General features: G+C 37.5%; 4 protein-coding genes across 9 annotated transcripts; 2 read left to right on the top strand and 2 right to left on the bottom strand.

The window, feature by feature from the left end:
• The first annotated feature begins 9,836 nt into the window (after window positions 1-9,836).
• Window positions 9,837-38,971, top strand: LOC140149158 (transketolase-like). The gene is made up of 11 exons (XM_072171349.1): window positions 9,837-9,967; window positions 10,966-11,083; window positions 20,646-20,759; window positions 22,059-22,156; window positions 24,667-24,855; window positions 29,667-29,794; window positions 32,355-32,551; window positions 33,417-33,738; window positions 35,345-35,559; window positions 38,028-38,244; window positions 38,775-38,971. The coding sequence occupies exons 1-11, from the start codon at window positions 9,870-9,872 to the stop codon at window positions 38,948-38,950; spliced, it is 1,872 nt and encodes a 623-aa protein (XP_072027450.1). The 5' UTR covers window positions 9,837-9,869; the 3' UTR covers window positions 38,951-38,971.
• Window positions 38,972-47,809: 8,838 nt separating this feature from the next.
• Window positions 47,810-77,357, bottom strand: LOC140149154 (transketolase-like). 2 transcript variants are annotated; one of them, XM_072171341.1, is made up of 11 exons: window positions 77,145-77,357; window positions 64,821-64,938; window positions 61,942-62,055; window positions 60,694-60,791; window positions 58,178-58,369; window positions 56,039-56,166; window positions 55,144-55,340; window positions 53,909-54,230; window positions 52,287-52,501; window positions 51,324-51,540; window positions 47,810-49,765 (listed from the first exon to the last, which is right to left on the bottom strand). In XM_072171341.1, the coding sequence occupies exons 1-11, from the start codon at window positions 77,261-77,263 to the stop codon at window positions 49,599-49,601; spliced, it is 1,887 nt and encodes a 628-aa protein (XP_072027442.1). In that variant the 5' UTR covers window positions 77,264-77,357; the 3' UTR covers window positions 47,810-49,598. The 2 variants fall into 2 exon arrangements, with proteins under 2 accessions (XP_072027442.1, XP_072027443.1); XM_072171342.1 differs by lacking the exon at window positions 77,145-77,357 and adding an exon at window positions 68,353-68,633.
• A 786-nt stretch (window positions 77,358-78,143) lies between these two features.
• Window positions 78,144-88,825, bottom strand: LOC140149157 (uncharacterized). Of its 3 annotated transcripts, none has more exons than XM_072171348.1 (9): window positions 88,710-88,825; window positions 83,959-84,058; window positions 82,745-83,299; window positions 82,357-82,460; window positions 81,701-81,926; window positions 80,711-80,863; window positions 80,092-80,261; window positions 79,526-79,702; window positions 78,144-78,993 (listed from the first exon to the last, which is right to left on the bottom strand). In XM_072171348.1, exons 2-8 carry the CDS (start codon window positions 84,029-84,031, stop codon window positions 79,664-79,666), a joined length of 1,320 nt encoding a protein of 439 aa, XP_072027449.1. In that variant the 5' UTR covers window positions 84,032-84,058; window positions 88,710-88,825; the 3' UTR covers window positions 78,144-78,993; window positions 79,526-79,663. The 3 variants fall into 3 exon arrangements, with proteins under 3 accessions (XP_072027449.1, XP_072027447.1, XP_072027448.1); XM_072171346.1 differs by lacking the exon at window positions 88,710-88,825 and adding an exon at window positions 87,785-87,942; XM_072171347.1 differs by lacking the exon at window positions 88,710-88,825 and adding an exon at window positions 84,319-84,471.
• Window positions 88,438-103,809, top strand: LOC140149155 (agrin-like). Of its 3 annotated transcripts, XM_072171343.1 has the most exons (9): window positions 88,442-88,772; window positions 92,974-93,072; window positions 94,751-95,203; window positions 95,328-95,443; window positions 97,423-97,648; window positions 99,082-99,234; window positions 99,934-100,104; window positions 101,640-101,816; window positions 103,311-103,809. In XM_072171343.1, exons 1-8 carry the CDS (start codon window positions 88,727-88,729, stop codon window positions 101,732-101,734), a joined length of 1,359 nt encoding a protein of 452 aa, XP_072027444.1. In that variant the 5' UTR covers window positions 88,442-88,726; the 3' UTR covers window positions 101,735-101,816; window positions 103,311-103,809. The 3 variants fall into 3 exon arrangements, with proteins under 3 accessions (XP_072027446.1, XP_072027444.1, XP_072027445.1); XM_072171344.1 differs by lacking the exon at window positions 92,974-93,072; XM_072171345.1 differs by lacking the exons at window positions 101,640-101,816; window positions 103,311-103,809 and having other exon boundaries at window positions 88,438-88,772; window positions 97,423-97,659; window positions 99,934-100,098.
• The last annotated feature ends 4,032 nt before the right edge of the window (window positions 103,810-107,841 follow it).

Below are 107,841 nucleotides of genomic sequence, written 5' to 3'. Positions count from 1 at the left end.
TTATTTGAATGTAATGTTAAAGATGGTTCCGAAAAATGGCCAAAAGCAATTCGACAAATAAAAAAATAGGCAAATGTGGTGACTAATTTGCATATCTTGCGACAAAAATTGCATCGGATATTACGACGACTGCCGCTTACCACAACCTCATCAAGTTACATCCCTATACGCCTCACCAGTTCTTCGAAATGGCAAAAAAAAACACACCCAAAAACAATTTTAAGTTAAATATGCAAATTAGCTACCTAGCTAAAATTGCATCAAGTCTTAGGGCAGCCACTTACCACCATCCTACCAAGTTATACACCTCACCAGCTCCGTGAAACTGCCGCTTACCACAACCTCATCAAGTTATATCCATATACGCCACCACCACCAACAAAAAAATTAAGTTAAATATGCAAATTAGCTACTTAATTTGCATATTTTGCGCCAAAAATTGCATCAAGTCTTAGGGCAACCACTTACCACCACCCTACCAAGTTACACCCAGATACACCTCACCAGCTCCGAGAAACTAACCTGGAAGCCAAAGGCATTTAAAAACAAAGTTCACACAATACAAATGTATAAGACCCCATTATAGCATAAGGCAATTTATAAGTCATTTTAAATGATTTTAATGTGACGTATACAATTTGTCTATAACACAGGGAGATATAAAATGTAGGGATTTGGGTACTTTTTGTTCAATTTTCACAGAAATTGAAGGATTTTGACCTGTTTTTGTTTGTCTGTTTACCCCAGGGTCGCTGAAACAAAGAATTATTTTAATTAAATCACCTAATTTATAATTAATACAGGACAAAGAAAGATAAAAGCAAAAAGTATGCTTCATTTAGTTAAAACAAATGTGATGCAATCAAGCTTGAGTTGTTTGTCATTCAAATTGGTTTCATCATCTTGATTTTATTTTTCTACAACATGGGAAACAAGATATTCCTGAAAAAAATTGTTGTGTACAAAAGTATAACTCTATACGACAATGCAAATCAGGATCAATTCATGGACTAAGTGCACAGAGAAATGTTGAGTATGTAAATTAAATGGAACAGCCAAAATGCCAATGGGTATGTAATTTAACTAGAACAGCCTTAAATTGATATCGATATTAATATTGACGTCACAGATTCGATTTGTCACGTGATCGTCAAACCTGTACTAAAGGTGTCAAACCTGTACAAAAATCTATCTGGGTGTTTTCTGCATCTCCATGAAAAATGAACATATTTTTACAAATCAGATGACGCATTTACACTCCTCAAAAGAATCAGATGAATATATCAGTATTTTTGAAAACATAGGATATGATGATAATGAAATTGCTAAATTATTGTGCTTGATCTTTCATTAGGCCGTGTAAAATTAATATTTTGGTTCTCGTCCCTCCCTCCTCAATTTCTGGGATTTGTCAGATTTTTTTTTTTTTTTTTTTTTAGATTTTTCAATTGTTTTAGACTTTGGAATGATTTATGAAATCTTCATACATATAAATAAGTTTATTAGAGAACAAGCATCACTTCCAAGTCTTTTTGTGGTACTCTAGGGGTTTATCCTCAGAATCTCACATTTGAAAAAAAAAAGGGCCTCATCGTTTCCTCGAGCACTGTTGGAGAAGAACGAAAACTACTGACAATGCTAATTTTACATTGAAAAAACAAAAAAACAAAAACCTCCCTCCCTCATCAATTCATGAAAATCCTCTGGACGAGAACCAAAACATTAATTTTATACGGCCTTACATCACTTGTTCCCTAAGTTGTAGACAAAATTCACTCATTACAAATATCCGCTATCACCCACATCTTGAGGGGAGGGAGGAAAATTGAGGCTAAAATTTCGATTTTGAAGCTATTTTTCAAACGTCCCCACGGTCAGGGTCAAGTCGCATATTGGGGTGGGTTTGTGTATGTGACGTGTGTTTGGGTCTATAGGTCACAGTGCGTATAATTATGATGCCCTCAATGTATCCCCGGGGGTGGGGAAAGTCATTAATGTAACCGTACAAAAGATGACCACTCGGCCCCTCCTTGCTTCTCAGAGGAGAGGGGTCTTAATCATGATCATTAAATGGTACAGAACATAAATTATAGAGTACATTCATTTATGCATTACGTTGCACTATTAAGGGAGCTCAATTATGACCCCTACCCTCAGATTTGTTACCTCGTCTTGCACACATTTATTTCAGTCCAAATAAATCTACTTTTAGCCCAAAACAGCTGAAGCAGAGGGCGAGCTGTTCACTTTGGCTACGCCACTGTTTTACATGCATATAAGTTTTGATGAAAACATGGAATCCAAAACATAATAATGATAAAACTGAATGATTTGCACCCAATATTTATTGGTCTCGCTAAAAGTTTTACAATATTTAAATCTCATATCCCGACCAATAAATGTGGGCTCAATCGATCCAAATGTACGGTATATCAAACTTGGTTCAATTTTTGCCAAAAAACGGCTGATTTAAAAAAAAATCTTAAAACAGAAAATCTAGGTCTGTCTTTTGTTGCCTTATAAATACTAGATTAAACAGTTTCAACATATTTCTAAACATGTTTGCATAATTGTATACAATTTGCTGATATCTTAAGCACCTTTGCATCACTTAAGTTGCAGAATTTACAGAAATTTGTATCACATTTTGAGAGTGCAACTTTTTGCATATTTATATCCGATTAATAGTTTTTTAACTGAGTTTTTAAACCCTTTAATTTCATATCAGTAAACCAGCTGTGTACTTTCATCAAGCTTCAGATAATAAATATGTTAATTCAATTTAATGAATTGACCTTTTAAATGAAAACCTACCCTTCTAAATCAAACATTTTCTTTTCTAAATTACATTTTACAGAGATTGTAATTTTATGACATTGTAGGCACCTGCGTGCATTTTATGCAACTTTACAGAATTTTTATTTATTTTTAAAAAAAAAAAAAAAATGTTTAAACATAATACCGTTAACTTGACATTACATACATACATACATTAAATTCTTATAAGGCGCAATATCCAGTATGATCAAGGCGCCATACAAAATACAACAAATAATACCACATGAAATATAATACAAAGCAAAAATACAAATTCAGATTAAAACAAATGAGTTTTCAAGAGTTTTTGAAAACTGCAATTGAGCCGGCATTTCTTACATGCTGCGGAAGTGAGTTCAAAGTGATGGGCCTGCAACAGAGAAGGCTTGTTCACCTATACATTTCTTACTAAATGGTATTGCAAGAAGAGTCTTGTCTGTTGCAGACCGTGTAACCGGTGCCGTTGAAGGACGATTTATGTGAGCAAGTAAGTTGGCAAGATATTCAGGACCACAGTCATTGAGACATTTGTAAACATTGAACCAGATGTGTACTTTCATCGAGCAGTAGCTAAGTAAAAATAATGACAAGTCCAATTTTCCTTTCTGATTAACATTTTTTTAAACATAATACCCTTAAGGGATCTGGAATGAGCGTTTCGACAGTATTTTTTGTGGGACATGAGAGCACATCAGACATATCGAAAATTGCATTTTGAATACGAAGAAAGTGTTTCTGATATCAAATAATTTTAATTTTTTGAAATTCACGATATAATACAAATTTTATGACAAATTATTAAAATTTGATATTTTTCACATTTTTGATATATAACAGTCGACAGTCCTCGAAGTAAATTTTATAAATCTAATGATATATTCTTAAAGTATATATAGATGGGAGGAAAAGCCGACGATCAATTGAAAATTTTGACCTTTCATATTGAAGATATGGATTTTTTCCCAAGAAGACCTAATTTGTTTTTGGGGAAAAAATCCATATTTTCAATATGAAAGGTCAAAATTTTCAATTGATCGTCGGTTTGTCATCCCACCTACATACACTTTAAGTATAAATCATCAGATTTATAAAGTTTACTTCCCCCAATATTTTGCCAGGGGGATGGTCCATACAATCATCCCCCCCAATGTTGACGCCTGATAATAGGTTTCTGACCAAATTAACCTCATATTTGCCCATTTTAGCCCCAAAAGTGCAAATTTTCGCGCGCTTCGCGCGCATTTAATCTACTTTAACACCATATTTCATCAGTTTAGCTTCAAAATAGCACAAATTTTCGCACGCTTCGCGCGCATTTATATCATAAACTAATTCTGTCGCCAAAGGGTGCTGGATTGACTATACTTCAAGATTTTTTCCAACTTCATCCCCCCAATGTCAAAAAGAAATCTACGCCACTGTTCGATATGTCTGATGTGCTCTAATGTCCCATAATAAATACTATCCAAACGTTCATACCCCATCCCTTAATTCGACATCAATGAACCAGGTGTGTGTACTTTCATCGAGCTATAGCTACATGTATTTGAAAAGTTGAAAAAATAAACCATATAATTTCAACCATCTAATTTCATTCAGTTTCTGCTTATAACTCCAAAGTAAATAAGACATTGACACCAAATTTGGAACCGTGTATGTTTTTTTTTGGCCCTGTTTAAGTTCACTATTCATCACTGTAACTGTCAAAAAGGTCACTTGGGTTAGATTAGATTAGATGTGTAGATTATTGTTTTCACCAACTAATATCTTATATTTACTCCACAGAAGAAAATAAAAATAAACGCAACATCTCTTTATTAGAAAACAAAGAATTGAACCCGTGCAGACTTTATCTACCTCAATTGAAGTATAACCAGTATTATTGAGACATTGCTGATTTATAATCTCACAGACAGTGGCGTGAGGGGGGGGGGGCAGAGAAGGGCAACGTGCCCCTGGCGCTACCCTTAGGGGGGCGCCAAATTGACCAATTCAGCATCGATTCTGCGCCCCTCCAAGCGATGAAAGTCACATTTTTCGCGCGCTTCGCGCGCATTTCTGAAAAAAAATAAATTGAAAGAACATTTTAAGACCGATATTCAACTTCTAGTAGGCCTTATTTGCGCAAATGTTTCAAAGATTATCCGCGTCTAAGATATTCTCGGGAGGGGGTGTAGGGGCGCAAATTTTGTTTCTTGCCCCGGGCGCTACCAACCCTAGTTACGCCACTGCTCACAGATTCATTATTGATCATAATTATAAAAAAAGTATGAATCGATAAACTTCGACGTCGTAGGTGTCATCTAAAATTTTTTAAAGGGATAAAGAGCAGAATTTTAAAGGGGGAACAAATCGGCGACAATGCGATTAGAACTCGACCATCACAATGAGTCCGTCACTCGCAAGACATAGTGGCGTATCATGAAAATACTGAAACCCGTCATGATTTTTCCATGCTCGTTCTCGTGCTCGTTTTCCATGCTCGTCCTCGCAGGTTTTTTCTCCGGGTGTTCCAGTTTTCCTCCTGCATCTAAAATCGGACCTCTTCCCATATCCCTGTCCCATCCGGATGGCATGCCTTGAATTCAGTAGCCTCTGAACACTATTGGGGTTAGCCTGGCTTCGGCCAAATGTTATAAATAAATGATGATGAAAATAATGTAATTGTATACATGTAATGATATGCTTTTTATAATTAAAGATTAATGAGGAATATGTTCTAACTTCTAAATCAACTTTGTTCACTCACTGATAAAAAAAAAAAAAAGCTACAGGTGTACATGATATTCCATCAAAGTTACGCAAAATATCGGCAAACGAAATTACTCCCATTGTGACATTCCTTGTTAATTTATCTCTTAAATCAGGTACCTTTCACTGTAGATGGAAGAAAGCCAGAATTTGACCAGTCTATAAAGGTGGTGATAATACAGATCCGGGAAATTATAGGCCCATATCAATTCTTCCCATTTTATCAAAAATCATTGAGCGTGCTGTATTTGACCAATAACTTTACCCTTTTCTAGACTCAAATGATATGTTGCATGACAGCCAGTCGGGTTTCGGCCAGGATTTTCAACATCTTCCGCATTATTAAATATAACAGAGGATTGGGTAAAATCAATTGATGGTGGTGAATACACTGGTCTTATTATGTTAGACCTAAGAAAGGCTTTCGACACCGTACATCGCAATATTCTTATTGATAATTACCAAACTTTGGCATGGATGATCATGTTATCAACTGGTTCAGAAGTTACCTTGTGATAGATCACATATAACTGGAGTTAATAGCTCAATATCTAATGACCAAAGAAGTTTTTGTGGTATTCCACACGGCTCGATACTTGGGCCGCTATTGTTTATTTTATATGAACTCCTATGAATTATGTTAATAATGTAAAGATGAGCATGTATGTGAGCAATTTATTATTCTTCGAAAGATGTTATGATATTGTTAGAATAATGATTTAATTAATGTTGGCAACTGGCTGGCAAATAGCATCATCATCATCATCGGCTGCGGAGCAGGCGACTACAAGCTTTCTCCAACTATTGCGATCTTGGGCAAGTGAAACAATTTTGTTTGGCTGCAGCATCCCTTCAGTATCTCCCAGGAGGTGCTGGACATACTGTAAGTACAGTGTGCGCGGCCGTCCCGGTTTCCTCTTCCCATGTGGTGGAATATAAAGGGCATATTCTTTCACAGGCTCGTCGTCTTCAGATGGCCGAGAAATCTGAGTTGAGTGAATCTTGACTCTGGTAACCAATGGAGTGGTGTTGATCAGATTGTAGATGGTTTCATTTGGGATCCGATTAACACGCTTGATGTTTAACATGACTCTGTAGAAAGATGTTGCAAAGGCATTGATCTTGTTTTCCATGTCCTTGGTGATTACCCATGACTCGCACCCATACAGAAAGACAGTAATACAAGTTGTCTCAAACACTGAGCTTGATTTTTGTTTCGATTGGCAGGTATGGGCTTTTCCAAAGGCGTTCCAGTTTCAGAAAGCTGTCCAGGCTAGTGCTTTTCTTCTTTCTTGGTCTTCAGCACTAGAGCCCATCTTGGAACCCAAGTACTTGAAGTCTGTGATATGATTGATGGTACTACCATAGAATTCAAGTGCTGGTTGGGCGTTACAGTTTGCAGTCATATATTCTGTCTTAGGTGCGCTGATGACAATGGCTAGATCTGGCTAGATCTGCTGCTGCAGTTGCAGTCCTAGTAAGCTGCGTCTGGGCCCGGGCTGTGGAAGATTCCAACAGGGCAATATCGTCAGCAAAATCCAGGTCATTCAGCATCCTAGCAGGATACAGGCGAGAATACCTGCTTGACCGACAATTAACAAGCTGAGTCTAAATTTGGATAATAGCCATTTTATGTTAACTCCACAAAAACTTGCAAATTTATGTAATAATGATCTGAATGTAAATATCAAAGGAACCCGTCTCCAAAGGGTAAACCATTGTAACACCTTGTTGAAAACGACACTCAGCTCTTTCACTATCAAAGCCAAACCTCTTAGGGGCCTTAGCATAAACAACCTCTTATTGGCTTTTTAAGCCACTTGAGGTTGTCCTGAAGATACTACCAAGGACCTTAGCTTCCGTGACGTATGACAGACTTGACAGTGGTTATACACCGATTCTCAAGTCGCCAGCCTGGGGTTTATTTTTACTGAAGCAAACTTGGAGGGCCTGACATTTGGAAGGATTTAATTTGAGCAAATTGCCATTGGACCACTCAGTAAACTGATCAAGATCAGCTTGTAAAAAGCTGGCGGGTTGCGATCCATTTACATTCTCTGCAAATGTCATCCACGTATTTCCAACAACTAGAAGTAGAATTTTGAGCAGCATCGTTTATGAGAATCTGAAAACCAATGGGGCCGAGTTTTGTGCCCTGAGGTACTCCCCCATGAAATGGAACATAGTCTGAGAGAGTGTCATTAAAGCGAACACATTGCTGCCTATCATGAAGGAAATCACAAATCCATGGAACGATGGACCCACGGACGTGGACTCCCAAGCGGATTATCTTATCAACAAGATTGGTATGGTCGACCAAGTCAAACGCTTTGGAAAAATCCGTTAGGACCACCGTTCCAACATTGTGACCTCCTTCTGCGCCTTGATGCAGATGGTGAAGAAGGCTAACAAGGTAATGGGATGTTGAGACACCTTTAACATTGCCAAATTGGCGCTCATCAAGTTTATGCTGAATTTCATCGAGGACCCACCATGCCCACAAAGCAACAAAACCTTCGGCAACTTTAGCAAAAACAGAGGTGAGTGACACTGGTCTCAGTTTTTCAATAGTGGGGGGTAGTTGCTTAGGAATAAGCACAACTATTGCTTGTTTCCATTGTTTTGGAACTTTACCTTCTGAGTAAGAACTATTAAATACTAGTATATCAGTCAGGGGCACACTCAGTTCGTATGCAAACTCTTTTACCAACCGAGGAGGAATTTGATCAGGCCCCGCGGCTTTGGCAGGCTTCAGTTTACCAAGCTCAGCAAACACCCCCACGGATACAGCTGAGGAGGTTTTTCAGCAGGTAAACAGGCAGATGACTAAAATTTAAAGGGTCAAGGCCCTCAGAGACCTGAGCAAACTTGGTATTGATAGCATTAGCTTTACCTTTCAAGTCAGAATCGTCAATACCTGGGATGTCCATGCTGAGCTTAGTTTAACTGGAGTTGGTAACAACTTTTATTTGCTGGTGCTATTTTTTAGGTTCAGTTTTCTGTAAATTCCTGATCATATTAGCATGGTAAAGACTCCTTGGCCTTTTTTCTCACGTTGAACCTTATTTCTGAGTTTACGCCACAGCTCCTGGTTACCTGACGCAAAAGCATCTTGACGCACAAAAGGAAACAAAAGTAAAATAGACCCAAATGGACTAGCCTAGAAGAGTCAGAAGCATCACGACACTGTCAGAAAGAGGTGTGACTCCTCCAACATATCATACAATTGCACTATTTAAACACAATATGTGTATACAACCGCATCACAAGGATGCACCCGTCAGCCTCCACCCACCATGCCCACATACCAGTCGGGAACAAACACCAGACCCATGTCACGCGGAGGCCACTCCAAAAGATCCCCAAGCCACATGGCCTAGGAATACAGAGAACACTCCCAACCCAGGCGACCCGGGGACTACCCGAAGCGACCCGCACCCGGGATGAGTACGGCATCTACTCCTAGTCGACACATGAAAAGAGACACAGGCAGCATAGCAGCCGATAAGCGCACCCTCCCGATATTGATGTACACACACGGGTCAGACATGTGAATTTACCGCCCCACGCGAACCTAACCCACCCTGCAACACCCCATGTCCGCCCACCCAACCAAATTGGAGAAGGCCTATTTTACGAGTAGCACAAAACTTGGCACCTTTGAGGAATTTCAATATCAGAATCGTTGATAATTGTGTGAAAAATGTCATCAGCGTATTGAACAATCTTAGAGCAGAGGTGAAGATGGAGGTCATTGACCTAAATATTAAAAAGCAGTGGCCCCAACACTGATCCTTGGGGCATACCTAAAAGGACAGAAACAGAGTAGTAAGGGCAAACAAACAATGCCAAAATATTCACGCTTGACTACCTAAAGAGTGGGCGTGGATGCTAGCTAGTTATTAGCTGCTGTGTTTATTTTAGTAAAATAATATTTTAATTACAGGGTAAATTATTGAAAATTTCAAGTGTTTTTTGCTGCAAAGTAGATTGCAATTGATTTCATTTATGATTTGAATGAAATAACAGTGTAATTTAGGAGTGACGTTGAGGAAAAATTTGTTTAATGTTGGGTAAACAGGAAAAAAGTCCCAATATCTAGAAATACTTAATACACAAATGGTACATGTATATGCCAGCTGTGTGTGCTGCATGACATGTGGATTGTGTGTTTCTTTCCTTTAGCAGCATTGTAGTACACACATATTGCTCACTTTGGATTCATCTGGATTGGGCCAAAGACTCAGTCAGACTGCAACTGTTGCTCAGCCTCTTTAGTTTGATATCATTGATTTGGGATAATGGCGACTCCAAGCGCAAACAAGGTGCAACAGCTGAAAGATATGGCCAATAGGCTGAGAGTGGACAGTATTGAGTGTACCAATGCAGCAGGATCAGGGTGAGATTTGCTAAGTCATTTAGGTTTATTTGGTAATCACTTGTAATGAAATGTATAACTGGAGGAAAGGAGAGGAACACACAATGAGGCACATTTCTCACTTTTTATACTTGAAAGCGGTGGCAATGTTTCTTGTTCTCTCTGTCCTTTTTTCATGAACTCGGAATTAATACTGCGCTAAAAAGTAAAGTATCCGTACACTTGGAAAAAATCCTAATCTAATCCTGACCTCAAGAAGTAAAGTTACAAGCAATTGATTAGACGAAGGTCCAGTTTTAAAAGTGACAAACAGCATACAAGGCGAAAAAGATTCCAACAAGTGCAACAAAAAGACAACACAGTTTTTCAGTCAAGCTTTATTTAAGCAGTTTTTATTTAATATTTTTCTTCTGTGCACTTTTCACAACTTTCATTTATTTTTCAGTTCTTTTGTTTCAGTTTTCTTTTGTTTTAAATTTTTTTTAAAGCGCGCATAAATTAGCAGTTCACCACTCTCAAACTCTCAGAAGTCTAGTCCGTGGATTTTTGAATAGTCAGTTTGTAACTTTTAAAATTGGACATTCGTCTAATCAAAATGCTTGTTACTTTGCTTCTTGATTGGATCCAATGGAGTGTCATTTGCAGCAATGAGGGTTGTGCTTGTATGGACCACTTTCCTTCCTCGAATATTGGATCATCATAGAGGGATTCGTAAAAAACCTAAGAAAAGATACCTTTTGGTCGTAGGTGGCCCGTGTTGTTCGCCCCGCCCGCTAAAGGAGAGGAGGGCACTCAACATGTGGTATTTGCTATGATTGGGGTTATAATGGGCCCGTCAAAGTAAAAAATATAGACCTTATTGGGCCTGTAAAAGAGCAAAAGATGGAGACCTGGGATCTGTTCTTTTTAAAAAGTCCTCTCTCCCCTCACTTTCTCTTTCTCTTCCTTTCTCTCCTTTTTGCACCCCACACCCCCCTGTGGCGACGACCCTGTGCTCATTAGTATTCTTTTGGTTGCAGACATCCTACATCATGTTGCAGTGCTGCAGAGATCATGTCCGTCTTGTTCTTCCATGTGATGAGATATAAACTAGACCCACCTAAAGATGCTTCCAACGACAGATTTGTCTTGTCAAAGGTTTGTTTCACATTGTTCAAGTTAAATAAATTAGCAGTAAGCTGATAATGTAAGTGTTGCACAGGCTAGGTTCCATTTCACTAAACTTCTAACCCTTCGTAACTCAAGTAACCGTTCGTAAAGTTACAAATACCCAATACTAGACGTATTTAGTAGTATTATTACCCCTGGCCAATTTTGTGCCTATTTTAGTGCATTGGTGACAAGTAAAATGTATATTATAGGGGCAAGGACTACAACTACTGCATTGAAAATTCAGCAACTCAAGGCAAGTAGTTATTGATTTATTGATCAAATATTAGTTTTCCCTCATTTTTGACTGTAACTCCACAACTGTTGTCTGTGCTGAAATAAAATTTCCAGGGCAGTAGTTGTAGTCCTTGCCCCTATAATATACATATCTTACTTGTCACCAATGCGCTATAATTTTTGAAAAAATGCAAAAATATGCACAAAATTGGGCAGGGGTGTAGTACCCCCTTAAAGAAGGACCCCTGCATAAAACCCCTATTACTTACGAAAGGTACTGTTCGTAAGTAAGTTTAGTGAAACGATTTTGAGACTTACGAAGCTTCGTAAAAGTTAGTGAAATGGACCCCGAGCACACTGCTTGTGTTTGACCTTTCTGCTCGGAAACACTGGCTAATGGCACTTAATTATATGAATCCAATAGCCTTTTTATTTGAATTGAAATATGTGTCCCACTGAAAACCTTTTGCTTGCATGATTGATTTACCTGCCATTGTGAGCTGTTTAATAAAACACCCGGAAAAAAAGAATAAAAAATATTACTTCTAGTGTGAAGATAATGTCAATTAAAAAAGATGGAATTTTTATATTTTTATGAAGGTGATTTCAAAGAAGCAGAATGTAGAAAACATCAAAAATTACAGATAATATCGTTCAGTACCCAGCCACAGCTGTAGATACACATGAAAACTTGTATTTTCCTAATATTTTATTATTTAATAATATTATAATTAATTTCAATTTTTAATTAAATTAAATTCATTTTTAATGAATAGTTTATTTATTATTTTTAAATGTACGTAACCAGATAGCGGTCTCATGTACATTGTGTTGTTAACCATATGAACACTTCCGGGGTGGTAACCACTGAACAGGGGCAGCACTCAACTTTAATTTTGGTAGGGTGTGCAGTGCAGAGTGCCACATTTGGGGAACTAAGAACCGATTTTCGGCTTATGAACGACATTTCAACATTTTTTGTTCGTCCAGTTATAGTGAACTATATAAAATTAAGCCAAATTATAAGCTGTGGAGCTAGCTACATAATTCTGAAATTTTCTTAATGAAGAGCTACAATGTGGGGAGTTTTACTCAAGTTGAAGCTAAAGAACTGGAGCATAATCCCTAAATGCTGGAGAGCCTGAATATGTGACCCATGACTGCCGTATATATCCGTTGCACTTAAGTGTGTGAGAGTGCCCCCCCCCCAAAAAAAAAAGAATTAGGAAGCAGCTAGGTGGTGTCATGATATTGTGGAAGAACGTGTTTGGCGTTAGTATATTTGGCTATAGCTCGAAGGTCACCATCCATTTGTCTGTCCAGATCCTCATTTTCTCCAGGTGTCTGTTCAGGCTAGCTGTAACGGCTTCAGGTTGTTTCTAAATGGTAGAATCATCTGCTTAGAGGTAGGGTTGGTTTTCACACTAATCACCCAGGCGATCAATGAAAACAGAGAACAAAGGTGGGCCCAGTATTGACCCTTGGGGAACTGATGCATTGATGGACGAAGTACTTGATGACTGGTCAGATATGACAACTGATGGAACGATCTGTCAGGTAGCTCTTAATCCAGGTGAGCGGCTTGCCGGATACTCCTTTTGCCATAAGTTTCGAACAAAGGCCACTGTGCTAGACCTTGTCAAATGCTCCTTTGATATCCAGGGCAATCAAGCGCACTTCGTTGCCTCAGTCCAGTCTTGGTTCAGAAAAGTGAGAATGTCAGCTATGAAATGCCGTGGTGTGGCCTGAATCCAAACGGTCTATTCTGTACAATAGCCTCCGTGACCTTGCTCATGATACAGAGCAGATAGATGAGGTGGTACATAGATGGATTAGACTTCGAATCTCTCTTGTGAATAGGGATGACAGATGCAATCTTCCATTGGCTTGGGAAAACTCCCTTGGAGAAGCGAAGCTCAAACAACAGGCTGACTGGTCTGCAAGTTCTGCACTGCATTCCTTTAGGACTCATGCAGGGATTTCATTTATAGCTTAACTTGGTTGCAGATTCCTGAGAAGCTTCCTAACATCTTTGACCTTGAAGGCTCTCTTTTCCATTGAGCACGATGCTGAATAATGAACTTCAGGAGCAGAATCTTCTGCGCTGGCAAGCTGACATTTAGCGGCAAAAGTCTGACAAAATTTTTCAGCTTTGTCTTTTCAGCAGTCAAGTTAGCTCAATTTATTAAGGCGTTCGACTATGGTGCGAGAGGTTACGGGTGCGAACCCTGGTGGTGCCCAGTACGCTCTCGTGGAAAAATTGAGTTAGCTTGAAATTCCCTTGGACAAGGACCTTACTGCTAATTGTCTCGTTGTAACCTATATGAAACACGGGGAGCTGATCCTGGTTGCGAAGGTTATTTGTGGAATGTCTATGATGTGCGCTCTTGAAGCAGCAATGTCCCTGATTTGTTGTTAAATGGTTTATAGAATGATGTGGGCCGCAGTGGTCAGCGAGGACAGCGACAACCTGTAAAGTGTACATGAGGTTTGTGGATATCAACGTCTAGGCGTTGTACATGTGCGTAGCGCACTATAAATCACTGCGCTTTTTTTTGTTGCAGTGTTGACTTGACGCCCATCTGGTGGAATAACTAGACAGAGTGTTGACAGCGTTCCACAATTTCTTGCTACTGAGGCTGCCATCTGAGAGTTCTTTCCTCAACTTTGTTGCTATTGCTATAGCTCCTTCTGGCATGATTACATTCCTTTTCTAGCCTTATTTTCCTTGGTGTTGTTCGTTTTTAACTTCCTGAATAAGCGGCGCGGCGGTTTTTGGTTGCTGTCGTTTGTAGTGTTTTTTTCAGTGGCGTAGCGTGAGTCATCATATTGGGGGTACCGACCACGAATTTGGGGGGGTCACAGGGTCTGATTGGGGAACAAGTCATTGTTCGGCATATGGGATTTTCTCAATTTTGCAATCGATTGTAAAGAAGAAAAAGCCCCAAAACGGCAATATCGGTAATCCTGAAATAAATTGCAGAAAAGGACAGTCGCCAATAAGTCGCAAAACCGCAATATTGGTAATCCTGATTACGGACAGTCGCGAATAAACAAGTCGCAAAGTATGCCCAACCAAGGGCAATCAAAGGGTCAGATTTACAGGTCCAGAAACCAGCAAAACTTTAGATATCGCGATAATCGCCGGGAAAATGTTGAGCAACACGGTCAACACCAAAACACCCAAAATAGAAATACACAAGTCCGCACACAGGCTGGACAGTATTCCGGATGCTGGAAATGTGGACTTTTTAATCATAATGCAATGTCATGTCATTACAAATCAAAGATTCAGTGTAATGAATGTAAGGGATTTGGTCACAAAGAAAAATACTGTGACTTCAAGTATAGTGCATATTATGATTAATGTGTTGGCCAGGTAAAGTGCGCCGATAAAACAGAGCCAATAAAAAATGATGTTAATGAATGTTCTGAAAATGAGCTAAAAGTGTCTGATATTAATGGTCATGTAAATTACACAGATGGAATTTGTGGTCTTCCAGGTGACATTTGTAATTGTGAATTGCCAATAAAAAATGATGTTTTGTTGACTACTCCATATACAAATGATAGTTGTCATGCCATTGATAGTAAGTCTGATATTCATATATGTGAAAAAGATTATGTTAATAAATGTTCTGAAAATGAGCTAAATGTGTTTGATATAATTAATGACCAGGTAAATGGCACAGATATAAATTGTGGTCTTCCAGGTGATGTTTGTAATTGTGAATTGTGTAAAGGTGGCATTAAAAATCAAAATCAAATGTCTTGTTGTACATGTAATGTTGAAAAATGTTTTCATACAGTTATTAACTCGTGTAAAACAATTGATGCATTCTCAAATGATATTTTTGATAAAAAAGGTTTTAGTTTTGCAAGTTTTAACATTGCCAGTCTACCAGGTAAGATTGATGAATTCAAGATTTTTATGAAGAATAATCCAGTTGATGTTATTGCTTTGAATGAAACTCAATTAGACAGTGCAATTCCTGATATAGAATATAATATTGATGGTTATGATTTTGTCAGAAATGATAGAAACAGAAATGGAGGAGGTGTAGCAATGTATTTGAAGTGTAACTCTGGTTTTACTTACAAGGTTCGTAAAGACCTAATGCCTTGTGATTTAGAGAGTGTTGTTACTGAAGTGCAAAAACCTAACACAAAACCTACTATTGTTATTGCATGGTATCGCCCACCAAACTCAGAGATGAAGCTTTTTACCAAGTTGAATCCATTCTTGAGCAAGTTGAATATGAAGGCAAATATGTTTTATTAATTGGTGATGTAAATTGTGACCTTCTAGCTGCAGATCCACATTGTTATACGAAGAAGATGAAAGAAGTTGCTGAGAATTTTCATCTCAAACAGGTTATCACTAAACCTACTAGAGTCACAAAAATAGCAAAACCCTTGTTGATCACATGTATACCTCCTGTCCCAACAATGTCAGTGAATGTGGTGTAATACTTACAAGCATGAGTGATCACTTCTGTGTGTATACAATTATGGGTAAAGAGAACAAGGTGAAAAGCCAAAATCATAAGTACAGTGTGAATAGAAAATATAAAAATTTTGATGAAAACAAGTTTAGACTGGATATTGCTAATACAAATTGGTGTAATATTACTAATCAATCAAATATTGATGATGCTGTTTCTAATTTTGAAAATATTTTTCTTGAAATTGCCAATAAGCATGCACCGTTAAAGAGGAAACGTATACGGCAGAAAAATTCTTCCCCTTGGCTTACTGATGATATTTTGGCAGCCATGCGCGAACGTGACCAGATGAAGAAGCGCGCCAGCAAAGAAAATTGTTTGCTTCTTTGGGAAGATTTTCGCAAGCTGAGAAATAGAGTAAATTGCTTAATTAAAGAATCTAAAAGAATGTATCTTACAAATGCTCTTCAAACTAAAGATTCTAAGGAAATTTGGGCTAACATAAGGCATATTGTACCAGGTAAAAACAAGAAAACCGATATTAGATGTATTAAAACTGAACATGGTGAATGTACAAATTCTAAAGATGTTGCGAATGTATTGAATGAATATTTTGCAAATGTTGGACCAAGTATAGCTGACAAGATTCCTGTTGTTAATACTGAAAACCATCATGATGATACAAATAATTTGTATAATGATATGCTTTTTATATTTAATAATGTTAATGAAGATTATGTTTTAAATCAACTATGTACACTCTCCGATAAGAAAGCAACTGGTGTTGATGATATTCCATCAAAGTTACTCAAGGTGTCAGCAATCGAAATTACTCCTATTGTGACATTTCTTGTTAATTTATCCCTTAAATCAGGTACCTTTCCATGCAGATGGAAGAAAGCCCGAATTTGCCCAGTTTATAAAGGTGGTGATAATACAGATCCAGGTAATTACAGGCCAATATCAATTCTTCCCATTTTATCAAAAATCATCGAGCGTGCTGTATTTGACCAAATTTACCCTTTTCTAAACTCAAATGATATGTTGCATGATAGCCAGTCAGGTTTTCGGCCAGGTTTTTCAACATCTTCTGCATTATTAAACATTACAGAGGATTGGTTAAAATCAATTGATGATGGTGAGTACATTGGTCTTGTAATGTTAGATCTAAGAAAGGCTTTCGACACAGTGAATCACAATATTTTAATTGATAAATTGCCAAATTTTGGTATAGATGATCATGTTGTCAACTGGTTCAGAAGTTACCTTAGTGATAGATCTCATATAACTGGTGTAAATGGGTCAAAGTCTAAAGACCAACGAAGTTCTTGTGGAATTCCACAAGGCTCGATACTTGGGCCGTTATTGTTTATTTTATATGTTAATGAACTGCCTAAATATGTTAATGTAAAGGTGAGCATGTATGCTGACGATACAGCAATTTATTATTCTTCAAAAGATGTTAATGATATTGTTAGAATACTAAATAATGATTTAAATAATGTTGACAACTGGCTTGCAAGTAACAAATTAAGTCTTAATGTTGACAAAACCCATTTCATGTTAATTGGTACTCCACAAAAACTTGCAAATTTATGTAATGATGATCTTAATGTAAACATAAAAGGAACCCGTCTTCAAAGGGTTAATCATTGTAAACACCTTGGCATTGAAGTTGATGATAAACTGTTATGGAACAATCAGATTGACCAAGTGAGAAAGAAAGTTTTAACTGGTTTGTATTTTCTAAGGAGAGCCGCTAATTTTATCCCCAAACACCATCAGTGTCTACTTTATAAAAGCATTGTTGCCACTCACTTTGACTATTGCAATGTTGTTTGGGGAAGATGTAACAAAACCCTTAGTAATAAACTTCAAGTCTTACAAAACAGAGCAGCAAAAATTATTACAGGTGTAAGTAGATATGAGTCAAGTACAGAAGCTTTAAATGTTTTAAACTGGAAAAATCTTGAAGGAAAGTTATACATAAACGAAGCAGTTACAATGCATAAAATTGTAAACAATCAAGCACCAAAATATCTGTGCAATAGATTTGTTAAAAAAGAAACTTGTTATAACACCAGAAATAAAGATGTTTTTATCATGGATAAGCCAAATACTGAATATAAGAAGCGTAGCTTTAGTTATAGAGGTGCTCAACTGTGGAACTCGATTGATGACAATGCTAGAAGCATGTGCAATGTGAAACATTTTAAACAACTTATTTCTTAATATTTGTGAATAATTTATCATTTTGTATATTTTATATTGTTTATTATCTGTATTATTTATGTAATAGTGATCTTGATGTGTTTTAATAAGTTAAATTTAATTTGTATATAAATCGTATATGATGTATGGATCTTGGGTATGGATGATGCGTGTTGAGGGGATGAAAGGGTGGGGGTGAGTTGGGTGTGCGTGTATGTAAGTGAGGGGTGAGTGGAGTGTATGTTGTTTCATGGTGGGAAGGGGTGTGCTTGTATGAAGATGAACGTAGGTGCTACTTTTATAGTATTTTATATTAATATGAAATTTCTGTATTTGTGCAATAGTGGGCCTGCAAATTATCACGATGTGTTTTAATAATTTATTTCCTAAAAATATTTTTGAATAATTTATCATTTTGTATGTTTTTGTGCAATAGTGGTCTTGATGATGTGTTTTAATAATTTAAATATAACTTGTACATAAATCATATTATAACGCTTTATTGTGAAAGATGTATGGAGGATGTGTGTTGAGAGGGTGAGAGAGGAGTGCATGTGAGAGTGTGACTGTATGAGGAAGAATGCAGGGTTACTATTTTATTTATTATAATATTTGTCTTTTAGTAAAAGATCGTATTAATTTTAGTTTTTAGTCTATGTACACTAATATATTATATTTTAAATTAACTTGTGTTTGTTAGTAATATTTTTAATATCCACACGGACATGTGGAAGAACAATACTGTATTGAACATGTTTTTACCGTGTATAAATAAAGCTATTATTATTATTATTATTATTATTACTGTGGTCATCAAACCATACCTGTGCCTACTAGTTTTCTTGAAAACAAGCTTTGCTGGTATGACAATCTCCATTGCATCACTGATAATAGTGGTGATACTGGCGCAAGCTTCTTCTGGGTCATCAGATTGGAGTGCAGGAGACCAGTCTGCAGATGCAAGAAAACCTCTCATTCCCCAATAGTCGGCCTTATCTTACTTCTACACTTTGCGCTTATAGGGTTTACCTCTGTACAGCGGCACAAACTGGACCTAGTCATGCATATACTGTGCAGGTGGCATCTAGATCAGTGATGACCAAGCCAAGAATCTGGTCTTCACGGGTAGATTCTTTGACAAATTGTCTTAGACTAAGAGCATTACACATCTGTTGTACGGCTGTCAAGCCATTCCTTGTGATGGACATTGAAGTCTCCTAGAAGGACTACTGATTGTGCATTGAATTCAGTGACTCGGTGGTGGAGTTCAGATAGCTGATGATATCGCTGTTAATTAATTAATTTATTATTTAACCCGTGGTGACCAATCAATGCACTGCCACTGTTCTCCCTTGATTCCCAGATGGCACAAAGGCCATTAGTCCAGTCAAAGTAGGTTTTGACTCACCACAAATTGCAACAGAATTTTTTTCACTCCTATGAATGTCAGAGATGTCCCCTGAACAGCATACAAAAAGTATACTAAAATATACCTATTGGAAAGGTAGTTTTTGGCGGGAAAAGGTCATACAGGGGTCAAATTTCAAAATCGCTCCAATCATTTTAAAAACTATACCAAATTATTCCTCTAGTCATAAGGATTCATAAAACATATAGTTTGCCATATCTGTGATGTACGGTTCTTGAGTTATAACCGAAAAGGTCAAAGGTCAAATGTTGGTTCAACAGAGGTCAAAAAACTAAAAATTGTCTGATTTTAACCAAAATGGTCTCAAATTGTTCGGCTTGCAAATATAATTCATTTAAAGAATATTTGCACTGTTTAGGTTGTTTAATTACATGCGTAACATCGAAAACTAGGTCGGGGTCAATAGAGTTCAATGGTCAATGACCTCTTTTACCCTGCTACCTAGGTAACGAAACATCCAAGATATGGCAAACTATTCTTATTTTGGAGTGTTTTTAAAGGACGAACACATTGAGACCATTTTCAAGGAGATCGGAGCATTTTTTCGAAGTTGACCCACGTGGAGCCCAAAATTTGACCTTTGACCTTTTTGCTTTTAACTTGAGAATGGTACATCATAGATATGACAAACTATATTTTTTCTGAATCCTTAAGACTAGAGGAATGGTTTGGTATAGTTTTAAAAAGATTAAAGCAATTTTGAAATTTGACTCCTGTATGACCTTTTCCCGCCAAAAACTACCTTTCCACCAAGTATATTTTAGTATATTTTTGGTATGATGTTCAGGGGACATCTCTAAAATGTATTAAAGTGAAAAACATTCTGTTGCAATTAGTGACGGGTGACACCACTAATTTGTTTAGATTGACTGGACTACATATATATAATACACAATAGGTTAGCACCAGGTGGTCTATAGACAGCAGCAAAGAGTATTTTCTGTGACTTCATTGTTACTGAGAACCACATCAGCTCCATGTCCTCTGGATCAAGAGCACTGTCGTGAAATATGGCGATACCCTACAGGCAATATATTACGATCCCTCCTTTGTTGGATGCAGGTCTGTCTCTACGACAGCTGAGGTAGTATCCTGGTATAGTTATACAGTCAGCACCATCATTCACAGTAGCATCCAAGAATAAGGTTTCCACGATGACAATATGAAGGAACAACTTATACATGATGGGAGCCATTTCATTTAAGGGATTTTTTATTTACTATTACAGGGACATGCTGCACCTGTATTGTATGCTGCCTGGGCAGAGGCCGGCCTCTTTCCTGTCAAAGATCTGCTGCAACTGGGTAAAATGGGCCATGATTTGGAGGGTCATCCAACTCCTGTAAGTAGAGTTATACTGACATAAAGCATATAAGCAATATGTAGCTGGACATGTTGATAATTAATGCAAGGATTGAAATTTAAATGAAAAAGTCCGAATGAAATCAGAATAAGATAACATGCTATCAACTCAAATTTCATTTGAATGGACACAGCTACCAACAGCTGTATGCACATCGTCCACGCCAGGTAAAGAATTATTTTGTATAGGCATCAAAGTACTTGTCTTTATAAACAGCCCGCCGGCTGCTGAGAGTGCCTTCTATTACAAAATAAGCTTATAGTATACTTATACTCCGCGCTCGGCGAGCGAATGGTTAAAAAGCAATCATTGGCTAAAGACAACTCGCTAATAGCTCGGCGATGTAATTAATTCAGCTATGAGTTTTCTTTCAATATATCCAGGCTAAACCTATTGTCACTGTATTGTTGAAGGTCGAGTCTTCCAATGTCTGTAGAATAGTTAACTCAGGGACAATAAGATCACATTCTTCCGAAAATCCTTGAATATGTTCCGTTATTTTTGGTATTTGTACAAAACTTTTGTAAATGTTTTGTTGAATATATGTGTTGAAAGAATATAATAAGCGTCACTGTGCGTATTGAAAATCCAACCTGCGTCTTGAAAACAAAAACTGACAAAAAAATTGAATATTCTTGAGTTTGGCAACGGTTAAAGAGGGTAATGAGCATGCGTAGATCGTAAAAATGAGTAATTTCAGCTGATAAATGGCAACGCTGCATTTGTAATCATGGTAATGGGGGAAGAAACGTATATCGTAACCGGTGGTGTGCTCAGCCTGAGTTCATCGGCCTTTCCCGAACAAAATCACCATGGATTCGCCCTAGTATCATGGCAATTTCTGACACGAAGATATAGGAATGATGACGATGTGGTACGCGTTCTGACATTGAACTTATTTCAAAATACAAAACGAACACATGACCTTACTAACCAATCACGAGTGAGATGGATTTCCGCATTACGCACATGAGGATCTTCATCACACAGTGTACGCGGACAATCGTCACGCTGTTGGCAGCTATGTTCATTCAAATCAAATTCTTACTTGACTACGCTTGTTATGAAAACCAATTACGAAATATGGCCACCAACACAATTCCCCTTGTTATTACAGGGTCTTCTCATACAATATGAAAATTTATCGCATTTGAATATAATAAATCCCTGTTTAGGACTTATATTAATTGGACTTTTGGAGTTTCAAAACACAATCTTTTAGAAAATTTTTTTTAATTAGTTTTAAAATACATATAATATTAATTGTTTTTGTCACAGCGTCTGAATTTCATTGATGTCGCCACTGGATCACTTGGTCAAGGTCTGAGCAACGCAGCTGGCATGGCATATGTAGGCAAATACTGGGATAAAGCATCGTAAGTTAAGTACCTAAGGCGTCGGCACGGGTTGATCACTCTGCCTTGCCATCTGTTTCATGCCAGTTTGTTATCTCTTTTGCTAGCCTTCCAGCTTCCACCAGGGATGTTAATGGTTAAGGAGTCTGACGGCCTTGATGCAATCCGCCCATCTCATTGCAGGTCTTCCTTTTGCCCGTAGTGGAAGTATGCTTGCTTCCAGCAGGGCTGAATTTGGGATATCTTGTGTTTGGCATTCTTTGGATGTATCTAAAGAAAGTCGTTTCTAAGTTACTCTGTGTAAGATGGTGTGGTTCATATAATTATAGCGATTAGCGGATGGTCGAGTTTCTAATTTTGTATAATCGAGATACTCCAAGGATTTTTCTCAGACACATCATCTCCAAGACAAGCAGACGATTCAAATCTCCCCTTTTCAAGGTCCAGGTTTCTGTATATAGCAAGATGGAAGCAACAATTACTTTATACAGTTCAACTTTGGCTGTGCGGCGAATATCCTTGCACTCCAGATTGGCTGTAGTCTTTGAACCGCACCTAGCGCTTTACCAATGTGTTTCTCATCCTCCTTGCATGTTCCTCTGCCAGATATATTGCCCCCGAGGTAGATGAACTCATTTACTTCAAAGTTTTCAAATAATATTGATGCTGAGCTTGATTTCTTGTCTACTAATGGCTTGAACTTCTGTTTTGGAAATGTTGAGCCATAGGTTGGAGCTATATTTGAATACTTTGTCCACAAAAGTTTGTTGGAGGTCCCTGGGTGTTTCTGCTATGAGAACAATTTCGTCGGCGAAGCGGAGGTTTGAAATAATCTGGCCTTGGATATGTGCTCCTATGGCGATGTAGTGAGTTGCATAAAGCATAACCAGTTCAAGGAGAATATTGAAGAGTTGGGGTGAAATTATGCATCCTTAATTGACGTACACCCACTGTGGTGCGGAACCATTCCGTAAGGTCACCATTTATTCCCACTGCATTGTTGGATTTGTTGTCGAGGGCCCTTAGCCTATTATCTTGAGTGGAAATCCGAAGAAACTGAGTGCTTTCCATACGCCCTCTTGCCATACCGAGTCACAAGCATTCTCAAAGTCTATATAACAACAATAACTCCTTTCCCTGTTCGAGATATTTTTCTGAAATTTGTCGCAGTGTAAACATTTGATCCACAGTCGACCTTCCTGCTTGGAATCCCGCTTGGGATTGGGAGATAACTTCTTCAGCATTCTTTAGGATTCTTCTTTGGATTATCGTGGTGATGGTTTTGCCTGCATGGCTTAGTAAACTAATGCCCCTATAGGTACCACAGTCTAGTTTATCCGTCTCCTTGTAGATAGGGGTAATGTTGTCTCTACCCCAGTCATTAGGGAATGTTTCATTTTTCCATATCATATTACATAGTCATCATCATTAATATACAATGGCATACCTGAACAATAGAGGTTATCCGTGTTCTATAAGTTGCATATCCTATCAGCGACTGCTATACCTTGTTTAGGACTTTCAAAAGAAGTACCTGCATGTGCAACCATAACTGTTTCAAAATAGCCCGCCAAAGTCATGCAGGTAACTCCGAGGTCATGCATTGAATTGGTTTGAATGAGGAATACTACGGGAATCAGCGCCTTTTGTTAGAAGTCACACATGAGTGAAGTGGATAACCTCTATTGTGATGAGTGTGAATTAATCTGTGTGTCTGGAATTAGGAAAAAATAAGTCTAAAATTCTTCAGCATCACCTTAACATTATTTCACTGATTTACTCAAACCACTGCTGTATGAGGTGTGGAATGTTCCTTAATGGTCTCCTTGGCAAATATTCCACAAAAAAATGCATATATATTAGTTTATGTCAATATAATAAGTGTAGATTAGTGATATCATATCCCACAATGCCTACCTTTGGATGGTATATGGTGGGATGTCCCACTGAATGATGGGGCATATCTGAAATCCAGATTTTTGAGTTATGACTTGACACCATATGTATTCAGCATTCGAAGTGGTTAGGTAATTATCTTGGTTTATACCGGATCACGCTATTTTGGTATGCCTTCGTGTGCCATAAGCTGCCCTATAGGCCTACTTTGTGTAGTGATAGTTTCGATCGTGGTTCATTACTCAAGAGCGTGATCATGTTGGCATAGTAACATTACGTAACTTCGATACTGAATACACAGACCAGGGACCATAAACTTGATTAACAGATCTTAAAAGGCCAATCAGAAATCTTTTGTGTTCAAAATCTTGAAGTAGCCTGAACCCTAACATTTGGTGAAGGGGTAATTTGGGGGGGGGAGGGGTAATTAACCAGAGGAATGGTAGTTTCATAGGCCTATGCCCGGGGCTAATCTTTAGAAGTGACGTACGTGTATGTGTGGCGTCGCAATAATTGTACGGCAGTTTTAATTAGCTTTTACAAATCATGAATCAGCAATCTATTCCATCTGTTTGTGTTGAAAAGCAAATAAATTCTAAATCTAAAGATATAGAAGCCTTTGTTAATTTGTTTAGATACCGTACATACTGTGTGATTGGTGATGGTGAGAGTGCAGAGGGAAACATCTGGGAAGCATGTGCCTTTGCCAGCTACTACAAACTAGACAATTTAGTAGCCATCTTTGATGTCAATCGTCTAGGATCATCGTCTACATCCCTGGAACATAATACAGATGTGTACAAGGCCAGACTGGAAGGATTCGGGTAAGTTGATGCAACATTAGAGTCTGTTTGTAACTCTGGAACATTATATAGGCAATGCAAGGCCAGATTGGAAGGATTTGGGTAAGTGGCATGCAGTTGAGTAATATTCCTATTCACTAGCAAAGATGTACCAAGTTTAGAAATATCTTGAGGTCTGATGTGCTTAATTGTAATAGAGTGTATGCAATAAACCAACCGGAACGGTATAATAATTGAAATGGCAGCCATGCTGGAGAACAGTTCTAAGATAACAGAGGACAGGTCTCTAGATCGATTCCACAACCATTCATACCTATCACATGTTTTATTGTATTATCATGCGAATTTTCCCGTTTTACCTTATGGAGGACAGAATTTTATTTAAATGAGGATGACTCTGTTGTGATTGACGTCGTATTGCATACCCTCTATAGAAGGTAGAGACTGAGAGGAAAGTGATTTTGCTGCACACATATGCAAAGATAATCTTTTTACCCGATCTGTTAATTTTTTTCAACGTTCATGTGCGCTGGCTGCTCTGGGGAAAGATTAAAAATGTGTTCATCCTATTAACCCAGAGAACTAAGTAAATTATAATAACTTTCAATCTGTTAATTAGCTCAAAATATCGTCTGTTACCCATAAAACGATGAAATACAAAAGTATGCCATTGCGGTATATTTACGTGCTACCATAATACCATAAGTGTACTGTATGCAATGCAGAATATGTTGGTCAGATGTTCAGACGATTTCCATTGTTGGAATATTGCAAGCTCAGTTCACCAACTAGACTTCTCCATGCAATGTCCTTTGAATATACAAGGTAGCTATGGACGATAATACGGGCGTCATTTACTAAATTCCTTGCCACAACTGCCAAAAAACGCATGTAGGTGAAACGGGCCGCCGGTACGGCACTCGGAAAAAAGAGCACAGAGTTGAATCGGAAAAAAATGATGGCCCAAAATTTCACCAGAGCAAAACGGAAGGACTTGCAGTGTATTGAAACAAAATCCTCAATTGCAGATCACTTGCTGGAAAAGGTCTTGCTTACTTGCTTACTTGCTTATTTCGGGTGGTTTTCCCGAACCACGACAGCTCTCCATATCCTCCTGTCCTGCATCGCCGTTCCCACGTCAGATGCTTCCAGTCCAGTGTCTTGCTTGAGTACATCTACATATGTAAGGGGTGGTCTACCAGGGTTTCTTGTACCATGTTTGGGTGCCCAGTTTATCAGGTTGGCGACAGGTTCACTCTTGCTCCTGAAGCAGTGGCCAACGAAGCGTGTTCTCCGTTCTCTGATCTTCTCTGAGAGCCTTGGGAGGTCTCCATACAACTCTTTGTTGCTTATGTGCTGTTTCCAATGGATATTGTACACTGCCCTTAGCATACGGGTGTAACAGCCATCCAGCTCTTTGGCTAGTTTGGGAGTTATGGTCCAGGCTTCACATCCGTACGTTAACACAGACTCCACTGTTGCACTGAAGAACCGCAGTTTGAAATTCTTTGGTAGAGCAGACTTCCAGATCTTGCTTAGGCTGTTGCATGCTCTCCAAGCGGCTGCCTTGCGTGTTTTGACATCATGCTCAGTGCTAGCCATCCATGCTCCTAGATATTTGAAGTCTTTCACCTCATCTAGCTTTGTACCATTATTTGTGCAGATGTTAACTTGCTGATCTTGGTTAAAGGACATGAACTTTGTCTTGGTGGCATTCATCTTTAAGCCGACTCTTCCGACTGATGCTTCTACCCTTTGTAGCAGTTCCTGAGCTTGTTTTATTTCTTCTGACAATAGGGAGATGTCATCAGCGAAGTCCAGGTCGGTTACCACTTCTGGCCCAACTCGTCTGCTTTTTCGCCTTTCAAGCTGGAATCCTAGTGCTTCTTCCTTGCCATCTATAGCCATTCTCAAGGCATAGTCAAGCACTATCACAAACAAATACGGGGCAAGAGTATCTCCTTGTAGAACGCCGGCTACGATGTCAAACAGCTCAGTTTCACCATCAGGGGAGATCACTTTGGCCCTGGTTTTCTTGTATGTCCTGCCAATGGCATCCACAAGTTGTTTTGGTATCCCATAGGCTCTGAGGATTTGTAGCATCTTGCCTCGGTGAATAGTGTCGGAGGCTTTTCGGAAGTCAATGAATGTTATAATGGCTGGTAGATTTTTGGCCTTCACTCCTTCTAGTATCCTTCGAAGAGCCAGTTGTTACTCTGTGGTCACTTGAGAAGCACGCCTTCCTGATTTTCTTTCTAACAGGGATGATCTTCTCTGTTGCTTCTGCAGTGGCGCTTATGAATCTCTCATATCGCTCTTCTAGAGGCTGGAATCTGTTGCGTACCTCAATTGCGTATTGCTGCTGTAACTTGTTGTTTGAACACAGTACCCTCCAGTCGTAGTGTTTCTTTCTTGACAAAGCCTTGCTCTTTCTTAGACTTAGCCTGATCCTTGCAGAAACGATCCTATGATCAGATCCTATGCTGGAAAAGGTGCTATAAGCTTCAGCGTTCAGCAAGCTGTTCTTCCACTTTTTCCGAATCAGAACATAGTCCAGTTGATATTTGCTTCCCGTAGGGCTCATTGTACGTCCACAGCTTTCCATTCCTCTTTCGGAAGTAGATATTAGCAATTATGAGGTTTTTCTCTATTGCCAAATCTACCATATACTTTCCATTTCTGTTGGTTGTGTCATGATAGGTATAACTTGCATCTCCAGTTCCAACTCTACCATTGAAGTCTCCTACTATAACAAGGACATTGTGAGCTGGTATGGAATCGATGGCTCTTCTTAAGTTGTCATAGTGTGCTTCAATGTTGTCTTCATTGTCCACGTTAGTTGGACAATAGGTAACTATTACTGTTGTTGCTGGGTTACCCTGAAAGTTGGCAGCCAGGATACGGTCTGTGTGTTGTGTCACGCTAGCTAGTGAGCTGTTTGCACTAGAACTGAGAACGATGCCAACTCCGCCAGTTGCTGCACCTGCTCTATTTCTGACAGCTGAAGTTGTAATTAGCGTCTGACCAAGGATGTTCTCATATCTGACTGGTTCCTTATGGACTATACGATGTTCCTGTATCCCCAGGATGTCTATGTTGTATGCCATTAAGCTGCACACCAGTTCCTCGCTGCATCTTTGTTCTCTGATGGTCCTCACATTCATGGTGGAGATTGTGACAATTTTCTTGCAGTTCATAAGGTTGCTCCTTTTGCTTCCACATATGTCAGCATTGTCCCTTCCTTGCGGCTTTGAGGACAAGCCATCATTCGATTTCTCAGAATCCGTGTCAGCTCCAGGAGTTGGTGTTTCTGTAGGGACTCTAACCCTAGTGTAGTTTAGGTTTGCTGTCATAGTTTTTCTTTTGCTGCTTAATTCTGCGGTCGCAACTCCTACAGAATGGTTTAACAAAGGAGTTTACCTTCTCACAGTTGTCATGTGGCCGCTGTATAATAATGAGAAATCATTTTATCAACGCCCTTCACTCTTACCACTTCCGTCTCCAACCAGATGTGGTAAGTTGTACAGGTCTCAGGACTCCCTGCTTGTGTTCACTGACCGTATCCATAGAGTATCAACTATTATGAAACGCCCTTCTGTCGGAGACAAGAGATTGCATCTCAAAACCGCCTGAGGTAGTGAACTAACTCAGCTATTTGACCCATAGCTGGGGCTTGGTTGATGGGCGCCAGGGCAACTCTTCTGCGGTCGCAACTCCTACAGAATGGTTTAACAAAGGAGTTTACCTTCTCACAGTTGTCATGTGGCCGCTGTATAATAATGGGAAATCGTTTTATCAACGCCCTTCACTCTTACCACTTCCGTCTCCAACCAGATGTGGTAAGTTGTACAGGTAAGCTGCTTGTGTTCACTGACCGTATCCATAGAGTATCAACTATTATGAAACGCCCTTCTGTCGGAGACAAGAGATTGCATCTCAAAACCGCCTGAGGTAGTGAACTAACTCAGCTATTTAAGTTGTAAGTTGTACAGGTAAGCTGCTTGTGTTCACTGACCGTATCCATAGAGTATCAACTATTATGAAACGCCCTTCTGTCGGAGACAAGAGATTGCATCTCAAAACCGCCTGAGGTAGTGAACTAACTCAGCTATTTGACCCATAGCTGGGGCTTGGTTGATGGGCGCCAGGGCATGTCCACACGCCGGTGGGCCTGCACGCCGCATCTCTGGGGCACAAAGCTGCTCCGAGATCCCTTACAGTTTCGCCTGGGGCCGTGGGGTACCCAGTTACCGTGTGTTGTCGCTGGGAGGCACTGTAAGAGTCTTGATGTAGGAGAGGCTATGTACTGGCAGGGGAAGGCTTACGTACTTTGCTTCCCTTTTCGCCTTACGGCTAGCCAGCGGCAGAAGCTGAAAGCAGAAAATTGCAAGCACTAAACTACTAATCTACCTCACTAATGCACTAGACGCATCACAACACCCTGTGTCCAAAGGACACCAACACCGGAAAAGGTCACAACCAAGACATCGGAAAAGATCACGACACCGGAAAAGGTCACAACCAAGTATATATGAAAGAGAGCCTAATGAACGGCGACTGGGGGGGCTACCAACTGAGTCACGTCTACGACCTGATTGATCCTGATTGATCCTGAGGGCGTCATCATCTTCCGATGACGTCATACCATCCAACAAAGGATCGATTGGCAGACACCATTGAGAAAGGCAACAGACTGGATTGCCGAAACTGTATGGAAAACGTGACTTTTTTCTTGGAATTATACTATGAAAAAGTTTGAAATCTGAATATTGTATTCCTGATGAATCTCTTCCAAAACTGTTTTCTTGTTCTCTCTCTTGCATGGCGTATAGATTCCACACAATCGTTCTAGATGGTCATGATGTTGAAGCTCTTTGCAAAGCATTCCATGATGCCAGCACTGTGAAAGACAAACCAACAGCCATCGTAGCCAAAACCTTCAAAGGAAAGGGAATTCCAGGTAATGTAGGCATTCTACCTTCAATAATGATGCAAACCCATTCTGCGTATCAGCGGTGAAATAACCACCACATTATGTTTTCTACTCAAAACTAAGTCTTATTAGCATACCTCAGAACAGTCAATACATATTTGCCGAATGTATACTTCAGCTTGCTGCTGGTTCTGTTGCATTGGACGCATTTTTTGTCAGTACTTTTATACAGATTCATCTATGTAATTGAATTAAGGCCATAAGAAAAAGATATTAACAATATTGACAACAAACTGCAATTGAACCAAGAAAAAACTGAGTTTTTTGTTGTTGCGGGCCCAAGAGTGTTAAATTTAGTGTCTGATATCCAACTGAAGCTTGATGGTAAATCAATTGAGCCTTCAATCTCTGTTAAGAACCTGGGTGTAACCTTTGATGGTGTAATGAACATGTCCATCCATATTAGTACCCTGTGTAAAACTATCAAATTTCACATTCGCAATCTGTGTCGCATACGCCGTTTTATTTCTCAGGAAGCCTGTCATCATGCCGTTAGAGCACTTGTCCTGTCCCGCATAGACTATGCTAATTCTCTTTGTTTGGTGCCCGTGAGGCCGACCTCAAACGGCTACAACGTGTCCAGAATAAGGCGGCCAGGCTAGTTTTTGCTTGTGGACGGGACAGGTGCTCTGCGGATCTCCTGAACTCCTTGCATTGGCTTCAAGTGAAGGATAGAATACAGTTTAAAATATTGTTGTATGTCTATAAGTGTTTGATGAATGTCGCTCCACCATATTTATGTGACCTGCTTACCTTGCTCAGCGACACGGTAACGCACGAAAATAGGCCCAGACTCCGCTCCTCTTCAGATACAACAAGGCTCTTGGTTCCACGATCAAATAAGAGAGCTGGTGATCATTCGTTTGCCGTTGCCTCTCCACGGCTCTGGAATGAGTTGCCTATCCAGTTGAGGGAGGCGGTGTCTGTGCCTGCTTTCAAGCGTTTGCTTAAAACACATTTGTATTAATGTTGGTTGTATTTATTTCTTGCTTCATTTTTGCCTGTATATTTTGTAAGGCGCTGTGCTCTTTGTTAGAGCGCCATATAAGTGTTGATTAATAATAATAATAATATTAAAGATGTACTCGTAGTTAGAATTGCAACCAAGAATGGGAAAAAAGAAGAGGTAGACAGAAGAGGAGGTGGAGAGATGATATAACATCATAAACTCCTCAACAAAAGTTTGGAAAGTTTTTCAAGCATCTGTATCTCAAATTATTTGTGACATATTCATATCGTGTTGCATATCAATGGATAGCTACAATACGCCCCTTTACAATGATACCCCGTTTGAAACAATGACATTTTTCACGGCTGAGTACACGCCTTGTGAATGTAGTGGGGTCTCAAAACGAATTTGCCAAATTACCATTATTCTGTGCAGCAAGCTGCAATCCCATAACTTCACAATCTGGGACCTAATGCAATCCTCTAAGATGACACCGCTCGTCCCACATAACCACGGTAGTCAACGACTACCTTCAGAATATGGGAGTAGAGTCAAAATGGCCTGCCATCAGGCCAGACCTCAACCCGATTGAACACTTGTGTGACCAGCTTGATCGTGTTGTGCGTCCCAGAGAAGCCCATATGCAACCACATTGAATGACCTGCGACGAATCCTCGTTGAAGAATGGAATTCCATCCAACAGTAACGTGTAACCAGGTCGGTGAGCAGCACGAGGAGAAGGTGCATGACTATTGTGGCTGCTATTGAGATTAGTGGCTAGCGTTGTTTGAGAACACAATAATGGTCAATTTGGCAAATTTTGTTTGAGACCCCACTACATTCACAAGGCGCGTACTCAGCCGTGAAAAATGTTATTGTTTCAAATGGGGTGTCATTGTAAAGGGGAGTATTGTAGCTATCCAGTGATATGCAACACGATATGAATATGTCACAAATAATTGGAGACACAGATGCTTGAAAAAACTTTCCAAACTTTTGTTGAGGAGTTTATATTGGTACAACATGGGCGAGAGTAGCAGTAGATAGAAAGGTATGGATTGATCATGAGTAGGGCACATCCAACAGTGGATTGACATAGCCTAGATAGTTAGATAGAAAGATGTATTGACCCAGTCCCCATGATATGACCCAGCCCCAATCCCCCATGGTATGACCCACTAGCCCTACCCCTATGATTTGACCCAGGGCCCCATGACATGACCCAGCCCAGAGTCCCAATGGTATGATCCAGCCCAGAGCCCTCATGATATGACCCAGCCCAGAGCCGTATGATATGACCCAGTCTAGAGCCCCATCATAACATGACCCAGCCAAAAAATGCCATATGACCCAGCCCAGAGCCCCCATGATATGACCCAGCCCAGAGCGGCAAACAGTGTGAAAAATAACCGCCCATGTAAAATGACTTGCTTAATGGAACGAATCCAGTATTGAAATAAACCAACAAATAACATTTCATTTTGATGCATTTTGTTGTAGCTTTTACATGTTTTATGGAATTAAAAAGGACCATAATTAGACAGCAAGTTAAAAAAGATTGCTGTTTGTTTTGATCAGGAATTGAGGATGAACTCAACTGGCATGGCAAGGCTCTTGGGGGCAAAGCAGAAGCAGCCTTAAAAGCTATTGGTGATCTTATTGTGAACAAGGGACCTCATGGTATGTTGCCTAACCCAGCTGTTAATGATGCACCAGCAGTCAGCATTGCTAATATCAAATTGAGTGAAGCACCTAGCTACAAGAAGGGAGATAAGGTGAGGGTACATAAGTAGAAGATGGATGTATTACGTGGTATGGAAAAATGAAATATAGCAATTTGCAGCTAATGAGAGGCAAATTCCAAAATGGTTGAATATTTTTAACACGGACTTCGTAGTTGTAGGGTTAAACCCCTTGAATTTGAAATTGTTTTGTTGAAAGTGTTCCCTGTCATCTATATCCATTAATGCAGAGAATGTTGTGTTGCATAGGTTTGAGTAACTTTCAGTGCAGCATTTGAAATCTGCATGTTTTTAATTCATTGATTTCTAAATTGGTGGCAACAAGTTCTGAACATTTGTTGCCACAAATTAGGTATTAAAAAGTGCAGATTATTAGTGAACTCTTTTTAGTAATTGCAGCGTTTTTTAGTGCCTGAATGAGTTTGGTGTTCCAGCAAAGAGGTAGTTTATGTTTGAAATGTGTTTATTTTTGCTTCATGGCATAGATGCTGGTATTCACCATGCACCATTCTATGTCATTTTCTGTGTGTACAACATGCTTTTTGTAAAAAATATATATCACCGTATTCATTCTGCTCCACAAAGCTGGTGATGAAATTGATCTATAACATGTATAATCTGTATACCTTCCTCGAGTCGGTAATTTAGATCCTGTTTTTTATTCTTAATGCAATGATGAGAAGTATATAAAAGTATACATTTTCAAAAAGGAAATGATGCCAAGAATCCAACTAGCATAACAGAGTCCTACAAAAATCTCAAAATTTGATTCCACTTTACAGACTCGAGGAAGGTAAATGGACTATAATTACTGCGCCATCTTTTGTGAGAGTTAGTAAAGTATGTGTGAAACATGTCTTACTGATTTTGTTTATTGTCAACATTGTTCAATTTGCAGATTGCCACACGTAAAGCTTATGGGAGTGGTCTGATCAAAATAGGCAATTCTAACCAGCGTGTTGTCTCTTTGGATTGTGATACCAAGAACTCTACATTTGCTGAAGACTTTCGCAAAGTGCATCCGGATCAATTTGTTGAATGCTTCATTGCTGAACAAAACATGGTAGGAGTAGCCATCGGATGCGCTTGTCGTGACCGCACCGTTGCATTTGGTAGTACATTTGCCGCCTTCTTGTCAAGAGCATATGACCAGATCAGAATGGGAGCCATTTCACAAACAAACGCCAACTTCTGTGGCTCACATGCTGGTATTTCAATTGGTAGGTTGTTGATCAGTGGTTAGTGGTCTTTTAAATTAAAAAGGAATTTCTACAAATACTGTAAATACAATGGCCGCACACATGGATATCGTGAAATCGGTGATAGCAAGTTCAAAATACAGGTACTGTATGGTACTGTGACAGCATTTAGGGAATAGTTTAGTTGAAAATGGTGAGTTGCTTATTGGAAGGGGCTTTAGATTACAGTAGACGAATATCTCAATACATATTAGTGATATGGGTTTACCAAAATTCAACCTTTCCACCAACATTGCTGTTCATATAACCAACTTAGGCCAATATAAATGAACAAATTTCAATCCTTCCCCAGAGTAGCTAGCGCGGTGCACATAAACATTGAAAACAAAACCAGAGCATCTGGCCAGATACGAACCGGCGACCTTCGCGTGAGATATATACTGCGCCAATAAAGTATCCTTACACTTGGAAAAATAATCACAATTTCAAAACTGAACAATATTAGGGTAAATTTGTTTTTTTGATAGATGCACTATCTAATCCTGCACATTATGACACCACATTGAATCCAATGTGACTTCAAGAAGCAAAGTTACAAGCATTTGATTAGACGAAGGTCCAGTTTTAAAAGTGACAAACTGGCCTATTCAAAACTCCACAGACTAGACATCTGGTTTGAGAGTGGTGAATGGCTAAATTATGCGTTTGGCTTTAATTTAAAACAAAAGGAACAAAAGACAACTGAAACAAAAGAACTGACAAATAAAATGAAAGTTATTAAATGTACAGAGAAGTAAAAACTGAAACAAAAACTGCTTTCAATATAAACGCTTCATTGAAGAAACTGTGTTGTCTCTTTGTTGCGCTTGTTGGAATCTTTTTGCGCCGTGGAAAGGCCAGTTTGTCACTTTTAAAACTGGACCTTCGTCTATTCAATTGCTTGTAACTTTACTTCTTGAGGTCACATTGGATTCAATGTGGTGTCATAATGTGCAGGATTAGATCTATTAAAAAACAAATTTACCCCAGTATTTTTCAGTTTTGAAATTGTGATTAATTTTCCAAGTGTAAGGATACTTTATTGGCGCAGTATAGATCTATTATGTTCTAATGATGTTCGTCTCATTCCTATCGGAATGCATCAGAACTGCATATTTAGTCACATAGGTATGATAGTTATGCACTTTACCTAGTTCTCTGGCTTAATAGGATGAACAAATAGGACGAAAGTACTTATTTGATTTGGTCACATGATTATGTCAAAGAGCTTTGCAAAGATGAAATTAATTTGTGCCTATTTCAAATTTGTCTTAATGCAACACATTTCGTTTATATTATGTTTTGATGAATCCATGTGTGTGAAAATATTGGATCCAAAAAATAATGATAAAATTGGACGCTTTACACAAAATATTTATTGGCCTCGCCTAATATTTTAAAACTCATAGCTCTTTCAATAAAATGGGCACAATCAATCCAGTTTTATATCAAAGTTGACTACATTCCTGACTACATTTCACATTTCTCAGTGATCGGACGCTTGTCCTTGTGACAAAATTTGATATTGGGCATTCTTTTTGCATTTTTACTCAAAATTTCCCTTAAACGTTGACTACATTTTATGTAGGTTTTGATGGTCCATCCCAGATGGCCTTGGAAGATTTGGCTATGTTCCGTGCAATTCAAGGATCCACTGTATTTTACCCCAGTGATGCTGTCTCCATGGAGAGAGCAGTAGAACTTGCAGCTAACACCAAGGGTATTTGCTTCATCCGTAGCAGTCGTCCTGCCACCCCTGTGATATATGATGGCCAAGAAGAATTCAGAGTGGGGCTGGCAAAGGTGAGTAAGAAGGGTGGGCATTTTACACTCGGTTAGTTTAGGTTAAGAATACACTGTACAACCATTTTTCACAGCTTTCTGATATTTCTATTATTAAACTTTTTGTCCAATCTTAAAGTTTTGATGGCCTGATATGTGGATACATTTCAGTAGGTTTTGTGGTTCATGAGTAAAGTATTAAAGAATGTAAAAGTAGCTTGCTTTGTATCTGGGATTATCGAAAAACAAGACCTGTTTATCTGAGAGAGTGATACTTGGGTTTTCATGCTATGGGTTGATGTTTTTCTGCAATTGTAGCAATTTTGGTATTTCTAGGCAATTTCCTACATTTTGGTTACCACACTTATCCATGTGAGATACAGGTTTTGATAATTTCAGGCAATTTAACTACTATAAAGCATGAAAAGTTAAGAAGTGTGTATGAACATATTTGAGTGCAGTCGATTCCTGAAATTTTCATGCACACAAAATATATTTTCTTCCTCCGTTCCTCCGTCAGAAAATTCATTTATTTTCTATATCTACCTTATGCATAATAATAAAAAGACTAAGTGAAAAACACAAGTACGACTGGAAATGGAGAACATAATGTAGCGGTGAGCATTGCACTCCTCGCTTGATTTATTACTGAATGCATCTTACTCTTTTCTCTCATTTATATATCAAACATATTAATGTAATATTATCATTATTAATTATTATATTATCTCAAAATTGAAGCGAAAAATGTCGCGTTATAAGTTCAAGGATTTTATATTCTTTTTAATACTAAAGTATTTATTCAAACATGGTCCAGTTTGAGAATTTAGGGCTCAGCTGAAAAGATTTATTCAAATACCAAGGGACATAGAAGGCAGTAATTTGGAAGAAGCGTCTGGCTGAAGATAAACGTTGCGTGCTTTTTCCGACCTCCATCTGCCTTGTCTAGAAATAAGCAGGGGCGGCACGTGAGCGTTGCACGCCGCAGATGCACCCCCCGACCTGAGGCTGTGAAGCCCGTATAAAGAGATGTCGGGGACGAAAGGCTTAATGAAATCGAGCACCGTTTCACGCGTGCGGGTGTAGCTTAATGGTAGTGAGGTCGGAATAAGGCCACGCTTGGAGTTTGTGAGACGCCGAATTAGTGGTAACTTGCAATCAATTGGGTCGCCTAAAACGGCGAAATAACGCTCAGCCACTGCAACAGGACAGGTTGCTTTGAAAGTGCGGGCAATAGTGACTTCCGCACCCTGCCTATACTGATCATTTTTTGCCTTCTTGAGGTGAATAGTAAGACTGTCCTTTGTTATTGCGCAATCTGATCTTGAAATGTCTCTGACGTCGTCAAATCGCAAAAAACCTGCGTATGAGATAGAGATGACAAAAAGGGTGCGTAATTCGGCCAAGGAAGCCGTCTGGTGCCCGTGAGCGACGAACATTTTTGCCAATATGTCTGCTGAAATAGGTCGTTTTCTTACTATAGGGGCCGCGGTAACCCTCTTGAACCCTTGAAGCGCCAAAACAACCATGGTATTGTCCGTTGGAGAAGACAATCCTGCCAGGCTGTGGACGAACTTAACCGCCGCCATCGCGATGTCTGCCGTCGACTTAGCGCCTAATTGCGCCAGGTGGGATATGTATAGAGACAAATGAAATGGTTTGACCGGGAAAATGCACACCCCAGTCTTTGATGACGCCCAATTGCTCCATTTCTTCCATGCCGCCAAGTATTGCTTTGTAGTGGATGCTGCCGTTGACCCCATAAGCAGAGATGGCAAGTTCGATGTGGCGAGTTTGGTCAAGTCAGGGTCTCGTAGAGACGCGATTAAACGATTCCATTCATCTGCAAAAACAAATAACAAACAAAACAGCAACTGTGTCCATATGAACAAAACCTTGCTATATAAGGCGAAAACACCAAAAAAAACTTTCATTATGCGTTGAATTTTTATTACTTCGGAAAAACCGAATCATACTGATAATAATCACTTCAATACCGTCTTCATAAAATTAAAAGATCAGTTCCAAAATATGAAATCGCAAAAAAACAAAAAACAGGAGAGAATTCAGGCAGGGAGGGCAGCGAGTCGTGAATACTCAACCGAGAATGATGAAAAATCATGAACACGCAGCTCGAGTCTCGAGCCACGTAACAATATGTTACATAATCGTGCTCAATGAGCGTAGCATTCGTCCGATGACGAAAATAAATATCACTTTCTTCCTATAAGACTTTAAAGAAATATACAAATTTGCAGAAATTTCATATCGCAGAAACATGGGTTCACTCCGAAACACAATTTTTAATTACTGCGAATATATACTTTGCAGTAAATTTAATAAAAATCACTGTTTACATAATGACTGGTAAAAAGTTGGTTCAGAATATCTAATTGTAAACCTTGAGCTGCTTATTAAGTAGAAAGTTACTTCCAATCACACGATTCTCCCGACAAATAATTTTGGTGTTTGTAATGTTGTTTTCCTAGGTCGTGAAGCAGAGTGAGAGTGACAAGGTTACCGTCATTGGTTCTGGTATTACCCTGGCAGAGGCTGTTGAGGCCTCCACTCTGTTGGCTGCTGACAGCATCAATATCCGTGTCATAGATCCATTCACCATCAAACCACTCGACAAGGACACAATCCTAGCTGCTGCCAAGGCAACAGGAGGCAAGATTGTCACTGTAGAGGACCATTATCCTGAAGGTAAATTTACATCTGCAGTAAAGCTGAATTTATACTCGATCGCCGAGCGATTGGCATGCACGGCTTTTGGAAAGTGATGTGCAATTGCAGAATTTTGCGATGCATCGCACGTCGCTTTTGCATTTATACTTATCACAGTGATAGCGATTGCAGACGACAATTAATTATTCTAAATGACATAAAATACATTTTTAGAACATCCATTAGTCAATAACTATTGCTTTGAATTAATTCATCACCGAAAGTTAATAATCGAATAAAGGTAAATTAATTAGCAATATAATAGATCCAGTTGATAGAAAATAATTTATTGATGCATTCACGTGTCAAGCGGTATCGCTCGAAAGTTGATGTCGTTTTTTGCCTCGGCGATTTGTATCGAATGATCGGCTTGACGCGCTGAAAACGGAAGAAAACACTGAGCATGCGTGAGAATCGCTTTTCTGCAAAAGCGATCTTCCTCCATGAGTGCTAGTAACACAGTCTCACTATCCTAACCATCCAATCCTGTTTTTCTTTTGCATCTGCAGGTGGTATTGGTGATGCAGTTGCAGGAGCACTCAGTGAAGAAACTGGTATTGTCATCAAGAAGTTGGCAGTTAAAGAACTCCCACGAAGTGGACCTCCACAAGTCCTCTTGGAAGCCTTTGGCATTGATCGCAATGCCATTGTAGCTGCCGTCAAGGGTCTCCTGGAAACTGTTTAACCATCACTTGTCCCCAGGTCTTAATATTATATATTTTGTTGTTTTGTTGATATGTGACCGTAGGCAACTTATGCAAAAGTAGAAGTGAAATGTTTGTAGTCCATTGCTTTAAAACCATCGAATAAATCATTTTCATGGTGTGTTATTGACTACTGTTAGTTAAATCTTCCTAATAGATATATATTATAACTAATGTTAGTCATTATAACTGTTATAACATAAAAATGGTCATATTGCCAGAACTGTTAAGCATCCAACTCATCAAACAAGTGTAGTATAACTATAAAGTGGTAACAGCTATTGAATAGCATACTGAATCAAAAATAGCTAAAGAGTATAATAATAGTAGATTTTTCTTATTTCTAGTCCAAGAAACAGTACTTACTGTGGACGATTCGTAGTCTACCAGACGCCCTTTTCTACACTATTGTTGTTATGACGATAATCTGTTTACCACTGATACTGGTTGCTCAGCAACGCCAGTTCTTTTTCCAAGAAGATCGTTAAACACGTGATTGAGATTGTATTGCCCCTCGTCCCTGTTCATGATGGTCTCTTGCTTTCTGATTTCTATCGCCTCCTTAATCCACCGTTTGTATTTATCTACCTCCTTACCTACTACCTTAGCCCCTTCCCAGTCTATAATATGGTCGTTCCTCTGCACATGGTCTGTGATGGTCGATTTGTTAACAATGGATTGTGACGCCCTTCTAACCGCTCGAGTCCGCACATTAGCCATGCCTTTTCCGCTTCTGCTCGGTGTTCTTCCATTCGCTTGCCAGACTGAGTGAGTAACTTTCTTCCCGTTTCTCCTACATACGTAGAATTACAGTATTTACAAGGCATGGCGTAAATAACATCCGCGGAGTTCTTAGGATTACGTTTCTTTTAGGATGAAATAACATTCCTTAGAGAGCAATGGGGTTTCATGGAGGTGGCAATGTTGTAGCTTTTGAAAGTTTTGGCGATACGTTCGGAGACACCTTCCACATAGGTAATGACAACAATGCCCCTCGATTTGCTGTTTTCGTCTTTCTTGATGTTTTTTCTCTTTGGGTGTTTCAATTTGTGTTTTGACTCTATCAATACTCCATGGCGGGTACCCACAGGTGGGAAGCACTTTTTTGATTTTGTTTTTGGTGTGTGTGGCCTTGCGATACACCAATAGCTTGACAGTGCCGTCCTCGCGCCGAACAATCAACGTATCACAAAAAGGGGTTTCCCATCTTTTTCTTCCTTGAAAGTGAACTTGATTGAGTTGGTATCGTCGATTACGTTGAGGTGGTTAGCATGGTTAGTGAGCGGTAAGATGGCATCTTTGTTGACTACTTCCAATACATGTACATGATGTATGTCATCAACATATCGTTTCAAGCGTGTGGGTTTACAATTCATAGACGCTGTAGTGATGGCGAACTCTTCCAGATGCTCCATAAATATGTTCGCGGCTGACGGAGAAACGGGACTGCCCATAGCGGCTCCAAATAACTGTCTGTACATTTTCCCTCTGAATGTGAAATATGTCGTAGAGAGGATAAAATTCAGTAGCTCAAACACATCATCCAGTAGATATTACCATACATTATCCAGTTGATATTACCATCGTACGTCATGGTGTAAACCTTCATAGGATCTCTTTGACAATCAAGAACCTTAATATGAATTGGGTGCAGGTAAACAACGACACAACGTGAGAATTTAAGATGTCGTCTTCATCAAACACAATGTTTACTCTTCGGCTAGCTGCCTAGAGTTCACCACATGGTGAGTGGAGTCACCGTCGCTCTTTGTATTTGGCCTTGGTTCGCCCCATTCTGGAGTATGGTTGTACCCCGGGGTTGTACTACTTGGCATCCTCTGAATATAACCTTTACCAACCGTCTTGAGTCTACTCTAAGATTCGCCTGTCGTGTCATTCTTGAGGACCTTCGCTTGGATTCCGACCTGCCTCTTCTTAGCAAGCGGCATGATGTTGCTTCTCTGTGTGACTTATTTAAAATCTTTGCCAATGTTCTTCTCGATCCCAACCCTCTCCAGCCTCACCCCAGACCCGGTCTACGAAACCTCAATTTCCGTGCTGTTCTAGTTCCTTTCCACCGGCTTTCACTGTCCCAGAGATCAATTTATGGGTTTGCCTTCTCCATCTGGAATTATCTGGAATCATTTGATGCTAAGTGGGGGCATTGTTTTAACTATACTTTGTATTTTTTTCAGATAACATGATTCTTTAAGTAATACTCTTGTATTTTGTTTAAGTTTAAAATGTAGTAACACTTTGTTATTAATGCTGCGTTTGTAATTCTTTTGTGATTTTTAATGATTTTTTGTGATTCTTCTTAATTGTTCTTTTGTTTATAAAAACAAAACAAAATAAAAGCATTGGCACCGAAGCGTGTGCTCAGTGGAAAAGAGAAAAAAACTATACTTTGTATTTGAGAGAATTTCATCAAAATGAACTATACAAGGTCATGGAAACGAGCTATTGACCGGTGTACATCCACGTACACCCATTTAGCGACCCCGGGTTTAACGACCGCATTGGGTGTTGCAATTATATCAGTCCGAATAAGAGATGGATATTACTTCCGAAGAAACGTTACGATAATGGCCTAATTTGAAAATAGTAAGGTATTATTGGGTATATAAAACAAATATTGCTGCTTTATTCGGGTCATGGTTAAATTGATAAAGGATTTGGATACGTAAAAAAAGAAACTTCGAGAAGTGGAAGACAAAACACAAAAAACTGCATACACTGAGCTTGTCAAAACAGTGAGAAGGAAGAGACGGAGAGAAGCATAAAGGGAAGAAATTATGAAATTGAAACCATCCTGATGAGCGGAAAAGGACTAAAACAAATTTCTAAACTGAACAGCTAGTCTCTCGGAAACAAGACGGATCGGTGAGAATCCAAATACCGCAAGCCTACTCACGTGGATCAGTATTTGAACTTTAGCTCACACCATCCGCTGGAACACAACCTGATTATCGTGAGAATGCTTTTATACAGAGCGGAGACGGTTGTTACTGATCCTGAAGACAGATCAAAGGAGATAAGACACGTGAAGGAGGTGCTACACGAGAGCGGCTATCAAGATTGGACATTGTTCAGGGCTCGTCTAAAACAACAACGGCAAAAAAAGGGACAGCGACAAAGATAGCAGCAAGAAGGGTATCTTTGTCACCTTGATTTACGTGGTAGGCCTCTTGGAACGGTTGCGTAGGGCTTTTAATTCTGCTGGTGTCAGCACAGCTTTCAAACCGCAGAATACGCTACGCAGATCTCTTGTCTCCCCCAAAGAATAAAACTAGCACAAGAAAAGCAATCTGGTGTTGTGTACAGCATCCCTGGCAAAGACTGTGACTCCCTATACATTGGTGAGTCTGGACGCAAGCTCGAAAAGAGGCTAACAAAACATAAATCTGAATATATTGACAGGAGCAAAGGGCACCAGATTGACTGGGAGAACGTAATAGTGTTAGAGAGGGAGTCTACGGACTTCCCTCATAGGTCTTGGAAACAATCCATATCAGAACTAAAAGACCCAGACTGCACCGTGACAAAGGGTTGGACATCGACCCAGCTTGGGACAACCTCCTGACCCCCGGAACTAAGAGACGCCACCACATCTTCTTGTTTGACGTCATCTACATCTGTGACGTCATTGGAGGTGTCTCAACAACATCACTAGCAACAACAAATCTCCGGTGAGTGCACCAAATAGTCCATTTCCTGAACCTACACCGATAGCCAGAATGGAGTCAAGTGACTCTATAAGTGGAGTAAACTAGCACTGACTCTCCAAAGGAGCCACCTGATTATCACAGGAGAGTCAGTTGACTCTACCTGTGGGGTCAATTGACTCATCATTCAGAGTCGTCGACGGAGTCAAGAAATTTATGACTCTTCAAGGTAGTCAGACTCTGTAATTGCTTGGCTCTTGACACCATGGAATGTATATTCTCCCATTCCAAGGGGATGGTGGTCAAGCCAAATTTTCTCCATCGTGTCGTCTGAAAATCGCCAAGTCTCCTATTCCGGTACACACGTTTAATTCCGGTAGGTCTATACTTTGAATTTTTATCTTGATGTACATCTATGTGTATCATTATTTTGTCTTTTTTCGGACAGTCGGAGTGACCCTGAAATGGAGTCAGGGTGACTCTATATGGAGTCTGGGTTACTCTACATGCTCTAGGAGCAGAGTCCAGCCACTACGCGACTCTATGTCTAAAATGACTCTATATTGGGAGTCAAATGACCCCTGTGTAGAGTCATCAACAGTGACTCTTCAGCGGAGTCAAGAATTTTATGACTCAAGAGAGTCAAATGACTCCCAATATGGAGTCATTTTAGACATAGAGTCGCAGAGTGGCTGGACTCTACTTTTAGAGTCACCTAGACTCCAGTTTGGCTTTCAGTGTAGAAATGGTCTTTCCTATGACTTGTTTTTGATGATTCGTAATCCCATGGGGTACTAATCTCGAACAATTTCAACTTTTTTGCCAAAATTTGAAAGTTGCAGTAAATTGTATTGATTTTGTGTTCAGTACAATGGAAGGAATGATATGATGATGTAATGATATGAGATATCTGAGTGTTTTGTATTGTATGTAAGTGCAACTTTCAAATCTGGACCTCACTACATTAAAATGGCCGGTGTTTTATTGTTTTCTGGGCTATCGTATCAAATGAGGTGTCAAAATGCGCAGAAATAAATTCTGCTTCCAACGCATTTTGGATTGAAAACAAAGTATGATTGGTACATATAACAACAATTGCATATACAATCCAAACTGTCCCAGTGGTCAGCTATTTTACGTGTGCCGAGGCTTGCCAGTCTGTCGGGGCTTCAAGCCAAACCTTGCAGTGAGACCTATTCTCACAAAGCGGAAAAAGTTGCCAGGTAAGAAAAGGTGCTACATGTATGGTTCATTGTGGATGTCAGAAAACAATTAAAAAAAAAAAAAGAATTCACAATTGGAATATTGACTTATAAAGACCATGGAAGAAAGACCAAGTGATGGAGCAACCCTGTCAAGTCATATTATCATTTTAATGCTTATGATCCAAAGATTATGATTCTCATCAAGATTTGCAACTTTTCTCTCATTTTGTAGGAACAGGTCTCATATAGGAACATTTTAATTGAAAATACAGGACAGTAGAATTCAAATACAGTGGGCATCAAAGACCAGTAAGAAGGGGGGTGGGGTCTTAAAGATTCTTTAATTTTTACATACTGTTTGTATAATTTTTGAATTATAGTAGTGATAGGCTGTACAGCCCCCCAAAAAGGGTGATGTTTCAAAAAGCTTAGGGTACCAGCTGAATTGAAGCAGCTAATCCTCCTGAGCATTTTGACACCTTTAAAAAAAAATTGGTTGAAAAATGAGACAGTGCCGGCCAAAAAACTACGGGGGATTTCTTGGGACCCCCCTATTTTTCACTATTTTGACAATAAATGGGCATTTTCTTCGCTGTTTGTTGGATTCTAATGATTATTTGCATGATTTTGGGTCCCCTGGATATATTTATGCAATTTTTACACAAATTGTATGTTTTGATGCAAGTTTAAAGCCTTAATGTACGATCTTTTTAAATTTCTAGATTTTTCTTTTTTTCTTCTAAAATGATAGTATGCAATCATTATGAAAGTTCCCAATATATTTGGACGCGAAAAACATTGGGAATTTGCAAAGAAACAACATCATATACTTCACCTCTATCACTGCTCGAAACATCTCGCACTATTTGGATTAGGATAGCGAGTGCGGCCTCGGAGTTAGTCTCCTGCGCCGCCAGTTTGGTTACGCTCCCTCCACATGTGGAGGGAGCGTAACCAAGCTAGTTTTGTACGAGACTACGGTTTGCGATCGGGGCTGACATAAAGTCATAATCTTAAAAAATTATGACTTTATGTCGGACCAACAGAAAATCGTCCCGTTTTACTACAAATAGGACGAATTTGACAGTTTGCTCATAGATTTAAGTTAGAACATGTGTAAGTATTACAAATATGCCAAAAAATCGGTTTTGAAAAAATAAAGGTAAATTCTGAAAAAGATCGTACATTATGACTTTAAGAGCCAATTTAGGATGTGAGGGCGCTGTTCAGCCTAATAGCTGTTACGCAGGCGGCATAGGACACGCAACACGGACGTACGAGGCTGGCGAAGATACAGGGCTGACAGCCCCATTCACAATACACGGTTAGCGGTTATAAATGGACAATTAACATACTTGCAGTGGGGTACTTTGCAGAACCCCAACGGTTTTAGAGTAAGATAATTTTGCTTTGACACCACATAACAAATTTAGAATTGTTTGTGAAGATTTCATGATTATGTGTTAATCCAATGGCGACGTCAAAATAGCGATATCGCATCCACCATCATCTGCTGTTACGTATCCCCCTACTAAAATTTTATTGTTTCTTATTATCAAATCAAAGTAACTGATAAATAACAGCATCTGTCCAAATTTGAACGTGGTACCCATTTGAAGATGTGTAGAGACGCTTCCATTGACTTACATGTGATACAAAGTTCGTTGACCCCTGTATATTGCTATGGGCAGGTTACCCCTATATTAAAAATTAGCGCCACGGCCACACCAAATGTGATAAATGGCTGAAAATTTCAGAATATGGATGATTGACGATTATCTCGAGTATGATCAACTTAAAAATCAAAAATGGTTGCGAAATGGGTCGGTAAAAGGGCTATTTCATTATAAATGACAACATTGAGTCCCAAAAGGGGTCAAAATTCAAACTCATTTATTTCATGCAAATTCATTATCATTTCAAAGTTCAGATGGTGTGTCAATAATTCTCAAAATATTAGAGCGTCAAACCCTCAGGAACCATTAAAAAAATTAAATTGAATTTTTGCTGTGTAAAACATAGCTGCCGTCTGTAGGGGACGTTTTTTTAAACAACTTAATACACAACTTTGAAAGAGTATATGTAACCAACATTGGGTTCATACTTATTCATATTTAGTCTGTAATAATTGTTGTATGTTCCTTTACACTTCAGTGTCTTAAATATGCCAGTTTCAATATAAAACAATTAGTAAATTGATACTAATCCAGATAAATGGTGCAAAATTACTACATATTTTAAGGATAAACTTTATCTTCACATGAAAAATTCATGAAATAGTCATTTTGTCCTGCCCAATAGCTACACTGATGCATAAGTGAGTATTCTGCGTCAATCTGTTGTACTAGTCATGGAAAACCTAAAATAAAAGACCCTCCTGTGTCATTTGTTCTGGATAGGACACATTTTTAACACATAATAAAGCATACTTTAACTTTAGAAATAGCTGCATCAATATTATTGCATCAATATTATTGCATAAAAGATCCCCAGCATTTAAAATCCACTACAAACAGGGTTAATATTCTGGTTAAATTAGGAATATTGCAATTTTTAGCTAACCGAAGTTCAATGCAGAATAATATCATATGTGTTCTCAACAACTGGACAATAATTTGAACACTAAAGTGGTTTGTAAGCATAATTTGCAATAAAATGCAAAAATTTCTTGTGGGTTTGGCTCTTTGAAATTTTTATTTTTTAGTTTGTTTACCAATTCATGGAAATTACATAATTGTGCTGGAGAGGACATTTGTTAAATTGCAAACAGAATCGTGGATACAGGCTTGCAAAAATGCAACAAATACCAAATCATGTGCCACCTTGGTAGAAGGAAGACCACTCTTCCTCTACAAATTTCACATTCTATGATATAATCCTTCTTATTTCAACAATTAGTAATTAACTTCAGTTCTGGAGAGGACAAATTTTTAACGCGGAACTGTGGTATCAAGAACAAGTGGTCTACTGTATGTAAAATAAATGAATTCCTCAATCAGTGCCCTGTCCCATCAATTGGTAATATAACACAGATTATACAGGTAGGGTAAGGGTTTATATTTCCTCTTTAATGTTAACAAAAATGGAGGCATGAATTGGAGAGGACACTCATTTTTTTATTTAACATAAAATGCCAATTTTGCAAGAATCTCTGAATTTTAACATTTTTGCACCAATTTTCACCATTCAACTTGCATGATGTTCCACACATATCATATTTTCATTGCAACAAGCACATTGCCATAGAATGTACCTAATTTTTCAAAGAATTAATTCAGAATACATGGGCAAAATGAAATGGGACTCCAAAATTTGGTTAAAAATGTACCTTTTGGCAATTTTTTTATACAAAAAATAGACAGAATTCTGTAAAAATGCTCATGTAGCTTGTAGTTTGTGGCATACTTAGAATTAAGTTAATAACACTGCATTATCACCCTAATTATATCAACCAGATATGATAAAAGCCATTTTTGTGAACGTGTCATTTATAATGAAATAGCCCAAAAGGTAAAGCGCCCTCACAGCCTAATTTTACCCAAAACCGTTAATTTTAAGGACACTAAAAAGTTTCATTAGACACAAAGTGCATAAATGACCTTCCTGGACATAAAACATGTAAGTAGATACCAAAAATGCACTACATAATCCTTAATTTGATAAAAATTCCCCTAAAACTAGAAAATAAAGGTCAAATCTGCCCCCCCCCCTTGTGTGTCGTTATTTGGCCCGCACTGTCTCAATTTTTGGCCGATTTCAATAAAATTGGTGTCAAATTACTCAGAACAAGCTGCATCAAATAAGCTGGTACCCTAAGCTGTTTGCAACTACACCCTTATACAGCCTATCACTAATTATAGAGCTACCTGGTCTGTTTGTAGTGCACTATATTTTTTTTGTGGTTGAAGAAGGCCTGTAAATATTCAGCATAAAACCAATTTAGATAATGAACAGACACAACTACATGTAGTTATCTTGCATGCTTCAGCAGCATAAGAAAGGGATTTTATTCACTATGCCTTCTCAACAAGTCCACTTTATCAATGTACCCCAATTTTTTTCGTAATTGAACATATCAAAAATGTGATGATTTCCTCAGATAAGTCCATCAAAAGGTAGTAATACTTTGCATTACATCTACACTTTACATCATGACATTAATATGGTGTGCTATACCTTCTGACTGATCTATTTGAGGATATCACCTTAACTGCTCATAAAACACAATTATTAAGTACAAGATTTCAGTACAAGTGCATACATGTATGTAGAACTGTTTTCATTTAACGATAAACTTCAGAAATTATACTAACCATATATGTGGGTATACAAAATAAATTCTTTTATACGTAAAATATATTTGACTGACAAGTTTTCGAATTATATCAAAGAGCGAGAGCTCTTAAGCTCCAAACAATTTTAATCACAGACAAAGTTAGACACCTTTTTCAGTTTTACATCTGATGATGTTACATAATCTCCTGCATAGTAGGAACTGCACATTGTAGAAATTGTATTAGTAGTAACAAATAGTTCCAAACACTACAATGACCAATGAATTAATTATCTTGCAATGTTTTGACAAGTTCTTAAGTAAAACCTCATGATCATTTATCCAGATGGGGATATTATGTTATCATGCAATATGGCACTGATTGCATGTTTGCAATCTGACAAAACTTGACAATGACCTTTATTCCCTTCTTGATAAGGGCACTCATTCTTCACATAAGAGACAATATTTTGCCATTGCTGAATTTGTAAAGCGACTGGAATTTCACCAATTGATTTGTTACCCAAAACCTGTTTACAAAATGCAATTAGAGATTACCTTTTTATATTTTCCAATGGTAATACAACAGATTTGATGCACTTGCAAACACTCCAGTGTGAGAAATACGGGAAGATAGCTAGCCTATATATTCAAATAATAAAGCTCTTTATAATTCAATGCTTTTGTACAGTGTCAAACTAATTTAATAGTTCATCCCAATCACCAAAAGTCTCACCTCTATTATATTCCACATCACAAAGTTATTTATCCTAGCTGTTTTAAACAAACATTTCCCACAAACAATAATGTATTTCTGACAAATAAGTACTGTTTTTAACATTGTAGAATTTTTCTTTTCTTTTTTTGGTACACAGTGGTTAAAGCTTTTTAATGCCAACTCTCAAAATCATATTTATTATAATGTTGATTGTCTTTGGATTATGAAAAACTGCTTGTTTAAAAAATCCGAAATGAGAGTTACTGTTTTTAACCTTGTAAAAATCATGAAACATGTGTCATTTTGTCCAAGTCACATTTTGGATGTTGTTGAAAACACTTGACAGTTTTACCATTTATTATCTTTGGTAGTGTACACTTTTTAAATCGTTTAGATCCATTCAAAGTGCACCTGCTGGTCAGTTGTTACTGTTACTCAGTTACTCTTTAGCTGTTTTTGATTCAGTGTGCTATTCAATAGCAGTTACCACTTATTACACTTGTTTGATGAGTTGGATGCTTAACAGTTCTGACAATACGATCATTTTACCATACGACTAACATATGTGCTATATATCTATTAGGAAGAAGATTTAACTAACAGTAGTCAATAACACACCATGAAAATGATTTATTTAATTCTTTTAACGCAATGGGCTGCAAACATTTCACTTCTAATTTTGCATAAGTTGCCTCCGGTCACATATCAACAAAACAACAAAATATAATGTTAAGACTTGGGGCACAAGTAATGGTTAATATGAACAGTCTACAGGAGACCCTTGACGGCAGCTACAATGGCATTGCGATCAATGCCAAAGGTTTCAAGAGGACTTGTGAAGGTCCACTCACGTGGGAGGTCTCTAACTGCCAACTTCTTGATGACAATACCAGCTTCTTCCCAGAGTGCTCCTGCAACTGCATCACCAATGCCACCTGCAAATGCAAAAGAAAACAGGATTGGATGGTTAAGATAGTGGGACTGTGTTACTAGCACTCATGGAGGAAGATCGCTTTTGCAGAAAAGTGATTCTCACGCATGCTCGGTTTTTACTTCCATTTTCAGAGCGTCAAGCCAATCATTCGATACAAATCGCCGAGGCAAAAGACAACATCACTTTGGGAAATCTCAACTTTCGAGCGATACCGCTTGACATGTGAATGCATCAACCAATCATTTTCTATTAACTGGATCTATTATATTGCTAATTAATTTACCCTTTTCGATTATTAAAGGGGTAACCCTATTGGTTTTGGATATGGATTGTCTTTAAAACTACATAATAATATCAAATATCGTCCCCTTTATGCTGCTTTGTGAAAAAACGAGAGCATTTTCAGCGTAAATGTGAATAAATAACAAAATTCGCAATCCAATACCTTGGTATGCGTGAATTGCATTCTGGGCAGGCAAGCAACAACAACATGTGCCGTAATTCCCTTCGTCATGTGCTGTGCGTGCGTGGTGCACTGACATGACAATCAAGCTCCACTAGTCACGTTCCGATACTTATATGTTGTGACACTAGTTTTAATAATTATAATAGGCCTACCACTAACCACAACCAGTTTCGTCTTTATATCCTTCATGATAGATTTTTGTGTATAAATGATGGCAATAGCCATGCCACTATCGACGAAAACAAAACAGACCTGACGACAATGCTGCAAATGCACGTATTGAAAGGTTTTTTTTTTTTTTTTTTTTTTTTTCGTATCATTTCAGAAAAAAAGGAAACAAAATATATTTCCTCTTGCAATATGTACATTTCAAATGAATGTAAAAAAACTTTGTGTTAAAAATGGAGAGGAAAAAGAGAACTATTACCGGGTATTGAACCGGGTACCTCATGGGTAAAACGTAACGCGCTAATCAATTGAGCTATTTAGCCGGCTTCCTCCATGACGGAATTTTTAGAGCTTATATACTACCGCCGTAAAGCTGGAGTCTCCCGGGGAGTCTCCTCAGCAGTTAGTGTGGTTCGCTCTTTTCACAGAATGTGAATGACGCGAAACAAAAGTAGCTGTTGAGGAGACTGATTATTCATTCATAATTCCCTACCCAGAATCCAAGTACATTTTAGTATTTAGAAATTGGTAGCCTGGTGTAAAGGCCGATGTTTTTCATGATTTCTCGAAATACATCGACTTGGGGCGTCAAATTTCAGGATAGTAATGAGAAAAATAGTATCTATTATGTGATACCAAAACCTCATCAACAATGAAAAATATCGGGGGGATGATGCTGTCGATCGGGTTACGGACCTTTAAATAATTATTGACAGTAATGAATGTTCTAAAAATGTATTTTGTTGCATTTAGAATATTTTAATTGTCGTCTGCAATCGCTATCGCCGTCATAAGTATAAAAGCAAAAGCGACAAGCGGTGCATCTTAAAATTAGGCAATTGCACATCACTTTCCAAAAGCTGTGTTATTCGCAATTGCTCCGCAATCAAGTATAAATTCAGCTTTACTGCAGATGTAAATTTACCTTCAGGATAATGGTCCTCTACAGTGACAATCTTGCCTCCTGTTGCCTTAGCAGCAGCTAGGATTGTGTCCTTGTCGAGTGGTTTGATGGTGAATGGATCAATGATACGGATGTTGATGCTGTCAGCAGCCAACAGAGTGGAGGCCTCAACAGCCTCTGCCAGGGTGATACCAGAACCAATGACGGTAACCTTGTCACTCTCACTCTGCTTCACGACCTAGGAAAACAACATTACAAACACCAAAATAATTTGTCGGGAGAATCTTGTGATTGGAAGTAACTTTCTGCTTTATTAGGAGCTCCATGTTTACATTTAGATATTCTGAACCAATTTTTTACCAATCACAAACAGCGATTTTTATTAAATTTACTGTAAAGCACAATATATTCACAGTAATTAAATTTAGTGTTTTGGAGTGAACTCGTGTTTCTGCGATATTTGCTAATTTGTTTATTTCCTTAAAGGCTTATAGGAAGTAAAAATATTTGTGTGCATGAAAAATTCGCATATCGACTGCGCTCAAAATTTTTTCATAAACATGAACTTTTCATGCTTTATAGTAGTTAAATTGCCTGAAATTATCAAAACCTCTATCTCACATGGATAAGTATGGTAACCCAAATGTAAGAAATTGCCTAGAAATACCAAAATTGCTACAATTGCAGAATAACATATTAACCCATAGCATGAAAACCCATGTATCACTCTCTCAGACATGTCAGAAAAACAGGTCTTTTCGATAATTCCAGATACAAAGCTACTTTTACATTCTTTATTCATGAACCACAAAACCCTCTTTAACTGTATGTCAGTCCATCAAACTTTAGATTTAACAAAAAGTTTAATCTAAAGAAATGTCAGAAAGCTGTCAAAATGGTTGTAGAAATGAGTGTATTCTTTAGTCCTAAACTAAACCTGGTATAATACCTGGTTATATAAAATGTACATCCCTTCTTACTCACCTTTGCCAGCCCCACTCTGAATTCTTCTTGGCCATCATATAGCACAGGGGTGGCAGGACGACTGCTACGGATGAAGCAAATACCCTTGGTGTTAGCTGCAAGTTCTACTGCTCTTTCCATGGAGACAGCATCACTGGGGTAAAATACAGTAGATCCTTGAACTGCACGGAACATAGCCAGATCTTCCAAGGCCATCTGGGATGGACCATCCTCACCTACACAAAATGTGGTCAACATTGAAGGAAAATTTGAGTAAAAATGCAAAAATAATGCCCCATATATCAAAATTTGTCACAAGTACAAGCGTCCGATCACTGAGAAATGCCATGTCAGGATTTTTATTACTAACTGGATCCTTGCACTCTTTTCATTCAGCGGACAACCACTTTGATATAAAACTGGATTGATTGAGCCCATATTTATTAGCAGAACCAAGAGTTGGGCAAAATTGGGCAAGACATAGTTGAGCCCAATATTTTAAAACTATGGTGTTAATTATAGAGAATATGGTACTGATAATTGCTAGCTCATCATATCGATCAACTGCAATGAGCAAATAGCAAGTATGTAAAACCTTCAAGTGTATTATAAAGATTTCACAAAAAGTAACACAGCCGTTACAAATACACCAATAGCTTCAGAACTATTAATCATATTCACAATAACATAGAAAGGTTGTTTATGTACAGTACACACATTATGATACCCTACCAGTTTCGTTCAATATTAACAACACAACAGTTTTTAAAAAACCACCTGAATTTAAAAGCTGTAGTAAATTGTATTGATTTGAATTCAACACAAAGATAATGGCGGGTTTAGATGCCACAATGGGGTATCAAAATGTGTGTACATAAACTATCTTTCTTGCTACATGTACATTAAAATATTGTGAATACAATTAATTGTTCTGAAGCTACAGGCATATTTGTAATGACTGCATTACTTTTGTAAAGTCTTTAGTTCTAATTATCCATATCAAATTCCCATTCAGTGATCCCAGCGAAAGTGTAAACAAATTAAAATTATGTATAAATTATTTAAAAGTGAAGGATAAGTCATTAGAATTATCATTAGGTATTTTTGAAATGAAATGTTTGGCAGAAAAACAAGGAAACAGCATTATTTACAAAATTGAAGCCCTATTCAAATACATGGAGCTATATATACTAGAAATTTCAATTGAATGAACACAGCTTTCAACAACTGTACACGATCTAACCACGATCGTATATCGCATATTTCAAATTATAACCAATCACGAGTGCGTTGGCATGGTCGCATTCACTTCCGTGTTAAGCATGCACATTTGTACACATTGGCGTACATCGCACAGTGTACGCAAAAAATTGTCACTCTATGTCAGGCTGTGTTCATTCAATTGAAATTTCTAGAATAAAAATACAGATTCATGTAAATTATCTTATTTTCTTTAGTACAAGTCAATCACTAGCAGGCTATATTAGCATATCTATGATAATAACGAAGGTGCCAACATCTTGTGATAATTTGTACGGCCCTCAGGATCAGCCAATCACTGAATGGGCCTTTAAGTATATTTCTTCAAAACCTGCAATAATAATGTCAATATAAAAGACACTAACCATTGATCAATAACTTACCAATTGAAATACCAGCATGTGAGCCACAGAAGTTGGCGTTTGTTTGTGAAATGGCTCCCATTCTGATCTGGTCATATGCTCTTGACAAGAAGCAGGCAAATGTACTAGCAAAAGCAACGGTGCGGTCACGACAAGCGCATCCGATGGCTACTCCTACCATGTTTTGTTCAGCGATGAAGCATTCAATAAATTGATCCGGATGCACTTTGCGAAAGTCTTCAGCAAATGTAGAGTTCTTGGTATCACAATCCAAAGCGACAACACGCTGGTTAGAATTGCCAATTTTGATTAGACCACTCCCATAAGCTTTACGTGTGGCAATCTGCAAATTGAACAATGATGACAAAAACAAAACCATTAAGACATGTTTTACATAATACTTTACTAACTCTCACAAAAGATGACGCAGTAGGTAGATCAATTTCATCACCAGCTTTGTGGAGCAGAATGAGTGTGGTGATATGTATTTTGTACAAAAAGCATGTTGTACACACACAAAATGACATAGAACGGTGCATGGTGAATACCAGCATCTATGCCATGAAGCAAAAATAAACACATTTCAAACAGTAACTACATGTACCTCTTTTCTGGAACACCAAACTCATTCAGGCATTAAAAAAGCTTAAATCACAAAAAGCGCTCAATAATATTCTGCACATTTCAATACCTAATTTGTGGCAATAAATGTTCAGAACTTGTTGCCAGCAATTTAGAAATCAATGAATTAAAAAATATGCAGATTCCAAATGTTGCACTGAAATTACTCAAACCTATGCAACACAACATTCTCAGACCTGCCAACCTATCGAAGTCAGAAAGAGAGACATTCAGGCCAAAACCATGTACATGTACACAAACCAGGTACCGACAAATTCAAAGACTTGAGGTGTACAATACTTTCAGACTTCAGGGAAGATTTTGCAGGTCTAAATTTATCACAATAGACTAAAGAGAATGCTATAGTAAAATTTTTAAGTGAAATTTGTATCATTTTCTGCTGTTCTTACATTTAAATTTGCCATCACTGAAATTTTCAGAAAGCAGGACTGTCCCTCATTTTCACTTTGGAAAACCCCAAGGGTTTAACCCTAGAACTATGAACTCTGTGTTACAAAATATGGCTCAGTAGTTCTAGGGTTCAGCAACTTTGAAATTTGCCTCATTAGCTGCAAATTGCTATTTCATCTCTTCATATCACATAATATATCTCTCCTCTACTTATGTACCCTCACCTTATCTCCCTTCTTGTAGCTAGGTGCTTCACTCAATTTGATATTAGCAATGCTGACTGCTGGTGCATCATTAACAGCTGGGTTAGGCAACATACCATGAGGTCCCTTGTTCACAATAAGATCACCAATAGCTTTTAAGGCTGCTTCTGCTTTGCCCCCAAGAGCCTTGCCATGCCAGTTGAGTTCATCCTCAATTCCTGATCAAAAACAAACAGCAATATTTTTAACTTGCTGCCACATAGTACGGACTAGGTGAAAATCTGCTGATTTTTATGTACACCTTTTAAAGTAAAGTGTTCCTTTTTTAATTCAATGAAAACTACAACAAAATGCATCAAAATAAAATGTTTGTTGATTAAATTCATTACTGGACTCATTTCATTTAGCAAGTCATTTTACATGGGCAGTTATTTTTTACACTGTTTTCAGCTCTGGATTGGGTCATATCATGAGGGCTCTGGGCTGGGTCATATTATGGCATTTCTGGGCTGGGTCATATTATGATGGGGCCCTGGGCTGGGTCATATAATTGGGGCTCTGGGACGGGTCATACCACGGGGGGCCCTTGGCTGGGTCATATGGCCCTAGGCTGAGTCACATCATAGGGGTAGGGATCTGGGCTGGCTCATATCAAAGGGACTGTGTCAACTACATCTTTAATATTGTCGTTATTTTATTGTTATGTGCTGAATTCAGTTGCATAGATGTATTAAAAAGTATTGACAAAATGGTTCAAATGCAACAGACCCAGCAGCAAGCCCCAGTTTACATACAGCCAATATGTATTGGTTCTGAGGTATGCTAATAAGACTTGGTTTTGAGTAGAAAACATGTGATGGTAATTTCACCACTGATATGCAAAATGGGGTTGCATCAGGTGGAATGCCTATATTACCTGGAATTCCCTTTCCTTTGAAGGTTTTGGCTACAATGGCTGTTGGTTTGCCTTTCACAGTGCTGGCATCATGGAATGCTTTGCAAAGAGCTTCAACATCATGACCATCTAGAACGATTGTGTGGAATCTATATGTCATGCAAGAGAGAGAACAAGAAAACAAAATATTATATAGAACAATCCACTGTGATTTGATAGGGCTGCTATATTTGGCCAACGGCAGCAAAGTATGTTTCTTAATAAAAAATAGGCCCTGTGGATTGGGGGACGTAAGATTCAAAAACAACAATGTTTTTTCTTTAAAATGGTGCACAAAACATCAAAATCCGTTCACACGTCACTGAAATAATTGGGATTTTACAAATATGCCCTTTTTTGGACCGTTCCAATGGGGCAATACAAATTAAACTATGTGCATTGGAGTTTATAATGGACAAAAAGAAATGAAGTTGCTGTTTAATGCACGACTAGTGATTTTCAAAACATAACCTAAGCAGGAATTACCCTTTTGAGCAAAAAACATCCCTATGCAGGAATTTAGCGATTTTAATAACAAATATTTTTATCTGAAAGGTAGCACCAATACAGGATTTAAAAAGAATACACCCTTTATATGATTTCTTTATCATTTTCCAATATTTATAATATTTAAGTGGTGGTCCTGGTGCAAATCAGTTGAGGAAACACGCTTTTCGAATTATCGGGATCAATAAATGAATCCTAAACCATGTAAAGCAATTCGCGCGATTCATTCTTTGAAAAAAACACCTTTTCACTCAGGTGTACATTATGAACAGGGTTGTTGATTTTTTTAACTTTTTTTTTTTATTAAAAAAAAATCACAATTTTTATTATTTAAATCAGATCTTTTTGATTTAAATCAATTTTTTTTATTGTTTTGATTCCAAGAACCACTATACCCCATGATAAAGTCAAAAGAGTACCAATGGAATGCTAGTCGTATGCATAATCCTACCAGGTAGTTACAAAAAAATCAGAACATGTTTTCAATTTGTTGAAATCTGCACCTTGAAGATGAAATTTTAGCAATAGATCAAGTGACGTCATAGAGGTATTTTAATTCTATATACAAAAGTTGTAGAAACATTAGGAATGAAGCAAAACAATCAATTTAAGAAAGAAATTAACTTACATTTATCAAAAATGGTAAAATGGTAAACGGTGATTAAAAAAAAATCAAGTGATTTCAAATCGCGATTTAAATCAATGATTTAAATTGGTGTGATTTAAATCAAACAACCCTGATTATGAAACTTAAGGGGGTACTACACCCCTCGATGAATTGGTGACTATTTTTGCATTTTTATCAAAAACTATTAACACAGTGGTAACAAAAGTTATGTATATTATAGGGGCAAGGAATCCAATTACTACACTGGAATTTCTGTGACTCAAGACAAGCGATACGTTATTTATGATAAGAAAAGAGGTACCGCTAGAATGTACCTCGCTTCCTATCATATATACTGAACCGCTTGTCTTGAGTCACTGAAATTTCAGTGTAGTAATTGGATTCCTTACCCCAATACCAATAATATACATAACTTTTGTTACCAGTGTGTTATTATTGTTTGAGAAAAATGCAAAAATAGTCACAAATTTACCACAGGGGTGTAGTACCCCCTTAACTGACCCCATGGCCCTTTTGTTGCTTGAGAAATGTATGAACTGTGTTTTTAGAAGGTATATTTTTACATATTTTTAACCCAAAGACAAAGGTGTGAAAAACATTATTTGAGAGATTGATTGATGTTTTCAACTCGTACCAAGCAAGACTGAGAGTTTGCTTCATTTCTTTCTTCCATTCTAAACCACAGTGCAGCACATTATGTGCATTGCTCCATTGGAACGGTCCAAAAATGGGTCTATTTGTTCAATACCAATTATCTCAGTGAATTAACGCGTGAACAGATTTGGATGATTTGTGCACCATCTTAACGACAAAACGTCATGGTTCTTGAATCTACAAAAAAGTTTTGATTTTACTGCCGACATTTTAAGTTACGTCCCCTAATCCACAGGGCCTATTTTTATTGAGACACCCTGTATAATGTTCTAGAGTTACAAACAGACTCTGTCCTAAACATCTGACAACACATCAATGTTGCATCAACTTACCCGAATCCTTCCAGTCTGGCCCTGTACACATCTGTATTATGTTCCAGGGATGCTGCCTGACTCTGTCCTAGACGATTGACATCAAATATGGCTACTAAATTGTCTAGTTTGTAGTAGCTGGCAAAGGCACATGCTTCCCAGATGCTTCCCTCGGCACTCTCGCCATCACCAATCACACAGTATGTACGGTATCTAAACAAATTAACAAAGGCTTTTATATCTTAGGAAGATTTTGACTTGATTTGCTTTTCAACACAGACATATATGGGCATAGATGGCTATGGAACAGATTTCTGTTGAAAGTGGTCAAGTTTGTGTATGGTACTCGAACTTTACAAGGCAACAGATGACAGCTGTGAAAATGTCATTAAAATTCAGAAAAGCGATGATACAGTGAAATTCATGATTTGTAAATGCTAATTAAAACTGCTGACATAATTATATTGTAAAGCATATACTCTCATATGTTAACATAGTTGTCATTGAGTGTACCAATACAGTTGCACGTTCAACTCTTGCATTATGCATTACTTATTAAATACAATTACAGTTTGTTACATTCTACCAGACTTATAGGTTCACTAAAAGCCACATAGAGTCAAACTTCCTCAATTACAAATGATATTACACATGCTATCACCTTGGTATAAAGATACTGTTTATATCAGGTTCCAAATTGGATATGAATGGGTTATATATAGGGTCGGCGTCTGCACCGCTTTTTTGATGTCGACATATTTCAGTATCTTGACGTCAACAGTGTGTCGACATACATTTGGGTTAAGAAAAAATACCAGGTCATGTTTTTTGAGGTGGGACCCAATTGCGTCACATCTTGCAATTTGTCAAAAATCAACTCATTTTTTGTATTTCTGATTATATTTCTAAAAGTTTTCACCAAAACTATGTAAAAGTATACATTTTTATAAAACATATATTGTCAGGAATGCAAATCTGTCAAGTTTGAGTGGATATACAGGGTGTGCCAAAAAATATACAGGGTGATTCCACTCAAAAATACCTAAAAAATTAAATTTCTTTACCACACTCCAATATTTTCTACATAGTATATTAAATTGGAAAATGAACTTGATATTTGAATGTTCACAATAAGCCCTTTCATAAAATATATAGTTTGCACTATATTTGTTAAGCCCATTGTGTTATACAGGGTGTGAAAAAAGTTGCATTTTAATTTGCTTAATTTAATGCAAAATTTCCCTAAGTGCCATTAATTGAAAGCAAATACACTTTACATTTGGAAAATGTATTCAAAATAGTTTAAAGAATTGTTATAATATCACATTTTAATATCTAATTCCCATAGGGTGTTCCAAAAATCAATATACCGGGGGTACATTGAATAATTTGTCACAATGGTACATGTAGGCCTACGTGTAGGCATATATACATATGCACAATAAACCTACATCAATAAACTAACAATAACTAGAGATCAATATGTCATCAGATTAAATCCTTTGACTGTAATAATCTCCTTTGAGAAGATTTAAAACAATTTAAAACCAAAAGATCTATTTATGACAGATGAAATTTATTTTCATTCCTTTTTCATGAATGCAAAATTTAAAGCCCATTGTATTGCATGACACACATTCCATTGCATTAATTGAACTTTAGCTCATTAAATCCTTAATTATTAAATGGATTAAGATTATCTAGGCAATTATAATTATAGAAAGTTAAAAAGTCAGATTAACATTATGCAAATGCAGTTTTACTTCTACTAGGCAACAAAGTGAACAAATTTATTAATGAACACCAACTTCCCATTGGAATTACACAGAGCTCCTCCTCTACCGGCTCCTCCTCTACCGGCTCCACCCCTGATTAACTTAATTAAGCAGTTGTAATTAATTAATACATTTGTTCAACTGTATTTGTTATTTTTTTTCATTAAATTAATAATTTATCTTCAAAATAAGACCAAAACCATCTCTTCATGATGGATTTTAGCAAAAATATAGGAATAAGAAGAGAAAAAAATTTGGAAAATGTGACAGCTCCACCTTTTTTTGGGTGCCCACCTCAAAAAACATGACCACCAGGACTATTTTTTTTCATTTAACCTAAAAATATCTAGAACACCGTCGGCAATTTCAGCAAAATTCAAGATGGCCGTCTTCATAGCGAGCCGGTAGCGATAAAGTGTACAATTTACATCGGAAAACAAGGCAAAATACTGCCAAAAGTATCACCCCTGAAGGCAAATAACATGAAAAGTTGGCGAAATAGTAGGTAAAAGATAAGATTTGGCATTGCTTTTTGTTGAAAATACATTGGAAATGGCCAATATTTTGAGTGAAAATAAGCTTGCCTGACGAAGTTTTACTGGGCCATTGCCTGAGCACTATGTCGCCATGGACGAATTCTGTCGATATGTTGACATAATTCACTTTGTCGACAGTATTCCGACAGAGGACCTGTCGACGCCGGCCTTAGTTATATACATTGTCATTGTATATCAATGATGATGAATTATAAGATAAACTTACGATGCTTTATCCCAGTATTTGCCTACGTATGCCATGCCAGCTGCATTGCTCAGACCCTGACCAAGTGATCCAGTACCAACATCAATGAAATTCAAACGCTGTGACAAAAACAATCAACATCAATATTTTATAACTGATAAAAAGAGCATTATGTTTGAAACTCCAAAGATAAGTCCTAAACAAGGATTTAAGGGCTCTAGTATGTACGTTTCGACAGTATTTGTTGTGGGACATGAGAGCACATCAGACATATCGAATCGAATTCTGAATATGAGGTATGTCCTTCTTATATCAAATAATTTTGATTTTTTGAAATTCGCGATATAATACAAATTTTATGACAAATTATTTAAATTTGATATTTTTAAAATTTTTGATATTCAACAGTCCTCGAATTAAACTTTATAAATCTAATGATATATACTTAAATTTTATGTAGCTGAGATGAAAAGCTGATGATCAATTGAAAATTTTGAATTTCATATTGAAGATACAAATTTTTTTCAGAAAAAAAACCCCCAATTTTTTTGGTGTTTTGGGGAAAAAATCAATACCGTCAATACGAAAGGTCAAAATTTATAAAGTTTACTTTAGGGACTGTTAGTGTGAAATATCAAAATATCAATTTTAATCATTTGCCATAAAATGTGTAAATTATATCGCAAATTTCAAAAAATCAAAAACTTGTTTGATATCTGAAGGACATTCTTCGTATTCAGAATACAATATTGATATGTTTGATGTGCTCTCATGTCCCACAAAAAATACTGTCCAAACGTTCATACCCCACCCTTAACATATTCCAATATGATAATTTTTCACATTGTATAAAACACATTTTGCTGAAAATTGAGATCTGAGATGATCCTGTAATAACAATGGGGAAACATGCTCATATTGGTGGCCATATTTCTTAATTGGTTTTCATAGGATTTGTGATGAACGCCCTCATGTGCGTAATGTGGAAATTAATCCACCTCACTCGTGATTGGTTAGTAAGGTCATGAGTAAGCTTTGTATTTTGAAATAAGATCATGGTCAGAACACGTACAGCTGTTGGTAGCCGTGTTCATTCAAATGAGATTTTTAATAAAGTTTGGGTTGAGAGCATCACATATCACATAACCTTGTTATTTTATTCTGATTTCATTTGCACTTTTTCATTTAAATTTCAACCCTTGCATTATGCATTAATTATCAACACATGTCTACATATTGCTTATGCTTTATATCAGGAACTCTACTTACAGGAGTTGGATGACCCTCCAAATCATGGCCCATTTTACGCAGTTGCAGCAGATCTTTGACAGGAAAGAGGCCGGTCTCTGCCCAGGCAGCATACAACACAGGTGCAGCATGTCCCTGTAAAAATGGTAAAAAACAGTACATATATCAAAACTATCCACTGTCCATGATAACTCTCTTTAAATCTATTGTAAAATGTAAATGCTAGGTGTGGCAATTAATGATCTCATGTTCCAGTGTCAATTGTGTGTCAATATATGTTGTGCATGTGTTGTTTTTCCCTGACTGCCATACATTAGCTACTGGTGTCAGCCCCGTTTATAAGGGAGAGCTAATATCTATTAGTTTGGAATTCTGCTTAGCACACAGAAGGTCTTGGGCTTGGTCAATGGGTCGGTGAATTCTCCAAATTTTCATCTGGGGTTTTCGCCGGCACTTGTTAATTTTATTTGCCTTAAACTTGTGTTACACTGTTACACATTGGGAGGATTAAGCTGTTCCTTCCTGCTTTTATAGTTTACAAGCTAAAACTTACCTGATGTTATACTATTGCACTAAACATGTGGAAGTTTAATGAAAATTATTAAAATCTCTAAAATTGTTTGAGGAAATCTTTACTTTAACAATATGACAATATTTTACATATTTACACATGTGGTTACAAATTCACATTTTAAAATATGTATGGCCTAATTTAATGGATTTTGGCATAGGGAATAAGTCAGAAACTAAATAGCACCTCTTGTAATTGCTATTATTGCACCATTTAATCCTGATAATTCTGTCTATTAATATTGACAAGCATTAGGTTTGATAACAGCTGTCAATCTGAACAGCAATGAAAGCAATTTTCCAATTATTTAATTTTATACATTTTGTACTTTTGAAGAATTTTATACTTGTCAGATGAAAACGACAGGTTGATATCTGTTATTGATAAGTGGAATAGACTTTGTTTTTCTGATTATTACTCTCTACTACAGAAACTTTTGAAAGTTATAGGCCCCAACCCATTAGTTTTTATTGTCACGCCAAGGACCACTATTGCAAGGGGCACTGTAACTTGTTGAATCAAGTCAATGTCATGCATTTTATTTTATTTGTATGTACTAAGTTTTGTTTTATTAGAAAAAAAACTCACATGCACTTTATGCTATCCCCCTTATAATAAAAAGACATTAATTTAAGATGATCAATTGACTGATCACAATATTCTATCTCTGATGTTTTTGCTGCTTTTGTTTTATTGTTTTATGTTATTTAAATTTTATCTTATCCAAATATGATATGTACGTGAGATCTTTACACTCGTGAAAATTCATCTGTTCATTTGTTCAGTCATTTTCCTACAGGATACACATTTAAATATTATCTGTGCATCCTTGAACAGTATCCACATGTCCTTCCTCAATATCATGACACCATCCCACCCAATAGTATATCAATGCTTAACACAACCTAGCTACTTCCTGATAAGCTTTCAAAACAGGTTCCTATCCTGGTTATATAAATTCTATGTCCACTGCTTGTGTTTGACCTTTCTGCTTGGAAGCACTGGCAAATGGCACCTATTATGAATTATTTTGAAAACCTTTTGCTTGCATGATTGGTTTACATGCCATTCTTAGCAGTGGAAAAACATCAGGAAATAAAAAAATATTTTATTACTTCTAGTGTGAAGATAGTGTCAATAAAAAAGTTGGAATTTTTATTGTTGGGCCTAAAAACAATTGTTTGATTGGCGCAACCCGACCTACCCTAAAACCTAAAAATATGCCTGACCCTGATTTTTTTTTGCAAAAAAGATTTAAAAAAATAAATTTAATAAATTAAAACAGAAAAAGAAAAAAAAGTTGAGGCCTTTATCAAACACAAAAATTATGCAATTTACTCTAAAAAGTACAACAAAAAAAAGAATCCCTACCTACCTACCCTAAAATTTATGGGTTTATGAGTTTATGCCAAACATTTTTAGGCCTTATGAAGGTCATTTCAAAGAAGCAGCTTGAATGTGCTTGAATGTAGAAAACATCAAAAATACTATAATATATTTCAGTACCCAGCCACAGCTGTAGATACACATAATAACTTGTATTTTCCCAATTTCATGAATAATGAATTTTATTTTTTTATAATTAAAATTAAATTAATTTTTAATGAATAGTTAAATTATTATTTCTAAAGGTACATAACTAGCTTGTGGTCAAATGTAACACATTGTGTTTTTAACCCCATATTGAGGTGCATTACTCAAACATTCTTACTCAAAGTTTCAAGTTCAATTGCTCTAGCGGTTTTAGAAGCAAAAAAAATGTGGCCCATATTGAACACTTCCGGGGGGGTAACCAATGAACAGGGGCAGCACACAACTTTAATTTTGGTAGCAGGTGTGCAGCGCAGAGTGCCACATTTGGGGAACTGAGAACTGATTTTCAGGCAAAACAGGGGCTTCTGAATGAAATTTCAACATTTTTTGCGGTGTCTAGTCATTCTAGTGAACTAAAATTAAGCCAAATTACAAGCTGTGGAGCTAGCTAAGAAATTCTGAAATTTTCCAAAAGAGCTACAATTTTGGGAGTTTTACTCAAGTTGAAGCTGAAGAACTGGAGAACTAAAGAACCCCATATGTGGGTCTTCCAAAATGCCGGAGAGTCTGAATAGTGACCCTTGACAGCTGCACATACCCATTACCACTAAGATATACATGTGAGTGTCCCATTAGGTCTGCATTTGGTGGAGTAAAGTAGGGGGGGGTGATGATGAGGTCACACACTTTTAATTGATTTCAATTACAACTAGTGAACTGCAACACCTGTCTATTATCAGCTTGTAAACTGCCAATTTATTTATTTATTTAATAAATTGATCAATGTGAAACAAACCTTTGACAAGATAAATCTGTCGTTGGAAGCATCTTTAGGTGGGTCTAGTTTATACCTCATCACATGGAAGAACAAGACGGACATGATCTCTGCAGCACTGCAACATGATGTAGGATGTCTGCAAACAAAAGGATACCAATGAACATTAATGTTGTGGATTGAATTTGAAAAGATGTGCAAATACTTGACCCTATTGATAGTGATTATAAACATCCATCATCCACCTCCATTTGAGTATACTATTTACAACTGGTCTGGTCAAATTTCACTTGCAACAAACTAGCTTGATACCTGTTACAGCTTCTTCCACTTTTTTAAAAAACAATGTTCATGACAATACTAACTTGCAACTTTTGGTACAAGCATAGACATGGGACTATGATTCCTACAAAAGATCCTAAAAAGGATCGTATCTGTTGCTACCTATGTTTTCAGTAAACATATTGATTTAAAAAATGCCCACAGGTGGTAATTTATTCATTTTGATTTTAATCAGTTGACATTTGTTGGTTCAAGGTATGTACAGCACAGCAATCTTATCCTGGTTTATACTTATACTTCCTGGTTTGATTTCCTAGCAGTCAATAGGTGACTGACTGTGTATACGACTAAAGGCACTTGAAACTTGATTTTGAGTTCAGCGTCCACCGCCCTGCGTTATGAATTTTGTGCTGCGTTTGAGATGTAAAATCTGAAAATAATTCATTATTTTGCAAATTACTACTAAACCAGAAAGAAAATTTGTTCTACAAAATTTTTAAACCCTTTTTTTTGTATTTGAACCCTTCAAAAACTATAGAAAGCCTTGAGAACTATTAGATGAATCCATCTAAATATTTTAGCATTAAAAATATACAGGTTTTTGACCCTTGCTCTATCCGATTATTTCAATTATACCTTTGGGATACCAGGGTAGAAGAGAAATCAACCTAGCCAAAATGTTTTTACCAGATGGACATTGTTGATGTTGTAAATAATTTAACTAGGAAAGACCTAGTTTTGACAAATTGGTGCCAAAAATGTATTTCATAATGTTCTGCATGATTGTTATTTTTGTATAAATGAGTCAATCCCCCACCCATTTCCCCCTATCCTCAAATGTATACGGAGAGGTTAGTACAAATTGGAGTGAAGAAGACTGGCATGGTATACTTCGGAATACATTTAGTTTGTTTTAAAACTTGAAAAACAAAAAGCAAGATAATTATACTTTTATAAATGTTTATGTGTGTTTGTGACATTATATGAACAAAAGTGCATTTGCATTGGTAAAAGGCCGCTGATAATGAAACCTTGAAAATTATGAATAATGAATAATGAAATAGTTGCCTCATTATGAGCTGAAAAAATGGGACGCTAAACTCAACATCAAGTTTCAATAGCCTAATACACATTCTTTGGCATGATTGTGTTAAATCAATGAAGGAAGTGTCTAGGCCTTTTCCTGCACTGAGGGTTCTTTATTTGCGCAGTACCCTTGTAAACCTACAGTACATCTACAATAACCAAAGCAGCCAGGCTCAGCTCCCCATATTTTGTGACTGGTATACTAGGGAAATGTTACATAAAAAATATTTTCTTTAAATCCCTTTTAAACAATGCTTGAATGAGCATTGTCGCTCACAAAGCTGCAAGGTCAAGTGCCATACTGATAACTAGTAAATATTCATTCAGGTGCATTTTGCATCAATTAAATCAGTTGAATCAACTAAGACTTTATTCTGAAGCCAAATGCACTAGGCTGTAAATTGTAGTGTCCACTTTTGGCTACCTTGAAAAAACAAATACAGTTCAATAATCTAGGTTTGGCCAGATTAGCAATTGTCATGATTGTACTAATACCACAAATACTTTTTTCCTGAAGTACTCAGCTCAGGTATGGTGACCTTAAAATAATTATTTGTGTTTTTATGATGCAGAACGCTGAAGTTATTCATGTATGGTACAGGGCACCATACAGGATAAATATTTTTCGTCAAACTTTATTTTCCCTAAAAAAAGCTGTGCATAACTGTCTGTATAAATGCAACTGGGCTTTCACAATGGCTTTTGCTCTTTATATTTATAATATAATAAATAGGCTTACATAGTAACAGCATCGAGATAAAATATAGATATTTTTATCTTGATGGTAACAGCTTATCACTTCAATGATACAACATGTTACCATACATGATGTGAGCACATTTTAATAAAAGCACAGACATAGTTTGAAATGGTTTAAGTTATGGGGTGGGGCACTACAATGCCATCCATTTTTCATCTTTCAGGTGTATTGAGTTTGAGTTTACATCAAACATGGATATTCTAGCGTATGCCTTCAATCCTAGGGACCTGGAAGCTCATTCTAGCTCATGGGTTAAGTGACTGAAATGTGCCCACTATTATGTTGATTTTTCAATTTGTTCAAATGATGTTTTTGTTGTAAACACACTTAACCCATTGTGTGTTTCTTATTTTCAATATTAATTAGGTCTCTACTACGCTACTACTCAGTAGCCTGCTCACTTAATCTATCAAAATAATGCAATGTTTATCATTTGATTTCTTTCTTCAAAATCTTTTGGAGCCTCTTTAGAACTTCTGGGGAAAAGCAAACACAGGGGTATTACATACATGTAGTAGAGGGTGGGGTACATAGATAATGTCATGAAAAGGATTTGTTAACATTAATAATATTTGTTAACATTAATATAGGCCCTACATTATTTTCAACTAGAAATTTGCGGTTCTCGGGACAATCCATGACGACTTGACCAAGGATGACCCCCAAAATGACTTTGCCATTTGTCTTGTTAGGGTGGTCGTTCCAACTAAATTTCATGAAACTGCAACAATCTACGGCGATTTGACCTCGGATGACCATGAATGACTCAACATGACCTCGACATTTTTGTCTCGCTACGGTGGTCATTCCCACCAAATTTCATGAACCTGCGACAATCTATGAAGATTGACCTGGGATGACTCTGAATGACCCAAAATGACCTTGACCGGATGACCCCCACAATGACCTTGCGATTACGCATATTTTGTGCTGAAAATCTAATCAGGTCAAGAACATCTGGCTGTGTTACTCCCCACTAAGTTTCATCACTGTAAGGGACCGTTCACAAACACTTGTTAGGGGGGCCTGATGCAAAAAGGGGAGCCCTGAAAAGTTTTGACCCTCCTAAGGGGGGGGGCCTGAAAAAAATGACCACAAATTTTCCTGGAAAAACTGAGTTTATATGCTTTTCATGTCAAAAAGGGGGCCCTGAAATTTTTGAGATCTGTAAGGGGGGCCCCTGAAAAATGATTTTTTTTTGCATCACGCCCCCCCAAACGAGTGTTGTGAATGGTCCCTAACCCATACGGATCTCCAGATAATCTGTGCACAAGGCTATTAAGCTTAAAATGCATAAAATATGCAAATTAGGTACTTAATTACCATATTTTTGTGACGAAAACCTACTGACATTTGGAGATCGCCAAAAAAACATTTCATTACAAGTGATTACCAAATAATCCTAAATGACTTAGCAAATCTCACCCTGATCCTGCTGCATTGGTACACTCAATACTGTCCACTCTCAGCCTATTGGCCATATCTTTAAGCTGTTGCAACTTGTCTGCGCTTGGAGTCGCCATTGTCCCAAATCAATAAATCTCGCCTGATACCAAACTAAAAGAGGCTGAGCAACAGTTGCAGTCTGAGTCTTTGGCCCAATCCAGATGAATCAAAAGGGAGCAATCACTCTTTCACATGTGTGTGTACTGCACTGCTGCTGTGACAGGAAAGGTACACAATCCCACATGACATGCAGCACACACAGCTCGCTGCACACATGTACCACTTGTGTAATAAGTGTTTCTAGATACTGGGACTTGTGAATTTTCCCAGTTTACCTATAAACATTTCAAAACAGATAAATGTATTTTTCTCAATGTCACTCCTGTGTCAAACTTTATTCCATTCAAATCATATGAAATCAATTGCAATCTACTTTACAGTCAAACATTTACCAAGTCATTAAAATATTTTTTTTCACTAAATAAACACAGCAGCTGATAATAACTAGCTAGCATCCACGCCCACTCTTTGGGTTGTCAAGCGTGAATATTTTGGCATTGTTTGTTTGTCCTTACTAATTCCATACAGTATCTTTATGGGTAATGACTGGACAGAAATACAAACTATCAAAAGTTGAATATTCAATTTCAAACTTATTGTTGAAAAAAAATGTTAGGAATCATTTTTAAACAAGAATTCCTGAAAGCAATAAAAGGCTCCGTCATACTTGAAAAACTGTGTTCAGACTTCAGAGAGGTCATTTAAAACCATAGACATCATATACCTAGACCGCTGTCAAACCAGGAATTTGGACAAGCTTGCTGGCGGAATGGTGGCTAAAAAACTGGCTATATGCAAATCGGGATGCAAATTAGGAGATTCTTGTTTACGTCCCTGACATCATTTTTTGCGCTTTTTTTTTGTGCTGAAAAATGATGGTGGTGAATTCTCAAAATCTCCCCTCCTTTAGCCGTGCCAAAAATCTTTGCCCCCTCTTTTGATGTGCCAAAAAGCCCCCCCCTTTTTTGGTGTACAAAAAAATCTTTGTCGCCCCCCCCCCCCTTACACATGTAAGATTTTTGGGAACCTGGATTTAAAACCTTAAATTGTCTTATCATATAATGCGAGCGCAGCGAGCAGGAAATTTTGCATATATTTGAACGTGTTCCTAACATTTTCCTACACCTTTTTAGGGCGTATATAGAAACCTTGTACTGTTTAATTAACTGGCAGGAAAAGGAAGATTCCCATACTGATTGGTATTGGAGTCTTTGTGTACCGGTACATGTACATGTACAGTTTGTACACTATGTAGTCCTTTATAAGTGCACAGATTACTTCTTTACTTTTAGAGCTTTGTTGAAGAATTAAGTGTATTTATAAGTCAGAAGCACAGAATTCACCCTGCAATGTTCACAGGGCAAGTCTTGGGAGATTTTATTTTTATTATTGAATTTTGGTAACACTTGAAAGCCAAACATAAGCATAAAGGGGGGGGGTGGGTAGTGAGCATGATCCAGCCAATCCTCCACAAACCACACTCTTGTCAAATGAGGAAATAATTGAGGTGATTTCTATTCAATGGGAAGTTATTAGGAGTGCCAGGTATGCAATGACAGCTGCTTTATAATATAGAGGGCAGTATTGACATTTCAGGACAATTTTTTTTAATTTAATAAAATGAATAACTTGCATTTTGATGATATGATCCTCTTGGCCCAATTTTGTTCATTGAAATAAAGGCACTGTCAGTGGCTGTACTGAAAACATTAATGATAAAAAATTGTTTTTATGCTTTTGAAATAATTTTTTGATTGAATGATAGTTTTAAATTACTGATTAGGAGAAACTACTGGGTGGGTACCTTCACTGTCCTTCAGCACCCAAATCCCTACATACTTTTGTGTGCATCTTTTCATGAGGGGTCTGAGACCATGTCAAATGTCTTGGTGGGCCACATGGGTAAACTGACTCAACTTGAAGTTTCTGGAATTAGGAATAGGATTCAGAGTTTTGCACAACTGAGGATCCATCTCACTCACTTGACAATCTACAGCCTCAGTAATTGGCCTAGATGATAAGGTTATCACTGAAGTCAGCATACCTGTCCCAGGGGTAGACAATGATGATCATGTTGCCATTGCGAATAAAATCAATGATCAGTTTGTGCAGGTCTCCTCCCATATGACACCTTTGGATCTTTGCAATCTTGAGACCTACTTACCGGCCATTGATTCCCCTCCATTGCTCTACCCATGGGATGTGTATGCTGAGCTCAGTAAAGTTAAAGCCAGTAAAGCATGTGGCCCAGAAGCCCCAGATGGTCCAGGTTTGTTTCAAAAATGAACCACCGCCCCCTATTGAGCTTAAGATAGCTGGTAAGCCCTTGAACTATGTGAGGCTAAGATACTAGGCGTTCACCTTCAAAATGACTTGAAATGGGACAAAAATGTTAATGAAATAACAAAGAAGTCCAACCAGAAGTTGTATATGCTAAAACTGCTGAAAAAATTTGGTTTCAATGACGAAGAACTAATTACTGTGTACAAAGGTTATATGCGCCCTATTCTTGAGTACGCAGATGTCACCTGGCACTCCTCGTTAACAACAAATCAGACAAAGTCACTTGAACAACTCCAAAGACATGCATGCAGGATCATTTTAGGCCAGAGATTTACCTCATATGCTGAGGCGGTGCAAGCTTGCGACCTTGAGCACTTGTCAGATAGAAGAGAAGATCATTGTCGAAGGTTAGCCGAAGGGCTTGCCGACTCAGACCGTACCAAAGATCTTCTTCCTCCATCTAAACAAAGAGCTCATGGTCGCAACCTTCGCAATGCGCATAAATTCACCCAACTGCGATTCAGAACCTCCCGCTTCAAAAATAGTCCCATACCATACTTTGTGGACCTGCTAAACAAGTGATGTGTAATTTTTCTTTTTTATTCATGTGCTCATTGTATACTGCATGCACAGTGGCCGTGCAATCACCCTTTTCTGAAGTGTATTATGCAATGTTTTTCTTTCCTTTTCTTTTTATTTATTAATATTTAATGATACTATTTTAAAAGTGCAATATTAGTTTCTGTAAATGAAATTTTATACCATTTTGTGTGTTTTATAGATGTAATTCTTTAAAAAAAATTTGAATGTTTGTTGTTTTTATCTTTGTAAATTTATCATGTAATTTGACCTTTGGGTCACCTTTTGATAAATGTTAAAAAATATGAATAAAATATGAATATGAATACAGTACTTGGAGAAAAAGTTGTGACAATTAAAAAAAAAAAAAAAGCAATGCACTTATGGTAGACATCTCAGACCTGCGTGCGGAGAATTCAGTGGAAATCGTAGTGATGGAGGTGTGAGTACCTCAGGCTACTTCCCCCCCATAATGGTTGGTGAACTTGGTGCCCTTCCATAGGAATACTTATGAATGTTACGACACTGCTATTGAAAGCTGCGTTCATTCAATTGGAATTCCCACTATTACAGACCCCTCAATTTAACTGACCACTCTCTCCCTCCAGTTAAAAAGCCCTCGTACTCGTAGTACCAACAAGCTATTATTTATGTAAGTACTATAATATTATGTATTCGCTATCGTAGACATGACGTCATATTGGTGACCCTCGGGCGTTACCATAGTGACTGGATCACACTTTCGTGCCGCAATGAAAATGGAGATATCAAGCCAATGTGTGGAATTTATATATAATCAAATTTTTAAATTTACATTGTAAGACCTGAAACCTCATGATTTCACTTTTCAGGGCTGTGCAATAATTATGAGCCCTGGGGGAGGGTAAAATTGGGGGGGGGGCAAGAAATATTTGGCGAAAGAAGGGGGGGCAAGCAATTTTTGGCGGGCCGGGGGGGGCAAGCAATTTTGGCACACATTCATTGGCGCGTTTTAAATAAAATGCTCTAAAAAAGCTTCGGAAAACAGTACGGAAATGCTTTATGCAAATTGTCCTGCTCGCTGCGCTCGCAACATATATCTAGACCAGTCAAATTTATAGTTTGCAAATTGGGATCCTAAAGAATTTTTTGCGGGTTTAGGGGGGGGGGCAAGCGATTTTTGGCAGGCCGAGAGGGGGGTAAACGATTTTTTGACGGGCCGTTTGGACATTTTACCCACTTGGGGGGCTCATAATTATTGCACAGCTAGCCCCTCAGAAGGAAAACATCTTGTAAAAGCTTACTAGGCAGTGTGAAACCAGAAGAAATGGCTAAAACTTTCAAACAGCAGAACATCAACGTGTACAGCATAGATAGCGTCGTCATGCAACCGCTTGATCCATCACTATGGAAGTAGCGGCAGGAAGTGACGTTGGACTACGACAGCGAATTATGTATTATGTATGGATGGTAAAGCCCAAAATTTTCTGCTTTAAAAATGTCAAATTCTGCTTTCTTCTGCGTTGTAAATTTTGCAATTTTCAAAATTGTTACTTATTTCGTAAAAACCTTAATTTTTGGCCTGATAATGATGTGATGTAGAGTCCACATTTGTGACTCCTCGCCACAACTGAGCCCGGATGTCGCCAATCATCATTTTTGAGATATTCAACCAAAATATTCTGCTTGAAATTAGCTTTAAAATGATGTATATCATGTCTATAGTACTTGACATTTAAGTAGTGAAAAATCAATAAAACAGTCAATAAATCCTTTCTTTCCTATTGTTTATTGTTAAGTTCGATGGAGCATATCTCAATAGTGGCACTGGCGACATCCGGGCTCAGTTGTGGCGAGGAGTCACATTTTATGGTAAAACATTCTTTATGTTACACTTTGAAGCTGATTTTAATATTTACATCATTTTATTGATGAGATTATTCATTATCTTCATTTTTTGTGGGGTTTTGATGTTTTTTTATTCTCTTTTTACGAAAACTACTTTTCGTGTACGTACATGTACGGTACCGGGTAATTGTAAATTTAAGGGGGTACTACACCCCTGGCCAATTCTGTGCCTTTTTTTGCATTTTTCTCAAAAATTATAGCGCAATGGTGACAAGTAAGATATGTATTTTATAAGGGCAAGGGCTACAACTACTGCACTGAAAATTCAGCAACTCAAGGCAAGTAGTTATTGATTTATTGATCAAATACTGGTTTTCCTCATTTTTGACTGTCACTCCACAACTGTTGTATGTGCTGAAATAAAATTCCAGTGCAGTAGTTGTAGTCCTTGCCCCTATAAATATGTTATATCTTACTTGTTTCCAATGCACTATAATTTTTGAGAAAGATGCAATAATAGGCACAAAATTGGGCAGGGGTGTAGTTATCGTCGAACAACTGGATACAATGACAATGTATGGAAAAATATATTTTTGTAAACAATTTGAGGTCATTATCAAATTGATATTTTGTACAATTTGTATATTCAGCTATCGAATCTACCCTATCACAAGCAAACGTACCTGCATGTAAAAAGTGCCCTTAAATACTGGACATCGCCAATATATTTATGACAAATTTGTGTCCAGAACACGAAAAGTGTCCAGACCTCACGCTTGCTCTCTCGGCTACAACAATGGCGTAAAGCAGATGACGTATTTACCAACTCTGATGATGCGTAATGACCTGACCTTGTCAGACCGATGAGTAACATAGGTTTGATCCACCAGTCCCTTTACTGCTTACGCACGGTCATTTTATTCCGCCATGTTTATTGTTTCGAGATCAGGGCCAAGGAACTTAGGCTACACAACGTGCACAGCTCTGACAATTTCCCACAATGCCTTGCGCATTTCCAGAAGAAGGCCTGGCGATTTCCCACATTTCCGGTAAAATTGTAAACAACGCCTGACGCTTCGATAGGGAAAATGGAGATAGCTAAGTCGCATTTACATCAAACAGCTGCAAGAGTAAAAGCGTTCTGAAGGATCGGTAAATGATTAACAGCTGGTCTGGTGTATTTGAAGTTCATATTGATGTTTGTAAGTTTGTGACTTCGTATGTTATGTGCATAGGGTGTAGTTATGCCCAGCAAGGTCACGTCACACTCTGTGTGACGTGCCCTGAACTCCAAATAACTTTCGTAAGCGACAGACAAATTGCAGGAAAGCGTGCCAATTTAAGCTTCCTGTAATATCTATTGCACATAACATACGAAGTCACAAACTTACAAACTTCAATATGCACTTCAAATACAGCAGACCAGCTGTTAATTAAATTACCGATCCTGTAGAATAACTTACATAATCTTCAATTTCATGGAATCCCGTGCAAATGTCATTTTTATCTGTCAAATGCGCTGTGGATGTGCTCAGAGATTTTATTATATGGTCGCATGTCATAAGTTGGGTATGCAAAAAGGGTGGAGGGATTACACTTTTCTGAAAATTGTGATACAAAATTGATTGGCTTTCCGTAACCCCATATCCTACAGCAGTGGTTGATACCTCATTTTAAGCCTAATTTTATACTCTTTCAGTCTACTGAAGCATATAATTATACATCATTCAGTAAAAAAAATCACATCAGTTGAAATGAAAAATGCCAGGGTTGGAGGAGCAGGCGGATGTGGAGCAGGCGGATGCGGGAGTGTGTGCATAGGGCCCATGTGAAAATTCACATGTCAGCATGTCAAAACTACTGGTTACTTTTTCAAATCTAGTGAGGGAATGATGTATTGACAGCTTTGAATGTTGAATTTATACAACTAAAACAATTACCGACTACTTAAGGTGGCACTACACCCCATGATATATTTTAAGACTAATTTTGCATTTTTCTCAAAAAATAACTACACACTGGTAAAAAAAAAGTTATGTATATTATAGGGGCCAGGAATCCAATTACCTCACTGAAATTTCAGTGATTCAAGACAAGTGATTCATCTAAATATGTTAAGAAATGAGGTACATTCTATCGGTACCTCTTTTCTTATCATAAATAACGTACTGCTTGTATTGAGTCACTGAAATTCCAGTGCAGTAACTGGATTCCTTGCCCCTATAATATACATAACTTTTGTTACCAGTGTGTTGTTATTTTTGAGAAAATGCTAAAAAATAGACACAAATTTATCAACGGGTGTAGTACCACTATTAAAGGGTATTATGTTCCATTTTTTTCATTTTTATTTTAATTTTTAATGAAATCCTAGTTGAATTTCAGTATTTTAGCAACATGATAATGTATGTTTCTCTTCTTGATATTCATTTCCTCAATAATAGAATAACTGTCTCGCTATTTACTCGTAAAAGGTCATTGACCTTCACAATGTAATTAACATACGCACAATTATTTCAAATAGTTCATTTGAAGCATTGATGTATTGAGAATATATCCTCCAAATCTGATGACATTCTTGTATAAAATAAAAATTTTAGAGTAATTTTTATAATTGAGGTCCGATTTGAGAAAAATGCATTTGAAAATTGAGATTTACATAGACACCTGTGTATTAATTAATTAGTAATTAAGCATTATCTCAAAAATTAAGTATGTGTTAAGGTTAAAAATTGTGTTAATTATTAGAGGTTGTCAATATATACAACATATCAAATAATAATTTTTTTGTCATTTTTGACCATGTAATGGAAACTGTACCCAACTTATGACATGCGACCATATGCTCCATAAATCAAAGGTGTGAAATTGACTTTATACCACTCGCTCGCTTTCGCAGAAAAGCGAAGCCTCAGCCAGGCTCAGCTCCGGCTACCTCATGGCACTGGGCATGACGTCATCATGGACGTGTACAAAATTTCCGACGGGCGCCTTATTTATTTATAACCTGTTTTGTGATTGATTGCAAACACCATTCATCGCAATCGTAAGCCAATCAATGAACGAGACGGCCTTTTAGTTTTACGGTATGAATGAATGTGACCCGCCAGTAAAGTACATCTAACCTGATTGGTTTACAAAACTACTTTGATAATTGCTAAGCCAGTCAGTGTGCTCGATGCTTAACAACCTGGTCGTAGTACTAGTAGAGGTTTTATTAAGAGGCGAATTCACGTGGTGATCCAGCGATCGAGTATAAATTCAGCATGACTTCTGCTAGCTGCTTTCGCAGGTGCAATAACAATACATCATTTACATGGACACAATCAGTGACATTTACACAATGAAATAATGAATTATTTATGACATGCATGGGCGCGGGCTGGATTTTACGATCGAGGTAAGGTTTTCGGCCTGTCCATGTGTGAATATCGTTAGTTTTCATCATCAAAGATACTTGCGATGACCAGTTTTTGCGGACACTTTGATTACAGGTAACTTTTATAGGTCATAGGGTAGAAACGATAGTTGTACAATTGTACGAAAATATACTTTTTGTTATAGGCCTAAAATGTTTACAAAAATATATTGGTCCACACGTTGTGCATGCATTCAGTTGTTCGACGTATAGGGTGTAGTACCCACTTAAAGGAGTATTTTGTGATCCTAGCATCCTCTTTTTATGACATTTTTCAGTACATATCCACGAAAAAAGCATAATCCCAACATTTCAGTTGATTCCGATATTGCGTACAGTATGCGAGTTATGCATGATTATGTGTATTACACTGCTCCATAGACAATACGTTATAATTTCGTTCTGGTGCACCAGAACGAAATTCAAATTTCACGATATCTTTGCTGAACGAATTAATCTGCAAGAAATATTTTGTACATAAACATTATGTAGCCAGAGGTTTCCAGTGATATAAAAATCTCAACTGTTTTTGAGAAAAGTGGGGGGATGAGGCTGTGGATCACGAAATGCCCTTTTAAGCTTTAAAAAAAATTGGATTTCTCACCCAGAATTAGAGGCGTTAGTCGACTGAATACTGTGCACACGTAGTTTATTGGCGATGTCATTCAGTTCCTGGACTTTCTTTGCGTCAGGGCGATGATAATTTTCACCTGCACCATCCATGTTTATCAAATTTTAGCACAGAATTGAATACGAGGTCAAGGAGAAGATGTTCTTCTGAATTCGGAAGCAATGAAGAAAAGGTCCTTCGCCCCACGCGTGGTTATTGTATTTCTTCACAGCACATGTGTGCTCTCATAGTAAATGCCAAAGTACAAAATCAATTATACCTAATACACAGTATGCAAACGTTGCAATATTAAGGGGTATGAGGCGAACGGCGTAAATCGTGATAATTGATGGCGCTATTTTGCAAATTCGTTTAGGTCTAGCAAAATAAAGTTCAAATTCATATTTTGTTTGACTTATTATTTATGTTTAGGTGGACTTACTATATTTTGAGGTCTCCTTTTTAAAAAAGCTTCAAAAGGTCGCCACTTTTGTAGGCTTGGATTACATTTTGAACCTGTGATCAACGATCTGAACATTATTTCTTCGATGGATATTTGAACTAACAATAGGAAATATCATATGTTCTACATTTTTCATTCATGGTCCATACTCAAATTTAATATTTAATATTTTAGAGGTAAAATTTGGAATTTTATAATCTTTTAAATTTGATTTTGTGCATACTTAGGGTCCGGGTAGGAGCCCCGCGGGGTAAGAGCTACATTTTTCAGGCCCCTGGGCCAGGCTAAAATTTAGGATCCCTGGCTATCCGGATTCAAGTGCTGCATCCCACTCCACCCATCACTGTAATTTATTTCTCGTTCCAAACCAGTGCATCACCAATTACAATTCCCAAATTACTTTTTTAAAACCTTCATTTTGTTTTATCCTCCCAACTTTGGTTGGGCCCCTGGGGGCCAGCAGCATCTGGCCCTGTTTAGGGGCTCTCATTAATGACAACGCATGATGAAAATAAGTCAAACATTGTCCGTTTTTCATCATTTTTATACAAATTTATTAATAATATCAACAATGCATTTTACGTACAAAAAAAGAAATAATAACAGTAACTTAAACGTAGCTGTACAGGAAACATAATAATTATAATAGTATTTCAGTTCAACTGTCCTGTTAAAGTTCTTACCCATATATGTAGCCCATCGATCACACCCCCTACTTCCCAACACTCCCATTGGAATAATGTTGCTTATTGTCAGCAGTAAATACCATTCTTAAAAAGCGGAACAACCATCAGTATTTAATTTGAATCTACTACAATTGCTAGAGCAACGCTAGAGCACATGGCCGATAAGCGCTGGGCTCATTTTATTCACTAGATAATTTGTTATTTAGCTCACGAAAGTGCGCACAAAACTTTTGAGTTGCTCCAATGTCCGAGTTGTATAATAATAATCTTCTCAATCAACCCAAATTATTGGTGACCATTTTTTAGATGCATAAGTAAGAAATCAACAACTTGATAAGAAAAAAACACATTAATTTTACACCAGTTATGGAATGGAGTAATTGATACATAAGAAAATAATTACATCTATTTTGTTGAATTGAAGAGCACAGAAGGACAGAACGAAACCAATCGTCCAATTTGGTTTTGTAATTGTTATACACAATCAATATAATAATGATTTACTGAAGCTATTTGAGGGTCTGTCCGTTGTTAATGGATTTACTGTTCAAATTTACAGCAGCAAACTTTTTACAGAAGTTCAATTCAAATATATCTTTAGCTGCGAGTCAAAGTAAAACTTTTGAGTATTGTGTTAGACATTTGATTTGGCATATTTTAGTTGATCCTCAGCTAGTTGAATCGGATTAGATAGCTGCAAGTAACAAGAACACATAAAGATAATTATTAATTAGACAACACTGCCTGTCATAAAAGTGATACAAATAGCACCAGGACGGAACGCGCGATGCAATGGTTTCCTCATGTTAGATTTTTGAAATTGCATTTGAGGAGGAATCCAAAAAACTTTACACATGTTTATCCCATGAGTCAAGTTGGGTTTTGAGATTGTCCATCAGGTGATTAAAGTTGCTTCTATAGAAATATCGCAAGTGCCAATACCCTCCGATTTGAAACTTTAAAGTGCGACAAATTTGAAATGACAAGAGGGAGATATTGACTATGAAAGCATAATCGGATTTTGTCAAAAACTTGTAAGGTTACGTCAAGCTTAACGATAGATAAGCAACTCATGATGTCCCAAGCTATTCTCAATTCACAGTGTCAAGAGAATCAAAATTAATTAGCTGATTCTGACCAATTTTGAGCCATTCCTAGTGCATCATCTCTTTTTTCGCAACTGATATCAATTCAAATAATGGGGTCTGTACTGGACCATGTCTTACCTGCTCCTCCTGGTGTCTGCATGCATCTACCTTCGGAGACAAATTTGGTGGTAGGATCAAAACACACTTCCTTGTCAAAGAAACACCGGTTGAAATAGGTAATCTGTTCATTGCCGTTCTGTGCACACACCGGTTCCTCTACCAACTCACACTCAGGGGCATCAGGACTGCATGGATCTGGTTGATAATAATATGACATAAACTTATGTAACAAATTGTTGCGATAGAAGATCTAAGTAAAGACGCATGAACGAGAACCAAACATAAGTTAGGCAATAACAATTAGTTTGTGTCATAACTATTAGTTTGTGTCTTAAAATTCAGTTATGTAAAGAGAGCATATAAGCGCCATTGGGTGAATATTTATGCTGTATCTTCTCTCCCTCTCCAACATGTCCGATCAAATTAAGTTTGATTGTCAAACAAATTGTCATTCAAATCATTCTATGAAAAATCTTTGTCAAGGTCAAGACAAATCTCTCATGGCGCTTTCCGTCGCTGTAAATGTACAAAGGCACCTTTGACGTGACAAACTCAAATCAAAATAATTATCTTATATTTTGTACCTGGAGTTCCGGTTGGACAAACACCAAACGATATAAATGAGATCTGTGGAGCCATTGATCCCGTTCTTTTGCAAGGCAATTAGCCACACCTAGCTCGCACACATTCGGGTACGTCATGCCATCTGAAGCGCATACAGGGTCTTCGATTTCTTGACAATAGTTGGGACAAACTGGAAGAGAAACAAAAATGGAATGAAATATTATCCTTTAATCCGGATTCACCGGCACTGACACAACATGCTCATTTTCCAAACATCTGATTTGAGAGAACAAGTATAGAGTTACCAGAATCGAACCCTTTAAGTTAAATAATCCGTCACTGTGCCCTATTTAGACAAAATCATAAATATTAAAAGGATGCACTTGTCAAATGCTACATACAAATAAATACATGACTTATTTCAAATGGCGGTATCCCCAAGTAACATGGTTAGGAAATAGGATATAAGAAGCATTCAAAACTATGTGATTTGGGGTGATTTGAAGTGACCTCCATTTGAGATGAGTCTGGTATTAAACTAGTTATCATGTAAAAAGACATACATGCAGCAGACGACAAATGTATCCCTTTGATATGAATGTACTCATATTTCAGTGGTAGATATTGATGATTACTTACCAAGCGGTGCATGTGCACAGCTGTCGTTGGAAGCGATTTCAATTCCTCTGACATCAAAGATACAAACAAAACGTTCAAATTCACAATGACTTCGGAATGTCATATTGTTTGAACTGCAAACGGGATCTGGTTTGGGCTCACATTCTTTACATGCTGCATTGGGATAGAATGGATGGGCAGGAAAGAGTGCATTATGATCATGATTATGCATTGACTGACTAGGTATACTTGCTGTATTTAACTATACTATTTGGTTATGCAATATAGTTGATGTAATGATATATATAGACGAATCCAATTTCATGCATTCCTACACCTCAATGGCAGCCATAGCTGGGTCCCCAACGGCTCCATCTCACCTGAAATGCGGCCTTGGAGGGTATTTTAAACTGCATTCTATCACCCGTGTTACACGTGGACAAAAGAATGATGACATTTTACAACACAAAAGAATCTAACATCGAATTTTAAGCGGCTTTAATCCACCCAATTGGGCAGTCACAACACCAGTTTGGTAGTGCGGGGACCCAGTAATGGCCAACCAAATCCTGACCATGACTTGGCTCGTTGGATTCGTCAATAGCTAGCTGTTAGTCCGACGAGTAGAACCTTTTTTTCTTTTTTATCCGACTATACTCAGCTCAGACTATGATCACTATCTCACATGGCGCAAGAAAAACGAATCGCGAAAGTCCAGTGACCGCGCCGTCTGAAAAATTCAGGAGGGGCGGCGGTTAGTGGATTTTTGTGGTTAATCTTTCTTGAGCGATCAGAGTCAGAGTATAGTTGGTAACTAAGATAAAACAGGTCCTATACTCGTCGGAATACTAGCTGCACATAAATGTCTGTCATAGGAAAATATGCCCATGGAAATTAAGCTAATACCGCACTTTTAAGCGTTTAACAGCGCTTTTGTTCTGTCAAAGTTAACATTGTCAAAGGTAAAAATGGTTATGAAAATTTGAGCTAGTCTGTCACGTCTTTACTCACCTTTCAATTGAACTGCTGAAGCGCATTCTGAATTATATGTAACCTGCAATGATGGGTCCTGCATGAAACAAGCAGTTCTCACTAAATCACATCGGGACATATAGGTCTTGTTATCTGTTCCACAGACTGGTTCATAGACTAATGGACATTCTGGTCCGCATGTGTGGTTGCCGCAAGATCCAACATGTAGCATAGCAACTGTATCATTGGTATTACAAGCGTATTGCTAGAGAAAGATAATTCAAGATAAAATATACGGTGAACGATGAATGGCACACAAATACCATGAATACGAGAAAACAGAAATACCTTGTTTCTCCGTATTCATTTTATCTACCACTATACGTATGAATATCCACTCATACAGTTTATAAATATGTATGGAACTAGAATATCAAGATCATCGATTCACAATTCATAGAGGTTATCCACGTTACTCATGTGTGACTTCTAACAAAAGGCGACGGTTCCCGTAGTATTCCTCATTCAAACCAATTCAATGCACGACCTCGGAGTTACTTGCATGACTTTGGCGGGCTAATTTGAAACAGTTATGGTTGCACATGCAGGTATAGCAGTCGCTGATAGGATATGCAGCTTATAGAACACGGATAATCTCTATTGTGAAAACTGATACAATTATAGAGAAAACTCACTCGTAAAAGGCAAGCAGATTCGTAAGTATTGCCATCGGAACCACACACCTGTTCTTGTGCCTTTGGTTTGGGACAATTTTTTGGACAGGTTTTTGGTTCAGGACCTATTCAAAAGAATATAAAGGATCATCAACATCGTAAACATAAATAGGTTACTCTTAATTGAGTCTATTACGCCAACAATGATCAATGACTACGCATTGACCATCAGTTGACATCGACATGTAATGGTACAGTAGCTGCAAATCAACATGATCAAAATTGTTATTTTAAATATAATGACAATTTAAGCATACATCTTTATTCTTTATTGTAAAGAACAAAAAAAAATCATGCACCAGGAATAAAGATTATAGTAGCCTAACTGCTATTCAATGTTTTATCTTACTTTGCGGAGCCGGACTTGATCCCATCGGTCCCATGGTAGGTCCTGCACCACCGGCACCATCGGTACCACCGGTCCCACCGGTCCCACCGGCACCACCGGCACCACCACCACCTGCGCCAACTTCCTCAGAGCTACTGCCCATGCTACTACTTGATCCACCGCCAGCAGGTGCTGCAGCATTTCCCGTGTTATTCCCCTGAACGCCTGGTTCCTGCGCGTCGGGAGCATCTGGAGTATCTCCTGGTTCCTGATTGTCTGGTACATCCGGTGTGTCCCGTCCATCAGGAGTATCACCCGCTTCATTGCCATAATCTGCTCCAGGGTCAACACCAATGACGGTCTCTTCTCCAGCAGTACCACCCGCCTGTGGCTGAGGGTTCACTTGCTGTTGCACACACGGTGAGTAGTAAGCGATTGCTAGATTTGAAGAGGGAAATCTGCACGATTTCTTTTCAAGGAGACAGGCATTTCTATAGGTTTTCCCATCTTTACTACACACTTTACCTGTTTGCTTAAGTTCTGCTGGACAGCCATTTTTCCTGATTTGTCTGCAAACTGTAACAGGAAAAATGAGAATTACACATTATGTTTTTGAAATGTTTTACCACTTTTATGTCACAACCTGCACCAAACTAATATTTGATAATTTCTAGAAAAATAATAATAAGTAGTATTACACAATACACACGTTTAACAATAAACAGTCATTCTATTATACCTACGTTACTATGTTAATATCAAAATGTAATTAAATTGTTTCTGGTATTCTTAATATTATAGTTAGTAGCAATGTATGGGAAAACTTAGGTCCTGGAAAGTTCAATCACCTTGAACCATCGGATTTGGGTAACTATTCGGATACTGAGAGCAGATGTAATAATTGGTTTGTTTTCCTGAATTGCTTAAACAATACTATGGTCAAGGTTTGTGAGAACACATCACATTGGACAATTATTTTACCATCGTTAAAAAAGAAAATAATAAATTTACACCTTTTCATTGCCTTAAACTTATTTGAGCACCAAACGAACATGACAAATGAGGTAGAGGAAAGAAGAGATGAGTCGCATCGTCTGAGGATGGAACAGCGGAAAATAAGTGCATCATGAGCAGATGCAGAATGATTTAAATTGCGTATAGTAATGAGAATAGTATATTTACTGTTACACATGGGTTGAGGATTATAACAAGCATAATTTAAAATGATAACATACTTGGATTCCTTGCTGGCCTAGCCGAGGCGAAGGCAGCTAAAACCACCACACCCAATACAAGTATCTGCTGCATTCTGTCACTCAGTTAGCTGCACTTTTTCTGTTGAAAACAAAAATAAAATTAACACCGAATTGATAATTATATGAAAATGTGTTCAAAGGCTTGCATCTGTACGCGCTCAACTATCTGACTATATACATGATGTAGGTTTTACAAGGTTGCTCCATTTCAAGTTGAAATGGAACAACTTTGTCGTTTTGGTCGAATTTATCGTAATGCACATGCGTCGAAATCAAAATCAAAACCCAAATGACACCTTTTATAATCACAAATACCAATGAATCTCTTACAAGACTTACGTTATGATATGTGTAGCTGAACAAAACAAATTGTTGATAGAGCTGTCAAACTTTCTCTCTATTGATGTGAGTCAGTTCAAAAGTGAAATGTTATTTCAGACCAAGTTCAAAACGATCACATCTCTTGGACGTTGTCACGAGTTCGTAACCAATTAATTCCTGTTGTACGTCAGTTAAACCAGTGGACGTATTTTGAGTTGTCATGGTAATTATGCGGAAATGAACAATTTGAACCAAATCTTCTTCAGTTACTGAACTGTACATTTGTTTGTTTGTTTGTTTGTTTGTTTACCCAGGTTGGTCCATGAGGGACAGATGCTAATCCATGGGAAATCCATGGACCGTTCCAAGCTCATATCAAAAAGTACAAGCCTGGGTAGCAAGTGTAGGCTAATAAAATGCATACTGGCCTAGATAGCTTTGATAAACAAAGCAAGAAATGGAAGAAAATAGCTAGGAAAAGGAGAAAGGAGAGAAGGCCACTCCCAAACACAGGCTTTCACATGAAATGACAACAGAAATATGAAGAGAACTTCATATCATAAATCGTCACCCTCACAACTGTGGCTTTCAAAAGTTGGGGGAGGGGGTACTGGTCTTGATCTACCCGCCTGCTGAAAAAATGTCTGTTCGCTTCCCTTGGTGTTAGTTGGCAGTCGATAAGTTTTTACCTCGACCGGGCGTATTTCCCCCGACTGACTGACAGAAATGAGCTTCCACAATTATTTTTAGTAATTATTTTTTCACTCTGTCAAAATGACCAATGCTCACATAGTAAAGACCAGTCGGAGGAGAAATCGGTTATAATGTTGGAATCTTTTGATCTGATTCAAGTTGTCTATTTTGCCTAAGTCACACCTATAAGTCAGCCACACATCATACCAAAGTCATCCCTGGGAAATCGCCTGCAGCTATTATTGTATCGCTTCAGAGAGGGCACTCTGTCTCCCTGCTTCCCCCTCCCATCGCTGGCTACGACCCTCCAACTAAAATCAAGAGGCAAAGACAAATGCAAAAGGAGGAGAAAAGAGGAAAAAAGAAAAGAAGGGAAAGGCAAAAGGGAACGAAGCGCGCAAATATGGCTCGTTTTACACCAAAACTCATCTTGAACAATTATCACACTAACACAGGACCAAAATTATGCTAACCAGGATTAGAACAAAACTTTTGTCTTTGCCCCTCTTGGACCCCAAAAGCATGAAAAGGATTTTTAACAAATAATAACTGATGTAATTTATCGTATTGATCGGTGGATATAATATACGGGAAAAAACAAAAAACTCCAAAAGAACAAACATTTTGATTATTGTCTTCCGCATCAAAGACATAATGACCACTAAAACGAGGACACGTACCTGATTGGAAGGAAGTTGTTCAAGACACCACTATTTCCCATTATTATGATTATTGCTATACCATGGCAACATCATATCACTCAATAAGGTCATGAACTTTCAGTGGCGTACCGGGGGCTGCAAAAAGTTAAATTTTGTCACTCCCTTCATCAACAGCCCAAGAAGGTTGACCCAATGCCGGGGGACACTTCGATATGAAATGGATATAGGTGTAGGGATGAAGTAAGGGGCATTAGGTGAGACCAAAATGTAAAAATATGGGGTCATTGGACAGGGCTGTCAACTTTTTTGAATTGCTTGGCGTGAGACAGAGGCGTACCGGGATCTGCCGACTCCAATGTTCATTTTGAACCATGATGATTACTTGAGCCACGGCGCTCGAGAATGTGAAAAGCGGGGGAGGGGTGTAGAACAACAAATTATTCATGACGATGCGTGAGATTTTACTCATTTTTCACCTCTTTGCGTGAGATTTAATACCTAGGCGTGAGATTTTACTACCTTGGCGTGAGACCGTGAGAAAGTGACCGAATGCGTGAGACTCACGGCCAATGCGTGAGAGTTGACAGCCCTGCATTGGATGAGAGCACGAACTTTTTTTAAATGGAATCTTTGGGTGAGTGCCGAAACAGCGCCACAGAAACCTCGAACATTGAATTTCAAGTTCTAAATGGCTTCAAATGTTTTCAAAAATAAGTAACAAAATCAGTGATAAATGAAAGTTGCTGTTCAAATTGAAAAATAAGGGTCTTTGGGTGACAGATCAGATGGAAAAATAAAGGGGTATTCGGGTGACAGAGCATGTTTTTGTAAAGAAATCGTGGGTCTTTGGGACAGCGACGCTGAAAAAGGGGTCTTAACAGCCCTACATACGCGTCAACTCCAAAGTTGGAGTACCCCCCGGACCCAATGTTTTTTAGCCAGAGCACTCAAGAATCAAATAAGTGTGGGTTGGGTTGAGGAGGGGGAGGGATTAAGGATCAACAAAAATTTTCTCAAGAATTTTTATTCATTAGTAACTATTTTTACATTCCAGGTATTATATAACAAAAACAGCCCAAGTTGTCAACAGCCGCAAAATTTTGAGGTACAGTTTCATTCGTTTCACAATTTTTGAAACCTTTTCCATAACTTTTCGCCCTTTTTCATTAATAATTCTTCTTGTCGTCCATTTGCCCCGCCCTTTTTTCATGAAAATTATGACATATGTGAAAATAGGTAGGTAAAGGTCTTCCGTCTCTTTTAATAAGAAGGAAAATGCAGTATACGTCCGGGGGTTCACGTGGGATATGGTGCCAATGCTAATCACAAAAACGTCGAAAAGGGTCAAATTTTGACCTGCTGACGTAGACGCCACTTTATCAAAAGGGTACCTTTTAAGGGTAATCTTCGAAGTTTAGGGTCGTCATTTAAACCCATCTTCGACATGTTCGACGTTAACACTGGTTAAGGGTCACTTATTTGCAGAAAAGGTTCTGGAGATGCTGGTTGGCCTACTTAGGTATGTATACAAGTAATAAACCAAAACAAAGGAAATGAATATGTATGGTTCCAGTTTATTCTCTTTAGTATGGGCCTAGTCATATTTAAGTGAGAAAATTGTCATACACATTATTACGGCATTTAGGGGTCCGTTTAGGGGGTAAAATTTCTAATATCTTACGCTAATAAGGGGTGAAATTTGCAACCCTTGAATATGCCATTTAGGGTCGAATTTTGAGATGCTGTGACAAGCATGGGTACCACTATAGTATGCGATTGAACCCCCGGGAGTGTGTACGTTAGACCTGCTGTAAAGATTGAAGAGTCCACATTCGTCTGGAACTGTTTACCATTTATCATTTGAATGTGACAAAGCAATATCAAATTTACGTACTGACTTATTATTTATGAATAAATAAATAAATAAATAAATAATAAATAAATAAATAAATAAATAGGCATAAATAAATAAATAAATAAATAAATAAATAAATAAATAAATAAATAAATAAATAAATAAATAAATAAATAAATAAATAAATAAATAAATAAATAAATAAATAAATAAATAAATAAATAAAATATGATATCATACTTTTGCATAATTAATTAATACAAAATCTACTTACTCGTACCGCTGAATTCCTGTGAAAGTTGAGAAGTATTATACAAATCTACGTCGTCCTATGACAAATGGCTCAAGTGAATCAAATAAATTTGTATACATTATTATTTTATATATTATATGTTTTAAACGTTTCACCTAAACGGAAATTGAAATTCCCAGCAAAGCAGTGACAGTATGAGTAGTTTCATAGCAATGACACAGGAAGGGAATTTGTGAAGTGATTCACTCCACTCCTAGCATTAAAGCGGATTTGTAGAACAATGATTTAGGTAGTGCTATGTGTACTTTTTGTAACGAATTAATGTAACTGTTTTACGTGTTTACGGTACTCCGGCATTATTAAAATTGCCAAACATATATTTTACCATTTATCATCTTTGTTTGTTTGTTTGTTTACCCAGGTTGGTCCGTGAGGGACACATGCTAATCCATCACAAATAATTCCAAACAAATTTAAGCTATTTTGTAGTGCTATATATGTGCTATTTATTTATTTATTTATTTATTTATTTATTTATTTATTTATTTATTTATTTATTTATTTATTTATTTATTTATTTATTTATTTATTTATTTATTTATTTATTTATTTATTTATTTATTTATTTATTTATTTATTTATTTATTTATTTATTTATTTATTTATTTATTTATTTAAATATTACAAACATTTGCATGACGATCTACAAAGCACAGAGTGATGCTGTTAAGTTAATGCATGGTTTGGTTGATGCATGGTGATGATAACTTCCTCCAAACTGCAGCCTTTCAAGGGACTTCTTGTCTGTTTAATGTGAGTATCCAAACAGCACCAGCATGGATATGGGACAGTATGGGCTAGCACCCTACTCTTTTCGAAACTGACAGCGATATAGGCGTGACTACACATGACCGACGGCGTAGAAGGACGGAATTATCTTACTTACCCAAGTCTACATGAATCATGAGGAGAGCGGAAGTGTCTGCATTCAATCTACGTCAATACCCCAGTAAGTTACCATCACCGGAAATTGAACCCGCGACCTCATGCACCAAAAGCGAGTAGGGGCCTACTCCAACCGTTTGGACATTGTTTGCCCATTTTGCAGTTTCGCAGGCATTTATTATGCATAATGTTTTGTTGGTTAATTTGGTTGTCATTATTTATCAAGGAAACAACTTAATTATACGTGAATGTGGGACTTATTTCAAGGCTGTTTGGAGTCCACGTACAAATAGTTCTAAGAAACAGCTATGGTTTTAGTCATATTTCACTTTCAATCGTGTATTGTGTATTGACTTGTGGGTTAACCATATTAACTGGTTTTAGTCATATATATTTTAACTTAACTTGTGGGTTAACTGGTTTTAGTCATATTTTAACCTAACTTATACTTATTAGCCAGAAGAGCTAATCAGCTGATCACTCATAATTTCAGAGAGTGTAATTTGAAACTAATGTATTTGCACCCCTGCCCTAAAATGTCTAACTTTTAGGAATATGTATAGATTTTGTATTATGAGTAGGCCTACTATATATTGTGATTGTAACTGGAATGCATAGGCCTGTATCCAATTCAAGTTATAATTTCACGGAAACCCAGTTAATATCTAAGGCAATACACACAATATTGCTTATTCACGAAAAAAGGTTTTTCCCAAAAATAAAATTTTGCTTGATTCGGACATTGAATTTACGGGTGACGCATTACGGCGATCCATGCCCGGGCACCGAAACAATACGTAGTCCTAGATTTCTGATAATTATAAAATCTCAATTCGACGTGTTCCTTTACAGTCCCAATCAGTGATCTCAACTTTTGCTGAAATCTCAATTCGACGTGTTCCTTTAAAGTCCCAATCAGTGATCTCAACTTTTACTTTAATTGAAGCCCCATTCAAATACACGTAGCTAAATTATATAGGCTTACTGTTAGTATATAATTATAAATTACAAATTCATGTCTTAAATACACGGCTTTCAGCTGAACCACTATAGCAGACTATGCTAGCACATCTATGACAATGACTAAGGTACCAAAATCTGAATGGGCCTTTAATTCAAGATGTAGAGTTAATGAATATGATCGGGGCCCGACCGGGTAGACTGATAAAAGCAATTCTCGCTAAAATGTAACATGACACATTTTCTGGTATTATTCAGCAATTTTTAGTTTATAACTATAGTTTATTAACTATTTTTGTGCAAGGTCCACAAAATTAATATTTATCCAGTAAATAAATCCTTATTTGGTAATAATAAAACCTGACACCAGACCTACTTAAGTTTTGCACTTTGTTTCCATAGTGACAGCCATCCCATGTTTCATTAGTCATGTACCTGATTTGTTATGAATCAGAATCAGTACATTATCATGGTTGCCGGGAAATCTTGATCAACTGCACACGACACATTTAGATGCAAATAGTGTGTACGCTCACCACGAGCAAGAGAGTGCCGCTTTTCTCTTGAACTGTTGAAGCCCTGCTTGAAGCTAGTGTACAGGGTGTCTCAATAAAAATAGGCCCTATGGATTAGGGGTCGTAACTTAAAATGTCGGCAGTAAAATCAAAAACTTTTTTGTAGATTCAAGAACCATTACGTTTCACTGTTCACGCGTCACTGAGATAATTGGGATTGTACAAATAGACCCATTGTGGCCGTACACCACGAATGAGCCGTAAAGGCGACAAATTATATTCTAAGTTACAGTGTAAAATGTGCATGAAGGTCGTATTAATAGGTACCTCAATTTGGTGCGACATGTATCTCATTTTGATAGCGCCAGTGAAACACCTTTTAAACCAATCAATAATCCTATTGCTGAAGAGGATAATAAGCGTCTACCTATAGAATTCTTAAATAGCTCTAGTCTTTGTTTTGGCTAAATCCTGTTCAAGTGGTGGGTTACAAAGCATTGTATTTTGTCTAGGTAGGCCTACATGTTTAACCAACAATTAACAATGAGAGGACATTCCTGAACCTCGTTGACTTGGGGATAATTTGAAATGACCGCCAATTATGACTGTTTGACATTTATTACCAGCAATGTGGAAAAAGAGACACAATAATATTTAAAGGTACCATTGAGCAGAGGAGCAGAGTTCAACAAACCATAACCCCTCTTCTGGATATCGTTTGAAGTCAAATGATATACCATTTTAAAGCTTATGACATATATTTTCTAAACACCAAATAAAACAAAATTGACCGGGACCGACTTTACGGCTCATTCGTGGTGTACGGTCACTTTTTGGACCGTTCCAATGGGGCAATGCACATAATGTGCTGCATTGTAGTTTAGAATGGAAGAATGTTTTTCACACCTTTCTCTTTTGGGTTAAAATATGTTTCATACATTTCTCAAGGCCATGGGGTCAGTTAAGTTTCACAATGTACACATGGGTGACCAGGAAAAAAAAGGTCTTTTTTCAGAGAATGAATCGCGCGAATTGCGATTCGCTAGTTGATGCGTTTACATTGCTTTACATGGTTTAGGATTCATTTATTGATCCCGCTAATTCGAAAAGCGTGTTTCCTCAACAGATTTGCACCAGGACCATCACTCAAACATGATAAATATTGGAAAATGATCAAGAAATCATATAAAGGGTGTGTTCTTCTTAAATCCTGTATTGGTGCTACCTTTCAGATAAAAATATTTTTTGCTAAAATGCGTAATTTTAAATTGAAACAAACAGCCCTGAGCGGGTCTTTTAACTTGCGGGTTTTCTAAATAGTGGGCGGCAGGGGCGTAGCCAGCCTTTTAGTGCTGTGAGGGAGCAAAGCCAAATTGTCCCCATTTGTCAATTCTTTGTCCCATTTTCAGCCATTTTAATAAAAATTTACTCTTTGCCGTCCCATTTTATCCCTTGAAGATTTCTGGGGGGGCGACTTCACCCCGGCCCGTACCCCTGGCTACGCCACTGGGGGGCTTCTGACTTCTGAGTGACGGGTGCTCCGGTATGATTCGGATCAGTTCTTTGCTAGATCATGGTGAACCCGTTGTGGACATGGTGGTTATAATTATGCAATATAAATTAAGGATGGGCGGCTATCGAGAGGCCATACCTTCCGCAAGGAAGGGACAATACCTTTTTCATTATAGGTTTTCCGTTAACACTTTTATATTGAAAAGTTACAAACAGCATAACTGGAAAAGAGATCGATTCAAAGAGATCTTAAAATACTGACAACCATGACAACGGGTTAACTGCATGTATACACATGGACACTGAAAGAAGTTGTGGACGGCCGGTATGACTAGTTTGTTTGGTTTGATAGTATCCTTTTCATTTTCTGAGAAGTTGTGTCCACTTTCCTCTGCAAGTCCTTAATATTCCTTATCAATGGAAATGAGTCACTTATGTATCTTTCCTATTCAGTTTATACTAGATTAATTAGTGAGGATAATTTAGGAAGACAAATTGTTTACAAAAGTTTTAAGCAGGTTAAGCACTTTACAATTATCTGTAATTGTGTTAAGTTCTTTCTATAAAATGTTGAGAATACAATCATAATATTGCTGTAAACTTAGACTATTGCATCAAGAAGTCATTTGGAAATATATTGTATTCTAGTTCGAGTTTGTCAGTGGTTGAATTGAATTGGGTGAGTAAATATTTCCTTATGTTTTAAAAATTTACTAAGGACTTTATTGTGTGTTTTATTGTATTTTCAACTAAATGGAGCCCAAAAAGGTCAATCACATTGAATTTTCGATTTAAAAAGTGCGTCAACATGATCATTTCAATTAAAACTTTGCTTTGAGGAAGCTCTTTAATTATGGGCGACGATTACCTTCCCTTAGCATCCTATTGTTATGCACTTTGTGAAAATATTCACAATTACTTAATAACGGACACATTAAACATTATATTTGATTTTTGTCAGAAACAATAAGGGAAGTATTACATCTAGCCAAATGCTACTTAAAGTATAGATATCATATTACATTTAATGAAGCCATCTATCCTTTCTCCCACCCTTTCTGCATTTATACGATCAATACAAACATCGGAGGTCCCGGGTTCATCCATCTCATTCCACCAAATGATTGCTCTTTCATATTCTTGTACTGAGGTTTGAAAAAATGATCAATTTCATATTATAAGATCGGAAGTTATGGTTTTAACTTAGTATTACCACGAGTGTCTGTTATTATTATTTTGAATCAATACATGTAATATTATAAATATTTTTTCCCAAAGGTGACGAGGAAACGTATTCACAATATGCACCGACTATTGGTATTCAGCGTGATTGTTGCTGTTATTCCCTTTCAACCTCTAAACCCACTAAATACAAGTGTAAGTTGTTTGCTGTATTCTATTTTTGTGCATGTTTTGTGATCAACATTGACGTCGTCGTCATTCTCATCATCATCATCAGGGCATGGGGGATGGGAGATGACTTTCAAGGGAAAACATTATTGACAAAAATGGGCAAAAAAGGCATAAAACGTAAAATATCGTATCGCGGCGGCCAACATCCAACTGAGGAGGGTCAAGTATGATGACAAGATGTCCAAAGGGGGAGCTGTCCCTCCCCTTGCCTTGATCACTACACCTCCCTGTCCACCTCTAATGCCCTCCATCTCCTCTCTACCCTTTTTCTTGAGAATGTGTAATTTATTGTTGTTGTTTTCCATATGTATTTTGTCTTGTTCGTTTGGGAGCAAAGGCGATGTGTTATTTGTAGAGCACTATAGAAATGTGCTTTAATAATAATAATAATAATAATAATAATAATAATAATAATAATAATAATAATAATAATAATAATAATAATAATAATAATAACAATACACTAATAATAATAATAATAATAATAATAATAATAATAATAATAATAATAATAATAATAATAATAATAATAATAATAATAATAATATATATTTTTAGTGTTTATGTGTATTATGACGAAACAGGATGAGTAAGTAGGTGGGAATTGAATTAACTAGATTGAGCCGGCCGAATCCGGCAATACCCTGTTCAGTGCAAGTATAATCTTTTTCCTGATATCAAGGCTCTGTCATGTCAAGGATCTATATAGTTGCCCTTAGATTTCTCGTGTGAAGCTTAATACGAAACTATTTTATTCAAATAACACTTTATTCAAATAAATTTTAAATGCATCCGAATGTATCTAAGATGTATTAAATACTTATGTATAATGAGTCATTTTATTGTAGATTAGTAATTGTAAATTAGTAATTGTAAATCCGAGCTCTTTCCTGTAGCTCGCCGCTGTAGAAAAAAAAAAAAAAAAGTGCATTAAGCATGTTAATTGGTTTTAGGGATTTGTAAAATGTTTTTTTTTTTGTATAGTACACTTAACCATACGCTCACACTTTTCCAAGGGGTCCCTCAGATCTGTCCTTTTGGCGGATTCCCTCTTACATTTAACACAACGTCTGTGAAAACAACCTCACAGGTGTCAGGGAATTAATCATTTTGAACCTTTCAAATAAGCGTACTACCTGAATACATTTGAAGCACATTCGCTAATTACACGATAATATATCATGGTTTGAAACTGTCGATAGTGAATATGTTCAAGAATTTGAGATACAGAATCATGACACACTTTGCCAACATGTATATCTAGGAGTATGAAACTGGCTCAAAGAGGGCGACATGATTGGCAATGTGCAACTGCAACTTCAAGATGGCAGTAGGTTCAATAATTTTTCCCGTTACATTGGGCGCCCATGATGGGCCCAAGATTATTTTAAGTTTGATAATTTAGTGCTCCTGAATAAGAAAAATCGACCTTCGGCGAAGATGTTGAACAATGTAATAAGACTAGTAGAGTTGCACCCTATTCGGCAACCGCTCCAATTTCAATAAGTACTTCGTTGTAAGTTTATCGAGTGTGCGTTTATTACCAAAGTGTTCCAAACTGACAAACTTTAATATTTCGACAATTCTGTATTCTGTCCTTGTACAAATAATAACCACAATACATTTTCTTATTTTCCATCAGTATGTGAGGAAATACTAGACGATGGTTGCTCATGGCAACTGAAACGAACTGGTCGAGTCTGTGGTACAGATGGCATTACCTACCGGAATGCATGTGTCCTCCAAAAGAGAGCCTGCAAAGTACAATACAACCTTGAACTATTTGAGTATTCACCATGTGGGCAGCAAGAAGGAGGTATTGGTGGAGAAGAAACCGAAGAAAATGCTCAGATGAATCCATGGTATCCAATACAAGCAATTATAGATACCAGCAGTAGTAGTTCGGAGGAGGAGGATGTCGCAGACCCCGGGGTAGAAGGAGGAACTGTAACAGATGGGGGTGCTGGGACGGGAGGTGATGCAGGATACACCAATGCTCCAGAAGGACCAGCAGCTGCAACAGTTGGCGGGATTACAGTAGATATAATGACAACAATGGCAACAGTAGTTGCAACCACCCTGGAACCTTTTGTTGGTTAGTACATTTCTCTATCTGCCTCTCCAAATCATAAATCTTATAGGACTACTATTTCAATTTTTATAAAATGCAATTATTTAACCAATATAAATGTATATTTTTCTTCTTTTTATTTGAGCAGGAGCAGGTCCCGAAGCCAAACTTGATAAATGCATGCAAAAATGCCCACTTGCCAAGAGTTATGACACAGTATGTGGCTCAGATGGTAGGCAATACCAATCAGGATGTCATCTAGAGGTAAGCTAGTATGAAGATGTATGACATAGTATGTGGCTCAGATGGTAGGCAATACCAATCAGGATGTCACCTAGAGGTAAGCTGTATGAAGATGTATGACATATTATGTGGCTCAGATGGTAGGCAATACCAATCAGGATGTCATCTAGAGGTAAGCTGTATGAAGATGTATGACATAATATTATGTGGCTCAGATGGTAGGCAATACCAATCAGGATGTCACCTAGAGGTACGCTAGTATGAAGATGTATGACATAGTATGTGGCTCAGATGGTAGGCAATACCAATCAGGATGTCACCTAGAGGTAAGCTGTATGAAGATGTATGACATAGTATGTGGCTCAGATGGTAGGCAATACCAATCAGGATGTCATCTAGAGGTACGCTAGTATGAAGATGTATGACATAGTATGTGGCTCAGATGGTAGGCAATACCAATCAGGATGTCATCTAGAGGTAAGCTGTATGAAGATGTATGACATAGTATGTGGCTCAGATGGTAGGCAATACCAATCAGGATGTCACCTAGAGGTACGCTAGTATGAAGATGTATGACATAGTATGTGGCTCAGATGGTAGGCAATACCAATCAGGATGTCACCTAGAGGTAAGCTGTATGAAGATGTATGACATAGTATGTGGCTCAGATGGTAGGCAATACCAATCAGGATGTCATCTAGAGGTACGCTAGTATGAAGATGTATGACATAGTATGTGGCTCAGATGGTAGGCAATACCAATCAGGATGTCATCTAGAGGTAAGCTGTATGAAGATGTATGACATAGTATGTGGCTCAGATGGTAGGCAATACCAATCAGGATGTCATCTAGAGGTAAGCTGTATGAAGATGTATGACATAGTATGTGGCTCAGATGGTAGGCAATACCAATCAGGATGTCATCTAGAGGTAAGCTGTATGAAGATGTATGATAGATGTGGCTCAGATGTAGGCAATACCAATCAGGATGTCATCTAGAGGTAAGCTGTGAAGATGTATGACATAGTATGTGGCTCAGATGGTAGGCAATACCAATCAGGATGTCACCTAGAGGTAAGCTGTATGAAGATGTATGACATAGTATGTGGCTCAGATGGTAGGCAATACCAATCAGGATGTCATCTAGAGGTAAGCTGTATGAAGATGTATGACATAGTATGTGGCTCAGATGGTAGGCAATACCAATCAGGATGTCATCTAGAGGTAAGCTGTATGAAGATGTATGACATAGTATGTGGCTCAGATGGTAGGCAATACCAATCAGGATGTCATCTATAATAGCATGCAAAAATGCTGTATGCCAAGATGTATGACATAGTATGTGGCTCAGATGGTAGGCAATACCAATCAGGATGTCATCTAGAGGTACGCTAGTATGAAGATGTATGACATAGTATGTGGCTCAGATGGTAGGCAATACCAATCAGGATGCCATATAGAGGTATTAAGCTAGTACGAAGAGGTATGACATTGTATGTGGCGCAGATGATATGATAGGCAATACCAATCAGCATGATCAGGGTGGCATCTAGAGGTAAGCTAGTATGAAGAGGCATATAAGCTCCGTGTGTATATGTGGTAGGCAATCACGATGCAATAATACAGGTAAACTAGTACGAAGAAATATAACATAGTATGGGGGGAGGGCTCCTCACCGAAAGGCCCCATTTTCGGCGTCTAGGCTCTCACCAAAAAACCCCATATTTTCGAACTGCTGTCCGCATATCCCCATCACTTCCAAAGTCGAGTGCCCCCATTTAAGAGCACAGGGAATGTCAAATTACATGTCTTTGTATTTGGCATGTTCGACTTCACTACCAAACCAATAAATTCTCAAGGACTTAGACATGTTAGAAGGATTCAGAAGAGAGAAAGTATGATAAAATACATATGTATGAAGCTAATCAGACCAACAGACTAAAACCATGTCATTTACGGTCATCTTATACTCGAATTATTACTTCTCGTTTACATTACAAGCAATATGCGTGTTTGACAAATGAAACAGTGACTGTCGTGCATCGGGGTAGTTGCAACAACACATGTGGACCGGAATGTCCTCGAGTGTACGAACCTGTCTGTGGCACTGACGGCATGACCTATGACTTCTCTAGATGTGATTTAGAGAGAACGTCGTGTCTACTTCAGGACGACACACTACAGGTTGCCTACAATGGAGAATGTATTAGATCAGGACCTTTGAAAGGTAAGCACTTGGTAAGTTACGGTTTTCAACTTCATTAAAGAAACGCTGTTGTGAGTGATGGTGATTCAGTAGTGTAGGTTATATACCACTAATAGGCCAGGCGATGCATGGAGATAAGACGAGAAACTATTTGATTGTATGGCATCTGAAAAGACTGCTTTAAAATTACTGAAATTGGCAAGGTTATGATAGCCAAAAAAGTACATTTTGGGTTTTGTTGCTTCGAAATCGAAATGATATATTTTCTCTCATATGACATTTTTGTTGTAATAGTACCAAATTTCATCCGCATGGCATCGGGTTTTAGTAAATATTCGCTCTACTTAGCTCAGCTTCAAGGCCGCACTGCCATTTTAAGGTGTTTAATTTTCAGTGCGTTAAAACAAGAAAAGTCTCGGGTCAACCTATGTTGAGTTTTTGATCATTTAGCATGTAAATCATCTAGTTTCACCTGATATTATATTGGTAGCGTTTAGCTTAGAGAGTTCTGAATATGATAATTCCTGTCGAAGTTACTATATTAGCCATTTTCTCCATTGAAAACCGTGTAACAGATAATTAGTGGTATTGAACCTGTAGCACCAGGTGCAAATTGTGAAAAAAAACCCATTACACTGCTGAAAAATTGCAGGTGCCCCTTTGGTTAGTCTGACTCAGTGCTCCCTCGAACGATACCACTAACAATTGCATTAATTGTTACTTTTTGGAACATTATATGCTTCTCCGTGTTTTTTAAGCAATATTACGTGAATAACATGTAATTTGTTGGTTTCCCGAGCATTGATAGTGGATGCATTAAAATTAAGGGATATGACCATACTTTGTCCCGGTTTTACTGGGATATTTGGGTGTGATGTGTCAGTGCGAACAAAGTGCGCAAAATTGTGGAATTTGACCCTATTTTGGTCTAAAAATGTTTTTTTTTCCTAAAATGAAGATGCACATGGCAATTACTGCTTTAAAATGATCTTCTATGAGGATTTTATAGAAGACGTGTCCCTTCTGCTTCCGCTAACCCTATCTATCTGCAAAAAGGTTTTACACAATATTCTACTTGACCATGTTGACCCAGAGGATGTTTAAAGACATTCCCACAACCCAATGGGGATTCTGACCTTGTATGTCTGGCTTTTGTACACATATGGTACAGTTGATCATACCTTGCATTGGGATTGTGTGCAAAACATCGAGACTTATGAATAAAATTAATGCAGTGGGACAATATGAATGTTTCCTGTAAGAAAATCAAATATCAGTCATAAGTCTCAACTATTCGCTCGTTGGCTGCAGTTTTAAAATTACCATTTTGTGTGTGTGGTAATGGGAACTTTGCCTTTAAAATTAGGTTATATTGATCAAATTTCCCAATCATAGTGCATTGTAGGAATGCCTTTAAGCCTCCTCTGATGTTGACCTTATCTCTCTTGTCCTAGGTTGCCCAAAGTGTGATCCGATTGCAGCCCCTGTTTGCAGCAGTATCAACGTTACATTCCGTAGTCAATGCGAATTTAATCGTTTCATCTGCATCAATGATATTGCAGATGTTGGGATTGCCTTCAACGATAGCTGTGCGAATGCGCCTCTACGTAAGTATCTGAAATGCTCAATTATGGTTAACGCTGTGTCAATATTCAAATGTTGACGATACCGCTCTTTAGCAAAAAATATTTTGAAATATGTGTTAAAAATTATGAGAGAATTAAGTCCAGTTATTACATAGACAAATCCAAAATTCCACTTTCTGTTCATGGAGACAGTTTTGTCACTCAGGTAGGCAGGGAGGTCGGATGAATTCATCAGTAATGAGACGATCCGCATGTTTTCCAGCGAAGATAATAATGGAAGCGGTCATTGAAGCGGTCATGGAGCGAAGTTCAGTGGTCATATCCAAAGCCACTAGGAAGCCACCTATACGACAACTTTCCCGTTTACTAGTTCAACCCTTAACATCGACGGTTCAGAACCAGAAAGATTAAACTAATATGACCAGCTCTCACAAAATGAGCATAAAGTTAGCACATTGCTTTGTCTTCAAAAATAACTATAATTAATTCTACTAATTTTGTGTTCTATTGAATTTTGTCATTATTAATGGACTGTATCTTCTATAGTGCCCTGGCGACTTTATGCTCATTTTGTGGGAGCATGAGAATGTGAGTTGAGGCTTTCTGGCTCTCAACCCTCGACATATTGAATTGCATTGATGATTAAATACCGGAATTTAAATTTTATATGAACAAAAACGTATTTTGCTCCATATCGACCTTGTTCTTCCTTTTCGACAGTCTGCCCGAATTATTGTGAACGAATAGAAGATCCTGTATGTGGTTCCAATGGTGTCACCTATCCTAATGTGTGCGAGTTGGGTTTGGCAGATTGTCATGCCAGGACATCAGATCCAGCAGCAGCAAGGATTATGTTCTCGTCATTTGGATATTGTCCTGAAGGAACAATAGGTATAACTTCTTCTATAATTAATACTAATGAATTAAGGTACCAATTATTTTCATTACTGTACATAATTATCTTAAATAAATACAAAATGTCAGAACAAGAACCATGAGTCAATATCTTTTAGCTGTGCTTTAAAACCTCATTTGTTGAAATCGGTCCAGAGACAAAGACACGGTGATCCAAAATCCAAAGGAAGGGTTGCATATTGCTCCATTGCACGCTTTATTGATTTGTACACAAAGCGTTCTCGAACAAGAGAACTAGAACATTAAAGTGCAACTTCTGATTTGGTTTCTTTCTTGTGTTGTCGATCACCAATTCTTTAATTCTCAGCCGATTGCACCAAATGAGGTCTGAAATTAAATCAGCGTAAAAGTGTACAGATATTGGCCGCTGGTTTAATTTTAACATTTGTTTAAGATATACAGGGGTGAACATAACTGGTACCTTAATTCCTTTGCTGTATGTATTCAAGGCTAGTTGATGTGTAAATTATCACAGATTGCCCCAAGTGCATGCAGATAGTAAATAAGTGAGACGCATTTCACTTTAAACACAAATAAAGAGTTTTTAAATATTTGATGAATAATACACAAGGATATCACTCACTTTGTGAATATGAAACAATATGATAACAGGTCGTGTCTTTTAAACAATTGCTAATAAATTATAATAAAGAGAAAAGTAAAGTCATATTTATGTTTTTCGTGACCGCGAGAGCAGAGGAAGATTTGAGAGTTGAAATCGATTCTTTGAGATAATTAGAATAAAATAAGCTCTAATGTACCTCCCAAATGTGTGGGCTACCTCCAAGAGGGATAAATCCATAATACAGGGGTCAAAAATGACAAATGCTGGGTTTACTGTAAAATGCATGTTTAACTGTCCGCCTTGTCAGAAGGATTATAAAAGACATAAGTTCAAAGGTCAATCGCACAGGGTCAAATTTTAGAATGCTCCGACTTCAATCAAAATAGGCTCATATGTTTCATCTAGTCACAGGATTAAAATAATTTACACTGCCTCATACATTTGGTTACGAATTATACAGGACATACTAGGTCAATCACCATTTAACTCTCTTGACCTTTGCCTTTTGTGCTATTTAACGCGGTAAAGGAAACAAGGTAGGCAGTGCTACTGGTTTAATCCTTATGGCAAGATGAACAAGTTCAGACTATTTTTTTAAAGAAATCTAAGCATTCTAAAAGTTTGAACCTGCGTGATTGACCTTTGGCATTTGGATTTTTTGTCTTATATCTCCGTAACCATACGTCGTTAATCCTTGTGAGAAGACGAATAGTTTGACATGCTTTTTACAGTAATCCAAGCATTTTTCATTTTTGACCAGGGTATTATGGATTTACCCCCTCCTGGAGTAACCCACGCTTACAGGAGTGACACAGAAGCTTATATTATTTTATTCTAATTATCTCAAAGAATCGATTTCGACTCTCGAATCTGCCTCTGCTCTCGTGATCACGTAAAACCTAAAAATGACTCTACTATCTGGCTTGTTTTAATATATTTTACGAAGATCCATGCAGTCGTGATAGTCCAAACTGTGATCTGACCGAGGCGCCGGTGTGTGCAATGGTTGACAAAGAAATGGTTTCATTTTACAACCGATGATTTTATGAAAAAGAAGTATGCTTTGATTCTACAATCACATTTATTGGAGAAGGAAAATGCGCTGCACTACAAGGGAATAAAAGTAAGGACTTTGTAAAAATATCCTATATTTCGAGGGTTCAGAACCAGAAAGCCGTAACTCACTATGAGCAGCTCTCATAAAATGAGCATAAAGTTGTCTCAAGTTGCTTTGGTCTTCAAAAAGCAATATATTCTCCACAGTGTCTTTTGTTTTCTATTGGATTTTTTCAGGATAAATGCACTGTATCTTCTATAGTGCCCTGGCAACTTTATGCTCATTTTGTGGGAGCATGTGATTCATAGAGTTGAGGCTTTCTGGCTCTCAACCCTCGATTTGTTACAAATGGTAACTAATACCTTGATGCCTTATGCTTGCTGTTCATATTAAAGCCACATTGTAACATTGATATAAAATAGATTTGTAGTTCTGCTCCACAAAATGGTCGTTTTCACTGTCAGATATCAGGGGGGGCGGCCAAGATTGGCTGAATTTTGACATCGTCATTGGTTTTACACGTAAACACAAAAATGTCTCAAATTATTCCAAAACTGTACGTATGTTATTAAGCACTATTTTATCAGTCTAAATCCGTTGAGGTTCGTCAGTGAACCCCATTGTCAGTACTGTTTTTTGAATGTTTTGTATGAATAACGCACGGTATGTTTATGATATATACCTAAAATTTTCCCCCATTAGCGTGGTGTATTGGTAAACGTTGTCCCCTGCGGTGCATAGGGTCCCGAGATCGAGTCCCGCTCACTCCCGGCTATAATATTTTTTTTCTTCACATTCATTTTGAATCCCAAAATATTTATTTTTATGTTAAAATTTATACATTCACTGAGAAATATATTTTGTGCATTTTTTTTCTGTAACGGGGCCAATAGAGCTAAAAACACAACTCGGCACGGGGCGTCCAATGTCCAGGCAGTGTTGCCGTCATATTGTCTGTTTTGTTTACGATATTGGCTGTTGCCACAGTGAATAATGTAGTCCACCGTCGTCTGGTCAGATATGTCGATCCCAATGCGAGCCACTTCGTTGAACGTGATTGACGTCGGTTCTTGTGCTGTGTTATGACCTTCTTGCACGCATCATCTACGTACAGTGTCATAAACATAGCGTACAGGTTCAGCTAATATTCGATCGTAATAATGAAACGACCTTTTCAGTCGTTTTATTCAAAATCTCGGATTGTGTCACAACTATAGCACCTACAAGATATTTGCAGGGTATATTAGTTTACTAGAGTAAATTACAATCGTGTAAAGAACAGAATTCTGAAAATAGGTAGTGCTGCTCAGGAAATATTATTACAAAATGGCTTTAACATTGACTGGCCAGCTTTGGGAATAATGTTGATTAATAGTATGCGTATGCTGTTGTTGCGTGGGGGTGTGTTGGGGTGGAGTGGGGTATAAACGGGTGTTTCGGTGAGGTGTGAATTTGGTGTTGTCCTGTAACTAAAATGGTCAAAAGCCAATTGGAAAAAGCAGGATGATCATATATAATTAACCATGTAAATATGTGTCTTCTTTTTGTTCGAATTTGCAGCACCACCCAAGATAAATCCTGAATCGGACAAGCCTCTAGTTCCCTAGATCAAAACTCATGGGAACGTCACCGAGTAGAATGTATATCGTATTGATCATAGATTGGACAATGTGTATCCTAAGGATGTTATTTTAAACGTCTGGATGAATTTGCACTTACCTTACAACTTATATTAAGAAGCCCATAATAAATATTCCGTCAACTTACACTGCACTAGAAGACAATAATGATGGGCAAGATGTGAAGAGAGAAAAAAAGGGAAGGGAGAGTGAGAGGAGGTAGAGACAGCGAGAGAGCAAATTTGGCTGATTCCGTTTGGTGTGAGTTGGGACATTTGTAAACATTACAAATATGCCAAAAATCAGGTTTGAAAAAAAAATTAACCAATTTCATATTATAAGATCGTAACATCATGGCTTGAAGACATTTTGTACAAAATTGTCACTTGCCTAAATGCTCCAGGAATTGAAAACCAAATAAAATAACCCATTTAATCGAATATTTGACAACTGGTTGTGCTTTTTCATGAAATAGGATAATTTAGGATAAATAGGAAATTTCCTTCGGCCTCTCATAGGTTCTGTTATATCCCTCGGTCAATTAAGATTTGTTTTTTGGTCAATTTTGAGAATAATCTATTCCTTATTTTATAATGACAATGTAATCTTATCAAATTTGACGAAATTCTTGTCATTTTGAAGAGAATATCCGATTCGTAAAATAAACACAATTTACAGGCAAGTAGAAAAAGTGATCTGGCCGGGAATCGAATCTAATTGTTTTTTATGTCATGATGCAGTCATGTCTGCAGTAGAATTCATCTCGACCTTTGCAGGACTTAAACCCCATTAAAAGCTATTAAACCAAGATAACACTCATTGAAACAGCTCAACTGATTAAATCGGATCTTCTCTGGTTGTGCACATGTGTCTGTTTTATATGTGCGGTTTCGCTATGAGGTGCTATAATACAGCTTCAGTTGGGTAACTGATTATAAAGGAAACGCAAGGAAACAATGGACCTTTGTTCACGAAATGAGACAATGGCCTGCTTTGTGTTAACCAGCATTCTTGAAAATGAGCAACATAATGATTGTTGACTTAACACGGTTTGGAAATAATTTCTTCATATTTTTGGTGTTATCTGTCGTTTACATATCCTTCCTAAAACACAAAAGTGCGACTATTTCCAAACACCTAAATTAGCTAAAATTTAGGACATGTTACAAAACTATATTTTCTAGAATTTCATAGAATAGTTTAAATGTAGCTTGTACCGTTTTTTGTGGCATCCTTCAGAACGGAGCGGTCCGTTACCAATATAGCTCAATATTTTCGGTCAAATCTCCATTCAATTAACACGGGGAGTTGGCTAGCTATGAGCTAGCTATGCTTTGCCCTCACTCATATTCTACGAAAGTGCGACTATTTCTGAACATCTAACCTAGCTGTAATTTTAGGTCATGTTAGAGAAATATATTTGCTAGAAGTTTGGAGAATAGTTTAAATATTGGCCGGTTATTTTTCACACAGTGATGTTAACTAGGCAAATGCAATATACTTCTAACATACACTATTTGTAAAGGTCGCGCGTCAATGGTGAGAGCACTGTGTATTGTGTACAGGAAAACGGACAGTAACTGCAGTATGTTACGCCAAACAAACATATTTTAGGCCTAATCATGATGCTCCCGCGGGTGAGTGGAAAGGCACATGTCTGATAAACGTGCAGTCCCGTGTTTGATTTCCTGGCAGATTCACGTTTTGATTTCCCTATTTTCCGATTCTTTTTGATTCAAATATTTGAACAAATTGCTTTGTCATTTTGAAATTTTTCTGTTATAGCCCACACGGAATAGTCATACTTGTCAAATTTGAATATGTAGATCCTATTCATTTGTGAGGAGTAAGAGTATATGAATATTAAAGATTGACAGTATAGGGACTAAGATTAATACAATAATGATGACCAAACTTGGGGCAAAAAATTCAACTATACTTCAGCATTGTCATTTGACATGACCCATTTGCGGTCAAACGTCACACGTGAGTAATTTTGGCTAAAATCTGATTTATACCCAAAATACTTACATATTACTTTGTACAGTAATGAGATTTGTACATTGACCTTGACAATAGCCAGGGCGTGACCGGGCCTGTAAGGTCCTCACATATTTGGGGTCAAAAGTCATTAAGAGTGTATTTCCGGCACATATCCAAATACCTTCAAAATGCTTCTTTACCTACAGATTATATGGTACAGAGATGCGACTGACACATATGCAATGACATTAGCTTGTGTCCAAGGGAGTTCAAGATCACAGGGGAAAAACAGGATTGCTTACTGGAAATCCCCTTAAATTTAATATTTGCTGCATGTTGAGTGCTGTGATCATCAGAATAATGCCAAAAGGTCTCTAGCATTATGTTCATATACGATTGTAATCAGAATTGGCTTAAACATGGAGGAGGGTCTGTTTTGGGGTCAAAGGGGGAAAAATTCTAAAATCTGTCCAATTTGAAAGAAAGTTTATATGTGATCTTGATATGATTCAAAATATGATGGAGTCATTTCAAGGTCAACCAAAGGTCAAAAGTTTTTTTTTTATGAAAAAGCAATTTTAAGGTCATCAGAGGTCATTTCAAGGTTACGGCTAGACTTCGTGGTCTTATACACCGTTGCATATCTAGTTTTTTCATTTTATTCGTCACATTATCTAGTTCCTCCATTGCATTTGTTTCGTCAAACCAACTTTTAAAATGCTACTAGTGCCAGACGCTTGAACCGATTTCGACCATACTTAGGGTCAAAGGTCACGAAGGGGTTATTAGGACCATTTTGTGAAAAACTTTAAATTGCGACTCGTACTATAACTTACATACTATGAGCACCAAACTGGGTCAGAAGAGCCACTAGCCCAAGCTTAATATAAATTGTGCCCAGCTTGGGGTCACAGGTTACGCAAGGGTCAGGAGCAACACTGTAACCAAACAACACTAAGACTACCAAAGTCACTTTGCCAGAATGATCAGCTGGATTCATAAAACAGCGCGGTAATTTATAGTGCGCTAGCGCACAGGCACAGCGCCTAGACGTTGATCCACAAGCCTCAGCACACTTTAAATAATAATACATAGATCCGAAGGTCATAGGGTCAAACCTCAAACTTTGGCCGATTGGTCTTACTTTTGGTGCAAATGATCCGACATTTGAAGGAACATGAAAATCAATCAAACGATGTCGAAGGTCATACCGAGGTCAATTGTTGAAGCTTGCCCTAATGGCCTTAAACTTTGTGAAGATAATCTTTGAAATGAGTGGAACATAAAAATTAAACTGAGATCATTTGTGGTCGAGAAGGTCAGTTATGGGTCAAATGTTAAAATTTTCCCCATTTTGCCATAATAGATCAGGACAAACACATAACTGAGAGAAATCACCACATACAGTCGTGGCTCTTGAGCCACAGCAGCTCTAGTTATTTCTCTGGAGGTTTTTGACCATGTACGTGCAATATATAGCTATTCCAAAATATACCTCAGGTTCAAAAATATATTGTTTGACCTACCTGCGACCAATGGAGTTATTATCAAGGCCAGTCCATGTTTAATCACTTGATGGTCCCCGCCTCATAGTCTCGGATTTTGCTCATTTTTGAATATTGGGTGGGATTAATGTGAAAACCAACAGATTTCAAACGAAAAATTCTAATACCGTACGGTTTTTGTTCCATAACCATTAGGGTATAGGACATTTTTTGTTTTTGATATAGCCCCCGAATGAAATGTATTTAATTATGTTTGTACTCACTCAGGTAGCATTGTGTGTGAATTTTACATCCGAACTAGAGGCTATTCTTTTTTATGGGCATTTTAGTGTCTAAAATAGCCCAAAATGAGGGTTTTTCAATATTGCCGTCCATTTCTAATCGTCACCCCCATAGGCTTTACATGTAAAATAAAAAGGCACATAAAAATTTAATAGCCTCTAGTCCAGATGTTATTGTTTTCTGAAGTTAAATAACGCATGTGGGCAAATTTCCATATTTTTTTCTTTTTTAGTTTCTGATGAAAATTTATCTGTTACGTAATTATTGCATAATTGTTGCATATTATTAGTGTCACTCGTATTTTAATAAGGGCAAATGCTGATCGACTTTCCTTAAAACCCCTAAACTGACTTAAAAAATACCTTCGAAATGAGACTAGTTTGAACTTGGTTGTACGTTTCGTATACAGGATAATTAAAAATAAAGAAATACAAAAGAATTGTCAGATATGGATACCCATCAATATTTCCGTAACACCCCTAACTTGATATTATAATGCCTTTAAAATGAGACCAGTATGAATGTTAACAATATACAGGGTAATTAATAACAAAGAAATACAAAATAATTGTTAGATACGAATATCATTAAAATTGCATGAGTGCAAATACTCATCAGTTTTTCCGTAACACCCCTAAATTGGCATTATAATACTTTTAAAATGAGATCAGTATGAACTTGGTGGTATGTTGCGTTAACGAT

The sequence above is a fragment of the Amphiura filiformis genome, chromosome 3 (genome assembly GCF_039555335.1).
Source record: "Amphiura filiformis chromosome 3, Afil_fr2py, whole genome shotgun sequence".
Classification (NCBI taxonomy): domain Eukaryota; kingdom Metazoa; phylum Echinodermata; class Ophiuroidea; order Amphilepidida; family Amphiuridae; genus Amphiura; species Amphiura filiformis.
Note: the sequence above shows the minus strand (reverse complement) of the source record. Positions and strands in the feature narration are given on the sequence as shown.

Excerpts from the sequence above, each read along its gene's own strand:
- LOC140149154 (XM_072171341.1), bottom strand. The coding sequence starts at position 77,263 with ATGGATGGTGCAGGTGAAAATTATCATCGCCCTGACGCAAAGAAAGTC. Across the intron at positions 58,370-60,693 it reads AAATACTGGGATAAAGCATC|ATACCGTACATACTGTGTGA; the intron begins GTAAGTTTATCT and ends TAATTTGTTTAG. Across the intron at positions 54,231-55,143 it reads GCTACAAGAAGGGAGATAAG|ATTGCCACACGTAAAGCTTA; the intron begins GTGAGGGTACAT and ends TTCAATTTGCAG.
- LOC140149157 (XM_072171348.1), bottom strand. The coding sequence starts at position 84,031 with ATGCAGCAGATACTTGTATTGGGTGTGGTGGTTTTAGCTGCCTTCGCC. Across the intron at positions 80,864-81,700 it reads TTCAGCAGTTCAATTGAAAG|CATGTAAAGAATGTGAGCCC; the intron begins GTGAGTAAAGAC and ends ATCCCAATGCAG. Across the intron at positions 79,703-80,091 it reads TTGTCCAACCGGAACTCCAG|ATCCATGCAGTCCTGATGCC; the intron begins GTACAAAATATA and ends ATTATCAACCAG.
- LOC140149155 (XM_072171343.1), top strand. The coding sequence starts at position 88,727 with ATGAGGAGAGCGGAAGTGTCTGCATTCAATCTACGTCAATACCCCA. Across the intron at positions 95,204-95,327 it reads CACCCTGGAACCTTTTGTTG|GAGCAGGTCCCGAAGCCAAA; the intron begins GTTAGTACATTT and ends TTATTTGAGCAG. Across the intron at positions 99,235-99,933 it reads CTGTGCGAATGCGCCTCTAC|TCTGCCCGAATTATTGTGAA; the intron begins GTAAGTATCTGA and ends CCTTTTCGACAG.
- LOC140149158 (XM_072171349.1), top strand. The coding sequence starts at position 9,870 with ATGGCGACTCCAAGCGCAAACAAGGTGCAACAGCTGAAAGATATGGCC. Across the intron at positions 20,760-22,058 it reads TGGAGGGTCATCCAACTCCT|CGTCTGAATTTCATTGATGT; the intron begins GTAAGTAGAGTT and ends TTTTTGTCACAG. Across the intron at positions 22,157-24,666 it reads AAATACTGGGATAAAGCATC|ATACCGTACATACTGTGTGA; the intron begins GTAAGTTAAGTA and ends TAATTTGTTTAG.